Source organism: Protomyctophum parallelum (assembly GCF_964188405.1).
Source record: "Protomyctophum parallelum genome assembly, chromosome: 2".
NCBI classification, from domain to species: Eukaryota; Metazoa; Chordata; class Actinopteri; order Myctophiformes; family Myctophidae; genus Protomyctophum; species Protomyctophum parallelum.
Genome location: NC_139699.1, coordinates 10,981 through 155,159, shown reverse-complemented (window position 1 = coordinate 155,159; position 144,179 = coordinate 10,981). Strand labels below are relative to the sequence as shown.

At 41.5% G+C, this 144,179-nt stretch overlaps 2 protein-coding genes and 1 long non-coding RNA gene across 4 annotated transcripts; all 3 read right to left on the bottom strand.

Moving 5' to 3' along the window:
- Positions 1–29,798: 29,798 nt before the first annotated feature.
- On the bottom strand, positions 29,799–37,159 carry LOC310877881. Its single transcript, XR_014570839.1, has 3 exons — positions 37,016–37,159; positions 36,583–36,632; positions 29,799–29,910 (listed from the first exon to the last, which is right to left on the bottom strand). It is a non-coding gene; the product is annotated as an uncharacterized lncRNA (long non-coding RNA).
- Positions 37,160–37,659: 500 nt separating this feature from the next.
- LOC310877078 (protein NLRC3-like) lies at positions 37,660–84,013 on the bottom strand (the record flags this gene model as incomplete). The annotated part of the gene is made up of 8 exons (XM_083790762.1): positions 83,943–84,013; positions 78,850–79,133; positions 65,869–65,921; positions 48,742–48,960; positions 40,443–42,264; positions 39,669–39,842; positions 38,338–38,520; positions 37,660–37,693 (listed from the first exon to the last, which is right to left on the bottom strand). The coding sequence occupies exons 2-8, from the start codon at positions 79,113–79,115 to the stop codon at positions 37,660–37,662; spliced, it is 2,751 nt and encodes a 916-aa protein (XP_083646888.1). The 5' UTR covers positions 79,116–79,133; positions 83,943–84,013.
- Positions 84,014–106,948: 22,935 nt separating this feature from the next.
- Positions 106,949–121,558, bottom strand: LOC310877869 (protein NLRC3-like). 2 transcript variants are annotated; one of them, XM_083791847.1, is made up of 5 exons: positions 119,740–121,558; positions 118,931–119,104; positions 116,238–116,396; positions 115,559–115,608; positions 106,949–108,072 (listed from the first exon to the last, which is right to left on the bottom strand). In XM_083791847.1, exons 1-5 carry the CDS (start codon positions 121,485–121,487, stop codon positions 107,477–107,479), a joined length of 2,727 nt encoding a protein of 908 aa, XP_083647973.1. In that variant the 5' UTR covers positions 121,488–121,558; the 3' UTR covers positions 106,949–107,476. The 2 variants fall into 2 exon arrangements, with proteins under 2 accessions (XP_083647973.1, XP_083647974.1); XM_083791848.1 differs by having other exon boundaries at positions 119,749–121,558.
- Between the last annotated feature and the right edge of the window lie 22,621 nt (positions 121,559–144,179).

Sequence of the window (144,179 nt, the reverse complement as noted above, 5' to 3'; positions counted from 1 at the left end):
GTTATAGCCCATCGTTTTTTGAAATTTTGAAAAAAAAAATTAACCTCGTTTTTCATCATTTTTGAACATGGGCTATAGCCCCTACCGTACGGCATACTATAGCACGCCGTTTTTCATAATTTTTGAGGATTTCAAAAAATTTCAAAATTTCAAAAAACATGGGTTATAGCCCATCGTTTTTTGAAATTTTGAAAAAAAAATTAACCTCGTTTTTCATCATTTTTGAACATGGGCTATAGCCCCTACCGTACGGCATACTATAGCACGCCGTTTTTCATCATTTTTTAGGATTTGAAAAAAATTCAAAATTTCAAAAAACATGGGTTATAGCCCATCGTTTTTTGAAATTTTGAAAAGAAAATGTAACCTCGTTTTTCATCATTTTTGAACATGGGCTATAGCCCCTACCGTACGGCATACTATAGCACGCCGTTTTTCATCATTTTTGAGGATTTGAAAAAAATTCAAAATTTCAAAAAACATGGGTTATAGCCCATCGTTTTTTTAAATTTTGAAAAAAAAAATTAACCTCGTTTTTCATCATTTTTGAACATGGGCTATAGCCCCTACCGTACGGCATACTATAGCACGCCGTTTTTCATCATTTTTGAGGATTTGAAAATAAATCAAAATTTCAAAAACATGGGTTATAGCCCATCGTTTTTTGAAATTTTGAAAAAAAAATTACCCTTGTTTTTCATCATTTTTGAACATGGGCTACAGCCCCTACCGTACGGCATACTATAGCACTCCGTTTTTCATCATTTTTGAGGATTTGAAAAAATTTCAAAATTTCAAAAAACATGGGTTATAGCCCATCGTTTTTTGAAATTTTGAAAAAAAAATTAACCTCGTTTTTCATCATTTTTGAACATGGGCTATAGCCCCTACCGTACGGCATACTATAGCACGCTGTTTTTCATCATTTTTGAGGATTTGAAAAAATTCAAAATTTCAAAAAACATGGGTTATAGCCCATCGTTTTTTTAAATTTTGATATTTTTTTTAACCTCGTTTTTCATCATTTTTGAACATGGGCTATAGCCCCTACCGTACGGCATACTATAGCACGCCGTTTTTCATCATTTTTGAGGATTTGAAAAAAAAATCAAAATTTCAAAAAACATGGGTTATAGCCCATCTTTTTTTGAAATTTTGAAAAAAAAAATTAACCTCGTTTTTCATCATTTTTGAACATGGGCTATAGCCCCTACCGTACGGCATACTATAGCACGCCGTTTTTCATCATTTTTGAGGATTTGAAAAAAATTCAAAATTTCAAAAAACATGGGTTATAGCCCATCGTTTTTTGAAATTTTGAAAAAAAAAATTTACCTCGTTTTTCATCATTTTTGAACATGGGCTATAGCCCCTACCGTACGGCATACTATAGCACGCTGTTTTTCATCATTTTTGAGGATTTGAGAAAAAAATCAAAATTTCAAAAACATGGGTTATAGCCCATCGTTTTTTGAAATTTTGAAATTTTTTTAACCTCGTTTTTCATAATTTTTGAACATGGGCTATAGCCCCTACCGTACAGCATACTATAGCACGATGTTTTTCATCATTTTTGAGGATTTCAAAAAAATGCAAAATTTCAAAAAACATGGGTTATAGCCCATCGTTTTTTGAAATTTTGAAAAAAAAAATTAACCTCGTTTTTCATCATTTTTGAACATGGGCTATAGCCCCTACCGTACAGCATACTATAGCACGCCGTTTTTCATCATTTTTGAGGATTTGAAAAAAATTCAAAATTTCAAAAAACATGGGTTATAGCCCATCGATTTTTTGAAATTTTGATTTTTTTTTTAAACCTCATTTTTCATCATTTTTGAACATGGGCTATAGCCCCTACCGTACGGCATACTATAGCACGCTGTTTTTCATCATTTTTGAGGATTTGAGAAAAAAATCAAAATTTCAAAAACATGGGTTATAGCCCATCGTTTTTTGAAATTTTGAATTTTTTTTAACCTCGTTTTTCATAATTTTTGAACATGGGCTATAGCCCCTACCGTACAGCATACTATAGCACGATGTTTTTCATCATTTTTGAGGATTTCAAAAAAATGCAAAATTTCAAAAAACATGGGTTATAGCCCATCGTTTTTTGAAATTTTGAAAAAAAAAATTAACCTCGTTTTTCATCATTTTTGAACATGGGCTATAGCCCCTACCGTACAGCATACTATAGCACGCCGTTTTTCATCATTTTTGAGGATTTCAAAAAAATTCAAAATTTCAAAAAACATGGGTTATAGCCCATCGTTTTTTGAAATTTTGAAAAAAAAATTTAACCTCGTTTTTCATCATTTTTGAACATGGGCTATAGCCCCTACCGTACGGCATACTATAGCACGCCGTTTTTCATCATTTTTGAGGATTTGAAAAAAATTCAAAATTTCAAAAAACATGGGTTATAGCCCATCGATTTTTTGAAATTTAGATTTTTTTTTTAAACCTCATTTTTCATCATTTTTGAACATGGGCTATAGCCCCTACCGTACAGCATACTATAGCACGCCGTTTTTCATCATTTTTGAGGATTTCAAAAAAATTCAAAATTTCAAAAAACATGGGTTATAGCCCATCGTTTTTTGAAATTTTGAAAAAAAAAATTAACCTCGTTTTTCATCATTTTTGAACATGGGCTATAGCCCCTACCGTACGGCATACTATAGCACGCCGTTTTTCATCATTTTTGAGGATTTGAAAAATTTGAAAAATTTCAAAAAACATGGGTTATAGCCCATCGTTTTTTGAAATTTTGAAAAAAGAATTTAACCTTGTTTTTCATCATTTTTGAACATGGGCTATAGCCCCTACCGTACGGCATACTATAGCACGCCGTTTTTCATTATTTTTGAGGATTTGAAAAAAATTCAAAATTTTAAAAAACATGGGTTATAGCCCATCGTTTTTTGAAATTTTGAAAAAAAAATTAACCTCGTTTTTCATCATTTTTGAACATGGGCTATAGCCCCTACCGTACGGCATACTATAGCACGCCGTTTTTCATCATTTTTGAGGATTTGAAAAATTTGAAAAATTTCAAAAAACATGGGTTATAGCCCATCGTTTTTTGAAATTTTGAAAAAAGAATTTAACCTTGTTTTTCATCATTTTTGAACATGGGCTATAGCCCCTACCGTACGGCATACTATAGCACGCCGTTTTTCATTATTTTTGAGGATTTGAAAAAAATTCAAAAATTCAAAAAACATGGGTTATAGCCCATCGTTTTTTGAAATTTTGAAAAAAAAAATAACCTCGTTTTTCATCATTTTTGAACATGGGCTATAGCCCCTACCGTACGGCATACTATAGCACGCTGTTTTTCATCATTTTTGAGGATTTGAAAAAAAAATCTAAATTTCAAAAACATGGGTTATAGCCCATCGTTTTTTGAAATTTTGAATTTTTTTTAACCTCGTTTTTCATCATTTTTGAACATGGGCTATAGCCCCTACCGTACAGCATACTATAGCACGATGTTTTTCATCATTTTTGAGGATTTCAAAAAAATTCAAAATTTCAAAAAACATTGGTTATAGCCCATCGTTTTTTGAAATTTTGAAAAAAAACATTAACCTCGTTTTTCATCATTTTTGAACATGGGCTATAGCCCCTACCGTACAGCATACTATAGCACGCCGTTTTTCATCATTTTTGAGGATTTGAAAAAAATTCTAAATTTCAAAAAACATGGGTTATAGCCCATCGTTTTTTGAAATTTTGAAAAAAAAAATTAACCTCGTTTTTCATCATTTTTGAACATGGGCTATAGCCCCTACCGTACGGCATACTATAGCACGCCGGTTTTTCATCATTTTTGAGGATTTGAAAAAAATTAAAAATTAAAAAAAAAATGGGTTATAGCCCATCGATTTTTGAAATTTTGATTTTCTTTTTTAACCTCATTTTTCATCATTTTTGAACATGGGCTATAGCCCCTACCGTACGGCATACTATAGCACGCCGTTTTTCATCATTTTTGAGGATTTGAAAATAAATCAAAATTTCAAAAACATGGGTTATAGCCCATCGTTTTTTGAAATTTTGAAAAAAAAATTACCCTTGTTTTTCATCATTTTTGAACATGGGCTACAGCCCCTACCGTACGGCATACTATAGCACTCCGTTTTTCATCATTTTTGAGGATTTGAAAAAAATTCAAAATTTCAAAAAACATGGGTTATAGCCCATCGTTTTTTGAAATTTTGAAAAAAAAAATTAACCTTGTTTTTCATCATTTTTGAACATGGGCTATAGCCCCTACCGTACGGCATACTATAGCACGCTGTTTTTCATCATTTTTGAGGATTTGAAAAAAGAAAAAAAAAATCAAAAACATGGGTTATAGCCCATCGTTTTTTGAAATTTTGAAAAAAAATTAACCTCGTTTTTCATCATTTTTGAACATGGGCTATAGCCCCTACCGTACGGCATACTATAGCACGCTGTTTTTCATCATTTTTGAGGATTTGAAAAAATTCAAAATTTCAAAAAACATGGGTTATAGCCCATCGTTTTTTTAAATTTTGATATTTTTTGTAACCTCGTTTTTCATCATTTTTGAACATGGGCTATAGCCCCTACCGTACGGCATACTATAGCACGCCGTTTTTCATCATTTTTGAGGATTTGAAAAAAAAATCAAAATTTCAAAAAACATGGGTTATAGCCCATCTTTTTTTGAAATTTTGAAAAAAAAATTTAACCTCGTTTTTCATCATTTTTGAACATGGGCTATAGCCCCTACCGTACGGCATACTATAGCACGCCGTTTTTCATCATTTTTGAGGATTTGAAAAAAATTCAAAATTTCAAAAAACATGGGTTATAGCCCATCGTTTTTTGAAATTTTGAAAAAAAAAAATTACCTCGTTTTTCATCATTTTTGAACATGGGCTATAGCCCCTACCGTACGGCATACTATAGCACGCCGGTTTTTCATCATTTTTGAGGATTTGAAAAAAAATCAAAATTTCAAAAAACATGGGTTATAGCCCATCATTTTTTGAAATTTTGAAAAAAAAAATTAACCTCGTTTTTCATCATTTTTGAACATGGGCTATAGCCCCTACCGTACGGCATACTATAGCACGCCGTTTTTCATCATTTTTGAGGATTTGAAAAAAATTCAAAATTTCAAAAAACATGGGTTATATTCCATCGATTTTTTGAAATTTAGATTTTTTTTTTAAACCTCATTTTTCATCATTTTTGAACATGGGCTATAGCCCCTACCGTACAGCATACTATAGCACGCCGTTTTTCATCATTTTTGAGGATTTCAAAAAAATTCAAATTTTCAAAAAACATGGGTTATAGCCCATCGTTTTTTGAAATTTTGAAAAAAAAAATTAACCTCGTTTTTCATCATTTTTGAACATGGGCTATAGCCCCTACCGTATGGCATACTATAGCACGCCGTTTTTCATCATTTTTGAGGATTTGAAAAAAATTCAACATTTTAAAAAACATGGGTTATAGCCCATCGTTTTTTGAAATTTTGAAAACAAAATTAACCTCGTTTTTCATCATTTTTGAACATGGGCTATAGCCCCTACCGTACGGCATACTATAGCACGCCGTTTTTCATCATTTTTGAGGATTTGAAAAATTTTCAAAATTTCAAAAAACATGGGTTATAGCCCATCGTTTTTTGAAATTTTGAAAAAAGAATTTAACCTTGTTTTTCATCATTTTTGAACATGGGCTATAGCCCCTACCGTACGGCATACTATAGCACGCCGTTTTTCATTATTTTTGAGGATTTGAAAAAATTCAAAAATTCAAAAAACATGGGTTATAGCCCATCGTTTTTTGAAATTTAAAAAAAAAAAATAACCTAGTTTTTCATCATTTTTGAACATGGGCTATAGCCCCTACCGTACGGCATACTATAGCACGCCGGTTTTTCATCATTTTTGAGGATTTGAAAAAAATTCAAAATTTCAAAAACATGGGTTATAGCCCATCGATTTTTTGAAATTTTGATTTTTTTTTTAAACCTCATTTTTCATCATTTTTGAACATGGGCTATAGCCCCTACCGTACGGCATACTATAGCACGCTGTTTTTCATCATTTTTGAGGATTTGAGAAAAAAATCAAAATTTCAAAAACATGGGTTATAGCCCATCGTTTTTTGAAATTTTGAATTTTTTTTAACCTCGTTTTTCATCATTTTTGAACATGGGCTATAGCCCCTACCGTACAGCATACTATAGCACGATGTTTTTCATCATTTTTGAGGATTTCAAAAAAATGCAAAATTTCAAAAAACATGGGTTATAGCCCATCGTTTTTTGAAATTTTGAAAAAAAAAATTAACCTCGTTTTTCATCATTTTTGAACATGGGCTATAGCCCCTACCGTACAGCATACTATAGCACGCCGTTTTTCATCATTTTTGAGGATTTCAAAAAAATTCTAAATTTCAAAAAACATGGGTTATAGCCCATCGTTTTTTGAAATTTTGAAAAAAAACATTAACCTCGTTTTTCATCATTTTTGAACATGGGCTATAGCCCCTACCGTATGGCATACTATAGCACGCCGTTTTTCATCATTTTTGAGGATTTGAAAAAAAATCAAAATTTTAAAAAACATGGGTTATAGCCCATCGTTTTTTGAAATTTTGAAAAAAAAATTAACCTCGTTTTTCATCATTTTTGAACATGGGCTATAGCCCCTACCGTACGGCATACTATAGCACGCCGTTTTTCATCATTTTTGAGGATTTGAAAAAAATTCAAAAATTCAAAAAACATGGGTTATAGCCCATCGTTTTTTGAAAATTTGAAAAAAGAATTTAACCTTGTTTTTCATCATTTTTGAACATGGGCTATAGCCCCTACCGTACGGCATACTATAGCACGCCGTTTTTCATTATTTTTGAGGATTTGAAAAAAATTCAAAAATTCAAAAAACATGGGTTATAGCCCATCGTTTTTTGAAATTTTGAAAAAAAAAATTAACCTCGTTTTTCATCATTTTTGAACATGGGCTATAGCCCCTACCGTACGGCATACTATAGCACGCCGGTTTTTCATCATTTTTGAGGATTTGAAAAAAATTCAAAAATTCAAAAAACATGGGTTATAGCCCATCGTTTTTTGAAATTTTGAAAAAAAAAATAACCTCGTTTTTCATCATTTTTGAACATGGGCTATAGCCCCTACCGTACGGCATACTATAGCACGCTGTTTTTCATCATTTTTGAGGATTTGAAAAAAAAATCTAAATTTCAAAAACATGGGTTATAGCCCATCGTTTTTTGAAATTTTGAATTTTTTTTAACCTCGTTTTTCATCATTTTTGAACATGGGCTATAGCCCCTACCGTACAGCATACTATAGCACGATGTTTTTCATCATTTTTGAGGATTTCAAAAAAATTCAAAATTTCAAAAAACATTGGTTATAGCCCATCGTTTTTTGAAATTTTGAAAAAAAAAATTTACCTCGTTTTTCATCATTTTTGAACATGGGCTATAGCCCCTACCGTACAGCATACTATAGCACGCCGTTTTTCATCATTTTTGAGGATTTGAAAAAAATTCTAAATTTCAAAAAACATGGGTTATAGCCCATCGTTTTTTGAAATTTTGAAAAAAAAAATTAACCTCGTTTTTCATCATTTTTGAACATGGGCTATAGCCCCTACCGTACGGCATACTATAGCACGCCGGTTTTTCATCATTTTTGAGGATTTGAAAAAAATTAAAAATTAAAAAAAAAATGGGTTATAGCCCATCGATTTTTGAAATTTTGATTTTCTTTTTTAACCTCATTTTTCATCATTTTTGAACATGGGCTATAGCCCCTACCGTACGGCATACTATAGCACGCCGTTTTTCATCATTTTTGAGGATTTGAAAATAAATCAAAATTTCAAAAACATGGGTTATAGCCCATCGTTTTTTGAAATTTTGAAAAAAAAATTACCCTTGTTTTTCATCATTTTTGAACATGGGCTACAGCCCCTACCGTACGGCATACTATAGCACTCCGTTTTTCATCATTTTTGAGGATTTGAAAAAAATTCAAAATTTCAAAAAACATGGGTTATAGCCCATCGTTTTTTGAAATTTTGAAAAAAAAAATTAACCTTGTTTTTCATCATTTTTGAACATGGGCTATAGCCCCTACCGTACGGCATACTATAGCACGCTGTTTTTCATCATTTTTGAGGATTTGAAAAAAGAAAAAAAAAATCAAAAACATGGGTTATAGCCCATCGTTTTTTGAAATTTTGAAAAAAAATTAACCTCGTTTTTCATCATTTTTGAACATGGGCTATAGCCCCTACCGTACGGCATACTATAGCACGCTGTTTTTCATCATTTTTGAGGATTTGAAAAAATTCAAAATTTCAAAAAACATGGGTTATAGCCCATCGTTTTTTTAAATTTTGATATTTTTTTTAACCTCGTTTTTCATCATTTTTGAACATGGGCTATAGCCCCTACCGTACGGCATACTATAGCACGCCGTTTTTCATCATTTTTGAGGATTTGAAAAAAAAATCAAAATTTCAAAAAACATGGGTTATAGCCCATCTTTTTTTGAAATTTTGAAAAAAAAATTTAACCTCGTTTTTCATCATTTTTGAACATGGGCTATAGCCCCTACCGTACGGCATACTATAGCACGCCGTTTTTCATCATTTTTGAGGATTTGAAAAAAATTCAAAATTTCAAAAAACATGGGTTATAGCCCATCGTTTTTTGAAATTTTGAAAAAAAAAAATTACCTCGTTTTTCATCATTTTTGAACATGGGCTATAGCCCCTACCGTACGGCATACTATAGCACGCCGGTTTTTCATCATTTTTGAGGATTTGAAAAAAATTCAAAATTTCAAAAAACATGGGTTATAGCCCATCATTTTTTGAAATTTTGAAAAAAAAAATTAACCTCGTTTTTCATCATTTTTGAACATGGGCTATAGCCCCTACCGTACGGCATACTATAGCACGCCGTTTTTCATCATTTTTGAGGATTTGAAAAAAATTCAAAATTTCAAAAAACATGGGTTATAGCCCATCGATTTTTTGAAATTTAGATTTTTTTTTTAAACCTCATTTTTCATCATTTTTGAACATGGGCTATAGCCCCTACCGTACAGCATACTATAGCACGCCGTTTTTCATCATTTTTGAGGATTTCAAAAAAATTCAAATTTTCAAAAAACATGGGTTATAGCCCATCGTTTTTTGAAATTTTGAAAAAAAAAATTAACCTCGTTTTTCATCATTTTTGAACATGGGCTATAGCCCCTACCGTATGGCATACTATAGCACGCCGTTTTTCATCATTTTTGAGGATTTGAAAAAAATTCAACATTTTAAAAAACATGGGTTATAGCCCATCGTTTTTTGAAATTTTGAAAACAAAATTAACCTCGTTTTTCATCATTTTTGAACATGGGCTATAGCCCCTACCGTACGGCATACTATAGCACGCCGTTTTTCATCATTTTTGAGGATTTGAAAAATTTTCAAAATTTCAAAAAACATGGGTTATAGCCCATCGTTTTTTGAAATTTTGAAAAAAGAATTTAACCTTGTTTTTCATCATTTTTGAACATGGGCTATAGCCCCTACCGTACGGCATACTATAGCACGCCGTTTTTCATTATTTTTGAGGATTTGAAAAAAATTCAAAAATTCAAAAAACATGGGTTATAGCCCATCGTTTTTGAAATTTAAAAAAAAAAAATAACCTCGTTTTTCATCATTTTTGAACATGGGCTATAGCCCCTACCGTACGGCATACTATAGCACGCCGGTTTTTCATCATTTTTGAGGATTTGAAAAAAATTCAAAATTTCAAAAAACATGGGTTATAGCCCATCGATTTTTTGAAATTTTGATTTTTTTTTTAAACCTCATTTTTCATCATTTTTGAACATGGGCTATAGCCCCTACCGTACGGCATACTATAGCACGCTGTTTTTCATCATTTTTGAGGATTTGAGAAAAAAATCAAAATTTCAAAAACATGGGTTATAGCCCATCGTTTTTTGAAATTTTGAATTTTTTTTAACCTCGTTTTTCATCATTTTTGAACATGGGCTATAGCCCCTACCGTACAGCATACTATAGCACGATGTTTTTCATCATTTTTGAGGATTTCAAAAAAATGCAAAATTTCAAAAAACATGGGTTATAGCCCATCGTTTTTTGAAATTTTGAAAAAAAAAATTAACCTCGTTTTTCATCATTTTTGAACATGGGCTATAGCCCCTACCGTACAGCATACTATAGCACGCCGTTTTTCATCATTTTTGAGGATTTCAAAAAAATTCTAAATTTCAAAAAACATGGGTTATAGCCCATCGTTTTTTGAAATTTTGAAAAAAAACATTAACCTCGTTTTTCATCATTTTTGAACATGGGCTATAGCCCCTACCGTACAGCATACTATAGCACGCCGTTTTTCATCATTTTTGAGGATTTGAAAAAAATTCTAAATTTCAAAAAACATGGGTTATAGCCCATCGTTTTTTGAAATTTTGAAAAAAAAAATTAACCTCGTTTTTCATCATTTTTGAACATGGGCTATAGCCCCTACCGTACGGCATACTATAGCACGCCGGTTTTTCATCATTTTTGAGGATTTGAAAAAAATTAAAAATTAAAAAAAAAATGGGTTATAGCCCATCGATTTTTGAAATTTTGATTTTCTTTTTTAACCTCATTTTTCATCATTTTTGAACATGGGCTATAGCCCCTACCGTACGGCATACTATAGCACGCCGTTTTTCATCATTTTTGAGGATTTGAAAATAAATCAAAATTTCAAAAACATGGGTTATAGCCCATCATTTTTTGAAATTTTGAAAAAAAAATTACCCTTGTTTTTCATCATTTTTGAACATGGGCTACAGCCCCTACCGTACGGCATACTATAGCACTCCGTTTTTCATCATTTTTGAGGATTTGAAAAAAATTCAAAATTTCAAAAAACATGGGTTATAGCCCATCGTTTTTTGAAATTTTGAAAAAAAAAATTAACCTTGTTTTTCATCATTTTTGAACATGGGCTATAGCCCCTACCGTACGGCATACTATAGCACGCTGTTTTTCATCATTTTTGAGGATTTGAAAAAAGAAAAAAAAAATCAAAAACATGGGTTATAGCCCATCGTTTTTTGAAATTTTGAAAAAAAATTAACCTCGTTTTTCATCATTTTTGAACATGGGCTATAGCCCCTACCGTACGGCATACTATAGCACGCTGTTTTTCATCATTTTTGAGGATTTGAAAAAATTCAAAATTTCAAAAAACATGGGTTATAGCCCATCGTTTTTTTAAATTTTGATATTTTTTTTAACCTCGTTTTTCATCATTTTTGAACATGGGCTATAGCCCCTACCGTACGGCATACTATAGCACGCCGTTTTTCATCATTTTTGAGGATTTGAAAAAAAAATCAAAATTTCAAAAAACATGGGTTATAGCCCATCTTTTTTTGAAATTTTGAAAAAAAAATTTAACCTCGTTTTTCATCATTTTTGAACATGGGCTATAGCCCCTACCGTACGGCATACTATAGCACGCCGTTTTTCATCATTTTTGAGGATTTGAAAAAAATTCAAAATTTCAAAAAACATGGGTTATAGCCCATCGTTTTTTGAAATTTTGAAAAAAAAAAATTACCTCGTTTTTCATCATTTTTGAACATGGGCTATAGCCCCTACCGTACGGCATACTATAGCACGCCGGTTTTTCATCATTTTTGAGGATTTGAAAAAAATTCAAAATTTCAAAAAACATGGGTTATAGCCCATCATTTTTTGAAATTTTGAAAAAAAAAATTAACCTCGTTTTTCATCATTTTTGAACATGGGCTATAGCCCCTACCGTATGGCATACTATAGCACGCCGTTTTTCATCATTTTTGAGGATTTGAAAAAAATTCAAAATTTCAAAAAACATGGGTTATAGCCCATCGATTTTTTGAAATTTAGATTTTTTTTTTAAACCTCATTTTTCATCATTTTTGAACATGGGCTATAGCCCCTACCGTACAGCATACTATAGCACGCCGTTTTTCATCATTTTTGAGGATTTCAAAAAAATTCAAATTTTCAAAAAACATGGGTTATAGCCCATCGTTTTTTGAAATTTTGAAAAAAAAAATTAACCTCGTTTTTCATCATTTTTGAACATGGGCTATAGCCCCTACCGTATGGCATACTATAGCACGCCGTTTTTCATCATTTTTGAGGATTTGAAAAAAATTCAACATTTTAAAAAACATGGGTTATAGCCCATCGTTTTTTGAAATTTTGAAAACAAAATTAACCTCGTTTTTCATCATTTTTGAACATGGGCTATAGCCCCTACCGTACGGCATACTATAGCACGCCGTTTTTCATCATTTTTGAGGATTTGAAAAATTTTCAAAATTTCAAAAAACATGGGTTATAGCCCATCGTTTTTTGAAAATTTGAAAAAAGAATTTAACCTTGTTTTTCATCATTTTTGAACATGGGCTATAGCCCCTACCGTACGGCATACTATAGCACGCCGTTTTTCATTATTTTTGAGGATTTGAAAAAAATTCAAAAATTCAAAAAACATGGGTTATAGCCCATCGTTTTTTGAAATTTAAAAAAAAAAATAACCTCGTTTTTCATCATTTTTGAACATGGGCTATAGCCCCTACCGTACGGCATACTATAGCACGCCGGTTTTTCATCATTTTTGAGGATTTGAAAAAAATTCAAAATTTCAAAAAACATGGGTTATAGCCCATCGATTTTTTGAAATTTTGATTTTTTTTTTAAACCTCATTTTTCATCATTTTTGAACATGGGCTATAGCCCCTACCGTACGGCATACTATAGCACGCTGTTTTTCATCATTTTTGAGGATTTGAGAAAAAAATCAAAATTTCAAAAACATGGGTTATAGCCCATCGTTTTTTGAAATTTTGAATTTTTTTTAACCTCGTTTTTCATCATTTTTGAACATGGGCTATAGCCCCTACCGTACAGCATACTATAGCACGATGTTTTTCATCATTTTTGAGGATTTCAAAAAAATGCAAAATTTCAAAAAACATGGGTTATAGCCCATCGTTTTTTGAAATTTTGAAAAAAAAAATTAACCTCGTTTTTCATCATTTTTGAACATGGGCTATAGCCCCTACCGTACAGCATACTATAGCACGCCGTTTTTCATCATTTTTGAGGATTTCAAAAAAATTCTAAATTTCAAAAAACATGGGTTATAGCCCATCGTTTTTTGAAATTTTGAAAAAAAACATTAACCTCGTTTTTCATCATTTTTGAACATGGGCTATAGCCCCTACCGTATGGCATACTATAGCACGCCGTTTTTCATCATTTTTGAGGATTTGAAAAAAAATCAAAATTTTAAAAAACATGGGTTATAGCCCATCGTTTTTTGAAATTTTGAAAAAAAAATTAACCTCGTTTTTCATCATTTTTGAACATGGGCTATAGCCCCTACCGTACGGCATACTATAGCACGCCGTTTTTCATCATTTTTGAGGATTTGAAAAAAATTCAAAAATTCAAAAAACATGGGTTATAGCCCATCGTTTTTTGAAATTTTGAAAAAAGAATTTAACCTTGTTTTTCATCATTTTTGAACATGGGCTATAGCCCCTACCGTACGGCATACTATAGCACGCCGTTTTTCATTATTTTTGAGGATTTGAAAAAAATTCAAAAATTCAAAAAACATGGGTTATAGCCCATCGTTTTTTGAAATTTTGAAAAAAAAAATTAACCTCGTTTTTCATCATTTTTGAACATGGGCTATAGCCCCTACCGTACGGCATACTATAGCACGCCGGTTTTTCATCATTTTTGAGGATTTGAAAAAAATTCAAAATTTCAAAAAACATGGGTTATAGCCCATCGATTTTTTGAAATTTTGATTTTTTTTTTAAACCTCATTTTTCATCATTTTTGAACATGGGCTATAGCCCCTACCGTACGGCATACTATAGCACGCTGTTTTTCATCATTTTTGAGGATTTGAAAAAAAAATCAAAATTTCAAAAACATGGGTTATAGCCCATCGTTTTTTGAAATTTTGAATTTTTTTTAACCTCGTTTTTCATCATTTTTGAACATGGGCTATAGCCCCTACCGTACAGCATACTATAGCACGATGTTTTTCATCATTTTTGAGGATTTCAAAAAAATGCAAAATTTCAAAAAACATGGGTTATAGCCCATCGTTTTTTGAAATTTTGAAAAAAAAAATTAACCTCGTTTTTCATCATTTTTGAACATGGGCTATAGCCCCTACCGTACGGCATACTATAGCACGCCGTTTTTCATAATTTTTGAGGATTTCAAAAAATTTCAAAATTTCAAAAAACATGGGTTATAGCCCATCGTTTTTTGAAATTTTGAAAAAAAAATTAACCTCGTTTTTCATCATTTTTGAACATGGGCTATAGCCCCTACCGTACGGCATACTATAGCACGCCGTTTTTCATCATTTTTTAGGATTTGAAAAAAATTCAAAATTTCAAAAAACATGGGTTATAGCCCATCGTTTTTTGAAATTTTGAAAAGAAAATGTAACCTCGTTTTTCATCATTTTTGAACATGGGCTATAGCCCCTACCGTACGGCATACTATAGCACGCCGTTTTTCATCATTTTTGAGGATTTGAAAAAAATTCAAAATTTCAAAAAACATGGGTTATAGCCCATCGTTTTTTGAAATTTTGAAAAAAAAAATTAACCTCGTTTTTCATCATTTTTGAACATGGGCTATAGCCCCTACCGTACGGCATACTATAGCACGCCGGTTTTTCATCATTTTTGAGGATTTGAAAAAAATTCAAAATTTCAAAAAACATGGGTTATAGCCCATCGATTTTTTGAAATTTTGATTTTTTTTTTAAACCTCATTTTTCATCATTTTTGAACATGGGCTATAGCCCCTACCGTACGGCATACTATAGCACGCTGTTTTTCATCATTTTTGAGGATTTGAAAAAAAAAATCAAAATTTCAAAAACATGGGTTATAGCCCATCGTTTTTTGAAATTTTGAATTTTTTTTAACCTCGTTTTTCATCATTTTTGAACATGGGCTATAGCCCCTACCGTACAGCATACTATAGCACGATGTTTTTCATCATTTTTGAGGATTTCAAAAAAATGCAAAATTTCAAAAAACATGGGTTATAGCCCGATGTTTTTTGAAATTTTGAAAAAGAAAATTAACCTCGTTTTTCATCATTTTTGAACATGGGCTATAGCCCCTACCGTACGGCATACTATAGCACGCCGTTTTTCATAATTTTTGAGGATTTCAAAAAAATTCAAAATTTCAAAAAACATGGGTTATAGCCCATCGTTTTTTGAAATTTTGAAAAAAAAATAACCTCGTTTTTCATCATTTTTGAACATGGGCTATAGCCCCTACCGTACGGCATACTATAGCACGCCGTTTTTCATCATTTTTTAGGATTTGAAAAATATTCAAAATTTCAAAAAACATGGGTTATAGCCCATCGTTTTTTGAAATTTTGAAAAAAAAAATTAACCTCGTTTTTCATCATTTTTGAACATGGGCTATAGCCCCTACCGTACGGCATACTATAGCACGCCGTTTTTCATCATTTTTGAGGATTTGAAAAAAATTCAAAATTTCAAAAAACATGGGTTATAGCCCATCGTTTTTTGATTTTTTTTTTTGTAACCTCATTTTTCATCATTTTTGAACATGGGCTATAGCCCCTACCGTACGGCATACTATAGCACACCGTTTTTCATCATTTTTGAGGATTTGAAAAAATTTCAAAATTTCAAAAAACATGGGTTATAGCCCATCGTTTTTTGAAAATTTGAAAAAAAAATTAACCTCGTTTTTCATCATTTTTTAACATGGGCTATAGCCCCTACCGTACGGCATACTATAGCACGCCGTTTTTCATCATTTTTTAGGGTTTGAAAAAAAATCTAAATTTCAAAAAACATGGGTTATAGCCCATCGTTTTTAGAAATTTTGAAAAAAAAATGTAACCTCGTTTTTCATCATTTTTGAACATGGGCTATAGCCCCTACCGTACGGCATACTATAGCACGCCGTTTTTCATCATTTTTGAGGATTTGAAAAAAATTCAAAATTTCAAAAAACATGGGTTATAGCCCATCGTTTTTTGATTTTTTTTTTTTAACCTCATTTTTCATCATTTTTGAACATGGGCTATAGCCCCTACCGTACGGCATACTATAGCACGCCGTTTTTCATCATTTTTGAGGATTTGAAAAAATTTCAAAATTTCAAAAAACATGGGTTATAGCCCATCGTTTTTTGACATTTTGAAAAAAAAACATTAACCTCGTTTTTCATCATTTTTTAACATGGGCTATAGCCCCTACCGTACGGCATACTATAGCACGCCGTTTTTCATCATTTTTGAGGATTTTAAAAAAATAAAAAATTTCAAAAACATGGGTTATAGCCCATCGTTTTTTGAAAATTTGATTTTCTTTTAACCTCGTTTTTCATCATTTTTGAACATGGGCTATAGCCCATATCGTACGGCACACTATAGCACGCCGTTTTTCATCATTTTTGAGGATTTGAAAAAAATAAAAAAAATAAAAAAACATGGGTTATAGCCCATCGTTTTTTGAATTTTTGAATTTTCTTTTATCCTCGTTTTTCATCATTTTTATATCGTACGGCATACTATAGCACGCCGGTTTCCATCATTTTTGAGGATTTGAAAGAAATTCAAAAATTCAAAAAACACGGGTTATAGCCCATCGTTTTTTGAATTTTTGAAAAAATAATTACCCTCGTTTTTCATCATTTTTGAGTATGGGCTATAGCCCATATCGTACAGCATACTATAGCACGCCGTTTTTCATCATTTTTGAGGATTTGAAAAAAAAACTAAAAAACGATGGAATACATGTCTCTATCTCTTAATTTCCTGAAAAGTAAAGGTTTTGCCCACTATGAAACAGTGTTCACGTATGAAACAGCGTTCACTATGAAACAGCGTTCACTATGAAACAGTGTTCACTATGAAACAGCGTTCACTAAGAAACAGCGTTCACGTATTAAACAGTGTTCACTATGAAACAGCGTTCACGTATGAAACAGTGTTCACGTATGAAACAGCGTTCACGTATGAAACAGCGTTCACTATGAAACAGCGTTCACGTATGAAACAGTGTTCACTATGAAACAGCGTTCACGTATGAAACAGTGTTCACGTATGAAACAGTGTTCACTATGAAACAGCGTTCACGTATGAAACAGCGTTCACGTATGAAACAGCGTTCACGTGTCATCATGCGCGTGAGCAATGATAGTCAACGGACCAGCTTTGGCCCCAAAGCTGCAATAACAAATTTGGCCACCATGTCCATTTCGCCTCAGGGTTTCCTCTGGTTGCCGTCTCTATTAAAATATACTATACGGTACAATCAGTAAAGAACCTGGGGGTTATCATCTATGAAAAAGCAAAACACAATGAGCAGAAAATGAACCATGTAACAACAAATTGAGCAGGGCACCGCAGAGAGTTGAACCCCGTTCTGCTAAAGCAGAAGTACCACAACCAGTGCCTAAGTTTGTGTTTTATAATTTACAGGTCCAAATCAGTGTGTCTTGCCTACAATGCCTATAATTTTTACTATTACTATTATTAGGGGGCCCAGTGTGTGACCTCATCACTATAAGAATCGGAAAAGGTCCTTCCTTCAATGCTATCCTCCTCCTCCTGTTCGATGCTGTGAGACATGCACTGGGAGCGATACAGTGGTGGGAGATGTTCCATGCTGTGAGACAGGGGTGGGCAACGTTGACGATAGAGAGGGTCACTATATTTCCACACTCACTCCAGAGGGCCACTATAGTTCCACACTCACTCCAGAGGGCCACTATAGTTCCACACTCACTCCAGAGGGCCACAATAGTTCCGCACTCACTCCATAGGGCCACTATATTTCCACACTCACTCCAGAGGGCCATAATAGTTCCGCACTCACTCCAGAGGGCCACTATAGTTCCACACTCACTCCAGAGGGCCACTATATTTCCACACTCACTCCAGAGGGCCACAATATTATATTTCCACACTCACTCCAGAGGACCACTATATTATATTTCCACACTCACTCCAGAGGACCACTATATTATATTTCCACACTCACTCCAGAGGGCCATATTGCATGTATTACTGTCATAGCAAAAAAAGCCGATCTTGTAGATTGCATTGAAATCCTGAAAAAAATTGGCAATTTTTTTTTTATTGGAATCCTGAAAAATATCATCTATGAAAAGGCAACACAATGAGCAGAAAATGAACCATGTAACAACAAATTGAGCAGGGCACCGCAGAGAGTTGAACCCCGTTCTGGTAAACCAGAAGTACCACAACCAGTGCCTTAGTTTGTGTTTTATAATGTACAGGTCCAAATCACAGTGTGTCTTAGTTTGTGTTTTATAATTTACAGGTCCAAATCACAGTGTGTCTTAGTTTGTGTTTTATAATGTACAGGTCCAAATCACAGTGCGTCTTAGTTTGTGTTTTATAATTTAAAGGTCCAAATCACAGTGTGTCTTGCCTACAATTTCCAGATTGAAAATACTTGAGACAAAATATTCTATTGTCCATGAACCCATTTTGGGGCGGGAACCCTTTTGGTGATTTAAGCATTATGTTATGAAAAATGGCAGATCTACAAGCTCATAGCGTGGGACCGAGTGCCGTGCTACGAGCTTGTGGGTCTGCTATTTTTGAAAAATCGTGAAAATGTGGTGCAAATCTTTGAATATAATATTCCAGGATGAACGTTTTTAACTCAAATCTTCCCTGAAACAACATATTTTTAGGTTGGGGTCGGCGGGCAATTACATATATTTTTGGGGGTCCTTGACATGAAAATGTTTGAGAATGACTGACATAGAAACATAGGGTTTTTCAGACAAACTGTCAGGATTTAGAAGACATTTATAGAATCGTCCTCAGGTCTATTTTATGTTTAATACTCCCAGTGGTGAAGAGAGAAGCTTTTCTATAAATGCTTGTCTTCAGTTATGTTCCTCTATTTTCAACGGACCCCAACTAGCCTAATTAGACCCGACCGATGCAAAAAAAAAAAAAGGTCTTCTAAATAGTCAGTTTTCTGAAAAAACTCTGTTTCTATGTCAGTGGTTCTCAAACTATTTTATGTCAAAGACCCCCAGAATTATATGTATTTGGCCGCCGACCCCCATCTGAAAATATGTTGTTCCAGGGACACCCCACCAGAAGCAAAGATTTGAGTTAAAAACGTTCTGAAAGAATATATACCCGTATATTACCAAATTACCAAAATTACCACTTTAAATTAAAACAAATGGTTGTGCATAGGCTGAGTATATATGGCACTTATGAATCTATAGCCTGTTTATTTTGGGGATGTGGAGGAGGAGGACTTTGTTGTTGCGCTATTGTGAGGCCACGAGGAGATCTGCAAACTCAGCACGCTGTATACATTTACATATATATATATATATATATATATGTATGTATATATATAATTAGCACATAATGCAAGAGGCAGCAGGACGCTGCTTTACTGAAAACGAGTGCTTCCAAACTCCAGTCCAGCACTTAGAAAAATAATCACCTGTGCAAGGACACAAAGTAACTCATAACATGTCTACAGTGGATTTTTTTATGAAACAAACACTTTGAGGATAGAAAGAGAATCATTCAAGCTTTCCGTACAGCTGCAATGTTGGTGAGTTTGACCTTGTTTAATACAATCAGAGAGGACTTTTCTGTTTGATGAATGGGCTGTCTATGGGAAGTTGCACCTTGTTCAATGTTGTTTTCGTCGACTAAAACGAAAAATGTTCGTCGACTACCTTTTTCCACTGACGAAAACTAAATGGAAACTAAATGAAAACTATGATGACTAAAACTAAGACTAAATATACTGACAATTTCGTCAACGAATAAAAACTAGACTAAAATGTTAGGAAGGGACTAGTGGACAAGAGATCCAGTATAAGTCATTTTACACTTGGTTGCACGGTGAAAATAGGTGAAAACAACGCGTCGCAGCGCGACGCCTTGTGAGCTTGTAGATCGGCTATTTTCAGCAAGTGTAAAAATATGATGCCGTCATTATGACGGCATCAAGGCCCGCCAAAATACATTTTAGTCGACTAAATCACCTGTAGATTTAGTCGACTAAAATCTTATGACATTTAGTCGACTAAAACTAGACTAACAATAAAACATTCCGGGTGACTAAAACTAAATGAAAACTATTCAAGAGACTAAGACTAAAACTAAAATAGAAATGTGCTGCCAAAAACAACACTGGCCTTGTTAGCGCCTTGCCATTAACTTATATGGTAAGATGGCCGTGGTTTGCACCACTCAAAAAGACTAAACACATACCAAAGACTGTAAAAATGGGACCCAGTGCCTCCCTGCTTGACACTCAGCATTAAGGGTTGGAAGTGAGGACGCTGGCGTCGACTGTTCGCCGCTTCACCTCCCAATGTATGAATGAATGAACCATTGTAAGCGCTTTGAGTAGGCATGTAGTGCATAGAAAAGCGCCATCAAAATGCAATTCATTATTAAACACCAAACAAACATGAACACCCCTCTACAGTGCTTTGGCACCTATTCCCAATCAACAGGACAGCCAACAACACTGCAGATCAGACAGGCCGGTGGTGACCCACACATAATTGATCTTCCGCACAGTGTCAATAAATGAACACATTCAAAAACATTGTAGTTATCTCGTGTTGTTACTTAAACATGGTCTATATGTTGTACACAAGGAACGAAACATTATGCAAAACAACACGACTCAACAGTCACTTCCAATCCAGCAGCTGGTGATGTCAATTAGTCATTTTGACTCAGGGGGGTGTGTGTGTGTGTGTGTGTGTGTGTGTGTGTGTGTGTGTGTGTGTGTGTTCCCAATCCAAATCACGATGTTACACATTAAGCAATATCAACTGTGCAAAGATTTGTATGAAATGCATACAAATAGCAGATCTACAAGCTCTCCAAATATCACAGCGCGCCACACACACACACACACACACACACACACACACACACACACACACACACACACTAGTACAAAAGTAAAATTGGAAATACTCAGCCAATGCTTCTAACTACTAGCTGCTTTATCAAGAAACATCAAAGTTAAATTACACGCAGGCAATTCCATCAATACCTTTAATGATAATTAAGCAGTTAATTAGCTAAGCCAGTGCACCATTGGTCCTTCCAGGTGGTCCCCAGCTAAATGAATGATTGTCATTTTGATAGGTGGTACCAACATCAATCAATAAAGAATGGAATTGTGGACAAAATATTTTATAGAAGTGTATATTTGTTAGTCTCTAGTCTAAATGTTCTGATGAATTGAAAATGGTGGACCCTATTGTAAACAAGTGTAATGCTGACCACAGTAACAGTCTCTGTATTGAGTTGTGCTTTCATGTGAAATGTAGCCATGCTGCAAAACTGTTACTTCAATCAATCTTATCCAACACAACAAAACATTCTAAAAGCCTATATAGTTTTGGGTCTGAGTAATTATCATGATCTCATCAGATGGTGGTCCATGGCTCAGATGGGTCTGAGAGGCTAAATGTCATCAGATGGTGGTCCGTGGCTCAGATGGGTCTGAGAGGCTAAATGTCATCAGATGGTGGTCCGTGGCTCAGATGGGTCTGAGAGGCTAAATGTCATCAGATGGTGGTCCGTGGCTCAGATGGGTCTGAGAGGCTAAATGTCATCAGATGGTGGTCCGTGGCTCAGATGGGTCTGAGGGGCTAAATGTCATCAAATGGTGGTCTGTGGCTCAGATGGGTCTGAGAGGTTAAATGTCATCAGATGGTGGTCCGTGGCTCAGATGGGTCTGAGAGGCTAAATGTCATCAGATGGTGGTCCGTGGCTCAGATGGGTCTGAGAGGCTAAATGTCATCAGATGGTGGTCCGTGGCTCAGATGGGTCTGAGAGGCTAAATGTCATCAGATGGTGGTCCGTGGCTCAAATGGGTCTGAGAGGCTAAATGTCATCAGATGGTGGTCCGTGGCTCAGATGGGTCTGAGAGGCTAAATGTCATCAGATGGTGGTTCTGTGGCTCAGATGGGTCTGAGAGGCTAAATGTCATCAGATGGTGGTCCGTGGCTCAGATGGGTCTGAGAGGCTAAATGTCATCAGATGGTGGTCCGTGGCTCAGATGGGTCTAAGAGGCTAAATGTCATCAAACGGTGGTTCCGTGGCTCAAATAATAATACAAATAATAATAAAACTTTATTTGTATAGCACCTTTCATGACATGAAATGCAGCTCAAAGTGCTTTACAGAACAATGGAGAATAAAAGAAAAGCAAGGCAACGACATTAAAAAACAAGCAGTAATGCAATACAGTGAGGACATGAATAACAAAAAATAAAAGATCAATTAAAAGCAATGTTGTAGACATGGGTCTGATATAGGGCTAAATGTCATCAAACGGTGGTCCGTGGCTCAAAAGCAGAATAAACAGGCTAATGGACCTTGAAAACCACTGAGCTAAATAAGCCGACAGGAAGCCCAAGCCAACACCTGCAAACACTCACCTGATAGTTTGACAGACCGCAGACTGAGGACTGTTAGTTTCCACAGCTTCTTGTAGAAGCTTTTGTTGTTGTTTTCCTCCAGCCTGGTAAAAACACCGACGGCCTGATCGATGTCCATGTCAATGAAATGTTATGTTTACGAGTTATTCATGAAAACAAACGGCTTATTGTAGCAACAAACACTCTAGCAGCGTGGTGGGGGTGTGGTTATTGGTTTGACCACAAGGTGGCGTGAGCGACCAGAGGACGCATGCGCATCCCGTGCACCGCAGCTCAAGGAACCCCCCCCCACGCACCCACGCACGCACAAAAGCACGCACCCATGCGCGCGCACACACACAAACACACACACAGTAGGCCTACACACAAACACATACGCACAATGTATTCATGTATTTATTCATTCATTAATTTCATGACAGTGAAACTGAATTGGCTGCATTGATAAAGTGTATGATTCAACTTTTCATGGTTTATATTACATTGTTTTAAAATGTTTAAAATGTTTACTATAGCAGGCCTATAGTAAACAGGCATGACGACATATTAAAGAAGAGTAAAGCTCCAGTTGCCACGTATTGCTGTACTGCAATATATTTAGATTTTGTTATGGAATATGTTATATTGGGTAAAATATACCCGTGTTTGGTGATGGTGTGACAAAGAAATATGTTTAAACGCCCAATGCATTCTCTATGGCAATAGCACAAACTTTGGCATGCTACTAAAAGGTATTATCATTCATTTATCATTGTTAAGTTCACTCTGCATATCCACGGGCATAAGAGCATGATGATGCCATAACAAAACATGGGCTACACATGGAAGAGATGTTTAATAAAAACACAATTAACTGCTAGACGGTCCCAGTCCCGGTGGTAACAAGCCTACTCGCCCCGTTTCTGTTTTCCTCCCAGAACTTTCCCCATGCAGTGAGGGGTGGGAGAGGCTGGACAGCAGACGGCTGGACTTTGAATTTCTACTAAATAATTAATACTAAATTGTTTATAGGGTCAATATAAGTCAAATAATATAGCCTTTCTACAGGAGTATCTTTTTATATTTTTCCAAAAAGAATACAAACAGCCAATAGCATATTACAAAGTTATCCCCCTCACTGGGGAGAATTCCGGGAGGAAAAACGGGCACGCACCGGGGCGAGTAGTCCAGTATTCGTCCCAGTCTCCGTCTCATGTTGTTCTTTCTTAATTATTTCTCAAATCAACTAATGAAATGATTCCCGAGCAGGGCACCGCTGGGCTCATATAATGTATAGCATAGTAGTATATATAGTTTATATGTATAGTCTCATAATATAGATATTCCACTGTTACTTTCTTAGCTTAGCCTACGCATGTTTCATGATGAATGTTTTTATGTGATGTATTCCCATGCTTTTTGTTCTTGCTTAATGTAAATCGCTCTGGATTAAGAGCGTCTGCTAAATGCCTAAATTGTAAATTGTACCAAATCCTCTTAACAGACCTTGTATTGAACTGGACTTTACTGTGCTTTTCTTTTCTCTACAAAGTGTTAATAAAGTATTCCATCAATCCGATTAAATTACTGCTATTTCTCCGTTCCATTATGGTTACTAGGGCCGGGACTAATTGCGATTAATTAACTACAGAAAAATTAATCGCGATGAACTACAGATAAATTAATCGCACCTTTTTGTTTCCCCCATCATAAAGTTGTTTTTATTTGTTTTCTCATGCCCAGCCATGTAAAGCACATTAAGTATTCATATACACACTGAAGACACTTTATATATAAGGCACTTGCTGCCTATATATATCACCTGCCTATATATCACTGTTGGGATAAAACGCATTTTTCTATGGAGTTGTGTGCACTGGAAATAATAAAAAGTCCCCCCATTCTGTGTTGCCTATAGAACTGGAGGTCTGAAAAAAACAGTAACATTATGAAGTACATTGTTGTGATGTCACTGAGATGTACTTCATAATGTTACTGATTTTACTGACAGTAAAATGTTGAAAATGAGTGGAATCCCGTAGTCACTATTCACTGGGATACCAAAAACATTTGAAAAAAAAGGTTTCTCACTGTTCTCGGGTTAAATATTGCTATGCGATTAAAATGCGATTAATCGAGATTAATTAACTACAAAGCCTCTGATTAATTAGATTATTGTTTTTAATCGAGTCCCAGCTCTAATGGTTACACTTGGTCTATAAATACATATTCTCTCTCTCTGTGTTCATGTCAAGGTTTCTTCTATTATGTGTTCAAATATAATGTCTGTGTTTACCATGCAGAGAAACACCGTGTTTAGCCTGTAAATGAACCCAAATAGTGTCTGAAACACAGAATCAGCCTTCTATAAACAGTGGTTCACAAAATGGGGTCCGGGGACCCCCAGGGGTCCTTGAGGCAGTTCCAGGGGGTCCCCAGCTAAATTGAATTTTTTACCGGGCCAGTTTTGTACTGCAGCCACCTGTAAGGGCTCTTTGAGAGCGGCTTTGAAGGAGTCTAGGGATTCACATTTCTCTAACAACTGTTGGTAGCGCCCCACCAACAGTCGTAAAGGAATGTGAATTTCCGTGGCATGGGAGAACGAACTCAACCCCTTGTTGTTTGAGCCAAATCTGGGCTGCGATATTTAATAATAATAATAACTTTATTTATATAGCACTTTTCTGGACAAAGTCACAAAGTGCTTAAATAGATGCGGCATAGCAAATCAACAACGTACAGCCAGCTGGCCAACAGTAGAAAGCATATTTAAGGATCCAATATAAAAATAACAACAATGTAATAGATAAAAAATACCGACAGAGTTCAGTGAAAAAACATTCAACAGGGCTGGGGGGGGGGGGGGGGGGCTGGGGGATGCTTCTCTGAACAAGTAGGTTTTGAGAAGACATTAAAGGATGCAACGGTATCTGCTTGTCGGATGGTTTTGGGACAGAGAAGGCCCTTTCTCCCTTGTTTATGAAGGGTGTTCAGACAGAGAAGGCTCTTTCTCCCTTGTTTATGAAGGGTGTTCAGACAGAGAAGGCTCTTTCTCCCTTGTTTATGAAGGGTGTTCAGACAGAGAAGGCTCTTTCTCCCTTGTTTATGAAGGGTGTTCAGACAGAGAAGGCTCTTTCTCCCTTGTTTATGAAGGGTGTTCAGACAGAGAAGGCTCTTTCTCCCTTGTTTATGAAGGGTGTTCAGACAGATAAGGCTCTTTCTCCCTTGTTTATGAAGGGTGTTCAGACAGATAAGGCTCTCTTTCTCCCTTGTTTATGTGATGGAATTTCTCACGAACCTTTAAGTCTCACAGCTTGTTTCGTCATGTCATAGTTTTACATCCTAATGTCAAACCCTGACCAATGAGCTGTGGCCAAACTGTCATGTGAAAACACTATGAATAATTAATACACGACAACAGAACCACGACAGACTTTTCAACAATACGTTTATTAAATGAAAACAATTACAGTTTATCATTTAGGCACTTAGCAATGTATCCACAGAGCCTTTTACAGTAACATGTTTTATCATTTAGGCACTGAGCCATTTACAGTAACATGTTGTATCATTTAGGCACTGAGCCATTTACAGTAACATGTTTCATCATTTAGGCACCGAGCCATTTACAGTAACATGTTGTATCATTTAGGCACAGAGCCATTTACAGTAACATGTTGTATCATTTAGGCACTGAGCCATTTACAGTAACATGTTTTATCATTTAGGCACTGAGCCATTTACAGTAACATGTTTTCAGAACACCACAAAGTTGGTACAGTGACTTTAAAATAAAATACACCATGAATTAAAATACACCATGAAATAAAATACGCCATACAATAAAATCCACCATTGGGCCAGCCTGTAACCGGAACATCTGTTACACATGTCATCAAAAAGAGAACATGAAAGAAATCGAATACAAGAATCAAATATCAGTAAAACAAAACAAAAAACACCATCATCAGTCTTGAAGGAAAGTCATTCATGAAACGTAAATGTGTGGAGATGTGATCTACTCTAACCTAACCTAATGTAATCTGTAAAGCTCCCTGTGGTGATGACTGGTTCAAACACAGAGGGTCTAGTTAACTAGTGATAACCCATTCTGACCTGAGATCAGATTCTAAAAATGTCAGTCGTTCTTCGATTTTTCAAAAATAGCAGACCTACAAGCTCGTAGCGCGCCACTCGGTGGCGCGCTATGAGCTTGTAGATCTGCTATTTTTCAATAGCTAAAGCATAACATGATGCCAACACGAAAATGGGTTCCCGTTCAGAATGGGTTAACTAGTGTTAACTAGTGATAACTAGGAGCAGTAACCAGGCAGGCTGCATGCTACTAGATTGGTTGAGACGGTCGTGAGTTTGTTGATCTGCTATTTTGAAACACATTTGAAGGAGATGAAGAAAAACAAAGACCCAAAAAATCTTAAAATTCACAAATAAACCTGAGATGAGGTATATAAATCTACATATTCATACGTCAATGAGGTATGAATCTACATATTCATACATTAACCTGAGATGAGGTATAAATCTCCATATTCGTACATTAATGAGGTATGCATCTACATATCTGTACATTAATGAGGTATAAATCTCCATATTCATGAACCTGAGGTCAGACATGAAGTAGCAGCAGGTGTACGCTGTGCATTATATCAGTTAACTCTTTCACTGCCACCTGCTCTCTCCTTGCCACGCTCTTTGTTTGAACCCATTCTGAACGGGAACCCATTTTGGTGTCGGCATCATGTTATGCTTAAGCTATTGAAAAATAGCAGACCTACAAGCTCGTAGCGCGCCACCGAGTGGCGCGCTACGAGCTTGTAGGTCTGCTATTTTAGAAAAATCGAAGAACGACTGACATTTTTAGAATCTGATCTCAGGTCAGAATGGGTTAATCAGACCAGTGTGTGTCCAGTGGAAACCTCGTATGAATCTGATCTCAGGTCAGAACGGGTTAAAGGTGAAAATTACCCCGGGTCGTCACCAGGAGGTCAGCAAACGGCTAATGGATCCTCCCGTGATGAAAGCCTGAGGCATTGTGACGCTGTCCAATGAGACGTGGGTAAAGCCTGAGGCATTGTAACGCTGTCCAATGAGACGTGGGTAAAGCCTGAGGCATTGTAACGCTGTCCAATGAGACGTGGGTAAAGCCTGAGACATTGTAACGCTGTCCAATGAGACGTGGGTAAAGCCTGAGGCATTGTAACGCTGTCCAATGAGACGTGGGTAAAGCCTGAGGCATTGTAACGCTGTCCAATGAGACGTGGGTAAAGCCTGAGGCATTGTAACGCTGTCCAATGAGACGTGGGTAAAGCCTGAGACATTGTAACGCTGTCCAATGAGACGTGGGTAAAGCCTGAGGCATTGTAACGCTGTCCAATGAGACGTGGGTAAAGCCTGAGGCATTGTAACGCTGTCCAATGAGACGTGGGTAAAGCCTGAGGCATTGTAACGCTGTCCAATGAGACGTGGGTAAAGCCTGAGGCATTGTAACGCTGTCCAATGAGACGTGGGTAAAGCCTGAGACATTGTAACGCTGTCCAATGAGACGTGGGTAAAGCCTGAGGCATTGTAACGCTGTCCAATGAGACGTGGGTAAAGCCTGAGACATTGTAACGCTGTCCAATGAGACGTGGGTAAAGCCTGAGGCATTGTAACGCTGTCCAATGAGACGTGGGTAAAGCCTGAGGCATTGTAACGCTGTCCAATGAGACGTGGGTAAAGCCTGAGGCATTGTAACGCTGTCCAATGAGACGTGGGTAAAGCCTGAGGCATTGTAACGCTGTCCAATGAGACGTGGGTAAAGCCTGAGACATTGTAACGCTGTCCAATGAGACGTGGGTAAAGCTTCCATTCTAAACGTGCCGTCGGCCACCGGCCGACTTGGGAACGATGCAAGTTGGGAACCTAGCATGGACACTGTGGAACGCCTGAACGACCACTAGAAGTCAGCGGGGCGAAGAGTTCTCGAGTTACATGGATGTGCGTACACACGTGCACACACAGAGACGTAGACGTGCGTACACACGTGCACACACACAGACGTAGGCGTGCGTACACACGTGCACACACAGAGACGTAGACGTGCGTACACACGTGCACACACACAGACGTAGGCGTGCGTACACACGTGCACACACAGAGACGTAGACGTGCGTACACACGTGCACACACACAGACGTAGGCGTGCGTACACACGTGCACACACAGAGACGTAGACGTGCGTACACACGTGCACACACAGATGTAGACGTGCGTACACACGTGCACACACACACAGAGACGTGGTGCATTTATTAAAGGATATATATTTGTTTCCCCTGGACTGGAGCGCGCGCAACAATTCTACTGATGTACAATTTGGAGATTCCTGGAACAAAATATGTTCAGCTGGAGGTCAGGGGTCAAACCCTATCAATCTGGAGGTCGGAGGTCAAACCCTATCAATCTGGAGGTCGGAGGTCAAACCCTATCTTGGGGTCTTTAGCACACCAAGGTTTGCACATCACTGTGCTTCTTATATACATCATCAGTGTGATGTCACCATGATGTCATGAGGAGTCACTCATGACCAAATATGGAGTCCATGATGTCAGGCGTACTGGCGGCGGTGGTAACCATGACAACCTGGACTCACTCAGACATGTGGAGTAACCATGGTGACCTGATGTGACCCTCGCTCACATGGAGACTCTATCTCTGCTCACACAGAAACACTGAGGAGCCATTCCACCCCAACCAGAACCCAACGTAGAGGGGTTCAGAGGACGTGGTCTGGAAGGAGTGCAGGTGGGTCAGAGTGTCCTCTGAGGACACCTCATAGAAGGACAGAGTCCCAGCGGGACGGTCCACATACACTGCTACTCTGCAGACCCCGTCCTCCCTGACCTCACGGTCAGCATCCACTGCTGCTCTGATGGAGCGTCTAGAGGGACCGACAGGGAGGACAGTCTGCTCCCTATTGTGCATGACAGAGTAACTGTCACCACGACACCGCAGACTCCATGACATGCCATTGTATCCAAGCAAACAGTTATCACGACCTCCTTTCCTGCTGATTGCTCTGTCAGTCCCTGCTATAGCAACGCCTCCACTGCACTCTACCTCAGAGTAGCAGCGTTCGCTCACACTCTCTGCACTCAGAACCTGATAATGGAACTTAAACCTCTCTGTATGGTCAGGATACTGATGACTCTGTCCCTCCACCCGTGTGACCTTCCTGTTGTCCTCAGACAGAGTGAGGTCACAGTTTGCTGTGTTTGTGTCCAGTGAGAGACGCTGGAAATCTGATGAGAAAACACACAGTAACCATTAAGTACATCATTCACTGACACACACACACACACACACACACACACACACACACACACACACACACACACACACGTGAGCACACGCACACACACACACATGTGCGCGCGCACACAAACACACACACACACACACACGCTTGCACCCAGTGCAACACACACATGTGCGCTGGCGGCCGCGCACACACACACACACACACACGCATGCGTTTGCACCCAGTGTCTCTCACATCCATGTGCACGCACACACACGCGCACGCTCGTCTCTCTGACCCACACACACCCACATGCGCGCGCACGCACACACGTTTGCACCCAGTGTCTCTCGCACACACACATGTGTGCGCGCGTGCGTTTGCACCCAGTCTCTCACACACACACACCCGCATTTGCGCGCGCACACACACACCCGCATTTGCGCGCGCGCACACACACACACCCGCATTTGCGCGCGCGCGCACACACACACACACGCATTTGCGCGCGCGTGCGCGCGCACACACACACACACACACACGCATTTGCGCGCGCACACACACACACACACACGCATTTGCGTGCGCGCACGCACACACACACACACACACACACACACACGCATTTGCTCGCACACACACACACACACGCATTTGCGCGCGCACACACACACACGCATTTGCGTGCGCGCACACACACACACACACACACGCATTTGCGCGCGCACACACACACACACACACACACACACACACACACCCGCATTTGCGCGCGCGCACACACACACACACACACACACACACACACTATTAAATTAAATGTCAGAGGCGAAGTGATGTCGGCAAGGTAAATGTAGGCCTAAATTAAAATTAAATTGAATAACACTCGATTGTGGGTTAATACATACAGTGCCTTCGGAAAGTATTCACACCCCTTCACTTTTACCACATTTTGTTTTGTTACAGCCTCATTTCAAAATGGATTAAATTAGTTTTTTTCCTCATCAATCTACACACAATACCCCATAATGATGAAGTGAAAAAAGTTCTCTCAAATATTTTGTTAATTTATAAAAAATAAGAAGCTGGAAAAGCACATGTACATAAGTATTCACACTCTTGACTTAGTACTAAGTTGAGGCACCTTTGGAAGCAATTACAGCCTTAAGACTTTTTGGGAATGATGCTACAAGCTTGGCACACTTGAATTTGGGGTATTTTCCCCCTTTTTCTCTGCAGATCCTCTCAAGCTCTGTCAGGTTAGACGGGGAGCGTCGCTGCACAGCTATTTTCAGGTCCTTCCAGAGATGCTCAATGGGGTTCAAGTCTGGGCTCTGGCTGGGCCACTCAAGGACTTTCACAGAGTTGTCCTAAAACCAATCCTTCGTTATCTTAGCTGTGTGCTTGGGGTCGTTGTCCTGTTGGAAGGTGAATCGTTGACCAAGTCGGAGGTCCTGAGCGCTCTGGAGCAGGTTTTCATCCAGGATGTCTCTGTACACTGCTCCATTCATCTTTCCCTTTATCCTGACAAGTCTCCCAGTTCCTGGGAGACTTGTTCTCCCCACAGCATGATGCTGCCACCACCATGCTTCACCGTAAGGATGGTATTTGCCAGGTGATGAGCGGTGCCTTGTTTCCTCCAGACGTAACACTTGGCATTCAGGCCAAAAAGCTCTATTTTGGTTTCATCAGACAAGAGAATCTTGTTAATAATGGTCTGAGAGTCGTTTAGGTGCCTTTTGGCAAACTCCAAGTGCGCTGTGACGCCCGGCTGTCATGTGCCTTTTATTGAGGAGAGGCTTCGGTCTGGAGGAAACCAGGCACCGCTCATCACCTGGCAAATACCATCCCTACGGTGAAGCATGGTGGTGGCAGCATCATGCTGTGGGGATGTTTTTTAACGGCAGGAACTGGGAGACTTGTCAGGATAAAGGGAAAGATAAATGGAGCAGTGTACAGACATTCTGGATGAAAACCTGCTCCAGAGCACTCAGGACCTCCGACTTGGTCAACGATTCACCTTCCAACAGGACAACGACCCCAAGCACACAGCTAAGATAACGAAGGATTGGTTTTAGGACAACTCTGTGAAAGTCCTTGAGTGGCCCAGCCAGAGCCCAGACTTGAACCCCATTGAGCATCTCTGGAAGGACCTGAAAATAGCTGTTCAGCGACGCTCCCCGTCTAACCTGACAGAGCTTGAGAGGATCTGCAGAGAAAAAGTGGGAGAATACCCCAAATTCAAGTATGCCAAGTAGAGCCCAACCGATCCGTCGGTCGCACCGATGTATCGGTCATTTTCTGGTCATTTTGCGACATCGGTGTTTATTTAATCTGATGTCCCAATTTTTATACAGGAGGGGGAAAGTTATTTAATGTTTACTACAGTCCATCCTGCAAATATCACTCTCTCGGTCCTGCACCGCTGTACTAGAGAAGTATATCACCTTTTCGGTTCTGCACCGCTTAGTGGAAAAGTCTTTCACTCTGTCGGGTGCGCAGCACAACTACCCCCCCCCCCCCCCCCCCACACACACACACACACACACACACACACACACACACACACACACACACACACACACACACACAACACACCTCTACAGTACTACAGAGAGACGGAGAGAGAGGGGGGAGAGAGGGTGGGGGGGAGAGAGCGAGAGAGAGCGCACGCAAACTCCTTAGGGTCGAAAATTTTCAGTAGCACCGAAGAGCCGACTTTAGGACGGTACCCCCCCCCCCCCCCCCCCCTGAACCTCAAATGACGTCACATTGTAGGCTCTACAGCGCCGAACCGACTTTTATTCGGCTCTAAAATAGGAGTATGAATCGGCCCTTACTCCTCGATTGTTTTACCTTTGTCTCAAATTGCCCAGCAAAACTATAATCCTTGTGTGAGTGTCCTTGTTCCAAATTGATGTGAAGTCATGTGCATATTGGTTGCCAGCAGGCACGTGGCAGCAGCAGCTAAGACGGTGAGCCTGTACATTTCACCGCATAGGCAATCAAGACCATCAATTAATGACAGCTGTGAGGCTGTGAGCCTGTGTGTAACTGTTGTGTGTGGGGCTGGCTAATCCTTCCTTATAGTGAGGGACTACAGGGAGCAGGGACAACTATTATATTTTAAATCATATATATATATTCCATTCCATCCATATATATCCGTTCCATTGATAAAAACATTGGACGTTGGCCTGACGCCCAGTGTTCAAAGAACGATCGTTCACGAAAACCCACCAATAAGCCCTTCAGACTTGGATGGTCAGAGCGGCGCGATTACATACAAAGGCAATGCAAAGACGAGAATTGCGCAAACGGGCGCAGCGCGACCTGCCGCGGTACAAACTGGACGAACCGAGGAGAATATATATTCAGGTCTGAACTACAAGCTCAAGTCTGATCTACAAGCTCACAACACTCGCAACGCCTACAAGCTCACAACACTCACAACGCGTCGCGTCCGCGACACGTTGTGATCTTGTAGATCAGCTATTTTCAGCATGCGGAGATATGCAGGCTCTGAGAGCATTCAGAAATTTTACCTTCACGATAAAAGTATGCCGCTTTCACAAGTTGGCCCATGAAGACAAGGAAAAGGATTAAGAATTCGTTGGCATTTCACATTGCAAAAGAGTTTTTCCAAATTATAATAAGGTATTAATTTGGATAATGGTAATGGTATATTGTACAAATTGTCACTTTATTAATCCCAAAGGTTTGGACTGCATTTAATTTAAAACACAAAACCTTAAACTGACTATGTGTGTGGAATATAAATATTTGCTTTATTGACTGAGTGACTTTGTGTTGGGTTCAAACCATCTACAGTGTTTTGAAGTATAAGGTTGCTGTTTTTTACACAGTGACCTTTGTAGGGGGTTTTATGATTCAAACCTATAATGGTGGAAACCACTACATAAATAAAAGGCATGATAAGAACATGTATTAATACCACGCTATACAAAGAAAACAATGGTGCTACCTAATTTCTGGTGGCGCTACCAAATGAAAAGGTAGGTGGCACAGTGCTACCTGTGAAAAGGTTAGTCTGGAGCCCTGATCCTACATACAACTAAAAAAATTACACCTGTGTGAAGTGAGGGGTGCTAATATATTAAAGTCTAACTCATGTTGATTAGGTGATGTAATGGTGATTAAGATGTCTATTGCTCAGACACTGACATTCTTTGTAGGACGGACATCTACACTAATAGCTGGATAATAGGAGGGCATATATAGGGGTGCATTTAATTTAGAAAAAAAAGCCTTATGTGCCAAAACATTTTATTTAAATGTATTCAATATATTATATTGTTAATTTAATAAAAAAAACGTATTTTGAAGTTTAGACGTTTTTAAAATGTATTTTTTATTATTGATTACGAAACATCGGTCCAAAACATCGGCATCGTATCGGCATCGGTGGTGTAGGTCTCTCCAAAATCGGCATCGGACCCAAAAATATGGCATCGGTCGGGCTCTAATGCCAAGCTTGTAGGATCATTCCCAAAAAGTCTTAAGCCTAAGTTGCTGCCAACTTGGTACTAAGTCAAGAGTGTGAATACTTATGTACATGTGTTTTTCCAGTTTCTTATTTTTTATAAATTAACAAAATATTTGAGACAACTTTTTTCACTTCATCATTATGGGGTATTGTGTGTAGATTGATGAGGAAAAAACGGATTTAATCCATTTTGAAATGAGGCTGTAACAAAACAAAATGTGGTTAAAGTGAAGGGGTGTGAATACTTTCCGAAGGCACTGTATAGGCCTATAGTCCGGCAGCCGACAGGCGTCTTTTGTTTAACCCATTTAGACCCGAGGAGGATTCTACAAATGCCTTCTACATCCTGACAGTTTCCTGAAGAAACCTCATGTTTTTATGTCAGTGTTTCTCAACCTTTTCCATGTCAAGGACCCCCAATAATATATGTATTTCACCACCGACCCCCATCTGTTGTTCCAGGGACCAACATATTTGGTCTACAAGCTATGAGCTTGTAGATCTGCTATTTTTCAATAGCTAAAGTATAACATAATGCTTGAAACACCAGAATGGGTTAAAGTGGGATATTTGGTATATAGTCTTTTTCATTGGCCTGAACTATTGTCTATATTCATACATTCATGAATCCACTTGCTGAGCGGCTGTCACTATTGGGCTTTCTTTTTCATTAACATCCTACGGCAGGCAAAATGGTCCAACATGTCAAACTTTCCTCATGCTTTAAGTAGCATGTGACATGTAAAACTTTCCTCATGCTTCAACCCATTCTGACCTGAGATCAGATTCATACGAGGTTTCCGCCAGACACACACTGGTCTGATGAACCCATTCTGACCTGAGATCAGATTCTAAAAATGTCAGTCGCTCTTCGATTTTTCAAAAATAGCAGACCTACAAGCTCGTATCGCGCCACTCGGTGGCGCGATATGAGCTTGTAGATCTGATATTTTTAAATAGCTAAAGCATAACATGATGCTGACACCAAAATGGGTGCCCGGTCAGAATGGGTTAAGTAGCATGTGACATGTCAAACTTTCCTCATGCTTTAAGTAGCATGTGACATGTAAAACTAAGGGCTTTTCATGATTCTGAATACATTCCAGGCATTAGTTTTACACAAAAAACCCTCCTTGGGCTAAAAACGGCCATTGACGTCATGACAAATGTGATGAGGTCAGCACATTTTGGGCAAGTGGCTATGGCTGTTTGACATGTCACATGCTACTTCATGCCCCCCCCCCCCCCCCATCTGAAAATATGTTGTTCCAGTGACACCCCCCCCCCCCCCTCCCAGAAGCAAAGATTTGAGTTAAAATGTTCACTCTGTAATAATTTATATTCAAAGATTTGAGGCACATTTTCACGATTTTTCATAAAATAGCAGACCTACAAGCTCATAGCGTGGCGCTATGAGCTTGTAGATCTGCCATTTTTCAATAGCTAAAGTATAACATAATGCTTTGAAACACCAAAAGGGGTTCCCGCCCAGAATGGGTTAAAACATAATGGAAGTTTGACATCTTTGCCATCTTTGCCTGCCATAGGATGTTAACGGTCACAAGAAACCCCTATAAAAAAGCCCAATACTTTCAGCCGGTCAGCAAGTGGATTCATGAATGTATGAATATAGACAATATTTTAGGCCAATAAAAAAGACTATATTCCCACCCGTCAACCTCGACTGCCGGACTACTAGACAAGGAGGTTAAATGGGAGGCTATTGTGCAGTCAAAGTTACCAAAACAAGCTAGTTAATTCAGCATTCTTTTATTGAGCGGTCAGGCCGGTATGGTAGGCCTCAGGCCTAGCAATATAGGCCTCAGGCCTACCATATCTGGCCCACGTTCAAATATGTGAGTGAGAACACGTGAGTGAGTGTTTCTGTCATTCTGATCTCCAACATATTTCTATTGACTGGCTTTATCTCTCAGCCAAGGCTGTAGTTGTCTGCAACGTGTCACTAAGGAGTATGAAATCCTTGTTTGACCAACACGCACACGCCTGAAGATGCACTGTGTGCGCGCCAGACTGCGTGCTTGACAAACTACAATGTGAAAGCAAACCCAGCCAACAATGTTACAACTACAGCCCTGAAGTCTACCAAACTATACAGTAGGTGTTAAAAAAACTCTGTATAAGATGTCAATAGTGAGAGATACTCACGTCCTTGAATGAGATGAGGATTGAACCGATCTTCTCCACCATGTTTCACTCTGTAGGAAGTAGAAAAACAATGCATCAATGTCTGACTGTCTAACACAACGTCTCCACTAGCTGACACTACAGTGTTTCACTCTGTAGGAAGTAGAACAACAATGCATCAATGTCTGACTGTCTAACACAACGTCTCCACTAGCTGACACTACAGTGTTTCACTCTGTAGGAAGTAGAACAACAATGCATCAATGTCTGACTGTCTAACACAACGTCTCCACTAGCTGACACTACAGTGTTTCACTCTGTAGGAAGTAGAACAACAATGCATCAATCATCACATGTCTGAAAATAGTAAAATAGTGGTGATGCCCCACAAACATTACCCACACATAGTAAAGGGTTCTGCTGTAAACCGGGCCCCACAACAGGGTCTACTCACTTGAGATTCTCCAGCCCAGCAGAGAGCAGCATCTTCATTCCTGACTCATTCACCATGTTGAGACTCACGTCCAATTCTCTCAGATGGAGGGAGGGATTAGAAGTTAGAGCTGAGGCCAGAACTTCACAGCATCGCTCTGACAACCAGCAGTTCTCCAGTCTACATGAAGAATACAACCAGATGTGTGTGTGTGTGTGTGTGTGTGTGTGTGTGTGTGTGTGTGTGTGTGTGTGAGTGAGTGAGTGAGTGAGTGAGTGAGTGAGTGAGTGAGTGAGTGAGTGAGTGAGTGAGTGAGTGAGTGAGTGAGTGAGTGAGTGAGAGAGAGAGAGAGAGAGATTGCATGTGAATTATTGCATGTGAATCACAGGGGAGGGTGATGCCTTTCTAATTGTAGTCAGAGGGAGGGTGAGCTAATAGTTTATCATTGTTCCTCCTATGTGTCGATCACTGGGATTGGCCTATCCACACACACACACACACACACACACACACACACACACACACACACACACACACACACACACACACACACACACACACACACACACACACACACACACAGTCTACAAGTCCGTCCGTCTTTCTCTCTCTACTCTGCCGATGTGAACGTAAATAAAAGCCTGTCTACTGAAGGATAGTCTGTCTCAGTCCCTCATATCTCTGGACACTTTCTTCATACTGAGCAAGCACAGAAACGCTATTGGCCCATTTTGGACTGAGGTCGATTAAAAAAGGCTTCTAAATCCTAACATTATTCTGAAAAACCCATGTTTCTATGTCAGTGGTGCTCAACCTTTTTCATGTCAAGGACCCCCAGAATTATCTCTATTGGGCCACGGACCCCCATCTGAAAATATGTAGTTCCAGGGACCCCCCAGAAGCAAATATTTTAGTTAAAAATGCTCTGAAATATATATTCAATGATTTGCGCCACATTTTAACGATAAAAAAAAAATAGCAGACCTACAAGCTCGTAGCGCGCCACTCTGTGGCGCGCTATGAGCTTGTAGATCTGCTATTTTTCAATAGCTCAATTATAACATAATGTTTAATATAAATATTAAAAACTCGTGGATGACACTGACAACATAACACATTGAACCACTCAGAGGTGTTTTAGGTTTTAAATGTGGTATCTCAGCATAAAGACTACATACATTAGTCACTGTATCTTATCAATATTATGGTCAGTGTGAGTTACCATGATATTAACCTCATCCACACTCTTCAAATACTACCACCATCATAACTACATTATAATCACTTACTATAACAGAACTTTACTTAACCAAATACAAATAAAAATGTTAAATGAATCTGACCTGAGAGTCTCCAGACAACAGTTTGGGCTCTTCAGCGCAGCACAGATGAGATCCAGTCCAGAATCCTTCAAGCCGTTTCCACTCAGGTCCATTTCTCTCAGACAACAGTTTGGGCTCTTCAGTGCAGCACAGATGAGATCCAGTCCAGAATCCTTCAAGCCGTTTCCACTCAGGTCCAGTTCTCTCAAATGGACGGATTGGAGCTGAGAGCTGAAGCTACAACTTCACAGCCTCTCACTGACAAGGAGCAGTTCTCCAGTCTAAATGAAGAATACAACCAGATGGGGAGAGAGAGAGAGAGAGAGAGAGAGAGAGAGAGAGAGAGAGAGAGAGAGAGAGAGAGAGAGAGAGAGAGAGAGAGAGAGAGAGAGAGAGAGAGAGAGAGAGAAAGGAGGGGGGGGGGGATTAAAACCAATAAAATACATATTCCTGGATAGATAATAATACCCCCTCTGTTGCTTTCACTTGTAGAACGAACACACACACACACACACACACACACACACACACACACACACACACACACACACACACACACACCACACACACACACACACACACACACACACACACACACACACAGTCTACAAGTCCGTCCGTCTTTCTCTCTCTACTCTGCCGATGTGAACGTAAATAAAAGCCTGTCTACTGAAGGATAGTCTGTCTCAGTCCCTCATATCTCTGGACACTTTCTTCATACTGAGCAAGCACAGAAACGCTATTGGCCCATTTTGGACTGAGGTCGATTAAAAAAAGGCTTCTAAATCCTAACATTATTCTGAAAAACCCATGTTTCTATGTCAGTGGTGCTCAACCTTTTTCATGTCAAGGACCCCCAGAATTATCTCTATTGGGCCACGGACCCCCATCTGAAAATATGTAGTTCCAGGGACCCCCCAGAAGCAAATATTTTAGTTAAAAATGTTTGCTCTGAAATATATATTCAATGATTTGCGCCACATTTTAACGATTTTTCAAAAATAGCATATCTACAAGCTCATAGCGCGCCACTCGGTGGCGCGCTATGAGCTTGTAGATCTGCTATTTTTCAATAGCTAAATTATAACATAATGTTTAACCCATTTAGGCCTGACGTCGAAATAATAAAAAAGTATTCTGAAAAAATATATATTTAAAGATCTGTGTTGCATTTTCACGATTTTTCAAAATAGCAGACCTACAAGCTCGTAGCGCTTGTAGTGTGAGTTACCATGATATTAACCTCATCCACACTCTTCAAATACTACCACCATCATAACTACATTATAATCACTTACTATAACAGAACTTTACTTAACCAAATACAAATAAAAATGTTAAATGAATCTGACCTGAGAGTCTCCAGACAACAGTTTGGGCTCTTCAGTGCAGCACAGATGAGATCCAGTCCAGAATCCTTCAAGACGTTTCCACTCAGGTCCAGTTCTCTCAAATGGGACGGATTGGAGCTGAGAGCTGAAGCCACAACTTCAACGTCTTCCTCTCTGAGGTCACAGCCAACAAGTCTGTAATTACAGATTAAATGTAAAATCAGAGATGATCAAAACAGAACAGACCATGTTCACTGTCAAGGAGGTTCCCTGTGGTGCTGTCTGAAATGTGTGTGTGTGTGTGTGTGTGTGTGTGTGTGTGTGTGTGTGTGTGTGTGTGTGTGTGTGTGTGTGTGTGTGTTTGGATACTTTTCTAGGAAATAGAGGCAGTGAGTAACACATATTTAATTTAAATGTGCTCATAACTTTCCACTGTTCTCATTTGATTGTAATACAAACATTAAATAATTAAAACGATCCCAACTCGCTGCTGTTGTTCCACTCTATGGCAGTGAAGTGAAGAAATGTTCTGTCAACAGATGAACAGTCTGTACGACCGCATGCCATGGCAAAATCACCCTGATATCACTAAATATACTAAACACAAATCACACTTGAATTGGATTGCAATAGGCCTACTAATATATATATATATATATATATATATATATATATATATATATATATATAAATATGAAGTGAGGGTCTCTCTCTCTCTCTCTCTCTCTCTCTCTATGAATGAATGAATGAATGAAGTATATAGTGATCTAACATGTTAACATCCACACTACTAACCTGGCTGTTTTGCAGTTCCTCACAGCTGGGACCAGTCTCCATCGCCCCTCCTTTGATGTGTTGTATTTCTGCAGGTCCAACTCCAGAAACTCCTCTGACATCTGCAGCATGACAGCCAGAGCTGAACACTGGGTCTCAGACAGTTTCTCTGTTCTGTTCTCTGACTTCAGGAACTGTTGGACCTCCTGATGTAATGAGTGGTCGTTCATCTCCATCAGACAGTGGAAGATGTTGATACATCTGTCAGGAGAGGTATCACGATCAGTTAAAAACGTCTTCAGGTTCTGGATGGCTTCCTGGATCTCCTCTGGACTGTTCTCTGTGTGACCCAGCAGGCCTCCTAACAGACTCTGGTTGGACTGCAGTGAGAGGCCATGAAGGAAGCGGACTAAGAGGTCCAGGTGGCCATTTTTACTCTCCAGGGATATATTCACGGCAGCTTCCAGGAAGCGTGAGAGGGAGCTAGAACGGTAGTATGTATCTCCCAGGAATGTCTTCAGGACCTCCATGTTCTTCTGTGTGAAACAGTGGAACAGGTAGACTGCAGCCAGAAACTCCTGGAAGATCAGATGAACAAAGCTGTAGACCGTTTTCTGGAACAGCACACTCTCTGTTTTGAAGATCTGTGTGCACACTCCTGAGTACAGCGCGGCGTCTTTCACATCAAGACCACACTCTTCCAGGTCTTCTTGGTAGAACATGATGCTACTTGTCTTCAGGTGTTTGAACGCCAGCATGCCCAGATTCAGAAGAACATCCCTGTCAGACTTCATGAGCTGCTGTTGATTCTCTCTCTTTTTCCTTTTTTCCCCCTCATGAGTCTCGTCATACTTCTGCTTCTTGGTGTTTGTCTGAACCAACAGGAAGTGGCAGCACATCTCAGTCAGGGTCTTGGGCAGCTGTCCTATCGTGGTGTGTGTCCTCAACATGTCCAGCAGAACGGTAGCAATCATCCAACAGAAGAGTGGGATGTAACACATGATGTGGAGGCTCCTCCATGTCTTCAAGTGTGAGAGGACTCTGTCGGCCAGCTTCTCTTCACTGAATCTCTTCCTGAAGTACTTCTCCTTCTGGGGGTCTGTGAACCCTCGCACTTCTGTCACCATGTCAACACATTCAGGAGGGATCCGATTGGCTGCTGCAGGTCTGGTGGTTATCCAGTGGAGGGCCTTGGGGAGCAGATTCCTCTTGATGAGGTTCGTCAACAGAGCATCCACCGATGATGTCACTGTGACATCAGAGATGATTTCATTTTCGTCGAAGTGCAACGGAGACCTGCTTTCATCGAGGCCATCGAGGATGAAGCAAACTTTCCAGGCAGCGAGCTGCTCTGCTGTGACCTTCTTTAACGTTGGGTGGAAATCATGGATCAGGTTGAGAAGACTGTACTGCTTATCTCTGACCAAGTTCAGCTCCCGGAATGAAAAGGGAACCAGGAGATCTATATCTTGATTCTCCAAACCTCTTGCCCAGTCCAGAGCAAACTTGCGCGCAGAGAATGTTTTTCCGATGCCAGCGATGCCATTGGTCAGAACTGTTTTGCTGGGTTCCTTTCTGCCAGGGAGGATGATCTTAAAGACTTTACAGCAGTTGATTGCATCGTCATGGAAGGTCTTCATGTTGGAAGTTCTCTCAAGCTGTATCACCTCATGTTGGCTATTAACCCCTTCACTCTGTCCCGCTGAGATGTAGAGCTCTGAGTAGGTGCTGGTGACGGAGTCTCCAGACTCTTCCGTCATGTGGTTTTTCACTCCATCAAGACTGTCCGAACTGACCTCCAAACTGACCTTATAATCGTTCAAATCAACCTGCAGACGGACATCTGAAATGAGAAGAACATTTAAAACATTCAGGTTAATTTATAACTTCACATGTTTACACATGCACACATCACTCATTTTCATTTAACACCCTGCAGACAATATGCAAAAACATCCAAAAGTAACAACAGATAAATAACTAGAACTGCACTCTGTCGAGTGCATACTTGCTTGTTGCACACTAGTAGGCCATAAATGGCCAACTAGTGCGCAAGCAGAGCGCGCATGTAATGTTTTCGCCCGCTGTAAACTGCCAAATCTCAGTATCTCTGTGAAGGAATGTTTGAAATGATTAATGTTTAGATGTAATTATTTGCTACCTACTATACATGTAAACATTTAGTATTAAGTATGATTCTAGTTTCTATCTATATAAGAAATACTGTTTTATCGTTGTAGATATATTCTGGATCCCTTTTTTTTTCAGAGAAAAATAAATCACTTATATGTGTTGAAAAAAAAGGTATATAAACTGAATTAAAATATGTTATACAGTATACTTTTTCTGTAAACGGTGGAATCTCAATATCTCTGTGAAGGAACATTTGAAATGTGTAATTATTAGGTGTAACTATTTACTACCTATCTAATTTATGTATGTAAACGCCTATAAAAAAAAGTATATAAACTGAACTAAAAATTTAATTTTAATTTTAAATCTATTTCATGTTAGACTATAGTGATATTAATACTAAATCATGGTCAGAGTAATATGTGTCTCTAACTTCAATTTCTATAATAATACTTTCACATTTGTTAAAATATACATGATCTAAAATATTTCCGTAATCTGTAGTTGGATTTGTATTTAATTGTTTAAAGCCTAATTTTGACATGTAGGTCTTTATACTTCTTTCTATCTTAGTATTATGGTCTTCATTGAAATCTCCTATTATCAAAATTGCAGAAGTCGGAGATGATATATACTGTACCATGTATTCGAGAAATGTGTTTAATTTTGAAAGCTCTGTTTTAGGTGATCTGTACATAAGAATGATATATAGATTTTTTATCTTTTACATGTATACATATATGTTCTACTTTCTCTAATATCCTGCTTTCAGTTGGAATTTCTTCAATGGAAATATCTTCTTTTATAGCAAACATAACTCCCCCACCTATATCTTTTTCTCTATATCTTTTCCTCATCCGCAGAAAAACATCAAATCTGTGCCCGTATTGCTGGATCAATGATGACGAAATGACCATATTTCTTACGTCATCATTTAGAGCTAGTCATACACGTATTTCTTACGTCATCATTTAGAGCTAGTCATACATCAAATCTGTACCCATATTGCTGGACCAATGATGACGAAATGACCATATTTCTTACATACACACCACGTACTCTAGTCCCAGCAGATCAGGCACAATTTGGTAAATTATTTTTTTATTGATTATGTATATAGTATACGTATGACTAGCTCTAAATGATGACGTAAGAAATATATATAGTATATATATAGTATACTGTATAAAGTGTGTAGTTGTAAGTTGATTAGCGGTATTCTGTGGTCACTTTGGTCCAAAAACCGTGACAGCCGTTCCGCCATTTCAGGACCCCCCCAGAAAAACATCAAATCTGTGCCCGTATTGCTGGACCAATGATGACGAAATGACCATATTTCTTACGTCATCATTTAGAGCTAGTCATACACGTATTTCTTACGTCATCATTTAGAGCTAGTCATACACATACACACACATTTGAGGCTTACGCAGAAAAACATCAAATCTGTGTCCGTATTGCTGGATCAATGATGACGAAATGACCATATTTCTTACGTCATCATTTAGAGCTAGTCATACACGTATTTCTTACGTCATCATTTAGAGCTAGTCATACATCAAATCTGTGCCCGTATTGCTGGACCAATGATGACGAAATGACCATATTTCTTACATACACACCACGTACTCTGGTCCCAGCAGATCAGGCACAATTTGGTAAATTATTTTTTATTGATTATGTATATAGTATACGTATGACTAGCTCTAAATGATGACGTAAGAAATATATATAGTATATATATAGTATATAGGCATATACTATATATGTATACATATATACTCTATACTCTATACTGTATAAAGTGTGTAGTTGTAAGTTGATTAGCGGTATTCTGTGGTCACTTTGGTCCAAAAACCGTGACAGCCGTTCCGCCATTTCTGGACCCCCCCAGAAAAACATCAAATCTGTGCCCGTATTGCTGGACCAATGATGACAAAATGACCATATTTCTTACGTCATCATTTAGAGCTAGTCATACACGTATGTGTATGACTAGCTCTAAATGATGACGTAAGAAATACGTGTATGACTAGCTCTAAATGATGACGTAAGAAATATGGTCATTTCGTCATCATTGGTCCAGCAATACGGGCACAGATTTGATGTTTTTCTGGGGGGGTCCTGAAATGGCGGAACGGCTGTCACGACAAATGGACCAGGCCGATCACATTACTTGCGCGCTCTGCTTGCGCAAGTAATAAATAAGTGAAGGATCAGTGGATCTGTGTAGTCATGTGAAACGGAGCTTTTGAGAAACGATGACGTCACCGCTCATTAGCGCATATCATTACTTGCGCAAGCAGAGCCGTGCGTATGCACCGTCCCAGCCGTCCCGCCAATTTTGATGCGTATGGACCGTCCCAGCAAATGACGTAATGACTACTTGTGCCTGATACGGCAGTGGTGTCAGATTACATACATGTATACACAGGAGCATTACCTTTAATCCTCCCAACACTAAAACATATCGTCATTACGTCACCATCGAAAACCAATTACACTCTGGCATTGGGTCCTTTAATCCACATCTTTATTACGTCATCATTGAGAGCTAGTTATACATATATATAAAACCAATGGTTTTATAGTTATACATATGCTATGTATAACTATAAAACCAATGGTTTTCGATGGCGGTGACGTAATGACGAGGGGGGATTAAAGGTAATGCTCCTGTGTATACATGTATGTAATCTGGCACCACTGCCGTATCAGGCACAATTAGTCATTACGTCATTTGCTGGGACGGTGCATACGCATCAAAATTGGCGGGACGGCTGGGACGGTGCATACGGCGCAAAGTAACCACAGTATACCGCTAATCAACTTACTAATTACATATACATAGTATATGTATAACTAGCTCTCAATGATGACGTAAGAAATGTGTGGATTAAAGGACCCAATGCCAGAGTGTAATTGGTTTTCGATGGTGACGTAATGACGATATGTTTTAGTGTCGGGAGGATTAAAGGTAATGCTACTATGTATACATGTATGTAATCTGGCACCACTGCCAGATTTGACAGTTTGTAGCGGTCGAAAGTACTTGCTCTGCTTGCGCACTAGTTGGCCATTTATGTGGCCTACTAGTGTGCAACAAGCAAGTATGCACTCGACAGAGTGCAGTTCTAGTTTTTACTATAATTAGGTGAGAAATGCAGCTTGTGCCTACATGGAAACTACACAGATATCTATCCGATTGTTCATGTTTATATATCACTGTTAACAACTTTAAAACTTATCATATGTTGCACCAACTGCAGCGAGCAAAGGCTCTGCTCTGCTGCATCCAATAATACATATATCAGCCTAGTCCAGTGCGGACTGGTGATTGCATTTGTATTTGTGCCGAGTGTGAAGCTTAACAATAGGTACTACAGATACTGTGGATCTTAACCTACCAATAAGGACCCAGGCCAAATGCCATTGCACAGTAGCCTACAGCAACAACAAGTCTATGCGTGGTGTTTGCATAGCCATGGGAAACTATCATCTCCTGCCATATTTTGCTCTCCATGTCATGGTTATGGAGAGAGAGAGAGAGAGAGAGAGGGTGCAGAGAGAGAGAGAGAGAGAGAGAGAGAGAGAGAGAGAGAGAGAGAGAGAGAGAGAGAGGGGGTGCAGAGAGAGGGTGCAGAGAGAGAGAGAGAGAGACAGAGAGAGAGAGAGAGAGAGAGAGAGAGAGAGAGCGAGAGAGAGAGGGTGCAGAGAGAGAGAGAGAGAGAGGTGTGAATGCAATAGCATCAAATAGCGTGGTTGGTGAGAAGAAAGTATACAGTGGGTCGCCGTGCGCATGGTAAATGGTAAATGGTAAATGGTGCATTTATATAGCGCCTTTATCCAAGGCGCTTTACATAGATTGTGCATTACATTCACCCATTCATACACCGATTGCGGCGGAAGCCATGCAAGGTACCAACCAGCACATCGGGAGCAATTGGGGGTTCATGTATGGCACATCTCTCTCCTGTTTAGGTAATAAAGGACTCATATATGGCACATCTCTCTCCTGTTTAGGTAATAAAGGACTCATATATGGCACATCTCTCTCCTGTTTAGGTAATAAAGGACTCATATATGGCACATCTCTCTCCTGTTTAGGTAATAAAGGGCTCATATATGGCACATCTCTCTCCTGTTTAGGTAATAAAGGGCTCATATATGGCACATCTCTCTCCTGTTTAGGTAATAAAGGACTCATATATGGACATATCTCTCCTGTTTAGGTAATAAAGGACTCATATATGGCACATCTCTCTCCTGTTTAGGTAATAAAGGACTCATATATGGACATATCTCTCCTGTTTAGGTAATAAAGGACTCATATATGGCACATCTCTCTCCTGTTTAGGTAATAAAGGGCTCATATATGGCACATCTCTCTCCTGTTTAGGTAATAAAGGGCTCATATATGGCACATCTCTCTCCTGTTTAGGTAATAAAGGACTCATATATGGCACATCTCTCTCCTGTTTAGGTAATAAAGGACTCATATATGGCACATCTCTCTCCTGTTTAGGTAATAAAGGGCTCATATATGGCAGATCTCTCTCCTGTTTAGGTAATAAAGGGCTCATATATGGCACATCTCTCTCCTGTTTAGGTAATAAAGGACTCATATATGGCACATCTCTCTCCTGTTTAGGTAATAAAGGACTCATATATGGCACATCTCTCTCCTGTTTAGTTAATAAAGTACCCTTGACTGCATTCCATTGTCACTGTGCCTGCATGCAGACAATGTGTGCGTGTGAATTAGCCTACATTATTATTTTTTTATATATTTTTTATCCCACGATTTTGTAACCCATTTTTCACCCCTCTGTGTCAATCATCTAATGTGATCCTGGGCTCTACACACCCTCCGCCAACCTAGTCCCCATATATGGGGGACAAGGGGAGACCAACCTAGTCCCCATATATGGGGGACAAGGGGAGACCAACCTAGTCCCCATATATGGGGGACAAGGGGAGACCAACCTAGTCCCCATATATGGGGGACAAGGGGAGACCAACCTAGTCCCCATATATGGGGGACAAGGGGAGAGCAACGGACTTGAACTCATGCTTCCTTCATGCTTGAGTGTCCAAGTTGCTCCTTTACACCTGACAGGGGGGAGTTTCCCTGGTTGGACGTAGCGCGTGGAAGGAACACGTTATTCCAACAAGTTCCTTTCCCCTCCATCAGGCGCCCCGGCTGGCCAGGGGGAGGCAGTTTAGAGACCAGGATTACTGCATGTTCTTGTGAGGGTACCTACCCTATAGGGGACACGGGGAGAACATGTGAGGGTACCTACCCTAGGGGACATGGGGAGAACATGTGAGGGTACCTACCCTAGGGGACACGGGGAGAACATGTAAGGTACCTACCCTAGGGGACACGGGGAGAACATGTGAGGGTACCTACCCTAGGGGACACGGGGAGAACATGTGAGGGTACCTACCCTAGGGGACACGGGGAGAACATGTGAGGGTACCTACCCTAGGGGACACGGGGAGAACATGTGAGGGTACCTACCCTAGGGGACACGGGGAGAACATGCAAACTCCACACAGAAAGGCCCTTTCGCCAACCCCGCCTTCGGGTATGGGCACTGATGACGCGGAGGAGGAAACACGCCGCCAGCACCCACAGCGTCCCGAGCGGGAATCGAACCCAGGACCTTCTAGCTGTGAGGCGACAGCACTACCAACTGTGCCACCGTGCCCCTTTTTTAGCCTACATTATAACGTGACATTTATTACACCTCGAAAATATAGCCACTCTACAAGCTCACTGTGGACTTCTATAGGTCTGACTCTGCTAATATTTTATGTGCAGGACTTGCCAAGTCTCCAGAGCAATGCTAAAGTGTCTATCATTCTTTTATTATATGGAGAGAAAAGTCGAGAGTCGGGATTTGGAGATTTACCACATAGTGTGAAATGACAGACAATGAAAGAAACATGTTCCACTTCCACTCACAATTTAGGTGGCTTTTTAAATGTGGTACTTATTCCTTCCTTAAAATATGATTGGCACCTCATAAGTGTAAATATAAAATCAAATATAATATCAACTACAATTGAAACCTGCAACTGCAGTGATTTTATTCTGTGTTCAATGCGTTTCTGTGTTTCTGTGTGGACTCAGCCCAGGCCTTAGGTGTTCAATTTATTAGCATGACGTTTCAATTCTTACTTGTCTTCAGTCCAGGTGTGGTTTGACTGGGTGTCTTCAGTCCAGGTGTGGTTTGACTGGGTGTCTTCAGTCCAGGTGTGGTTTGACTGGGTGTCTTCAGTCCAGGTGTGGTTTGACTGGGTGTCTTCAGTCCAGGTGTCTTCGACTGTCTTCGTCTTCGTCTTCGTCTTTGACTGGGTGTCTTCAGTCCAGGGTTCTGCTCAGTCTCACCACGCCTCTCTCTGTGGACATGATTACATATTTAGATCCACATTGGAGCCACCAGCTGGTTCCTATGTAGATCCCAAAATCCATCATTGATTGACTGATTGATTGATTTATACATTTTCATCTATTAATTAACCAGATAATGATGTCAGCTAAACTATTGTTAACTATGTGTTATTCCCAGCCATCCCTAGTTGTTTTATATAGTTTTGTTTTATATATATATATATATGTAATATTGTATAGTGTTAGGGGTCCTCATTCACAACGTAAATATACGACCAGGTGTAAATGAAATGCGTAATGATTAGAGCTGGGACTCGATTAAAAAAAAAATCTAATTAATCAGAGGCTTTGCGATTAATTAATCTACATTAATCGCATTTTAATCGCATATCAATATTCAACCCGAGAACAGCGAGAAACCTTTTTTGTAATGTTTTTTGGTATCCCAGTGAATCAATGAATAGTGACTACAGGATACCACTCATTTTCAACATTTTACTGTCATTAATATACCTGTTGTGGAAATAATAATAAAAAGTCACCCCATTCTGTGTTGCCTAGAACTTTCAACTGGAGGTCTGAAATTTTTTTAGTTTTGTTTTTTGTCAGACCTCCAGTTCTAGGCAACACAAAATGGGGTGACTTTTTATTATTTCCAGTTTTCAGTACTATAGAAAAGCGCCCAGTGAGAAACGTTCCGCGGTGAAAAAAAAGGTGCGATTAATTTATCTGTAGTTAATCGCGATAAATTTTTCTGTAGTTAATTAATCTAAATTAATCGCAATTAGTCCCGGCCCTAGTAATGATATCGTATTCTTCCGTCTGATCAAGCTGCGACAAGCTCCCGCGTCATCAGCAAAGGTGGCCGTACTAATGACTGCATGTGTGCTTGATACAGTGATAGCCTACAGCAGGGGTACTGTAAATACCGGATAAACGGTGGTTCCGTGGCTCAAATAATAATAATAATAATAATAATAATAAAACTTTATTTGTATAGCACCTTTCATGACATGAAATGCAGCTCAAAGTGCTTTACAGAACAATGGAGAATAAAAGAAAAGCAAGGCAACGACATTAAAAAACAAGCAGTAATGCAGTACAGTGAGGACATGAAAAATAAAAAATACAAGATCAATTAAAGGCAATGTTGTAGAAGTGGGTCTTGAGCTGAGCTTTAAAAATGTCTACAGAGGCTGCCTGACGAAGGTACAGTGGGAGCTTGTTCCATGCCGACGGCCCGTAGAAGCAAAAAGCTGCTTCCCCGTATTTTTTAGTTGCCATTTATTTGGGCAAAGCGAGCAGGCCGGCGGTGGAAGACCTTAGGGGGGCGGTTTGGGACATATTTAGGCAGGCAGTCATGTAGGTAGTGACTGCATGTGTGCTTGATACAGTGATAGCCTACAGCAAGCCTACAAACTCTGATGCTGGCATTCAAAGCAACCAAAGGTATCTTGCAAGTATGATTGAACCCTACAAACCCTCCCGCGCACTCAGATCAGCCAACGCAGGGAAGCTGGAAGTACCCTCACTAAAAACGCCGGGACAACGCTCCACACGTCCCAAACTCTTCTCCCTTCTGGCTCCAAAACTGTGGAATGCACTTCCCATTGCAGTCAGAACTGCAGCATCACTCTCAATCTTCCGCCGTAGTCTGAAAACCCACCTTTTCAGACTCCATCATGGCCCATAGCACTTACCCCACCCCCTTAGATAGCATTTCTGTAGACTTAGATAGCATTTGATACAGACTTATAGCATGTTATGTAGACAGCACTATAATTGTATTGTATGTAGTCATAGCACGCCATAGTACATATGTATAGCATGGTAGTAAATATGTATAGTTTATATGTATAGTTTCATTATATAGATATTCCACTGTTACTTTCTTAGCTTACGCATGTTTCATGATAAATGTTTTTATGTGATGTATTCCCATGCTTTTGTTCTTGCTTAATGTAAGTCGCTCTGGATTAAGAGCGTCTGATAAATGCCTAAATTGTAAATTATCTGTAGCTGTATATTTATTCAGAAGGCTTTAGTCTTCATGGTGTAGAGGGCATACAGCCTGTATATTTATTCAGAAGGCTTTAGTCTTCATGGTGTAGAGGGCATACAGCCTGTATATTTATTCAGAAGGCTTTAGTCTTCATGGTGTAGAGGGCATACAGCCTGTATATTTATTCAGAAGGCTTTAGTCTTCATGGTGTAGAGGGCATACAGCCTGTATATTTATTCAGAAGGCTTTAGTCTTCATGGTGTAGAGGGCATACAGCCTGTATATTTATTCAGAAGGCTTTAGTCTCCATGGTGTAGAGGGCATACAGCCTGTATATTTATTCAGAAGGCTTTAGTCGTCATGGTGTAGAGGGCATACAGCCTGTATATTTATTCAGAAGGCTTTAGTCTTCATGGTGTAGAGGGCATACAGCCTGTATATTTATTCAGAAGGCTTTAGTCTTCATGGTGTAGAGGGCATACAGCCTGTATATTTATTCAGAAGGCTTTAGTCTTCATGGTGTAGAGGGCATACAGCCTGTATATTTATTCAGAAGGCTTTAGTCTTCATGGTGTAGAGGGCATACGGCCTGTATATTTATTCAGAAGGCTTTAGTCTTCATGGTGTAGAGGGCATACAGCCTGTATATTTATTCAGAAGGCTTTAGTCTTCATGGTGTAGAGGGCATACGGCCTGTATATTTATTCAGAAGGCTTTAGTCTTCATGGTGTAGAGGGCACACAGCCTGTATATTTATTCAGAAGGCTTTAGTCTTCATGGTGTAGAGGGCACACAGCCTGTATATTTATTCAGAAGGCTTTAGTCTTCATGGTGTAGAGGGCATACAGCCTGTATATTTATTCAGAAGGCTTTAGTCTTCATGGTGTAGAGGGCATACAGCCTGTATATTTATTCAGAAGGCTTTAGTCTTCATGGTGTAGAGGGCATACAGCCTGTATATTTATTCAGAAGGCTTTAGTCTTCATGGTGTAGAGGGCACACAGCCTGTATATTTATTCAGAAGGCTTTAGTCTTCATGGTGTAGAGGGCACACAGCCTGTATATTTATTCAGAAGGCTTTAGTCTTCATGGTGTAGAGGGCATACAGCCTGTATATTTATTCAGAAGGCTTTAGTCTTCATGGTGTAGAGGGCACACAGCCTGTATATTTATTCAGAAGGCTTTAGTCTTCATGGTGTAGAGGGCATACAGCCTGTATATTTATTCAGAAGGCTTTAGTCTTCATGGTGTAGAGGGCATACAGCCTGTATATTTATTCAGAAGGCTTTAGTCTTCATGGTGTAGAGGGCACACAGCCTGTATATTTATTAACTGATTAACTAATTAACTGATCTACAACAAGCTCATGCATCGCGTTCACTGGATCAGTTAATTAACTGATCTACAAGCTCATGCATCGCGTTCACTGGATCAGTTAATTAACTGATCTACAACAAGCTCATGCATCGCGTTCACTGGATCAGTTAATCAACTGATCTACAAGCTCATGCATCGTGTTCACTGGATCAGTTAAATAACTGATCTACAAGCTCATGCATCGCGTTCACTGGATCAGTTAATTAACTGATCTACAAGCTCATGCATCGCGTTCACTGGATCAGTTAATTAACTGATCTACAAGCTCATGCATCGCGTTCACTGGATCAGTGCATTTAGCTCATGCATCGTGGAGGCGGTGCATTTTGCAGGCTGTAATGATGACCTATTTCAGATATTCACAATCTCTTGGGAAAGAGGCGGAAAGGGTACACCGGGCGAACCGCACAAATTAACTCATTACACCCCCTTCGCTGAACGACAAGGGGGATTGACGCAGCTTGATCGGACGGATAAATACGATATCATTACGCATCTCCTTTACACCTGGGCGTACATTTTCGTTGTGAATGAGGACCATTGTGTGTATATTAAAAACAATATAACATGTTTACAATGTATTAGTTTGTGCTTAATCAAACAGTGCTTACTGGCCTTGTTATGCGAGCGCACTTGTGAGATGATTTGGGAGCGCATGCGGTGATGCGGCATATGTGATTATGATATTATTAAAAAAAAGGCATGAATGGAATGCACGCCTTTATTTCCAAGTGACAATGACAAGCATACAGCTTGCCTATTTGTAGTAAGTACTAGCAGGCTATAGGCGTAAGGGGCTTAATCATTCACCATTTAACACATTGATTGCTAGAGTTTTCTATTTGCTCAGGCTTGGTGGTGCTGAGCGATTAACATTGGGACTTCTGAACTTTTTCGGGGCCCACAGCGAGGGGCCTCTTATAGCGAGAATCACACCGCATAAATCAAAAGGAAGCCAAACTAGTCCACTTCAATTTAAAAAAAAAAATATGATTCTACCATCTTCCATTCTGGAGATATTGACCTTTTTCTAACACCTGCTTTTCGCAGCACGCTGCTCTTTTGAAAAAACAGCAGAGATATGGAAGGTTGAAGTTGACAGACATTGACAGACATATATAAAAATGAACACAAATAATATCATATACATACTACACACTGAATGAAAGCCCTGAATGTCTACTTTTAGGAGGAAAACAAATACACATGGTCCCATGTATAGTTTGTCAGTAATTGGCTATTGAATGCAGCTTGCGCCCACCAGAGAGGATTTCAGAAAATGCATGGACCAGAAGAACTATTATTCACAAAATGAGGCCTATAGCGACATGTACATACTATATACCGTATGAAACAGAAGACTCTCTGCTTTCATAAGAAAAATACTTCTACTGTAATAATAATGAAAATCACACCCCTGTGAAGTGATATATATATTTGTATATATTTGTATATTTGTTTTCCTCCTAAAAGTAGACATTCAGGGCTTTCATTCAGTGTGTAGTATGTATATGATAATAATTTATTTATGTTTATATCTGCCTGTCAATCTCTGTGACTTTAAACCTTTATAACTCGCTATGATAACTTCATGAGGAAATGCTCACTTCACAGGGGTGTGATTTTTATTATTATTACAGTATTAGTTTTTTTCTTATGAAAGCAGAGGGTCTTCTGTTTCATACGGTATATAATATGTACAGAATCAGAATCAGAATCAAACTTTATTGTCACATCACATTACAGGTAACATGGGTGAAATTCTTGTTTGTGCAGGCTCATGTCGCTATAGGCCTTATTTTGTGAATAATAGTTGGACCTGAACAACTGCATTCAATAGCCTACTGACAAACTGTACATGGGATCAATATTATGTATTTGTTTTCCTCCTAAAAGTAGACAATTAGGGCTTTCATTCAGTGTGTAGTATGTATATGACAATAATTTATTTATGTTTATTTTTATATCTGCCTTCAGAACGATAGTATAACGGTGAGATGCGTTACTGGATCGGTGAGTTTAGTGGTTGAGGTTGACATGTCTGGACATGTTTGAGGAAAGAAGCACAGGAGAGAGAGATGATCAAATAACTGGCCGCTTTGTTGGACAACGCTAGCTGTCTTCACTTTGTTTGGGCAAAGAAGCACGTATAGTAGAGCTCAGCGATGGAAAAGAGTTTTATCCACGGCAGATAAGTAATGACGTATTATCGAGGGACCGCCATGATCAACTAACTGCCTGGGACCGAGGCTACGTTGTCACCAGCCAATGCAGCCATCGCTATCCGTTGTGTGATTGTAGCCTTTTTATTCATTATAATTGCAGTGATAAGACCTATATCACAGCCGGGCGTCTCTCTCGATACCGTGGATATAGCCTACATCCACAATCACACAACGGATAGCGATGATGGCTGCATTGGCTGACGAAGACGTAGGCAGTAAGTTGATCATGGCGGTCCTTCGATAATACGTCATTACTTATCTGCCGTGGATATAAAGCTCTTTTCCATCGCTGATCGTGCTTCTTTGCCCAAACAAACAAAGTGAAGACGCGATGGCGATGCACACAACGGATAGCGATGGCTGGTGAAGACTGAAGACGTAGCCAGGCAGTTAGTTGATCATGGCGTGTGCCGTGTGCGTGTTGAAAACGTTATGAAATGGCGATCGTTGAAGATTATTCTTGGTTTATATACTGGCAGAGGGCAAATCGACACGACTGCGTTATATCTTTTTCCGAGAATGAGAGAGCGGTGCAAGGCGATTGCAAGGCGCAGTGTGGCCTGGGGCCAGTGGGGGGGGAACTGCAATGCGATCCGGGCAGAAGAGACTCCCCCCACAAAGATTCCTCGGGAGAAACCATGTAGAAACAGGAGGGGAGGGGGAATCGAGTGTATTCACAGACACTAGACTACTACTAGAGTATGGGTAACTCCATTTTAGATGCCCTGACATCTGCGTTGGTCTATGCCGTTGCCGTGCAGACCCATACGTGTAATGGAGGCATTGGAGGAGGGAGCGTCTTCGCCACAGACAGACCTCTTTTCAGGAGGGAGGGGCTTTTTACTCCCGGATCACATATTGGAGCTTCCTGGAGACGATCGCTGTTAGTTTCTTCGGTGTCCTGGAGCATAGGACGTTGATGTACAGTAAGCAATAAAAAAACGTATAAAACGTATAGATACGCTTCGCGCGTACGGCGTTCGATATTAATAAAGCGTATGGATACGTTTCCAGCATTTTTTGTGTTAAATAAGTGCTTTGACAGTTCAGATAAAAGCGAGATCATTTTCGAGGGTCGGGAGGACGGGACCGCGGCGTGCGTCGCCAACACATACCAGCACACATGCAAGCGGCAAGCCTTCATCCATATGTTTACGATTCGTTCATCAATGATCAAATCACTACATAAAAGTTGATTATGTCTGCCTTGACGACATGATAGCCTATCTCTCATGCAGGCATCACTGAGTCACCCACAGGTCTTTAATATCACAGCAGTGCGGGAGAAACCTTTTTCCCTGTAACCATGGTTTCCACAGGTCGTATTGCATGTGTTCATGTCGCAAAAACGAGGGCGAGGCTTGATTTCATAGGGCGTGCCAGATAGATTTCAGCCGTCACATTTATTAACGTCAGAACGAAATTAAGGAAGGATCAGCTGTTTGCGATCGCTTTATAAATGCCGTGGCGACGTGGGTGTACTACGAAACCTGCACTCGAATCTGTGGCAGATTTTACACTCGATTGATAAATGAGGGCCATAGTGTATATATTGTACAGTAGCATTATAGTGTATATATTGTACAGTAGTATTATAGTGTATATATTGTATAGGAGGATTGACATACTGTGTATCTGGAGGTCCAGGTTCATTGAAGTTAGGAGGAGCTCCTTTAGACCAGTCACTCTTCATAGACAGAAGGCTGGGAGTTGGAGACTCTGCTCTGTGGTACAGACGTCTGGAATAACATAAATGTTTGTGTGAATGAGGACCGTAGTGTATATATTGTACAGTGTTATAGTGTATAAATTCAGGGCTGCACACAACTTTTTTGGTCTAGTACTCAGAGGAGCACCTGGAGGAGTTTCTTGGTGCTCCTAAAATGCGGCGACCCGTCTCGCCGGATGGATAAAAGAGGGATGAATAACTTATAGCAAAACAATATGTATTGGATGAGTGGAGAGTCAATGGAGGGTATTGCAACTCTAGATTTAGCCCTAGAATGGCTCTTGTTGTAGATTCATCCCATTATTTAAAAAATCTAAATTTGCTAAAATCTAGGTCCATGTGTGGTCCAGCCCTATGGAATGCATATTATAATAAAAAATAACTTAACACTTCCTAAGGATAATATGAGCATCAAAGCAATATTTAGATTTTTTATTATTTTGTATTTAAATAACCGATCTACTAGCTCACAACGTGTTGCAACACGTTGTGAGCTAGTAGATCAGCTATTTCTTTAACATGCGACACATCGTACGGCGAAGCATACATCAGGCTTCCCTAGTTCCCTTTTGTTTTTAGCTGAGGCGACGTACGTAGTCAGACAGTCAGACACACATGGCTCCTCGGTGCAAAAATAAACAGTGTACACTACCCGACTTTACCATAATAAGGGACAGTATGTCGAGACACGGTGTTCATGTTGGGCAGCAGCAGTGCCAGTCCGCAATGCTTTAAACTCTTCCCACTCCACTATGTCGGAACTAAAACCTTAGTACCCGTAAAAAGTCGGTGGCCGGTGCCTAGGCTGTGAGAGACGCTAATATGGTTTCTGCCTCGGATTCGGGTTCTGAGACGGCATCGCACACGAGCAACCATGCTGCTCCAGCACCCGGAAAACAAACACAAGCACAGCGGCAAATGGGAAGAGTGCAAAGCATCCAAAGCATGCCCTTTTACACCGGGGACTACAGTAGTTTGCTATCTGAAACGGAGAAGACGGAACTATTTGTGTCAGGTTTTCCTGTCAACCGCCCTCCATCATTACAGCCATTTTGCAGGCTGTAATGATGACCTATTTCAGATATTCACAATCTCTTGGGAAAGAGGCGGAAAGGGTACACCGGGCGAACCGCACAAATTAACTCATTACACCCCCTTCGCTGAACGACAAGGGGGATTGACGCAGCTTGATCGGACGGATAAATACGATATCATTACGCATCTCCTTTACACCTGGGCGTACATTTTCGTTGTGAATGAGGACCATTGTGTGTATATTAAAAACAATATAACATGTTTACAATGTATTAGTTTGTGCTTAATCAAACAGTGCTTACTTATGGCCTTGTTATGCGAGCGCACTTGTGAGATGATTTGGGATCGCATGCGGTGATGCGGCATATGTGATTATGATATTATTTAAAAAAAGGCATAAATGGACTGCACGCCTTTATTTCCAAGTGACAATGACAAGCATACAGCTTGCCTATTTGTAGTAAGTACTAGCAGGCTATAGGCGTAAGGGGCTTAATCATTCACCATTTAAATAAGTGCTTTGACAGTTCAGATAAAAGCGAGATCATTTTCGAGGGTCGGGAGGACGGGACCGCGGCGTGCGTCGCCAACACATACCAGCACACATGCAAGCGGCAAGCCTTCATCCATATGTTTACGATTCGTTCATCAATGATCAAATCACTACATAAACGTTGATTATGACTGCCTTGACGACATGATAGCCTATCTCTCATGCAGGCATCACTGAGTCACCCACAGGTCTTTAATATCACAGCAGTGCGCAGTCTCACGCCTTCGCCGTGCACTGCGCACGAATGGGTAAAATTAATATAGGCCAGCCTACAAACTAATTCCATTCATGGCGATGCGATGTCGATGTGTCATGTAGGTGCGTGCGTGCGTGGACATGACAGCAAGGCAAGCGAGGTGAGAGGGAAACAGACAGGGTAGGCCTACAACTTTATTTAATTCATGCAGGTGTTCGTTCTTTATTTATTTAACAAGACACCAGTTAGTTGGGCTTGCAGGTTGCGTGTGCGTCTGTGTTTGTATGAGAGAGGGGGGTGAGGCGGGCAGCAAGGCACGGGAGAAACCTTTTTCCCTGTAACCATGGTTTCCACAGGTCGTATTGCATGTGTTCATGTCGCAAAAACGAGGGCGAGGCTTGATTTCATAGGGCGTGCCAGATAGATTTCAGCCGTCACATTTATTAACGTCAGAACGAAATTAAGGAAGGATCAGCTGTTTGCGATCACTTTATAAATGCCGTGGCGACGTGGATGTACTACGAAACCTGCACTCTAATCTGTGGCAGATTTTACACTCGATTGATAAATGAGGGCCATAGTGTATATATTGTACAGTAGTATTATAGTGTATATATTGTACAGTGTTATAGTGTATATATTGTACAGGAGGATTGACATACTGTGTATCTGGAGGTCCAGGTTCATTGAAGTTAGGAGGAGGTCCTTTAGACCAGTCACTCTTCATAGACAGAAGGCTGGGAGTTGGAGACTCTGCTCTGTGGTACAGACGTCTGGAATAACATAAATGTTTGTGTGAATGAGGACCGTAGTGTATATATTGTACAGTGTTATAGTGTATAAATTCAGGGCTGCACACAACTTTTTTGGTCTAGTACTCAGAGGAGCACCTGGAGGAGTTTCTTGGTGCTCCTAAAATGCGGCGACCCGTCTCGCCGGATGGATAAAAGAGGGATGAATAACTTATAGCAAAACAATATTTATTGGATGAGTGGGGAGTCAATGGAGGGTATTGCAACTCTAGATTTAGCCCTAGAATGGCTCTTGTTGTAGATTCATCCCATTATTTAAAAAATCTAAATTTGCTAAAATCTATAGGTCCATGTGTGGTCCAGCCCTATGGAATGCATATTCTAATAAAAACAACTTAACACTTCCTAAGGATAATATGAGCATCAAAGCAATATTTAGATTTTTTATTATTTTGTATTTAAATAACCGATCTACTAGCTCACAACGTGTTGCAACACGTTGTGAGCTTGCAGATCAGCTATTTTTTTAACATGCGACACATCGTACGGCGAAGCATACATCAGGCTTCCCTAGTTCCCTTTTGTTTTTAGCTGAGGCGACGTACGTAGTCAGACAGTCAGACACACATGGCTCCTCGGTGCAAAAATAAACAGTGTACACTACCCGACTTTACGATAATAAGGGACAGTATGTCGAGACACGGTGTTCATGTTGGGCAGCAGCAGTGCCAGTCCGCAATGCTTTAAACTCTTCCCACTCCACTATGTCGGAACTAAAACCTTAGTACCCGTAAAAAGTCGGTGGCCGGTGCCTAGGCTGTGAGAGACGCTAATATGGTTTCTGCCTCGGATTCGGGTTCTGAGACGGCATCGCACACGAGCAACCATGCTGCTCCAGCAGCCGGAAAACAAACACAAGCACAGCGGCAAATGGGAAGAGTGCAAAGCATCCAAAGCATGCCCTTTTACACCGGGGACTACAGTAGTTTGCTATCTGAAACGGAGAAGACGGAACTATTTGTGTCAGGTTTTCCTGTCAACCGCCCTCCATCATTACAGCCATTTTGCAGGCTGTAATGATGACCTATTTCAGATATTCACAATCTCTTGGGAAAGAGGTGGAAAGGGTACACCGGGCGAACCGCACAAATTAACTCATTACACCCCCTTCGCTGAACGACAAGGGGGATTGACGCAGCTTGATCGGACGGATAAATACGATATCATTACGCATCTCCTTTACACCTGGGCGTACATTTTCGTTGTGAATGAGGACCATTGTGTGTATATTAAAAACAATATAACATGTTTACAATGTATTAGTTTGTGCTTAATCAAACAGTGCTTACTGGCCTTGTTATGCGAGCACACTTGTGAGATGATTTGGGAGCGCATGCTGTGATGCGGCATATGTGATTATGATATTATTTAAAAAAAGGCATAAATGGACTGCACGCCTTTATTTCCAAGTGACAATGAGAAGCATACAGCTTGCCTATTTGTAGTAAGTACTAGCAGGCTATAGGCGTAAGGGGCTTAATCATTCACCATTTAAATAAGTGATTTGACAGTTCAGATAAAAGAGAGATCATTTTCGGGGGTTGTGAGGACGGGACCGCGGCGTGCGTCGCCAACACATACCAGCACACATGCAAGCGGCAAGCCTTCATCCATATGTTTATGATTCGTTCATCAATGATCAAATCACTACATAAACGTTGATTATGACTGCCTTCACGACATGATAGCCTATCTCTCATGCAGGCATCACTGAGTCACCCACAGGTCTTTAATATCACAGCAGTGCGCAGTCTCACGCCTTCGCCGTGCACTGCGCACGAATGGGTAAAATTAATATAGGCCAGCCTACAAACTAATTCCATTCATGGCGATGCGATGTCGATGTACGTGTCATGTAGGTGCGTGCGTGCGTGGACATGACAGCAAGGCAAGCGAGGTGAGAGGGAAACAGACAGGGTAGGCCTACAACTTTATTTAATTCATGCAGTTGTTCGTTCTTTATTTATTTAACAAGACACCAGTTAGTTGGGCTTGCAGGTTGCGTGTGCGTCTGTGTGTGTATGAGAGAGGGGGGTGAGGCGGGCAGCAAGGCACGGGAGAAACCTTTTTCCCTGTAACCATGGTTTCCACAGGTCGTATTGCATGTGTTCATGTCGCAAAAACGAGGGCGAGGCTTGATTTCATAGGGCGTGCCAGATAGATTTCAGCCGTCACATTTATTAACGTCAGAGCGAAATTAAGGAAGGATCAGCTGTTTGCGATCACTTTATAAATGCCGTGGCGACGTGGGTGTACTACGAAACCTGCACTCGAATCTGTGGCAGATTTTACACTCGATTGATAAATGAGGGCCATAGTGTATATATTGTACAGTAGTATTATAGTGTATATATTGTACAGTGTTACAGTGTATATATTGTACAGTGTTATAGTGTATATATTGATGAGGGGCAGCAGCAGTGCCAGTCCGCAATGCTTTAAACTCTTCCCACTCCACTATGTCGGAACTAAAACCTTAGTACCCGTAAAAAGTCGGTGGCCGGTGCCTAGGCTGTGAGAGACGCTAATATGGTTTCTGCCTCGGATTCGGGTTCTGAGACGGCATCGCACACGAGCAACCATGCTGCTCCAGGAGCCGGAAAACAAACACAAGCACAGCGGCAAATGGGAAGAGTGCAAAGCATCCAAAGCATGCCCTTTTACACCGGGGACTACAGTAGTTTGCTATCTGAAACGGAGAAGACGGAACTATTTGTGTCAGGTTTTCCTGTCAACCGCCCTCCGCCTCCTCCCAGGCTCCCAGCAGAAAGCAGCATGGAATCCTCCCCCTTTTGAGTAAGGACGCGCTGTGATTGGCCAGTAGCCACTTTGAGTGGCAGTCGGTGGGAAATGCTCTCGCCACAGAATGTACTAGTATTCTGGCCATAATAATCATTCTAGGCGGCCCCGGCTGTTGGTACGCAGAAGCGCTTCCCGGCGCTTGATTGACAGCGCATTTTGAATTTTGACGATGCATGCGCGCTGGCGCACCACTTATGTGCAGCCCTGTATATATTGTACAGTGTTATAGTGTATATATTGTACAGTGTTATAGTGTATATATTGTACAGTGTTATAGTGTATATATTGTACAGTGTTATAGTGTATATATTGTACAGTGTTATAGTGTATATATTGTACAGTGTTATAGTGTATATATTGTACAGTAGTGTTATAGTGTATATATTGTACAGGAGGATTGACATACTGTGTATCTGGAGGTCCAGGTTCATTGAAGTTAGGAGGAGGTCCTTTAGACCAGTCACTCTTCATAGACAGAAGGCTGGGAGTTGGAGACTCTGCTCTGTGGTACAGACGTCTGGAATAACATAAATGTTTGTGTGAATGAGGACCGTAGTGTATATATTGTACAGTGTTATAGGCCCTCATTTATCAACCATGCGTACGCCAAAAATCTCGACATTTCAGCCAAAGCTTGAAATTGAACTTGAGTAGGACAAAAAGTCACGTCTGGTCGGGAGCTGTCGTACGCTTTGTCCTCGGCTGTTTTTCTGTCGTACACAAGCGGAGCTGCATTGTCTGAACTGCTGACACGCTGTCACAGGCATCTAAACATATGTTTTCACTCCTAAAATGTTAATATAAAACGGTATGTGTATGTAAAAAAAAGAGAGATTTCCAACTTTACAAGTAATTAAAATCGCGCAATTAAAAACAATATAACATGTTCACAATGTATTAGTTTGTGCTTAATCAAACAGTGCTTACTGGCCTTGTTATGCGAGCGCACTTGTGAGATGTTTTGGGATCGCATGCGGTGATGCGGCATATGTGATTATGATATTATTTTAAAAAGGCATGAATGGAATGCACGCCTTTATTTCCAAGTGACAATGGCAAGCATACAGCTTGCCTATTTGCAAGTAGCAGGCTATAGGCGTAAGGGGCTTAATCATTCACCATTTAAATAAGTGCTTTGACAGTTCAGATAAAAGCGAGATCATTTTCGGGGGTCGGGAGGACGGGACCGCGGCGTGCGTCGCCAACACATACCAGCACACATGCAAGCGGCAAGCCTTCATCCATATGTTTATGATTCGTTCATCAATGATCAAATCACTACATCAACGTTGATTATGACTGCCTTGACGACATGATAGCCTATCTCTCATGCAGGCATCACTGAGTCACCCACAGGACTTTAATATCACAGCAGTGCGGGAGAAACCTTTTTCCCTGTAACCATGGTTTCCACAGGTCGTATTGCATGTGTTCATGTCGCAAAAACGAGGGCGAGGCTTGATTTCATAGGGCGTGCCAGATAGATTTCAGCCGTCACATTTATTAACGTCAGAACTAAATTAAGGAAGGATCAGCTGTTTGCGATCACTTTATAAATGCCGTGGCGACGTGGGTGTACTACGAAACCTGCACTCGAATCTGTGGCAGATTTTACACTCGATTGATAAATGAGGGCCATAGTGTATATATTGTACAGTAGTATTATAGTGTATATATTGTACAGTAGTATTATAGTGTATATATTGTACAGTAGCATTATAGTGTATATATTGTACAGTAGTATTATAGTGTATATATTGTACAGGAGGATTGACATACTGTGTATCTGGAGGTCCAGGTTCATTGAAGTTAGGAGGAGCTCCTTTAGACCAGTCACTCTTCATAGACAGAAGGCTGGGAGTTGGAGACTCTGCTCTGTGGTACAGACGTCTGGAATAACATAAATGTTTGTGTGAATGAGGACCGTAGTCTATATATTGTACAGTGTTATAGTGTATATATTGTACAGTGTTATAGTGTATATATTGTACAGTGTTATAGTGTATATATTGTACAGTGTTATAGTGTATATATTGTACAGTGTTATAGTGTATATATTGTACAGTGTTATAGTGTATATATTGTACAGTGTTATAGTGTATATATTGTACAGTGTTATAGTGTATATATTCAGGGCTGCACACAACTTTTTTGGTCTAGTACTCAGAGGAGCACCTGGAGGAGTTTCTTGGTGCTCCTAAAATGCGGCGACCCGTCTCGCCGGATGGATAAAAGAGGGATGAATAACTTATAGCAAAACAATATTTATTGGATGAGTGGGGAGTCAATGGAGGGTATTGCAACTCTAGATTTAGCCCTAGAATGGCTCTTGTTGTAGATTCATCCCATTATTTAAAAAATCTAAATTTGCTAAAATCTAGGTCCATGTGTGGTCCAGCCCTATGGAATGCATATTCTAATAAAAACAACTTAACACTTCCTAAGGATAATATGAGCATCAAAGCAATATTTAGATTTTTTATTATTTTGTATAAAATAACCGATCTACTAGCTCACAACGTGTTGCGACCATGCTGCTCCAGCAGCCGGAAAACAAACACAAGCACAGCGGCAAATGGGAAGAGTGCAAAGCATCCAAAGCATGCCCTTTTACACCGGGGACTACAGTAGTTTGCTATCTGAAACGGAGAAGACGGAACTATTTGTGTCAGGTTTTCCTGTCAACCGCCCTCCGCCTCCTCCCAGGCTCCCAGCAGAAAGCAGCATGGAATCCTCCCCCTTTTGAGTAAGGACGCGCTGTGATTGGCCAGTAGCCACTTTGAGTGGCAGTCGGTGGGAAATGCTCTCGCCACAGAATGTACTAGTATTCTGGCCATAATAATCATTCTAGGCGGCCCCGGCTGTTGGTACGCAGAAGCGCTTCCTGGCGCTTGATTGACAGCGCATTTTGAATTTTGACGACGCATGTGTGGTGGCGCACCACTTATGTGCAGCCCTGTATATATTGTACAGTGTTATAGTGTATATATTGTATAGTGTTATAGTGTATATTGTACAGTGTTATAGTGTATATATTGTACAGTGTTATAGTGTATATATTGTACAGTGTTATAGTGTATATATTGTACAGTGTTATAGTGTATATTGTATAGTGTTATAGTGTATATATTGTACAGTGTTATAGTGTATATATTGTACAGTGTTATAGTGTATATATTGTATAGTGTTATAGTGTATATATTGTATAGTGTTATAGTGTATATATTGTATAGTGTTATAGTGTATATATTGTACAGTGTTATAGTGTATATTGTACAGTGTTATAGTGTATATATTGTATAGTGTTATAGTGTATATATTGTATAGTGTTATAGTGTATATATTGTATAGTGTTATAGTGTATATATTGTACAGTGTTATAGTGTATATTGTACAGTGTTATAGTGTATATATTGTACAGTGTTATAGTGTATATATTGTACAGTGTTATAGTGTATATATTGTACAGTGTTATAGTGTATATATTGTATAGTGTTATAGTGTATATATTGTACAGTGTTATAGTGTATATTGTACAGTGTTATAGTGTATATATTGTATAGTGTTATAGTGTATATATTGTATAGTGTTATAGTGTATATATTGTATAGTGTTATAGTGTATATTGTATAGTGTTATAGTGTATATATTGTATAGTGTTATAGTGTATATATTGTACAGTGTTATAGTGTATATATTGTACAGTGTTATAGTGTATATATTGTATAGTGTTATAGTGTATATATTGTACAGTGTTATAGTGTATATATTGTACAGTGTTATAGTGTATATATTGTACAGTGTTATAGTGTATATATTGTATAGTGTTATAGTGTATATATTGTACAGTGTTATAGTGTATATATTGTATAGTGTTATAGTGTATATATTGTACAGTGTTATAGTGTATATATTGTACAGTGTTATAGTGTATATATTGTATAGTGTTATAGTGTATATATTGTATAGTGTTATAGTGTATATTGTATAGTGTTATAGTGTATATATTGTATAGTGTTATAGTGTATATATTGTACAGTGTTATAGTGTATATATTGTACAGTGTTATAGTGTATATATTGTACAGTGTTATAGTGTATATATTGTATAGGAGGATTGACATACTGTGTATCTGGAGGTCCAGGTTCATTGAAGTTAGGAGGAGCTCCTTTAGACCAGTCACTCTTCATAGACAGAAGGCTGGGAGTTGGAGACTCTGCTCTGTGGTACAGACGTCTGGAATAACATAAATGTTTGTGTGAATGAGGACCGTAGTGTATATATTGTACAGTGTTATAGAGCGTCGCAGTCCCTCCCCCTTTCAGAACGACGAGTGGCCCAGGAAATGAAATACAATGCATTTCTCCCATAGGAGTTTCTTTAAGTATTTATTTAAAGACGGTTACGCCGCGGACAAAGCCAACTCAGATCGTGACAAATCATGACAATGAACACAATGTTTTGGGGCCGATCAAATAATTTATAAGAAGAAAAACAAAACAAATGGTGTTGTCTCCTGCCTTTATTTTCTTCTTTCTAATGATTTGATCGGCCCACCGAGTTGGCTTTGTCTGCGGCGTAACCGTCTTTAAATAAATACTTAAAGAAAATCCTATGGGAGAAATGCATTGCATTTCATTTCCTGGGCCACTCGTCGTTCTGAAAGGGGGAGGGACTGTGACGCTCTATAGTGTATATATTGTACAGTGTTATAGTGTATATATTGTATAGTGTTATAGTGTATATATTGTACAGTGTTATAGTGTATATATTGTACAGTGTTATAGTGTATATATTGTACAGTGTTATAGTGTATATATTGTATAGTGTTATAGTGTATATTGTACAGTGTTATAGTGTATATATTGTATAGTGTTATAGTGTATATATTGTACAGTGTTATAGTGTATATATTGTACAGTGTTATAGTGTATATATTGTACAGTGTTATAGTGTATATATTGTATAGTGTTATAGTGTATATATTGTACAGTGTTATAGTGTATATATTGTACAGTGTTATAGTGTATATTGTACAGTGTTATAGTGTATATATTGTACAGTGTTATAGTGTATATATTGTATAGTGTTATAGTGTATATATTGTACAGTGTTATAGTGTATATATTGTACAGTGTTATAGTGTATATATTGTACAGTGTTATAGTGTATATATTGTACAGTGTTATAGTGTATATTGTACAGTGTTATAGTGTATATATTGTACAGTGTTATAGTGTATATATTGTACAGTGTTATAGTGTATATATTGTACAGTGTTATAGTGTATATATTGTATAGTGTTATAGTGTATATATTGTACAGTGTTATAGTGTATATTGTACAGTGTTATAGTGTATATATTGTACAGTGTTATAGTGTATATTGTACAGTGTTATAGTGTATATTGTACAGTGTTATAGTGTATATATTGTATAGTGTTATAGTGTATATATTGTACAGTGTTATAGTGTATATATTGTATAGTGTTATAGTGTATATATTGTACAGTGTTATAGTGTATATTGTACAGTGTTATAGTGTATATTGTACAGTGTTATAGTGTATATATTGTATAGTGTTATAGTGTATATATTGTACAGTGTTATAGTGTATATATTGTACAGTGTTATAGTGTATATATTGTACAGTGTTATAGTGTATATATTGTATAGTGTTATAGTGTATATTGTACAGTGTTATAGTGTATATATTGTATAGTGTTATAGTGTATATATTGTACAGTGTTATAGTGTATATATTGTACAGTGTTATAGTGTATATATTGTACAGTGTTATAGTGTATATATTGTACAGTGTTATAGTGTATATATTGTATAGTGTTATAGTGTATATATTGTATAGTGTTATAGTGTATATATTGTACAGTGTTATAGTGTATATATTGTACAGTGTTATAGTGTATATATTGTACAGTGTTATAGTGTATATATTGTACAGTGTTATAGTGTATATATTGTACAGTGTTATAGTGTATATTGTACAGTGTTATAGTGTATATATTGTACAGTGTTATAGTGTATATATTGTACAGTGTTATAGTGTATATATTGTACAGTGTTATAGTGTATATATTGTATAGTGTTATAGTGTATATATTGTACAGTGTTATAGTGTATATTGTACAGTGTTATAGTGTATATTGTACAGTGTTATAGTGTATATATTGTATAGTGTTATAGTGTATATATTGTATAGTGTTATAGTGTATATTGTATAGTGTTATAGTGTATATATTGTACAGTGTTATAGTGTATATTGTATAGTGTTATAGTGTATATATTGTACAGTGTTATAGTGTATATATTGTATAGTGTTATAGTGTGTATATTGTATAGTGTTATAGTGTATATATTGTACAGTGTTATAGTGTATATATTGTATAGTGTTATAGTGTATATATTGTATAGTGTTATAGTGTATATATTGTACAGTGTTATAGTGTATATATTGTATAGTGTTATAGTGTATATATTGTACAGTGTTATAGTGTATATTGTACAGTGTTATAGTGTATATTGTACAGTGTTATAGTGTATATATTGTATAGTGTTATAGTGTATATATTGTATAGTGTTATAGTGTATATTGTATAGTGTTATAGTGTATATATTGTACAGTGTTATAGTGTATATTGTATAGTGTTATAGTGTATATATTGTACAGTGTTATAGTGTATATATTGTATAGTGTTATAGTGTATATATTGTACAGTGTTATAGTGTATATATTGTATAGTGTTATAGTGTATATTGTATAGTGTTATAGTGTATATATTGTACAGTGTTATAGTGTATATATTGTATAGTGTTATAGTGTATATATTGTATAGTGTTATAGTGTATATATTGTACAGTGTTATAGGTCCTGATTCTTCAAAAACGAAATGCGCCAGAGTGTAACGGTGGCAGAAACAGATATCGTATTTATCCGTCCGATCAAGCTAAGTTGAGATGACGTGTTATTCAGAGAGTGGTGTGTACCACAGGTTCGCAGGCGTATCGCAGGTGTATGTCATACTGAATGCAGCGGGTGCAAAGTGATCGGAAAAGCAACCGACAACCTCATCTGCATAGATCCACGCCCCATATCGTACCATAAAAGGCTTCAAGCATGACTCAGCAGACAGCAGTTTGTCTGAGATCCGTCTGTCAAAAAAAGAAAAAAGGCTTTGCAGCCGCAGACTATATAGCGGCTTCACAAATTACAATAAAAATGATTGCTGGAAAGAAATTACAGCCGCGGTCACTGCTATGAATATAGCCCGCACTCTATTAATTTAATAATTCTACACATGTAGGAGCAGGACAGTTAGGGCTTTTATGTTATGTCGTTTTTGCACCATTGTATATTACCACTGTAGGCTACTATATATGTACAAACTATGTACAACGGTGCGTGCTCCGCTGAAGCAATATAATTATAATTTATTTAATTAAGTTCTGGACCAAGGCGGGTGCTCACTCACACCTTTGCAGAGGTAAAACATATCCGATATTTAATATATCGGATATATGTCAATGCAAAAGAGAGAGAGAGAGAGAGAGAGAGAGAGAGAGAGAGAGAGAGAGAGAGAGAGAGGAGAGAGAGAGGGAGGGGGGCATGGGCCCTCGACACTGGTTTGCGCGATAAAGAACAGTAGCCTATACATTCATAAGTGAATAATTATAGGCCTACCTCGTAGGCCTGGGATCCTCTTGTCTGAAGAAATTATAATCCAGTGAGTTTATCCAGTGAGTTAAACTATTCTGTGTGTGGCATCCATGCATGTGATCAATATCAATAATATACATTATTATAAAGTCTGCCCGTCATGTTTGTGAACAAGTGCGAGTGCAGGTGAGCTGGCTTAAAACTATGATATGACTGGCCGACTTTCAAACACGCTGATGCCATTCATTAGGCTAATGTGGTCTTCTATTTTTTTCCAATGTGAATCGGATCGGCAGCACGCTGCTGTCTGCCCCCCCCCCCCCCCCACACACACACACACACACACACACACACACACACACACACACACACACACACGCGCACACACACACACCGACAGTCAGAGAACTGACTCACTAACTATACAACACTAACCAGGCCTATGTTCTTATTATAATTGTGAGTTTGTTTTTTAACATGCAGCGAGTCCGCGAGAGCCGATCTACAAGCTCACAACGCGTTGCACTGCGAGTAGAAAGCTGTCAAGTGAGCAGCCCCAATCGCGCATGATAGAAATATCCTAATGCATGCATTAAAGGCATACAAGTGCACTCGGCTTTTATATATATATATATATATATATATAGGCTATCATTTTTTTATGACCAATATGTTGGGGACACATGCCTACATATTTTATCTGAGATTTGGGAACAATTTATTGATTCAGCATGAAGACTAAAGCCTTCTGAATAAATCTATACGCAAGTGTATGGTTCCGAAAATTTCTCCGCCACCTAAAGAGGTGGCGGAGGATTTAGCGGAATTTCCGACAAACCAAAGGCAGCGTCAAGTTCACGGCCATTTTCATGAATTCCAAATTAATGTGGGAAATCCACGTAAATGCCTTTCCGCTAGCGTCACGTCAATATATAAGCGGAAGCGCGTTGAAGAATCAGGCCCATAGTGTATATATTGTACAGTGTTATAGTGTATATATTGTATAGTGTTATAGTGTATATATTGTATAGTGTTATAGTGTATATATTGTATAGTACGTGTTATAGTGTATATATTGTACAGTGTTATAGTGTATATATTGTACAGTGTTATAGTGTATATTGTACAGTGTTATAGTGTATATATTGTACAGTGTTATAGTGTATATATTGTACAGTGTTATAGTGTATATATTGTATAGTGTTATAGTGTATATATTGTACAGTGTTATAGTGTATATATTGTACAGTGTTATAGTGTATATATTGTACAGTGTTATAGTGTATATATTGTACAGTGTTATAGTGTATATATTGTACAGTGTTATAGTGTATATATTGTACAGTGTTATAGTGTATATATTGTACAGTGTTATAGTGTATATATTGTACAGTGTTATAGTGTATATATTGTACAGTGTTATAGTGTATATATTGTATAGTGTTATAGTGTATATATTGTACAGTGTTATAGTGTATATATTGTACAGTGTTATAGTGTATATATTGTACAGTGTTATAGTGTATATATTGTACAGTGTTATAGTGTATATATTGTACAGTAGTATTATAGTGTATATATTGTACAGTGTTATAGTGTATATATTGTATAGGAGGATTGACATACTGTGTATCTGGAGGTCCAGGTTCATTGAAGTTAGGAGGAGGTCCTTTAGACCAGTCACTCTTCATAGACAGAAGGCTGGGAGTTGGAGACTCTGCTCTGTGGTGAACACTTCTGGAATCATAGAAATGTGAATTCAATGAATTCAATACATATCTGTAAGTTCTCAGTCGTCAAAACTGACTTCAGTTACACGCACACACGCACAGGGTTGGGAAGGTTACTTTTAAAAAGTAATCCCCTACAGTTACAAGTTACTTGCAAAATATTGTAGTCAGTAACGTAATCCGAGTACCAGAATTTAAAGTAACAGGGTTACTTTCAGTTACTTTTGGATTACTTTTAAGCTAAACTCTATTTAATTAGATGAAACACATTTTACCATTGATAACCAGACAAGAATGTTGAGCTTATGAAATTAAGAAAAGGACAACAGAAATATGGTTAAATCAACCTTTTTACAACAAGCAGAACCTCCTCAGAAAATATTTGGCTCTCAAGTTCCAACCTTATTATGATTCATGTTAAAATACAGTCCTATTGGGCTAGGCAAGGCACGTGTTCACACAAAAGGCTAATTCATTCAAAATCATAATAATATATACAAATATATAGAATATATATAGGCCCTATAGGCAAAGTCATGCTTTGGCTACAAAACTATATTGATAAGAAAAAAAGGGAAAAAAAAACTGGCACACTAAGTTGTCACAGACAGACAATTACAATTTACAACTAGAAAAAGTGGCCTTCCGGGCACAGGTCTCCACCAGGTTATCCACAGATCCGTGCAGTTAGAGGTAAAAACACTTTTCGGCCAGTTATAGCGCCACCTTGAGGCTGAGTTGAAATTGTTCATGTGGCATTTCGTCCTCGGCCTAGTGGGAATGTGGGTGCACAATTTCACGGAAATCACGCGATGTGTTCATGATTTGCAGCATTTTGTTTGAAACTGAGCACTCCTGTGAACTTTGGAAGCCAATCTTAACCAATCAGGATGGAGTCTGATAAATCTGAAAGACCCGTTTCGTTGAATGGCTCTAGAGAGACTGTGTACCAATTTGCGTGATGTTTGGACAAAATCTGTAGGTGTACTGTGCAAAAACTTGTTTTGCACAAAGCGGCCTCCTGGTGGCGCTATAACAGGCCGTTCTGGAAAGTTTGGGGCAGAGGTTCATGGTTGGCATCCAGGGAGTGTGTGTGCAAAATATGGCATCGAAAAACTTGTTTTGCACAAAGCGGCCTCCTGGTGGCGCTATAACAGGCCGTTCTGGAAAGTTTGGGGCAGAGGTTCATGGTTGGCATCCAGGGAGTGTGTGTGCAAAATATGGCATCGACCGGGTTAACGGTGGCCGAGATTAGCTGTTCACGGACGGACACACGGACACACGGACGGACGGACGGAGTGCAAAACATACTCTCCCCATGCCTTCGGCTGGTGGAGACAAAAACAGACTGCCAAATAGACCAGTCACCCACGTACAAGAAGAACACAACCTTCACACAACCCTATTGGGGTTTTGAATGATTCCAGAACACAGCGTGGTTGTGGCCGTCGCTCACTGCCTGCTTTCTATTAACGCATCGCGGTGACAGACAGGCTGACAGGCAGCCCAGAGCATGAGAGACAGACAGGCAGAGAGACAGACAGGCAGCCCAGAGCATGAGAGACAGACAGGCAGAGAGACAGACAGGCAGAGAGACAGACAGGCAGCCCAGAGCATGAGAGACAGACAGGCAGAGAGACAGACAGGCAGGCAGCCCAGAGCATGCAGGCAGAGAGACAGACAGGCAGAGAGACAGACAGGCAGAGAGACAGACAGGCAGAGAGACAGACAGGCAGAGAGACAGACAGGCAGAGAGACAGACAGGCAGAGAGACAGACAGGCAGCCCAGAGCATGAGAGACAGACAGGCAGAGAGACAGATAGGCAGGCAGCCCAGAGCATGCAGGCAGAGAGACAGACAGGCAGAGAGACAGACAGGCAGGCAGGGCGCATCAGCCTGGCTTTTTGCACCCTGTGGTCCCTATGATGTCACCGTGTGGTCCCTATGATGTCACCCTGTGGTCCCTATGATGTCACCGTGTGGTCCCTATGATGTCACCCTGTGGTCCCTATGATGTCACCCTGTGGTCCCTATGATGTCACCGTGTGGTCCCTATGATGTCACCCTGTGGTCCCTATGATGTCACCCTGTGGTCCCTATGATGTCACCCTGTGGTCCCTATGATGTCACCGTGTGGTCCCTATGATGTCACCGTGTGGTCCCTATGATGTCACCGTGTGGTCCCTATGATGTCACCCTGTGGTCCCTATGATGTCACCCTGTGGTCCCTATGATGTCACCGTGTGGTCCCTATGATGTCACCCTGTGGTCCCTATGATGTCACCGTGTGGTCCCTATGATGTCACCGTGTGGTCCCTATGATGTCACCCTGTGGTCCCTATGATGTCACCCTGTGGTCCCTATGATGTCACCCTGTGGTCCCTATGATGTCACCGTGTGGTCCCTATGATGTCACCGTGTGGTCCCTATGATGTCACCGTGTGGTCCCTATGATGTCACCCTGTGGTCCCTATGATGTCACCCTGTGGTCCCTATGATGTCACCCTGTGGTCCCTATGATGTCACCCTGTGGTCCCTATGATGTCACCCTGTGGTCCCTATGATGTCACCCTGTGGTCCCTATGATGTCACCGTGTGGTCCCTATGATGTCACCGTGTGGTCCCTATGATGTCACCGTGTGGTCCCTATGATGTCACCCTGTGGTCCCTATGATGTCACCCTGTGGTCCCTATGATGTCACCCTGTGGTCCCTATGATGTCACCCTGTGGTCCCTATGATGTCACCCTGTGGTCCCTATGATGTCACCCTGTGGTCCCTATGATGTCACCCTGTGGTCCCTATGATGTCACCCTGTGGTCCCTATGATGTCACCCTGTGGTCCCTATGATGTCACCCTGTGGTCCCTATGATGTCACCCTGTGGTCCCTATGATGTCACCCTGTGGTCCCTATGATGTCACCCTGTGGTCCCTATGATGTCACCCTGTGGTCCCTATGATGTCACCCTGTGGTCCCTATGATGTCACCGTGTGGTCCCTATGATGTCACCGTGTGGTCCCTATGATGTCACCGTGTGGTCCCTATGATGTCACCCTGTGGTCCCTATGATGTCACCGTGTGGTCCCTATGATGTCACCGTGTGGTCCCTATGATGTCACCCTGTGGTCCCTATGATGTCACCGTGTGGTCCCTATGATGTCACCCTGTGGTCCCTATGATGTCACCCTGTGGTCCCTATGATGTCACCCTGTGGTCCCTATGATGTCACCCTGTGGTCCCTATGATGTCACCCTGTGGTCCCTATGATGTCACCGTGTGGTCCCTATGATGTCACCCTGTGGTCCCTATGATGTCACCCTGTGGTCCCTATGATGTCACCCTGTGGTCCCTATGATGTCACCGTGTGGTCCCTATGATGTCACCCTGTGGTCCCTATGATGTCACCCTGTGGTCCCTATGATGTCACCCTGTGGTCCCTATGATGTCACCGTGTGGTCCCTATGATGTCACCCTGTGGTCCCTATGATGTCACCCTGTGGTCCCTATGATGTCACCCTGTGGTCCCTATGATGTCACCCTGTGGTCCCTATGATGTCACCCTGTGGTCCCTATGATGTCACCCTGTGGTCCCTATGATGTCACCCTGTGGTCCCTATGATGTCACCCTGTGGTCCCTATGATGTCACCCTGTGGTCCCTATGATGTCGCCCTGTGGTCCCTATGATGTCACCCTGTGGTCCCTATGATGTCACCCTGTGGTCCCTATGATGTCACCCTGTGGTCCCTATGATGTCACCCTGTGGTCCCTATGATGTCACCGTGTGGTCCCTATGATGTCACCGTGTGGTCCCTATGATGTCACCGTGTGGTCCCTATGATGTCACCCTGTGGTCCCTATGATGTCACCGTGTGGTCCCTATGATGTCACCCTGTGGTCCCTATGATGTCACCCTGTGGTCCCTATGATGTCACCGTGTGGTCCCTATGATGTCACCCTGTGGTCCCTATGATGTCACCCTGTGGTCCCTATGATGTCACCCTGTGGTCCCTATGATGTCACCGTGTGGTCCCTATGATGTCACCGTGTGGTCCCTATGATGTCACCGTGTGGTCCCTATGATGTCACCCTGTGGTCCCTATGATGTCACCCTGTGGTCCCTATGATGTCACCCTGTGGTCCCTATGATGTCACCCTGTGGTCCCTATGATGTCACCCTGTGGTCCCTATGATGTCACCCTGTGGTCCCTATGATGTCACCGTGTGGTCCCTATGATGTCACCGTGTGGTCCCTATGATGTCACCGTGTGGTCCCTATGATGTCACCGTGTGGTCCCTATGATGTCACCCTGTGGTCCCTATGATGTCACCCTGTGGTCCCTATGATGTCACCCTGTGGTCCCTATGATGTCACCCTGTGGTCCCTATGATGTCACCGTGTGGTCCCTATGATGTCACCGTGTGGTCCCTATGATGTCACCGTGTGGTCCCTATGATGTCACCCTGTGGTCCCTATGATGTCACCGTGTGGTCCCTATGATGTCACCCTGTGGTCCCTATGATGTCACCCTGTGGTCCCTATGATGTCACCCTGTGGTCCCTATGATGTCACCCTGTGGTCCCTATGATGTCACCCTGTGGTCCCTATGATGTCACCCTGTGGTCCCTATGATGTCACCCTGTGGTCCCTATGATGTCACCCTGTGGTCCCTATGATGTCACCGTGTGGTCCCTATGATGTCACCCTGTGGTCCCTATGATGTCACCCTGTGGTCCCTATGATGTCACCCTGTGGTCCCTATGATGTCACCGTGTGGTCCCTATGATGTCACCCTGTGGTCCCTATGATGTCACCCTGTGGTCCCTATGATGTCACCCTGTGGTCCCTATGATGTCACCCTGTGGTCCCTATGATGTCACCCTGTGGTCCCTATGATGTCACCCTGTGGTCCCTATGATGTCACCCTGTGGTCCCTATGATGTCACCCTGTGGTCCCTATGATGTCACCCTGTGGTCCCTATGATGTCACCCTGTGGTCCCTATGATGTCACCCTGTGGTCCCTATGATGTCACCCTGTGGTCCCTATGATGTCACCCTGTGGTCCCTATGATGTCACCCTGTGGTCCCTATGATGTCACCCTGTGGTCCCTATGATGTCACCCTGTGGTCCCTATGATGTCACCCTGTGGTCCCTATGATGTCACCGTGTGGTCCCTATGATGTCACCGTGTGGTCCCTATGATGTCACCGTGTGGTCCCTATGATGTCACCCTGTGGTCCCTATGATGTCACCCTGTGGTCCCTATGATGTCACCGTGTGGTCCCTATGATGTCACCCTGTGGTCCCTATGATGTCACCCTGTGGTCCCTATGATGTCACCGTGTGGTCCCTATGATGTCACCCTGTGGTCCCTATGATGTCACCCTGTGGTCCCTATGATGTCACCCTGTGGTCCCTATGATGTCACCGTGTGGTCCCTATGATGTCACCGTGTGGTCCCTATGATGTCACCCTGTGGTCCCTATGATGTCACCCTGTGGTCCCTATGATGTCACCCTGTGGTCCCTATGATGTCACCCTGTGGTCCCTATGATGTCACCCTGTGGTCCCTATGATGTGACCCTGTGGTCCCTATGATGTCACCCTGTGGTCCCTATGATGTCACCGTGTGGTCCCTATGATGTCACCGTGTGGTCCCTATGATGTCACCGTGTGGTCCCTATGATGTCACCGTGTGGTCCCTATGATGTCACCCTGTGGTCCCTATGATGTCACCCTGTGGTCCCTATGATGTCACCCTGTGGTCCCTATGATGTCACCCTGTGGTCCCTATGATGTCACCGTGTGGTCCCTATGATGTCACCGTGTGGTCCCTATGATGTCACCGTGTGGTCCCTATGATGTCACCCTGTGGTCCCTATGATGTCACCGTGTGGTCCCTATGATGTCACCCTGTGGTCCCTATGATGTCACCCTGTGGTCCCTATGATGTCACCCTGTGGTCCCTATGATGTCACCCTGTGGTCCCTATGATGTCACCCTGTGGTCCCTATGATGTCACCGTGTGGTCCCTATGATGTCACCCTGTGGTCCCTATGATGTCACCCTGTGGTCCCTATGATGTCACCCTGTGGTCCCTATGATGTCACCGTGTGGTCCCTATGATGTCACCCTGTGGTCCCTATGATGTCACCCTGTGGTCCCTATGATGTCACCCTGTGGTCCCTATGATGTCACCGTGTGGTCCCTATGATGTCACCCTGTGGTCCCTATGATGTCACCCTGTGGTCCCTATGATGTCACCCTGTGGTCCCTATGATGTCACCCTGTGGTCCCTATGATGTCACCCTGTGGTCCCTATGATGTCACCCTGTGGTCCCTATGATGTCACCCTGTGGTCCCTATGATGTCACCCTGTGGTCCCTATGATGTCACCCTGTGGTCCCTATGATGTCACCCTGTGGTCCCTATGATGTCACCCTGTGGTCCCTATGATGTCACCCTGTGGTCCCTATGATGTCACCCTGTGGTCCCTATGATGTCACCCTGTGGTCCCTATGATGTCACCCTGTGGTCCCTATGATGTCACCCTGTGGTCCCTATGATGTCACCGTGTGGTCCCTATGATGTCACCCTGTGGTCCCTATGATGTCACCCTGTGGTCCCTATGATGTCACCCTGTGGTCCCTATGATGTCACCGTGTGGTCCCTATGATGTCACCCTGTGGTCCCTATGATGTCACCCTGTGGTCCCTATGATGTCACCCTGTGGTCCCTATGATGTCACCCTGTGGTCCCTATGATGTCACCCTGTGGTCCCTATGATGTCACCCTGTGGTCCCTATGATGTCACCCTGTGGTCCCTATGATGTCACCCTGTGGTCCCTATGATGTCACCCTGTGGTCCCTATGATGTCACCCTGTGGTCCCTATGATGTCACCCTGTGGTCCCTATGATGTCACCCTGTGGTCCCTATGATGTCACCCTGTGGTCCCTATGATGTCACCCTGTGGTCCCTATGATGTCACCCTGTGGTCCCTATGATGTCACCGTGTGTCAACCATTGTGACACCCCCCCCCCCCCCCCCATGGTGAAGCCACACCTGTATATTAAAACAAAAGTCAAAGTCATACGATTTATCACACACGTTACCGCAGTGAAATTTGTTCTCCGCATTTGACCCATCTCTCTTGGAGCGGTGAGCTGCAGCCAAGGAGCGGTGAGCTGCAGCCAAGGAGCGGTGAGCTGCAGCCAAGGAGCGGTGAGCTGCAGCCAAGGAGCGGTGAGCTGCAGCCAAGGAGCGCTGAGCTGCAGCCAAGGAGCGGTGAGCTGCAGCCAAGGAGCGGTGAGCTGCAGCCAAGGAGCGGTGAGCTGCAGCCAAGGAGCGCTGAGCTGCAGCCAAGGAGCGCTGAGCTGCAGCCGTGCCGCACTCGGGAATCATTTGATTAGTAGATTTGACCCCCCAATCCAACCCTTGATGCTGAGTGCCAAGCAGGGAGGCACTGGGTCCCATTTTTACAGTCTTTGGTATGACCCGGCCGGGGATCGAACCCCGACCTCCCAGTTTCAGGGCGGACACTCTAACCACAAGGCCACTGTCTGGTTACCGTATATTAACTGTATATGCCCGCCAAACTTTAGGTTTACGGGCAAGTCCAGTGCCCATACTGTATGTTCAAATGATGAATTCCACACGTAACATGGGAATGCTGGTAAATGTGGTGTGAATCTGGCCCATAGTGTGTATATTGTATTGTATAGTGTAGGTTATATATTTATAGGTGCATTCACATACTTAGCTTCAGGAGGTCCAGGTTCATTACTGAAGTCAGGAGGTAGAGACGAGTGTAGACTCTTCATAGACATGTAGCTGGTTGTTGGAGACACTGGTCTGTGGACGAGATGTTTGTCAGCTCTCTCCTCTCTCACCTCACGGCGACTCATCTCTTCTCTGTGGATGAGATGTTTGTCAGCTCCCTTCTCCTCACGGCGTCTCATCTCTGCTCTGTGGATGAGATGTTTGTCAGCTCCCTCCTCCTCTCTCTCCTCACGGCGTCTCATCTCTGCTCTTCAGGAAACCTGTCAAGACATTACAGACACAATACACCAGGAAACAACTGCGTTATTTGATGTGATCCAACAGAACTGGTCCCCCTGCAGAGTCTTATCTGTCATCTACCTCAGTGATTCTCATTTTTCAACCTTTTCAGGCTGTGACTCCCCAAAAACATTAACATGTGATCTGGGGACCACCCAAAACATTCACATGTGAACTGGGGACCACCCAAAACATTCACATGTGAACTGTGGACCACCCAAAACATTCACATGTGAACTGAGGACCACCCAAAACATTCACATGTGAACTGAGGACCACCCAAAACATTCACATGTGAACTGTGGGGACCCCCACAAAGCACTTGGAATGTAAGAGACTCAGCCTTTTCCATAGCTCCAGTCATCACCCACATAGTTAACCTCTCCATCAAACAGGGACAGGTCCCCCAAGATTTTAAACTGGCCAAAGTAACCCCCTTGTACAAAAAAGGGAGTAAATTAGAACCCGGCAACTACCGCCCTATTTCTATTCTAAGCTCCATCTCGAAAGTGATGGAAAAAATAGTCTATGAACAGGTTGAAAAGTATCTTGCCTCTAATAAATTGCTGTACGAGTTCCAATCTGGTTTCAGAACATCCCACTCCACTGACACATGCCTCCTCTATTTGAGCGATCACATCAAACACGAGGTGGATGCTGGAAAATACTGCGGCATGGTCATGCTGGACCTCCAAAAGGCTTTTGACACCGTGAACCACTCCATACTGGTTAACAAGCTTAAAACTATTGGTTTTGATAGCACATCAGTGAGCTGGATGCAATCCTACCTGGAGGGGAGAGAACAGATGGTGGAGGTGAACGGAACACTGTCCCCTCCCCTCCCAGTGAGCTGTGGCGTCCCACAAGGAAGCATACTAGGGCCTTTACTGTTCCTAATTTATGTTAACGACATGACTTCAGCTTGTGACTGCAACTTGTTCCTGTTCGCAGATGACTCAGCACTGCTGGTCTCGGACAGGAACAAACTGCAGGTTGAAAAGACCCTCAGCTCTGAACTCGGTAGAATCTGCACCTGGCTCGCTGATAACAAACTATCCTTACACCTGGGAAAAACTGAATCCATCCTCTTCGGATCAAATAGTAAACTCAGCAAGGCAGATGGCTTCTTGGTTAGAGTGGGTGACAATATTATCACACGAAAAGATCAAATTACCTACCTAGGTTCCATCCTGGAGGCAAATCTTTCCGGTGATAAAATGGCCACCAACGTAATCAAAAAAGTCAATCAAAGAACAAGATTCCTTTACAGGATCTCCTCACTGGTCAGCAAAAACACCTTGAAGACCTTAACAGGAGCCCTCGTACAAGGTTTCTTTGACTATGCATGCACCTCTTGGTACCACAGCACCTCAAAGGCCCTTAAAACAAGGCTCCAGACCTCCCAAAACAAACTGGTCAGGCTCCTACTTGGCCTCACCCCCCGAACCCACCTCACCCCTGCCCAATTTGACAGGCTGGGATGGCTTAGGGTCGACGACAGAGTACAGCATCTTGCAATGGGTCTGGTCCACAAGATTCGATACACCACCAAGATACCCATGTACCTGTCTAAATACTTTTTTTATGTAAACGAAGTCCACAACCACAACACCAGAGGGAGTGCAACAAACCATGTACAACCCAGATTCGGCACAAACAAGGGACTAAATTATTTTCGCTCCTATGCCACCAAAATGTGGAACGCCCTACCAACAGTCATTAAGACATGTGAATCCCTTGACTCCTTCAAAACCGCTCTCAAAGGGCACCTACGGATGGATGCAATTCAAAACTGGCCTCTGTAAAATCTGAATCCCCCCCCACCCCCCCCCCCCCCCATTTTCCCTCACTGTATATTGTATCTTTTCCCTTTTTTGCTTCCCATATGATGAATTCCTGTTCTCTACTTTAGCTACATAGAAATGTCTATTTGTATGTCTCTAAATGTTTGTATGTCTTTAAATGTTTTGATGAATTGAACAATGTGGACCCTGTTGTAAACAAGTGTAATGCTTAATTGGGTCGTCCACTCACAGTTGACAGTCTTTGTATTGAGTTTGTGCTTAAAATGTACTGTAAATTCTACAAACTGTTAATAAATATTTCAATCAATCAATCAATAAGAGTTCCAAGTGCTGTGAAAATAGCAGATCTACAAGCTCACACATTTTTGCCCCTTTCTCATATTTTAAGCCCATGTTTAAAACCCATTTTGGGGCGGGAACCCCTTTTGGTGTTATGCTTTAGCTATTGAAAAATAGCAGATCTACAAGCTCACAGCTTGTGACGATTGGTTAACATTTTTATCCAAAATCTCGGCCACTCCCTGACTAATAATAATAAAACTTTATTTGTATAGCACCTTTCATGACATGAAATGCACACACACACACACACACACACACACTGTTGCCTTCTGTCACTGAGGCATGTATCAGTTGTGAGGTGAACACAAAGCTGTCATGTGACAACATTTAACATGTAAACTGGTTGTAACATAACACCACCTCTCTCTGTGTGTGTGTGTGTGTGTGTGTGTGTGTGTGTGTGTGTGTGACAGTGGAGTTTGTGCTTGAAATGTATGCTACTGTAATTCTGCAAACTGTTAATAAATATTTCAATCAATCAATCAAGGCTGTGGCCCTGAGTCCAGTGCATTACTTCTGCTCCAGGACATTACATTGTCAAGAGCCTCCATTGGACTGAATTAAGCCCCAAGAAGAGAACAGAGTTTTAGTCAGAACTAACTTAACTCTGTCTTTGGCCCTGGGCTAAGGAGTGGTCACTGTGTGTGTGTGTGTGTGTGTGTGTGTGTGTGTGTGTGTGTGTGTGTGTGTGTGTGTGTGTGTGTGTGTGTGTGTGTGTGTGTGTGTGCGCGCGCGTGTACACACATAATTAAGTGAGAGAGAGAGGGAGGGGAGAGAGAGGGAGGAGAGAGAGAGGGAGGAGGAGAGAGAGGAGAGAGAGGGGGAGGAGAGAGAGAGGAGAGAGAGGGGGAGGAGAGAGAGAGAGGGAGGGAGGAGGAGAGAGGGGGAGGAGAGAGAGAGGGAGGAGGAGAGAGAGGAGAGAGAGGGGGAGGAGAGAGAGAGAGAGAGGGAGGGAGGAGGAGAGAAAGGGGGAGGAGAGAGAGAGAGGGAGGGAGGAGGAGAGAGGGGGAGGAGAGAGAGAGGGAGGAGGAGAGAGAGGAGAGAGGGGGAGGAGAGAGAGAGAGAGAGGGAGGGAGGAGGAGAGAGAGGGGGAGGAGAGAGAGAGAGAGAGAGGGGGAGGAGAGAGAGAGAGAGAGGGAGGGAGGAGGAGAGAGAGGGGGATGGGGGAGAGAGAGGAGAGAGAGAGAGGGAGAGAGAGGGGGAGGAGAGAGAGAGGCTGCTAGAGGGGAGAGGAAGTCAGAATGAGAGCGAGGGGCGAGCTAGGGGTCATTTTTACATTAAGCAATAACAAAAACATGGCATACATCACATAATATAAAAAGTAGTTATCATGAACCATGTATAAACTAAGAACGTAACAGTGGAGTATCCATGTCAACTATACATACTATACTATATTATATGTTATACGTGTGTAGGCCTACTATAAAGTGCTATGACTACATAAAATGCAATTCTAATGCTGTCTACGTAACAAGCTATATGTCTGTTTAAAATACTATCTGAGTCTACATAGAGTGCTATCTAAGGGGCTAGGCTAGGGTAAGTGCTACGGGCCATGGTGGAGTCTGAAGAGGTGGGTTTAGGGTTAGGGTAAGTGCTACGGGCCATGGTGGAGTCTGAAGAGGTGGGTTTAGGGTTAGGGTAAGTGCTACGGGCCATGGTGGAGTCTGAAGAGGTGGGTTTAGGGTTAGGGTAAGTGCTATGGGCCATGGTGGAGTCTGAAGAGGTGGGTTTAGGGTTAGGGTAAGTGCTATGGGCCATGGTGGAGTCTGAAGAGGTGGGTTTAGGGTTAGGGTAAGTGCTACGGGCCATGGTGGAGTCTGAAGAGGTGGGTTTAGGGTTAGGGTAAGTGCTATGGGCCATGGTGGAGTCTGAAGAGGTGGGTTTAGGGTTAGGGTAAGTGCTATGGGCCATGGTGGAGTCTGAAGAGGTGGGTTTAGGGCTAGGGTAAGTGCTACGGGCCATGGTGGAGTCTGAAGAGGTGGGTTTTCAGACTACGGTGGAGGATTGGGAGTGAGGCTGCATCTGACTGTGAGTTACTTTTTTTTAATCAGACCAGTGTGTGTCCAGTGGAAACCTGTATGAATCTGATCTCAGGTCAGAATGGGTTATAATCAGACCAGTGTGTGTCCAGTGGAAACCTGTATGAATCTGATCTCAGGTCAGAATGGGTTATAATCAGACCAGTGTGTGTCCAGTGGACCATTTAAAGTCAGAATAACTTTTTACAATCAGGATACAGAGTGTATTTCTTCTGTTCACCAGTGAAGTGCAGGCAGGATAATTAGGAAGCCAAACTTCATTGTTCAACTTTTATGACCGTCTCAACACCCTAAAAAACGGTCTAATACATCCTGGGCCGTGGCTCAGCGGTCCAGGCTTACCGTGGCTGGTAATCCAGTCAGGCAGACAGTGTGCCGCGGGTTCGAATCCCCATCCCGACGCCCCTTTACTGCATGTCCCCCCCCCCCCTCTCTCTCTCTCTCTCCTTTTCCTGTCAGCCTACTGACTGTCCCTCCATAAAAAATATAAAATAAAGGCCAAAAGCCACAAACAAAACATACAAAATATATAAAAGAAACTGTATAATACCTGCAGACTAGACATTATAGTTCCAGTAAAGTGATTAAAAACACTTACCCGATATTAACCTTTATAGGCTTGAATCCAACGTGTCAAAATGGAGTCCATGCAGTGTTCAGCTCTCTGTGGTGGTGTTGTTGTGTCAAAATGGTCGACTGTGTTTTTAACACACAAAGTAAAAGTAGGAAGTGTCTAAGAGTGGAAACAGGTTTTTCCAGTTGTGGGGTGACTCAGTGTTTCACAACCTTTTTTGCTCCAGGGCACACTTTTCATAGCCTACAAATCTCTCTCTCTCTCTCTCTCTATATATATATATATATATATATTAGGCTTACAATACGGTGTATAGGCCTATCTATATATGTATATATATATATATATATATATATATATTAGGCTTACAATACGGTGTATAGGCCTATCTATATATGTATATATATATATATATATATATATATATATATATATATATTAGGCTTACAATACGGTGTATAGGCCTATCTATATATGTATATATATATATATATATATATATATATATATTAATGCTGGGCCGTTATCGGCGTTAACGTGCTGCGTTAACGCGAGAATATTATCGCGCGTCAAAAAAATTATCGCCATTAATCTATTCTCAAAGTTGGGTCTGGGAGCTGGGTCTGCATTGACTGCATAAAGCGAGCAAACTAGGAATTTCACTTTGATAGTTTTACCTGGCGGAATTACTCTGTGGGAGGGAGAAGTCCTAACCTAACAGGGACAAGGTGAAATAAATTACTCTGAGAGCGGGGCGGTAACAAATCCTAACCTAACCGGACACGGGTGAAATTAATGAACAGTGCGGCGTGCCACATCAAACGTCTTAACGTCAGCATGCAGGACTCTGTGAACCCGGGTTTACTTCAGGGGAAATTTCTTTACAAGAAGCTTCCCAATGGAAACCTCAGCGCAATCCGCAGTAAATAAAGGAAATGAAGCAAACAATGTGGCGGGTGAGGAGCTGAACACAGTTGGAGACGGAGAAAGCATATTTTACGCAGCGCAAAGATGTCCCGTTACCGTGGATAGACGTGGTCGAATGAGGAGACTGAAGCCCTGGTCGCGAGGTGTACATTAATCAATTGCTTAAGAAAGAAGAACACTGCAGTGCAGTGTAATAGTATTATAGCCTAGAGAATATTCTGTCTGTCTGTGCGTGCCGTAAACATGGAGTGCTGTCACTGTGTGGGGACTAGTGGGGACTGAAACTTTCATCTCAATAAACTGTACACATTTTGCGCTGCTGTCTGTTATCAGTGCGCTCAGCGCTGTGCCTCCATGCCAAAAAGAACAGTGTGTGGCACTGTGGCTGCGTGCGTATAGTGAGAGAGAGGGGGCACGACACATGCACGTTATAGATTTCACAATAGATTTCACTGTGTTGTAGGCTAGGTTTATGAATGGAACACATTGATAAAGGTCCCCCCTGCTGCGTTTCCAATTGCTACGGATGACAGTGTGAAGGCAAACCGCAGCAAATTAAATATGCAAGAATCCCCAAATCTCCCATCGCCCAAACGCATGAGTCTACCGAAGTATTAGGTGAGAATGTGACCTAATATGGCTCCGGGGAAAAGTGTTCATCAAACTACTGACTGTAAACAGTTCTTCATCACCTCTAGGTTTACAGTTTAATTAATGTCATATCCCAGAAAAGGGGGTTGTTCTTGCACCCACTGTTTCAAATTGCCTGTATGGTAACGTGTTTATGGTTATTCTTGTTTAACTGAATGAACAATGTATAACACACGTACATCGTATTGAACATTATTATTATATTTTCATTACCAATTATGATAGGGTATAGGGCTCCTGGTCTAATGGGCCACGTGGCCCGTTCAAGGATTTACTTCTGGTCATTATTTAGGTAGCGCACACATATTTTCAATGCTTTCGGCAGAGTTCAAATGAGCCATTTTAATCTAGATTAATCTAGATTAACTCCAGAATTGCAGTGAGATTAATCTAGATTAAAAAAATTAATCTATGCCCACCACTAATATATATATTAGGCTTACCATACGGTGTATAGGCCTATCTATATATGTATGTATATATATATATATATATATATATATACATACGAGGCGAGGCGAGTCCTGCAAATTAAATTGACCCAATATTATTTTGTACAACCTAGCAAAGCATAAGATAATGGTTTGGAGAATAGGCTGGTCTCTCTTTTTACAAGAGATAAGCCATTGCATACAGGTTCTTAAACTTTTTAATTTCAAGGACCCCCATAACTCAGAGAGTAAAACCAAATGGACCCATAAGAGTCCCTTTTGATTCCATTTGTACAGTATCAGAGTTAAAAGTTATAAAAGGGTCAATTTGGTTCCATTTGTACACTCTCAGAGTTACAGACCTGTAAGTAAGGGTCCATTTGGTTCCATTTGTACACTCTCAGAGTTACAGACCCATAAGGGTCCATTTGGTTCCATTTGTAACACTCTCAGAGTTACAGACCTGTAAGGGTCCATTTGGGTCCATGTGTTACACTCTCAGAGTTACAGACCTGTAAGGGTCCATTTGGGTCCATGTGTTACACTCTCAGAGTTACAGACCTGTAAGGGTCCATTTGGTTCCATGTGTTACACTCTCAGAGTTACAGACCTATAATGGGTCCATTTGGGTCCATGTGTTACACTCTCAGAGTTACAGACCTATAATGGGTCCATTTGGGTCCATGTGTTACACTCTCAGAGTTACAGACCTATAATGGGTCCATTTGGGTCCATGTGTTACACTCTCAGAGTTACAGACCTATAATGGGTCCATTTGGGTCCATGTGTTACACTCTCAGAGTTACAGACCTATAATGGGTCCATTTGGGTCCATGTGTTACACTCTCAGAGTTACAGACCTATAATGGGTCCATTTGGGTCCATGTGTTACACTCTCAGAGTTACAGACCTATAATGGGTCCATTTGGAACCCCCTGAAGGAACCATGAGGGTCCCTGGATCACACCTTTTAGAGCCACTGCTTTAAATAAATACATAACTAATATAGAGCATATTTGATCAAATGTAGGAGCATAACTTTTTTGTTATAGATTATTTTGACATCTGAATTTAATTCAAACAGAATCGCGCATGCACGACACATGCACGACGCGCACGCGCACATGCACGCGCGCATGTGTCCTCTTTTTGGTAATTCAGAATATGGTATGCCTAATACATATATATATATATATATATATATATATATACACATACAGTGTTGGGATTAATAAAGTGACAACTTTTACAATATCACCATTATCCAAATTAATTCCTTATTATATATATATATATATATATATATATATATTTAAATGTGTTGTTGTTATCGCACGTCTAATGGTTAGACGTGTGACAACGCAACAACAGGAAGCCTGCAGCCCAGTAGCTATAATATTGCTTTCGGGGGAGGGTTAGTGTGCCGCCTGATTTTGACAGAAAGTAACACTAAGTTATATTACTTTCTGACAAACCAGGCGGCACACCTGGACAGATCAAAGGCACAGTAAAGTGCGCCAGCATGCATCGTAGAGAAGTTTTAATGTATTTATCGCAATTCAATTAAATAATGTTAGATAGCATATTTTTTCATGGCAGGAATGAATGAATATTAATAAAACATATGTTCGGACACAATTAATTAAGTATGTGTCTCACATGCATCATGTATTTAGCCTACGTTTGTGATAAAGAATATCACAAATATATTCTACACTGGCATGGGGTTTTCAACCGGTGGTCCGCGGCCCCCTGGTGGTCCGCGGAGGTACTGCTGGTGGTCCGCAGCCAGGCATTCAGAAAAGTTTAATTTTTTGCCGTTTTACCTTTCTAATATATATATAAAACTTATTTGCACTCTTTTTACTTGTTTGTGAATAAAAATAATAATAATAATAATAACTTAAGTCGAATCTAACATTTAAAAAAGTCAAGTGCTCAACGCGTCAAATAAACTAAAAAAAACAACAACTCACGATGTATTATGTAAACACATCACGCACAGAATTAGTTTCTGCAGCAGCTGACTGACGGAGCCGTTAGATCAGCTGCTGCAGCGGAACAACCATCCTGCTCTTCCACCCAACGCATGCATGCTTACCGTGCTTACTGCCCAAGGCAAGGCAAGCACGGTAAGACGTTGCCATAAATTATTCACCCAATTCATAATAATACGTTTGGGAAACACGTTTTGGGAAACACAACGCGATGCAACCTGCAGGTGTGATGTGAGCTTGTAGATTGGCTATTTTTGGTGCGTGTGAACTGGGGACCACCCAAAACATTCACATGTGAACTGAGGACCACCCAAAACATTCACATGTGAACTGAGGACCACCCAAAACATTCACATGTGAACTGGGGACCACCCAAAACATTCACATGTGAACTGGGGACCACCCAAAACATTCACATGTGAACTGGGGACCACCCAAAACAATCACATGTGAACTGGGGACCACCCAAAACATTCACATGTGAACTGGGGACCACCCAAAACATTCACATGTGAACTGGGGACCACCCAAAACATTCACATGTGAACTGGGGACCACCCAAAACATTCACATGTGATGGTGGTGTTACGGTGTAATCGGTGATGGTGGTGTTACGGTGTAATCGGTGATGGTGGTGTTACGGTGTAATCGGTGATGGTGGTGTTACGGTGTAATCGGTGATGGTGGTGTTACGGTGTAATCGGTGATGGTGGTGTTACGGTGTAATCGGTGATGGTGGTGTTACGGTGTAATCGGTGATGGTGGTGTTACGGTGTAATCGGTGACCTGCTGGAATATGTGATAATGGTGTAGTAAGACACACAATGTCAGTGTCCGAATGTAAATGGTTGCGGTTTGTTCATTGTCAGAGTTCAACCTATAGCTGGTGTTCTGGCCAACGTATTTAAAGACCTCCATGTGTGTTAATGTTGTGTGAGGTCCACAAGATGGTCACGTGTTTCAGTAGGTCACCAATTTCACAGTAACACCATAACGCCGTGCTGGAGTGATGGAGTGTGAGTGAACAAGTGGCTGAGATTTGGTGTATTGTAATTTGGTCAATCTCCTTTGAATTGATTTGACATCAGTTAGGGCGGGTCTTGCCGCCACACAAACACACACACACACACACACACACACACACACACACACACACACACACACACACACACACACACAGTCGCCTTCTGTCACTGAGGCATGTATCAGTTGTGAGGTGAACACAAAGCTGTCATGTGACAACATTTAACATGTAAACTGGTTGTAACATAACACCCCCTCTCTGTGTGTGTGTGTGTGTGTGTGTGTGTGTGTGTGTGTGTGTGTGTGTGTGTGTGTGTGTGTGTGTGTGTGTGTGTGTGTGACAGTGGAGTTTGTGATTGAAATGTATGCTACTGTAATTCTGCAAACTGTTAATAAATATTTCAATCAATCAATCAAGGCTGTGGCCCTGAGTCCAGTGCATTACTTCTGCTCCAGGACATTAAATTGTCAAGAGCCTCCATTGGACTGAATTAAGCCCCAAGAAGTGAACGGAGTTTTAGTCAAAACTAACTTAACTCTGTCTTTAGCCCTGGGCTAAGGAGTGGTCACTGTGTGTGTGTGTGTGTGTGTGTGTGTGTGTGTGTGTGCGCGCGCGCGTGTACACACATAATTAAGTGAGAGAGAGAGGGAGGGGAGAGAGAGGGAGGAGAGAGAGAGGAGAGAGAGGGGGAGGAGAGAGAGAGAGGGAGGGAGGAGGAGAGAGGGGGAGGAGGAGAGAGAGGAGAGAGAGGGGGAGGAGAGAGAGAGAGGGAGGGAGGAGGAGAGAGAGGGGGAGGAGAGAGAGAGAGAGAGGGAGGGAGGAGGAGAGAGAGGGGGAGGAGAGAGAGAGGGAGGAGGAGAGAGAGGGGGAGGAGAGAGAGAGAGGGAGAGAGAGGGGGAGGAGGAGAGAGAGAGAGAGAGAGAGAGAGAGAGAGAGAGAGAGAGAGAGAGAGAGAGAGAGAGAGAGAGAGAGAGAGAGGCTGCTAGAGGGGAGAGGAAGTCAGAATGAGAGCGAGAGGCGAGCTAGGGGTCATTCTTTGAGACACGTCATTTTTACATTAAGCAATAACAAAAACATGTCATACATCACATAATATAAAAAGTAGTTATCATGAACCATGTATAAACTAAGAACGTAACAGTGGAGTATCCATGTCAACTATACATACTATACTATATTATATGTTATACGTGTGTAGGCCTACTATAAAGTGCTATGACTACATAAAAATGCAATTCTAATGCTGTCTACGTAACAAGCTATATGTCTGTTTAAAATACTATCTAAGGCTACATAGAGTGCTATCTAAGGGGCTAGGCTAGGGTAAGTGCTACGGGCCATGGTGGAGTCTGAAGAGGTGGGTTTAGGGCTAGGGTAAGTGCTACGGGCCATGGTGGAGTCTGAAGAGGTGGGTTTAGGGTTAGGGTAAGTGCTACGGGCCATGGTGGAGTCTGAAGAGGTGGGTTTAGGGTTAGGGTAAGTGCTATGGGCCATGGTGGAGTCTGAAGAGGTGGGTTTAGGGTTAGGGTAAGTGCTATGGGCCATGGTGGAGTCTGAAGAGGTGGGTTTAGGGTTAGGGTAAGTGCTATGGGCCATGGTGGAGTCTGAAGAGGTGGGTTTAGGGTTAGGGTAAGTGCTATGGGCCATGGTGGAGTCTGAAGAGGTGGGTTTAGGGTTAGGGTAAGTGCTATGGGCCATGGTGGAGTCTGAAGAGGTGGGTTTAGGGTTAGGGTAAGTGCTACGGGCCATGGTGGAGTCTGAAGAGGTGGGTTTAGGGTTAGGGTAAGTGCTATGGGCCATGGTGGAGTCTGAAGAGGTGGGTTTAGGGTTAGGGTAAGTGCTATGGGCCATGGTGGAGTCTGAAGAGGTGGGTTTAGGGTTAGGGTAAGTGCTATGGGCCATGGTGGAGTCTGAAGAGGTGGGTTTAGGGTTAGGGTAAGTGCTACGGGCCATGGTGGAGTCTGAAGAGGTGGGTTTTCAGACTACGGTGGAGGATTGGGAGTGAGGCTGCATCTGACTGTGAGTTACTTTTTTTTAATCAGACCAGTGTGTGTCCAGTGGAAACCTGTATGAATCTGATCTCAGGTCAGAATGGGTTATAATCAGACCATTGTGTGTCCAGTGGAAACCTGTATGAATCTGATCTCAGGTCAGAATGGGTTATAATCAGACCAGTGTGTGTCCAGTGGAAACCTGTATGAATCTGATCTCAGGTCAGAATGGGTTATAATCAGACCAGTGTGTGTCCAGTGGGAAACCTGTATGAATCTGATCTCAGGTCAGAATGGGTTATAATCAGACCAGTGTGTCCAGTGGACCCTTTAAAGTCAGAATAACTTTTTACAATCAGGATACAGAGTGTATTTCTTCTGTTCACCAGTGAAGTGCAGGCAGGATAATTAGGAAGCCAAACTTCATTGTTCAACTTTTATGACCGTCTCAACACCCTAAAAAACGGTCTAATACATCCTGGGCCGTGGCTCAGCGGTCCAGGCTTACCGTGGCTGGTAATCCAGTCAGGCAGACAGTGTGCCGCGGGTTCGAATCCCCATCCCGACGGCCTTTACTGCATGTCACCCCCCCCCCCCCCCATCTCTCTCTCCTTTTCCTGTCAGCCTACTGTCTGTCCCTCCATAAAAAATATAAAATAAAGGCCAAAAGCCACAAACAAAACATACAAAATATATAAAATAAACTGTATAATACCAGACTAGACATTAGTTCCAGTAAAGTGATTAAAAACACTTACCCGATATTAACCTTTATAGGCTTGAATCCAACGTGTCAAAATGGAGTCCATGCAGTGTTCAGCTCTCTGTGGTGTTGTTGTTGTGTCAAAATGGTCGACTGTGTTTTTAACACACAAAGTAGGAAGTGTCTAGAAAGGAAACAGGTTTTTCTAGGCCAGTGTTTCCCAACCTTTTTTGCTCCAGTCCAGGGCACACTTTTCATAGCCTAAAGAAATCTCGGGGCACACCATACGGTGTATAGGCCTATCTATATATATATATATATATATATATATATAGTAATATGGAAGTATTGTGTGACAGTCAAAGCACCACTACAGTAATATGGAAGTATGAGTCAAACATCGACGGTGAATGTGTTAAGGTGTGTGTGTGTGTGTGACCTCTGACCTGCGGAGGACATGGTGAGGTCAGCGCTGGCGGTCATGTGACCCTGTCCCTCCAGGGTAAACTCCTCCCACACCAGAGGAGGAAACGTCCTCATTCGCTGCTCGCCTCCCATCGGCACCTAACAACAACAACAACAACAACATAACTAAACTAAAAAAACTAAGACAAGGATTACGGCATGTCTTTGTGAGGGTAAAAAAAGAAAGAAAAACGTTTTCTTTTTTTTCTTAATTTGTAGTGTGTGGACCATGCGGTGACATTGATCAAATCTTGATAAAAAACACTTCTACTATATTATTTAGCCCCCCCACAATCTAAAGCTATCTCAATATATATCTTCTATAAATATCTTCTCAAAACTTTAAAGTGCAAATACCTCAAAATGTAAAGCACAACTTTAGTTTCTTTCAACCAAGGTTCATGTTTTAGGTTTTATTAGAGAAACTAAAAGGTTTCATTTGCAGCTTTCTTTCGTTTTAGGGATTTTAGCAGTTTTTGACAGGGGGGCGGGGGCATTCGAGCATGGGGCTAAATATGTATTTTTTTACAAAATGTTATGGCGATTTATTATTTTATTATTTACTATAGTCCTACTAGACCCCAAGAAATCTGGCCACAAAAGATCACAGGATCTACTGAATGTGACTGACATATTGAGCCTATACACACAGTGTGGCTTCCCCCAGTAGACTACCTTCACATTCAGTAGATCCTGTGATCTTCTGTGGCCAGATGCAATTTCCTGGGATCTAGTAGGACTATAAAGTAAATAATAAAAAAATAAATCACCATAAAATGTTGTACAAAAATACATATTTAGCCCACATGCTCGAATGCCCCCGCCCCCCTTTCAAAAAGAGCTAAAATCCCTAAAACGAAAGAAAGAAGCAATTTTTATTTTTTTAACATTCATCTTTTACTTTCTCTGATAGCCTAAAACATGAACCTTGGTTGATCTCTGATTTGAGTTTGAGTTGATTTGGCTCTGTCCGCGGCTTAAACATCTTTAAATAAATACTTTTTGAAAAGTCTATGAGGAAAATGAACGTTATTCTTTTCCGGGTCTCTCGTCGTCATGAAAACTGCAACGCTCTATAAGGGTTCATTTGGTTACCAACTATCCATCATGTAGCTGGGGACCACCTAGCTGGAACCCTCTCAAGGACCACTGGTGGTCCCCGGACCACTGGTTGAGAACCACTGATTTAGATCATTAGTACAAAACACACATCAACCACATTAAGCCCTATATACACTTTGAAAATTGCTGATCTACAAGCATGCGATGTCACACATTGTTTAGTTTGTATAGATCTGCCATTTTATACATTTGAAAACGTGTGTGAAACGGGACATTCTGCATAATAATTGCGACCGTAGATTACTATGAAAACCGGCAAAGCCCGTGGCGTGACCCATCAGTCACTCCACCATATACGGGCGTCAGTCCGTCACGCCTCGTGACACAAGCGAGAACATAGAGCGACATGGAGGCTGCCGTGACACTCCATATATGGGCATTGCATTGGGACTGGATTACCAAGAAGCCCTGAGAATTAAAGCTGCTAGAAGCATTAGTTCTCAAAGTTTTAAGGACATTTTTTTTTAATTGATTTCTTTGGTATTCAGACAGCCAGATATGAGTAAAACGCTCAAAACATAATGTTACGTCTCTGTGACAAATCTAGGGGCCGCCATCGGCATTCATAGATGTTCCTAGAAGCTTTGTCATTGGTCGAAAAGGCAGTGGTAGAAAACATATTTCTTACCCCAGTGCCCCCCCACAAAGTGACCTGAAAATGAAGGGAAACTTTTTTGCAAAACAATATGTTTAGAAGATGTAGAACACTTTCCTTTGGGGTCTTTAGGAGTGTAATATGTGGTTTTAGATATTTTAGATTGTAGCAGTGAACCCAGTGTCTCTGATGTCATGGACACTGGGCTCACTTACTTCCTGGACTACATGTTGTCTCAGTAAGACAGCCCTCCCTCCCAAAAGCATTATGGGAATTGTAGTCCAGGAAGGAAGTGAGCCCAGTGTCCATGACATCAAAGACACTGGGGCTGCGTCCGAATTCATTCCCTATGCCCCATATAGTGCACTACTTTGGCGTTCCGCCATTTTGTTGTAGTGTCCGAATGTGTAGAGAGCATTTTTGCACCCTAACATAGTGGACTGAAGTATCCCACAATGCACCGGGAATTGTAGGGAGCATCCGATGGTCACTACAAAAACACAGCGAAGCAAATCTGCCCCATAATGCATTGCTCAAGCTCGCTCTTGAGCGCACATGCACGCGTTTGCGCACGTGCGCTGCTTCTGCATGCATGCGCTCATTGCGCTCCAACTCAGAAGAGGCAGAAGTTGAACCAGCGAAAGAACTCAACACCAATGTACTTTTTAAACTTTCGTTTTCCCTTCCCTGGCGGATCTCGAAGCTACAGATCTCGAGACAAATGATCTGTGCATTTATTTGAAATTGTTTTATTGTATTTATAATAAATTACTCATTTGCAATAGTATTACTGATCCATTGTATCACCCAGGCCCAGCGCATGACGTTAGGAGAGGAATCAGTTGCTTGCTGTAGAATATATTTGTGAGATTCTTTATCACAAACGTAGGCTAAATACATGCATGTGAGACACATTAATTGTGTCCGAACATATGTTTTATTAATATTCATTAATTCCTGCCATGAAAAAATATGCTATCTAACATTATTTCATTGAATTGCGATAAATACATTAAAACTTCATTATGTAGGCATTGATTGATTGATTGATTGAAATATTTATTAACAGTTTGCAGAATTTACAGTACATTTCAAGCACAAACTCAATACAAAGACTGTTAACTGTGAGTGGACCGGATTTCATGCAAATAAAAAGCACATGAACCCGCGGACCTACAGCGCCCTCTACCGATATTGACGTCAGAGTCGGTGCTCCCCATACAGGGAGTATTGTCCCAAATCATCACTATAGAGTCCACTAGAGTCTGGATCCCCGTATGGGGGGTAGGGAGTAGGGAACAACCCTAGCAATTCGGATGCAGCCTCAGTAAGACAGCCCTCCCTCTATCCACAAGGAGGAGCAGTGCACAAAGCATTATGGGAATTGTAGTCCAGGAAGGAAGTGAGCCCAGTGTCCATGACGTCAAAGACACTGGGCCCACTGCTCAAATATTAAAACCACATATTACACACAAAGACCCCACGGAAAGTGTTCTAAATCTTCTAATCGTCATTAACAGATTATGTTTTTGCAAAAAGGGTGAATTGTCCCTTTAATATTCACCAAAACCAGAGCAGAACTCCCACCACGAGACTCTGTCAATCAATGAATACAGTTGCAACAACTATATTAATTAATGGCAATTATTTCATACAGCTCAAGTTAAAACATTGTGAACTATCCGTTTAAGCAAAAGCATCGATGCTTCGATGTCGAAATATGGTCCGACATTTTATATTATTATGAGCTACTTTCTGTCAAGAAATGCTGTGCAGGTAGCGCTCGTTTCAAGTCACTGAACGGCCCTGCAGATCACCTGTTTGAATTTGCACACAATGCAGGAGGCAGCAGCACAGCCAGTTAACAACAACGAGTGCTTCCAAACTCCCAACACTCCAAAATCTGAGCCCTCTGAAGTGAGTGGTACTGTACTGTATCTGTCTGTTAGGCTGTGCAACAGTGACACCTGGTGGTGAACACACACTAAATATTGTCATGCTGTGACACAACCTCTTACCAATACCATATGCATTAATGGCAAGGCGCTAACAAGGTGCAACTTCCCATAGGCAGCCCATTCATCCAAACAGAAAAGTCCTCTCTGATTGTATTAAACAAGGTCAAACTCACCAACATTGCAGCTGTACGGAAAGCTTGAATGATTCTCTTTCTATCCTCAAAGTGTTTGTTTCATAAAAAATCCACTGTAGACATGTTATGAGTTACTTTGTGTCCTTGCACAGGTGATTATTTTTCTAAGTGCTGGACTGGAGTTTGGGAGTGCTCGTTAGATATCACTCAACTGTCCTGTGTACCACCTGTTTTGAATTAGCACATAATCCAAGAGGCCGCAGGACGTCGCTTTACTGAAAACGAGTGCTTCCAAACTCTGATGGAAACTCTTGCCATCAGAGTTTGGAAGCACTCGTTTTCAGTAAAGCAGCGTCCTGCCGCCTCTTGCATTTCATGTGCAAATTCAAAACAGGTGGTACACAGGACAGTTGAGTGATATCTAACGAGCACTTCCAAACTCCAGCACTTAGAAAAATAATCACCTGCATGGACAAAAAGTAGCTCATACCATGTCTACAGTGGATTTTTATTAAACAAACACTTAGAGCATACATGGTCAACTGTTGGCCCGGGGGCCACATGCGGCCCCCACCTTCACTTATTGTGGCCCTCAGGTTAATGTCAGAATACTGATATAATGTTGGTTCCAGCCGTTTACAATTCCACAACATGCAAACATGACCCGCTGTAATTACTTCAGTCTGAATTAGTAGCTCAATGCTCAACACACGTATAATTAAAGGCATTGGAAATTACATAAGAATGTTAATTTTCAGGATTCCAATTCAAAAATAGCAAAAATATAATTCAAGATTTCAATTCGAATATAGCAAAAATAGTAGATCTACAAGCTGAAAACGCGACGTGTTTTGAGCTTGTAGATCTGCTATTTTTGCTAGGACAGCAATGTGGCCCCTCTGGAGTGAGTATGGAAATATTCAGTATTTAAGTCCGACGTCATTTTGTAGTGCTACGTTACGTCCGGGTCCAAGTGGAACCAGCTCCCGTCCGCATCCCATTGTAAATAGAATATCTAAATGCGTGAATCTTTTTAAATTGACGTTATTTAGAGGGTTAAAATGGGTCTTAATGGTTCCAACTCAAGTAGAATTATTAATGTTTTGTACAAGTGTCCATGACAACAAAAATATATGATGTGGAGACAATAAAGACTATTATTATCATTATTATTGAAGGTGGCAACAGTCCATTTGCTCTGTAAAATATTTCGGGGGCATATTTAGAATGTGTGCAGGCTTGAGTATGTTGAATCTAGTTTGCATTAATGAGGATTTAGTTGACACAATAAAATAAAATGGTGATAGTATTCCGTGTGGGGCAGACGGCCTGTCACAGCCAGATTTTGGAGAGCAGCGCAGCTTTGTTGTTGCGAGGAAAGGAAAGCGGTAAAATGAGACTTTCGTGGTTGTTTTCGTCTCAGATTTAGTCCGACGGAGCGTCACAGTATAACTCCATGGGGACACAAAAGCGACACAAAAGTAGGACCCGGAAGTATCTCAGGAGGGGGCGCTCACGTCACAGCTAAAATACTGAATAGTGGCCCTCTCCATCAGCCCAACCATGACTTAGAGGATAGAAAGAGAATCATTCAAGCTTTCCGTACAGCTGCAATGTTGGTGAGTTTGACCTTGTTTAATACAATCAGAGAGGACTTTTCTGTTTGGATGGATGGGCTGTCTATGGGAAGTTACACCTTGTTCAATGTTGTTTTCGTCGACTAAAACTAAAACGAAAAATGTTCGTCGTCTACCTTTTTCCACTGACGAAAACTAAATGGAAACTAAATGAAAACTATCTATGATGACTAAAACTAAGACTAAATATACAGACAATTTCGTCAACGAATAAAAACTAGACTAAAATGTTAGGAAGGGACTAGTGGACAAGAGATCCAGTATAAGTCATTTTACACTTGGTTGCATGGTGAAAATAGCCGATCTACAAGCTCACAACGCGTCGCAGCGCGACACGTTGTGAGCTTGTAGATCGGCTATTTTCAGCAAGTGTAAAAATATAATGCTGTCATTATGACGGCATCAAGGCCCGCCAAAATACATTTTAGTCGACTAAATCACCTGTAGATTTAGTCGACTAAAATCTTATGACATTTAGTTGACTAAAACTAGACTAACAATAAAACATTGACTAAAATGTGACAAACTAAATAAACTATTCAAGAGACTAAGACTAAAACTAAAATAGAAATGTGCTGCCAAAAACAACACTGGCCTTGTTAGCGCCTTGCCATTAACTTATATGGTAAGATGGCCGTGGTTTGCACCACTCAAAAAGACTAAACACCAAACAAACATGAACACCCCTCTACAGTGCTTTGGCACCTATTCCCAATCAACAGGACAGCCAACAACACTGCAGATCAGACAGGCCGGTGGTGACCCACACATAATTGATCTTCCGCACAGTGTCAATAAATGAACACATTAAAAAACATTGTAGTTCTCTCGTGTTGTTACTTAAACATGGTCTATATGTTGTACACAAGGAACGAAACATTATGCAAAACAACACGACTCAACAGTCACTTCCAATCCAGCAGCTGGTGATGTCAATTAGTCATTTTGACTCAGGGGTGTGTGTGTGTGTGTGTGTGTGTGTGTGTGTGTGTCTGTCCAATCCAAATCACAATGTTGCACATTAAGCAATATCAAGATTTGTATGAAATGCATACAAACAGCAGATCTACAAGCTGTCCAAATATCACAGCGCGCCACACTCATATCATATCATCATATCACACAAAACAATGCTTCTAACTTTGATTGATTGATTGATTGAAATATTTATTAACAGTTTGTAGAATTTACAGTACATTTTAAGCACAAACTCAATACAAAGACTGTCAACTGTGAGTGGACGACCCAATTAAGCATTACACTTGTTTACAACAGGGTCCACATTGTTCAATTCATCAAAACATTTAAAGACATACAAACATTTAGAGACATACAAATAGACATTTCTATGTAGCTAAATTCATCATATGGGAAGCAAAAAAGGGAAAAGATACAATATACAGTGAGGGAAAATGGGGTGGGGGGGTGGGGGGGATTCAGATTTTACAGAGGCCAGTTTCGAATTGCAGCCATCCGTAGGTGCCCTTTGAGAGCGGTTTTGAAGGAGTCAAGGGATTCACATGTCTTAATGACTGTTGGTAGGGCGTTCCACATTTTGGTGGCATAGGAGCGAAAAGAATTTAGTCCCTTGTTTGTGCCGAATCTGGGTTGTACATGGTTTGTTGCACTCCCTCTGGTGTTGTGGGTGTGGACTTCGTTTACATTAAGGAAGTATTTAGACAGGTACATGGGTATCTTGGTGGTGTATCGAATCTTGTGGACCAGACCCATTGCAAGATGCTGTACTCTGTCGTCGACCCTAAGCCATCCCAGCCAGTCAAAGTGGGCAGGGGTGAGGTGGGTTCGGGGGGTGAGGCCAAGTAGGAGCCTGACCAGTTTGCTAACTACTAGCTGCTTTATCAAGAAACATCAAATTCCTTTAATGATAATTAAGCAGTTAATTAGCTAAGCCAGTGCACCATTGGTCCTTCCAGGTGGTCCCCAGCTAAATGAATGATTGTCATTTTGATAGGTGGTACCAACATCAATACAGAATGGATGGAATTGTGGACAAAATATTTTATAGAAGTGTATATTTGTTAGTCTCTAGTCTAAATGTTCTGATGAATTGAAAATGGTGGACCCTATTGTAAACAAGTGTAATGCTGTCCACAGTAACAGTCTCTGTATTGAGTTGTGCTTTCATGTGAAATGTAGCCATGCTGCAAAACTGTTACTTCAATCAATCTTATCCAACACAACAAAACATTCTAAAAGCCGATATAGTTTTGGATCTGAGTAATTATCATGATCTGATCAAACGGTGGTTCCGTGGCTCAGATGGGTCTGAGAGGCTAAATGTCATCAGATGGTGGTCCGTGGCTCAGATGGGTCTGAGAGGCTAAATGTCATCAGATGGTGGTCCGTGGCTCAGATGGGTCTGAGAGGCTAAATGTCATCAAATGGTGGTCCGTGGCTCAAATAATAATAATAATAATAATAAAACTTTCTTTGTATAGCACCTTTCATGACATGAAATGCAGCTCAAAGTGCTTTACAGAACAATGGAGAATAAAATAAAAGCAAGGCAACGACTTTAAAAAACAAGCAGTAATGCAATACAGTGAGGACATGAATAACAAAAACTAAAAGATCAATTAAAAGCAATGTTGTAGAAATGGGTCTGATATAGGGCTAAATGTCATCAAACGGTGGTTCCGTGGCTCAAAAGCCGAATAAACAGGCTAATGGACCTTGAAAACCACTGAGCTAAATAAGCCGACAGGAAGCCCAAGCCAACACCTGCAAACACTCACCTGATAGTTTGACAGACCGCAGACTGAGGACTGTTAGTTTCCACAGCTTCTTGTAGAAGCTTTTGTTGTTGTTTTCCTCCAGCCTGGTAAAAACACCGACGGCCTGATCGATGTCCATGTCAATGAAATGTTATGTTTACGAGTTATTCATGAAAACAAACGGCTTATTGTAGCAACAAACACTCTAGCAGCGTGGTGGGGGTGTGGTTATTGGTTTGACCACAAGGTGGCGTGAGCGACCAGAGGACGCATGCGCATCCCGTGCACCGCAGCTCAAGGAACACCCCCCCCCGCACGCACGCTCGCACGGCACGCACCCACGCGCGCTCGCACACAAACACACACACACACACACACACACACACACACACACACACACACACACACACACACACACGCACACAGTACACACAAACACACACGCACAATTTATTTATGTATTTTATTCATTCATTAATTTCATGACAGTGAAACTGAATTGGCTGCATTGATAAAGTGTATGATTCAACTTTTCATGGTTTATATTGCATTGTTTAATTTGTTTTAAAATGTTTAAAATGTTTACTATAGCAGGCCTATAGTAAACAGGCATGACGAAATATTAAAGAAGAGTAAAGCTCCAGTTGCCACGTATTGCTGTACTGCAATATATTTAGATTTTGTTATGGAATATGTTATATTGGGTAAAATATACCCGTGTTTGGTGATGGTGTGACAAAGAAATATGTTTAAACGCCCAATGCATTCTCTATGGCAATAGCACAAACTTTGGCATGCTACTAAAAGGTATTATCATTCATTTATCATTGTTAAGTTCACTCTGCATATCCACGGGCATAAGAGCATGATGATGCCATAACAAAACATGGGCTACACATGGAAGAGATGTGTTTAATAAAAACACAATTAACTGCTAGACGGTCCCAGTCCCGGTGGTAACAAGACCACTCGCCCCGTTTCTGTTTTCCTCCCAGAACTTTCCCCAGTGAGGGGTGGGAGAGGCTGGACAGCAGACGGCTGGACTTTGAATTTCTACTAAATAAATAATACTAAATTGTTTATAGGGTCAATATAAGTAAAATAATATAGCCTTTCTACAGGAGTATCTTTTTATATTTTTCCAAAAAGAATACAAACAGCCAATAGCATATTACAAAGTTATCCCCCTCACTGGGGAAACTTCCGGGAGGAAAAACGAATCAACGAATCAAATGATTCCCGAGCAGGGCACCGCTGGGCTCATATAATGGGTCAAATGTGGAGAACAAATTCCACTGCGATAGGGTTACTGAGCCATAGTGTCAAGCCAATACAAGCCATAGTGCTTTATTTATAAATCCTCTTAACAGACCTTGTATTGAACTGGACTTTACTGTGCTTTTCTTTTCTCTACAAAGTGTTAATAAAGTATTCCATCAATCTGATTAAATTACTGCTATTTCTCCGTTCCATATATGGTTACTAGGGCCGGGACTAATTGCGATTAATTTAGATTAATTAACTACAGAAAAATTAATCGCGATGAACTACAGATAAATTAATCGCACCTTTTTGTTTCCCCCATCATAAAGTTGTTTTTATTTGTTTTCTCATGCCCAGCCATGTAAAGCACATTTGAGTATTCATATCCACACTGAAGACTCTTTATATATAAGGCACTTGCTGCCTATATATATATATATATATATATATATATATATATATATATCACCTGCCTATATATCACTGTTGGGATAAAACACATTTTTCTATGGAGTTGTGTGCACTGGAAATAATAAAAAGTCCCCCCATTCTGTGTTGCCTATAGAACTGGAGGTCTGAAAAAAACAGTAACATTATGAAGTACATTTTTGTGATGTCACTGAGATGTACTTCATAATGTTACTGATTTTACTGACAGTAAAATGTTGAAAATGAGTGGAATCCCGTAGTCACTATTCACTGGGATACCAAAAACATTTGAAAAAAAGGTTTCTCACTGTTCTCGGGTTAAATATTGATATGCGATTAAAATGCGATTAATCGAGATTAATTAACTACAAAGCCTCTGATTAATTAGATTATTGTTTTTAATCGAGTCCCAGCTCTAATGGTTACACTTGGTCTATAAATACATATTCTCTCTCTGTGTTCATGTCAAGGTTTCTTCTATTATGTGTTCAAATATAATGTCTGTGTTTACCATGCAGAGAAACACCGTGTTTAGCCTGTAAATGAACCCAAATAGTGTCTGAAACACAGAATCAGCGTTCTATAAACAGTGGTTCACAAAGTGGGGTCCGGGGACCCCCAGGGGTCCTTGAGGCAGTTCCAGGGGGTCCCCAGCTAAATTGACTTTTTTACCGGGCCAGTTTTGAACTGCAGCCACCTGTAAGGGCTCTTTGAGAGCGGCTTTGAAGGAGTCTAGGGATTCACATTTCTTTAACAACTGTTGGTAGCGCCCCACCAACAGTCGTAAAGGAATGTGGATTTCCGTGGCATGGGAGAACGAACTCAACCCCTTGTAGTTTGAGCCAAATCTGGGCTGCGATATTTAATAATATTAACTTTATTTATATAGCACTTTTCTGGACAAAGTCACAAAGTGCTTAAATAGATGCGGCATAGCAAATCAACAACTTACAGCCAGCTGGCCAACAGTAGAAAGCATATTTAAGGATGCAATATAAAAACAACAACAATGTAATAGATAAAAAATACCGACAGAGTTCAGTGAACAAACATTCAACGGGGCTGGGGGGGAGGGGGGGATGCTTCTCTGAACAAGTAGGTTTTGAGAAGAGATTTAAAGGATGTGACGGTGTCTGCTTGTCGGATGGTTTTGGGACAGAGAAGGCTCCTTCTCCCTTGTTTATGAAGGGTGTTCAGACAGAGAAGGCTCCTTCTCCCTTGTTTATGAAGGGTGTTCAGACAGAGAAGGCTCTTTCTCCCTTGTTTATGAAGGGTGTTCAGACAGAGAAGGCTCCTTCTCCCTTGTTTATGAAGGGTGTTCAGACAGAGAAGGCTCTTTCTCCCTTGTTTATGAAGGGTGTTCAGACAGAGAAGGCTCTTTCTCCCTTGTTTATGAAGGGTGTTCAGACAGAGAAGGCTCTTTCTCCCTTGTTTATGAAGGGTGTTCAGACAGAGAAGGCTCTTTCTCCCTTGTTTATGAAGGGTGTTCAGACAGAGAAGGCTCTTTCTCCCTTGTTTATGAAGGGTGTTCAGACAGAGAAGGCTCTTTCTCCCTTGTTTATGAAGGGTGTTCAGACAGAGAAGGCTCTTTCTCCCTTGTTTATGAAGGGTGTTCAGACAGAGAAGGCTCTTTCTCCCTTGTTTATGAAGGGTGTTCAGACAGAGAAGGCTCTTTCTCCCTTGTTTATGAAGGGTGTTCAGACAGAGAAGGCTCTTTCTCCCTTGTTTATGAAGGGTGTTCAGACAGAGAAGGCTCTTTCTCCCTTGTTTATGAAGGGTGTTCAGACAGAGAAGGCTCCTTCTCCCTTGTTTATGAAGGGTGTTCAGACAGAGAAGGCTCTTTCTCCCTTGTTTATGAAGGGTGTTCAGACAGAGAAGGCCCTTTCTCCCTTGTTTATGAAGGGTGTTCAGACAGAGAAGGCTCTTTCTCCCTTGTTTATGAAGGGTGTTCAGACAGAGAAGGCTCTTTCTCCCTTGTTTATGAAGGGTGTTCAGACAGAGAAGGCTCTTTCTCCCTTGTTTATGAAGGGTGTTCAGACAGAGAAGGCTCTTTCTCCCTTGTTTATGAAGGGTGTTCAGACAGAGAAGGCTCTTTCTCCCTTGTTTATGAAGGGTGTTCAGACAGAGAAGGCTCTTTCTCCCTTGTTTATGAAGGGTGTTCAGACAGAGAAGGCTCTTTCTCCCTTGTTTATGTGATGGAATTTCTCGTGAACCTTTAAGTCTCACAGCTTGTTTCGTCATTTCATAGTTTTACATCCTAATGTCAAACCCTGACCAATGAGCTGTGGGCAAACTGTCATGTGAAAACACTATGAATAATTAATACACGACAACAGAACCACGACAGACTTTTCAACAATACGTTTATTAAAAGAAAACAATTACAGTTTATCATTTAAGGCACTTAGCAATGTATCCACAGAGCCATTTACAGTAACATGTTTTATCATTTAGGCACTTAGCAATGTATCCACAGAGCCATTTACAGTAACATGTTTTATCATTTAGGCACTGAGCCATTTACAGTAACATGTTGTATCATTTAGGCACTTAGCAATGTATCCACAGAGCCATTTACAGTAACATGTTTTATCATTTAGGCACTGAGCTATTTACAGTAACATGTTTTATCATTTAGGCACTGAGCCATTTACAGTAACATGTTTCATCATTTAGGCACTGAGCCATTTACAGTAACATGTTTCATCATTTAGGCACTGAGCCATTTACAGTAACATGTTTCATCATTTAGGCACTGAGCCTTTTACAGTAACATGTTTTATCATTTAGGCACTGAGCCATTTACAGTAACATGTTTTCAGAACACCACAAAGTTGGTACGGTGACTTTAAAATAAAATACACCATGTAATAAAATACACCATACAATAAAATCCACCATTGGGCCAGCCTGTAACAGGAACATCTGTTACACATGTCATCAAAAAGAGAACATGAAAGAAATCGAATACAAGAATCAAATATCAGTAAAACAAAACAAAAAACACCATCATCAGTCTTGAAGGAAAGTCATTCATGAAACGTAAATGTGTGGAGATCTGATCTACTCTAACCTAACCTAATGTAATCTGTAAAGCTCCCTGTGGTGATGACTGGTTCAAACACAGAGGGTCTAGTTAACTAGTGTTAACCCATTCTGACCTGAGATCAGATTTCTTCGATTTTTCAAAAATAGCAGACCTACAAGCTCGTAGCGCGCCACTCGGTGGCGCGCTATGAGCTTGTAGATCTGCTATTTTTCAATAGCTAAAGCATAACATGATGCCAACACGAAAATGGGTTCCCGTTCAGAATGGGTTAACTAGTGTTAACTAGTGATAACTAGGAGCAGTAACCAGGCAGGCTGCATGCTACTAGATTGGTTGAGACGGTCGTGAGTTTGTTGATCTGCTATTTTGAAACACATTTGAAGGAGATGAAGAAAAACAAAGACCCAAAAAATCTTAAAATTCACAAATAAACCTGAGATGAGGTATATAAATCTACATATTCATACGTCAATGAGGTATGAATCTACATATTCATACATTAACCTGAGATGAGGTATAAATCTCCATATTCGTACATTAATGAGGTATGCATCTACATATCCGTACATTAATGAGGTATAAATCTCCATATTCATGAACCTGAGGTCAGACATGAAGTAGCAGCAGGTGTACGCTGTGCATTATATCAGTTAACTCTTTCACTGCCACCTGCTCTCTCCTTGCCACGCTCTTTGTTTGAACCCATTCTGAACGGGAACCCATTTTGGTGTCGGCATCATGTTATGCTTAAGCTATTGAAAAATAGCAGATCTACAAGCTCGTAGCGCGCCACCGAGTGGCGCGCTACGAGCTTGTAGGTCTGCTATTTTAGAAAAATCGAAGAACGACTGACATTTTTAGAATCTGATCTCAGGTCAGAATGGGTTAATCAGACCAGTGTGTGTCCAGTGGAAACCTCGTATGAATCTGATCTCAGGTCAGAATGGGTTAAAGGTGAAAATTACCCCGGGTCGTCACCAGGAGGTCAGCAAACGGCTAATGGATCCTCCCGTGATGAAAGCCTGAGGCATTGTAACGCTGTCCAATGAGACGTGGGTAAAGCCTGAGGCATTGTAACGCTGTCCAATGAGACGTGGGTAAAGCCTGAGGCATTGTAACGCTGTCCAATGAGACGTGGGTAAAGCCTGAGACATTGTAACGCTGTCCAATGAGACGTGGGTAAAGCCTGAGGCATTGTAACGCTGTCCAATGAGACGTGGGTAAAGCCTGAGGCATTGTAACGCTGTCCAATGAGACGTGGGTAAAGCCTGAGGCATTGTAACGCTGTCCAATGAGACGTGGGTAAAGCCTGAGGCATTGTAACGCTGTCCAATGAGACGTGGGTAAAGCTTCCATTCTAAACGTGCCGTCGGCCACCGGCCGACTTGGGAACGATGCAAGTTGGGAACCTAGCATGGACACTGTGGAACGCCTGTGTCACCACTAGAAGTCAGCGGGGCGAAGAGTTCTCGAGTTACATGGATGTGCGTACACACGTGCACACACAGAGAGACGTAGACGTGCGTACACACGTGCACACACAGAGACGTAGACGTGCGTACACACGTGCACACACACAGACGTAGGCGTGCGTACACACGTGCACACACACAGACGTAGGCGTGCGTGCACACGTGCACACACACAGAGACGTAGGCGTGCGTACACACGTGCACACACAGATACGTAGGCGTGCGTACACACGTGCACACACACAGACGTAGGCGTGCGTACACACGTGCACACACAGAGACGTAGACGTGCGTACACACGTGCACACACACAGACGTAGACGTGCGTACACACGTGCACACACAGAGACGTAGACGTGCGTACACACGTGCACACACACACAGACGTAGACGTGCGTACACACGTGCACACACAGAGACGTAGACGTGCGTACACACGTGCACACACACAGACGTAGGCGTGCGTACACACGTGCACACACAGAGACGTAGACGTGCGTACACACGTGCACACACACAGACGTAGACGTGCGTACACACGTGCACACACAGAGACGTAGACGTGCGTACACACGTGCACACACACAGACGTGGTGCATTTATTAAAGGATATATATTTGTTTCCTTGGAAACAATTCTACTGGAACACAATATGTTCAGCTGGAGGTCAGGGGTCAAACCCTATCAATGTGAGGTCAGGGGTCAAACCCTATCAACCTGGAGGTCGGAGGTCAAACCCTATCTTGGGGTCTTTAGCACATCAAGGTTTGATTGACAGATTGTCACTGTGCTTCTTACTGTATATACATCATCAGTGTGATGTCACCATGATGTCATGAGGAGTCACTCATGACCAAATATGGAGTCCATGATGTCAGGCGTACTGGCGGCGGTGGTAACCATGACAACCTGGACTCACTCAGACATGTGGAGTAACCATGGCGACCTGATGTGACCCTCGCTCACATGGAGACTCTATCTCTGCTCACACAGAAACACTGAGGAGCCAGACCACTCCCACAACCTGAACCCAACGCAGAGGGGTTCAGAGGACGTGGTCTGGAAGGAGTGCAGGTGGGTCAGAGTGTCCTCTGAGGACACGTCATAGAAGGACAGAGTCCCAGCGGGACGGTCCACATACACTGCAACTCTGTAGCCCCTGACCTCCCTGACCTCACGGTCAGCATCCACTGCTGCTCTGATGGAGCGTCTAGAGGGACCGACAGGGAGGGCAGTCTGCTCCCCATTGTGTATGACAGAGTAACTGTGACCATAACACTCCAGACTCCATGACATGCCATTGAATCCAAGCCTACAGTCATCACCACCTCCTTTCCTGCTGATTGCTCTGTCAGTCCCTGCTATATGAACCCCTCCACTGCACTCTACCTCAGAGTAGCAGCGTTCGCTCACACTCTCTGCACTCAGAACCTGCTTCCAGTGATCAAACCTCTCTGTATGGTCAGGATACTGATGACTCTGTCCCTCCACCCGTGTGACCTTCCTGTTGTCCTCAGACAGAGTGAGGTCACAGTGTGCTGTGTTTGTGTCCAGTGAGAGACGCTGGGAATCTGATGAGAAAACACACAGTAACCATTAAGTACATCATTCACTGACACACACACACACACACACACACACACACACACACACACACACACACACACACACACACACACACACACACACTAGAGCCCTGCAAGCCCGTCGGGTACCGACGGGGTCCGGCCCGGCCCACCAAAACGGGCCGGGCCGACTTTGTCACTGCCCAACGGGCCGTGGGCCGGGCGGGCTCACGCGCCGTTATATTAATTTTCCGATGTGAATTTCACCCAGACTGGACTTGCTTCAGCAGCTGCTGCTGTCTCCATAGTGACGACGTGACGAATGACAATAACCCCTCCACAGTGTACGCACACACACACACACACACACACACACACACACACACACACACACACACAACAATCTGGTCCAAACTATAAAGACTTTGAAACAACGTGTTTTACATTCTATCTCTCTCGCTCCGCGCCTAAACTCTCCTCCTCTCTCTCCTAATTATTATGCAGCGCAGCTGTACACACACACACACACACACACACACACACACACACACACACACACACACCAAGTACTAAGTAAGTAGGCCTAGGCTACGGCTCTCTGATAGAATTCATTTCAGGAGATCCGCAATAAAAACAAATTAAATACTGCGGGAGCATTATTACCAGTACCACACTAAACAAAGTTGGATTTGTACATTGCGGAAACTGCAGATACATAACGTAAGTGTTCTTACTTCTTCTTATTGTCCGTCTGGGTTTTATAATGCAGCGTGAGTCCGCGATAGCCGATCTGCAAGCTCACAACGCGTTGCGCTGACTGACAGTGCACGTGCAGCAGCTACTATATAAAACTATAATTAAGTAGGCTACTTTTTAGTGTGACGTCTGTGTGTTATTGACTTCTTGTTCCTTAATGTGGGTTTCTGCTGCTGCGTCCGTGCAACAAATGTGCACCAATAAAGCGGCCGCGGCGCGCATGCTATAGAAATAGCGTAATACCGGGCCCGGGCCTATTCTGGACTTGACCAACGGGCTTAGGGCCGGGCGGGCCCTTAACTCCACGGGCCCGGCCCGGGCCCATATTTTAGGCCCGTGCAGGGCTCTAACACACACACACACACACACACACTTGTGTGCGCGCGCATTTGCACCCAGTCTCACACACACACACACACACACACGTGCGCACACGCACACACACACACACACACACACACACACACACACACACACGTGCGCACACGTACACGTACACGTACACACACACACACACATGTGCGCGCACACACACACACACACACACGCTTGCACCCAGTCTCTCTCACATGCGCGCGCACACACACACGCATGCGTTTGCACCCAGTGTCTCTCACATCCATGTGCACGCACACACACGCGCACGCTCGTCTCTCTGACCCACACACACCCACATGCGCGCGCACGCACATACACACACACACGTTTGCACCCAGTGTCTCTCGCACACACACCCGCATTTGCGCGTGCGCACACGCACGCACACACACACACACACACACATTTGCGAGCACACACACACACACACACACACACACACACACACACACACACACACACACACACACACACATTATTAAATTAAATGTCAGAGGCGAAGTGATGTCGGCAAGGTAAATGTAGGCCTAAATTAAAATTAAATTGAATAACACTCGATTGTGGGTTAATACATACAGTGCCTTCGGAAAGTATTCACACCCCTTCACTTTTACCACATTTTGTTTTGTTACAGCCTCATTTCAAAATGGATTAAATTCGTTTTTTTCCTCATCAATCTACACACAATACCCCATAATGATGAAGTGAAAAAAGTTCTCAAATATTTTGTTAATTTATTAAAAATAAGAAGCTGGAAAAGCACATGTACATAAGTATTCACACTCTTGACTTAGTACTAAGTTGAGGCACCTTTGGAAGCAATTACAGCCTTAAGACTTTTTGGGAATGATGCTACAAGCTTGGCACACTTGAATTTGGGGTATTTTCCCCCTTTTTCTCTGCAGATCCTCTCAAGCTCTGTCAGGTTAGACGGGGAGCGTCGCTGCACAGCTATTTTCAGGTCCTTCCAGAGATGCTCAATGGGGTTCAAGTCTGGGCTCTGGCTGGGCCACTCAAGGACTTTCACAGAGTTGTCCTAAAACCAATCCTTCGTTATCTTAGCTGTGTGCTTGGGGTCGTTGTCCTGTTGGAAGGTGAATCGTTGACCAAGTCGGAGGTCCTGAGCGCTCTGGAGCAGGTTTTCATCCAGGATGTCTCTGTACACTGCTCCATTCATCTTTCCCTCTATCCTGACAAGTCTCCCAGTTCCTGGGAGACTTGTTCTCCCCACAGCATGATGCTGCCACCACCATGCTTCACCGTAAGGATGGTATTTGCCAGGTGATGAGCGGTGCCTGGTTTCCTCCAGACGTAACACTTGGCATTCAGGCCAAAAAGCTCTATTTTGGTTTCATCAGACAAGAGAATCTTGTTAATAATGGTCTGAGAGTCGTTTAGGTGCCTTTTGGCAAACTCCAAGTGCGCTGTGACGCCCGGCTGTCATGTGCCTTTTATTGAGGAGAGGCTTCGGTCTGGAGGAAACCAGGCACCGCTCATCACCTGGCAAATACCATCCCTACGGTGAAGCATGGTGGTGGCAGCATCATGCTGTGGGGATGTTTTTCAACGGCAGGAACTGGGAGACTTGTCAGGATAGAGGGAAAGATGAATGGAGCCGTGTACAGAGACATCCTGGATGAAAACCTGCTCCAGAGCACTCAGGACCTCCGACTTGGTCAACGATTCACCTTCCAACAGGACAACGACCCCAAGCACACAGCTAAGATAACGAAGGATTGGTTTTAGGACAACTCTGTGAAAGTCCTTGAGTGGCCCAGCCAGAGCCCAGACTTTAACCCCATTGAGCATCTCTGGAAGGACCTGAAAATAGCTGTTCAGCGACGCTCCCCGTCTAACATGACAGAGCTTGAGAGGATCTGCAGAGAAAAAGTGGGAGAATACCCCAAATTCAAGTATGCCAAGTAGAGCCCGACCGATCCGTCGGTCGCACCGATGTATCGGTCATTTTGGGGTCATTTTGCGACATCGGTGTTTATTTAATCCGATGTCCCGATTTTTATACAGGAGGGGGAAAGTTATTTAATGTTTACTACAGTCCATCCTGCAAATATCACTCTCTCGGTCCTGCACCGCTGTACTAGAGAAGTATATCACCTTTTCGGTTCTGCACCGCTTAGTGGAAAAGTCTTTCACTCTGTCGGGTGCGCAGCGCAACTACCCCCCCCCCCCCCACACACACACACACACACACACACACGCGCACACACACACACACACACACACACACACACACACACACGACACACCTCTACAGTACTACAGAGAGACGGAGAGAGAGGGGGGAGAGAGGGTGGGGGGGAGAGAGCGAGAGAGAGCGCACGCAAACTCCTTAGGGTCGATTCATACTCCTATTTTAGCGCTTTAGAAATTTTCAGTAGCACCGATGAGCCGACTTTAGGACGGTCCCCGCCCCCCCGTACCTCAAATGACGTCAAATTGTAGGCTCTAGTAGCGCCGAACCGACTTTTATTCTGCTCTAAAATAGGAGTATGAATCGGCCCTTACTCCTCGATTGTTTTACCTTTGTCTCAAATTGCCCAGCAAAACTATAATCCTTGTGTGAGTGTCCTTGTTCCAAATTGATGTGAAGTCATGTGCATATTGGTTGCCAGCAGGCACGTGGCAGCAGCAGCTAAGACGGTGAGCCTGTACATTTCACCGCATAGGCAATCAAGACCATTAATGAATGACAGCTGTGAGGCTGTGAGCCTGTGTGTAACTGTTGTGTGTGGGGCTGGCTAATCCTTCCTTATAGTGAGGGACTACAGGGAGCAGGGACAACTATTATATTTTAAATCATATATATATATTCCATTCCATCCATATATATCCGTTCCATTGATAAAAACATTGGACGTTGGCCTGACGCCCAGTGTTCAAAGAACGATCGTTCACGAAAACCCACCAATAAGCCCTTCAGACTTGGATGGTCAGAGCGGCGCGATTACATACAAAGTCAATGCAAAGACGAGAATTGCGCAAACGGGCGCAGCGCGACCTGCCGCGGTACAAACTGGACGAATCGAGGCGAATATATATTCAGGTCTGAACTACAAGCTCAAGTCTGATCTACAAGCTCACAACGCGTCACAACGCCTACAAGCTCACAACACTCACAACGCGTCGCGTCCGCGACACGTTGTGATCTTGTAGATCAGCTATTTTCAGCATGCGGAGATATGCAGGCTCTGAGAGCATTCAGAAATTTTACCTTCACGATAAAAGTATGCCGCTTTCACAAGTTGGCCCATGAAGACAAGGAAAAGGATTAAGAATTCGTTGGCATTTCACATTGCAAAAGAGTTTTTCCAAATTATAATAAGGTATTAATTTGGATAATGGTAATGGTATATTGTACAAATTGTCACTTTATTAATCCCAAAGGTTTGGACTGCATTTAATTTAAAACACAAAACCTTAAACTGACTATGTGTGTGGAATATAAATATTTGCTTTATTGACTGAGTGACTTTGTGTTGGGTTCAAACCATCTACAGTGTTTTGAAGTATAAGGTTGCTGTTTTTTACACAGTGACCTTTGTAGGGGGTTTTATGATTCAAACCTATAATGGTGGAAACCACTACATAAATAAAAGGCATGATAAGAACATGTATTAATACCACGCTATACAAAGAAAACAATGGTGCTACCTAATTTCTGGTGGCGCTACCAAATGAAAAGGTAGGTGGCACAGTGCTACCTGTGAAAAGGTTAGTCTGGAGCCCTGATCCTACATACAACTAAAAAAATTACACCTGTGTGAAGTGAGGGGTGCTAATATATTAAAGTCTAACTCATGTTGATTAGGTGATGTAATGGTGATTAAGATGTCTATTGCTCAGACACTGACATTCTTTGTAGGACGGACATCTACACTAATAGCTGGATAATAGGAGGGCATATATAGGGGTGCATTTAATTTAGAAAAAAAGCCTTATGTGCCAAAACATTTTATTTAAATGTATTCAATATATTATATTGTTAATTTAATAAAAAAAACGTATTTTGAAGTTTAGACGTTTTTAAAATGTATTTTTTATTATTGATTACGAAACATCGGTCCAAAACATCGGCATCGTATCGGCATCGGTGGTGTAGGTCTCTCCAAAATCGGCATCGGACCCAAAAATATGGCATCGGTCGGGCTCTAATGCCAAGCTTGTAGGATCATTCCCAAAAAGTCTTAAGCCTAAGTTGCTGCCAACTTGGTACTAAGTCAAGAGTGTGAATACTTATGTACATGTGTTTTTCCAGTTTCTTATTTTTTATAAATTAACAAAATATTTGAGACAACTTTTTTCACTTCATCATTATGGGGTATTGTGTGTAGATTGATGAGGAAAAAACGGATTTAATCCATTTTGAAATGAGGCTGTAACAAAACAAAATGTGGTTAAAGTGAAGGGGTGTGAATACTTTCCGAAGGCACTGTATAGGCCTATAGTCCGGCAGCCGACAGGCGTCTTTTGTTTAACCCATTTAGACCCGAGGAGGATTCTACAAATGCCTTCTACATCCTGACAGTTTCCTGAAGAAACCTCATGTTTTTATGTCAGTGTTTCTCAACCTTTTCCATGTCAAGGACCCCCAATAATATATGTATTTCACCACCGACCCCCATCTGTTGTTCCAGGGACCAACATATTTGGTCTACAAGCTATGAGCTTGTAGATCTGCTATTTTTCAATAGCTAAAGTATAACATAATGCTTGAAACACCAGAATGGGTTAAAGTGGGATATTTGGTATATAGTCTTTTTCATTGGCCTGAACTATTGTCTATATTCATACATTCATGAATCCACTTGCTGAGCGGCTGTCACTATTGGGCTTTCTTTTTCATTAACATCCTACGGCAGGCAAAATGGTCCAACATGTCAAACTTTCCTCATGCTTTAAGTAGCATGTGACATGTAAAACTTTCCTCATGCTTCAACCCATTCTGACCTGAGATCAGATTCATACGAGGTTTCCGCCGGACACACACTGGTCTGATGAACCCATTCTGACCTGAGATCAGATTCTAAAAATGTCAGTCGCTCTTCGATTTTTCAAAAATAGCAGACCTACAAGCTCGTATCGCGCCACTCGGTGGCGCGATATGAGCTTGTAGATCTGATATTTTTAAATAGCTAAAGCATAACATGATGCTGACACCAAAATGGGTGCCCGGTCAGAATGGGTTAAGTAGCATGTGACATGTCAAACTTTCCTCATGCTTTAAGTAGCATGTGACATGTAAAACTAAGGGCTTTTCATGATTCTGAATACATTCCAGGCATTAGTTTTACACAAAAAACCCTCCTTGGGCTAAAAACGGCCATTGACGTCATGACAAATGTGATGAGGTCAGCACATTTTGGGCAAGTGGCTATATGGCTGTTTGACATGTCACATGCTACTTCATGCCCCCCCCCCCCCCCCCATCTGAAAATATGTTGTTCCAGTGACACCCCCCCCCCTCCCAGAAGCAAAGATTTGAGTTAAAATGTTCACTCTGTAATAATTTATATTCAAAGATTTGAGGCACATTTTCACGATTTTTCATAAAATAGCAGACCTACAAGCTCATAGCGTGGCGCTATGAGCTTGTAGATCTGCCATTTTTCAATAGCTAAAGTATAACATAATGCTTTGAAACACCAAAAGGGGTTCCCGCCCAGAATGGGTTAAAACATAATGGAAGTTTGACATCTTTGACATCTTTGCCTGCCATAGGATGTTAACGGTCACAAGAAACCCCTATAAAAAAGCCCAATACTTTCAGCCGGTCAGCAAGTGGATTCATGAATGTATGAATATAGACAATATTTTAGGCCAATAAAAAAGACTATATTCCCACCCGTCAACCTCGACTGCCGGACTACTAGACAAGGAGGTTAAATGGGAGGCTATTGTGCAGTCAAAGTTACCAAAACAAGCTAGTTAATTCAGCATTCTTTTATTGAGCGGTCAGGCCGGTATGGTAGGCCTCAGGCCTAGCAATATAGGCCTCAGGCCTACCATATCTGGCCCACGTTCAAATATGTGAGTGAGAACACGTGAGTGAGTGTTTCTGTCATTCTGATCTCCAACATATTTCTATTGACTGGCTTTATCTCTCAGCCAAGGCTGTAGTTGTCTGCAACGTGTCACTAAGGAGTATGAAATCCTTGTTTGACCAACACGCACACGCCTGAAGATGCACTGTGTGCGCGCCAGACTGCGTGCTTGACAAACTACAATGTGAAAGCAAACCCAGCCAACAATGTTACAACTACAGCCCTGAAGTCTACCAAACTATACAGTAGGTGTTAAAAAAACTCTGTATAAGATGTCAATAGTGAGAGATACTCACGTCCTTGAATGAGATGAGGATTGAACCGATCTTCTCCACCATGTTTCACTCTGTAGGAAGTAGAAAAACAATGCATCAATGTCTGACTGTCTAACACAACGTCTCCACTAGCTGACACTACAGTGTTTCCCTCTGTAGGAAGTAGAACAACAATGCATCAATGTCTGACTGTCTAACACAACGTCTCCACTAGCTGACACTACAGTGTTTCACTCTGTAGGAAGTAGAACATCAATGCATCAATGTCTGACTGTCTAACACAACGTCTCCACTAGCTGACACTACAGTGTTTCACTCTGTAGGAAGTAGAACAACAATGCATCAATGTCTGACTGTCTAACACAACGTCTCCACTAGCTGACACTACAGTGTTTCACTCTGTAGGAAGTAGAACAACAATGCATCAATGTCTGACTGTCTAACACAACGTCTCCACTAGCTGACACTACAGTGTTTCACTCTGTAGGAAGTAGAACATCAATGCATCAATGTCTGACTGTCTAACACAACGTCTCCACTAGCTGACACTACAGTGTTTCCCTCTGTAGGAAGTAGAACAACAATGCATCAATCATCACATGTCTGAAAATAGTAAAATAGTGGTGATGCCCCACAAACATTACCCACACATAGTAAAGGGTTCTGCTGTAAACCGGGCCCCACAACAGGGTCTACTCACTTGAGATTCTCCAGCCCAGCAGAGAGCAGCATCTTCATTCCTGACTCATTCACCATGTTGAGACTCACGTCCAATTCTCTCAGATGGAGGGAGGGATTAGAAGTTAGAGCTGAGGCCAGAACTTCACAGCATCGCTCTGACAACCAGCAGTTCTCCAGTCTACATGAAGAATACAACCAGATGTGTGTGTGTGTGTGTGTGTGTGTGTGTGTGTGTGTGTGTGTGTGTGTGTGTGTGTGTGTGTGTGTGAGTGAGTGAGTGAGTGAGTGAGTGAGTGAGTGAGTGAGTGAGTGAGTGAGTGAGTGAGTGAGTGAGAGAGAGAGAGAGAGAGAGAGAGAGAGATTGCATGTGAATTATTGCATGTGAATCACAGGGGAGGGTGATGCCTTTCTAATTGTAGTCAGAGGGAGGGTGAGCTAATAGTTTATCATTGTTCCTCCTATGTGTCGATCACTGGGATTGGCCTATCTCCACACACACACACACACACACACACACACACACACACACACACACACACACACACACACACACACACACACACACACACACACACACACACACACACACACACACACACACACACACACACACACACAGTCTACAAGTCCGTCCGTCTTTCTCTCTCTACTCTGCCGATGTGAACGTAAATAAAAGCCTGTCTACTGAAGGATAGTCTGTCTCAGTCCCTCATATCTCTGGACACTTTCTTCATACTGAGCAAGCACAGAAACGCTATTGGCCCATTTTGGACTGAGGTCGATTAAAAAAGGCTTCTAAATCCTAACATTATTCTGAAAAACCCATGTTTCTATGTCAGTGGTGCTCAACCTTTTTCATGTCAAGGACCCCCAGAATTATCTCTATTGGGCCACGGACCCCCATCTGAAAATATGTAGTTCCAGGGACCCCCCAGAAGCAAATATTTTAGTTAAAAATGCTCTGAAATATATATTCAATGATTTGCGCCACATTTTAACGATAAAAAAAATAGCAGACCTACAAGCTCGTAGCGCGCCACTCGGTGGCGCGCTATGAGCTTGTAGATCTGCTATTTTTCAATAGCTCAATTATAACATAATGTTTAATATAAATATTAAAAACTCGTGGATGACACTGACAACAAAACACATTGAACCACTCAGAGGTGTTTAGGTTTTAAATGTGGTATCTCAGCATAAAGACTACATACATTAGTCACTGTATCTTATCAATATTATGGTCAGTGTGAGTTACCATGATATTAACCTCATCCACACTCTTCAAATACTACCACCATCATAACTACATTATAATCACTTACTATAACAGAACTTTACTTAACCAAATACAAATAAAAATGTTAAATGAATCTGACCTGAGAGTCTCCAGACAACAGTTTGGGCTCTTCAGCGCAGCACAGATGAGATCCAGTCCAGAATCCTTCAAGACGTTTCCACTCAGGTCCAGTTCTCTCAGACAACAGTTTGGGCTCTTCAGTGCAGCACAGATGAGATCCAGTCCAGAATCCTTCAAGCCGTTTCCACTCAGGTCCAGTTCTCTCAAATGGGACGGATTGGAGCTGAGAGCTGAAGCTACAACTTCACAGCCTCTCACTGACAAGGAGCAGTTCTCCAGTCTAAATGAAGAATACAACCAGATGGAGAGAGAGAGAGAGAGAGAGAGAGAGAGAGAGAGAGAGAGAGAGAGAGAGAGAGAGAGAGAGAGAGAGAGAGAGAGAGAGAGAGAGAGAGAGAGAGAGAGAGAGAGAGAGAGAGAGAGAAAGGGGGGGGGGGAGATTAAAACCAATAAAATACATATTCCTGGATAGATAATAATACCCCTCTGTTGCTTTCACTTGTAGAACGAACACACACACACACACACACACACACACACACACACACACACACACACACACACACACACACACACACACACACACACACACACACACACACACAGTCTACAAGTCCGTCCGTCTTTCTCTCTCTACTCTGCCGATGTGAACGTAAATAAAAGCCTGTCTACTGAAGGATAGTCTGTCTCAGTCCCTCATATCTCTGGACACTTTCTTCATACTGAGCAAGCACAGAAACGCTATTGGCCCATTTTGGACTGAGGTCGATTAAAAAAAGGCTTCTAAATCCTAACATTATTCTGAAAAACCCATGTTTCTATGTCAGTGGTGCTCAACCTTTTTCATGTCAAGGACCCCCAGAATTATCTCTATTGGGCCACGGACCCCCATCTGAAAATATGTAGTTCCAGGGACCCCCCAGAAGCAAATATTTTAGTTAAAAATGTTTGCTCTGAAATATATATTCAATGATTTGCGCCACATTTTAACGATTTTTCAAAAATAGCATATCTACAAGCTCATAGCGCGCCACTCGGTGGCGCGCTATGAGCTTGTAGATCTGCTATTTTTCAATAGCTAAATTATAACATAATGTTTAACCCATTTAGGCCTGACGTCGAAATAATAAAAAAGTATTCTGAAAAAATATATATTTAAAGATCTGTGTTGCATTTTCACGATTTTTCAAAAATAGCAGACCTACAAGCTCGTAGCGCTTGTAGTGTGAGTTACCATGATATTAACCTCATCCACACTCTTCAAATACTACCACCATCATAACTACATTATAATCACTTACTATAACAGAACTTTACTTAACCAAATACAAATAAAAATGTTAAATGAATCTGACCTGAGAGTCTCCAGACAACAGTTTGGGCTCTTCAGTGCAGCACAGATGAGATCCAGTCCAGAATCCTTCAAGACGTTTCCACTCAGGTCCAGTTCTCTCAAATGGGACGGATTGGAGCTGAGAGCTGAAGCCACAACTTCAACGTGTTCCTCTCTGAGGTCACAGCCAACAAGTCTGTAATTACAGATTAAATGTAAAATCAGAGATGATCAAAACAGAACAGACCATGTTCACTGTCAAGGAGGTTCCCTGTGGTGCTGTCTGAAATGTGTGTGTGTGTGTGTGTGTGTGTGTGTGTGTGTGTGTGTGTGTGTGTGTGTGTGTGTGTGTGTGTGTGTGTGTGTGTGTTTGGATACTTTTCTAGGAAATAGAGGCAGTGAGTAACACATATTTAATTTAAATGTGCTCATAACTTTCCACTGTTCTCATTTGATTGTAATACAAACATTAAATAATTAAAACGATCCCAACTCGCTGCTGTTGTTCCACTCTATGGCAGTGAAGTGAAGAAATGTTCTGTCAACAGATGAACAGTCTGTACGACCGCATGCCATGGCAAAATCACCCTGATATCACTAAATATACTAAACACAAATCACACTTGAATTGGATTGCAATACTAATATATATATATATATATATATATATATATATATATATATATATATATATATATATATATATATATATATATATATATATATATATATATAAATATGAAGTGAGGGTCTCTCTCTCTCTCTCTCTCTCTCTCTCTATGAATGAATGAATGAATGAAGTATATAGTGATCTAACATGTTAACATCCACACTACTAACCTGGCTGTTTTGCAGTTCCTCACAGCTGGGACCAGTCTCCGTCGCCCCTCCTTTGATGTGTTGTATTTCTGCAGGTCCAACTCCAGAAACTCCTCTGACATCTGCAGCATGACAGCCAGAGCTGAACACTGGGTCTCAGACAGTTTCTCTGTTCTGTTCTCTGACTTCAGGAACTGTTGGACCTCCTGATGTAATGAGTGGTCGTTCATCTCCATCAGACAGTGGAAGATGTTGATACATCTGTCAGGAGAGGCATCACCATGAGATAACATCCACTTCAGGTTCCGGATGGCTTTCTGGATCTCTTCTGCACTGTTCTCTGTCTGACCCAGCAGGTCTCCTAACAGACTCTGGTTGGACTGCAGTGAGAGGCCATGAAGGAAGCGGACTAAGAGGTCCAGGTGGCCATTTTTACTCTTCAGGGATTCTTTGATAGCAGCCTTCAGGAAGTCTGAGAGGGATCTGTTACTGTTGTATCGATATCCCAGGAATGTCTTCAGGACCTCCGTGTTCTTCTGTGTGAAACAGTGGAACAGGTAGACTGCAGCCAGAAACTCCTGGAAGATCAGATGAACAAAGCTGTAGACCGTTTTCTGGAACAGCACACTCTCTGTTTTGAAGATCTGTGTGCACACTCCTGAGTACAGCGCGGCGTCTTTCACATCAAGGCCACACTCTTCCAGGTCTTCTTGGTAGAACATGATGCTACTTGTCTTCAGGTGTTTGAACGCCAGCATGCCCAGATTCAGAAGAACATCCCTGTCAGACTTCATGAGCTGCTGTTGATTCTCTCTCTTTTTCCTTTTTTCCCCCTCATGAGTCTCGTCATACTTCTGCTTCTTGGTGTTTGTCTGAACCAACAGGAAGTGGCAGCACATCTCAGTCAGGGTCTTGGGCAGCTGTCCTATGGTGGTGTGTGTCCTCAACATGTCCAGCAGAACGGTAGCAATCATCCAACAGAAGAGTGGGATGTAACACATGATGTGGAGGCTCCTCCATGTCTTCAAGTGTGAGAGGACTCTGTCGGCCAGCTTCTCTTCACTGAATCTCTTCCTGAAGTACTTCTCCTTCTGGGGGTCTGTGAACCCTCGCACTTCTGTCACCATGTCAACACATTCAGGAGGGATCCGATTGGCTGCTGCGGGTCTGGTGGTTATCCAGTGGAGGGCCTTGGGGAGCAGATTCCTCTTGATGAGGTTCGTCAACAGAGCATCCACCGATGATGTCACTGTGACATCAGAGATGATTTCATTTTCGTCGAAGTGCAACGGAGACCTGCTTTCATCGAGGCCATCGAGGATGAAGCAAACTTTCCAGGCAGCGAGCTGCTCTGCTGTGACCTTCTTTAACGTTGGGTGGAAATCATGGATCAGGTTGAGAAGACTGTACTGCTTATCTCTGACCAAGTTCAGCTCCCGGAATGAAAAGGGAACCAGGAGATCTATATCTTGATTCTCCAAACCTCTTGCCCAGTCCAGAGCAAACTTGCGCGCAGAGAATGTTTTTCCGATGCCAGCGATGCCATTGGTCAGAACTGTTTCGCTGGGTTCCTCTCTGCCAGGGAGGATGATCTTAAAGATTTTACAGCAGTTGATTGCATCGTCATGGAAGGTCTTCATGTTGGAAGTTCTCTCGAGCTGTATCACCTCATGTTGGCTATTAACCCCTTCACTCTGTCCCGCTGAGATGTAGAGCTCTGAGTAGGTGCTGGTGACGGAGTCTCCAGACTCTTCCGTCATGTGGTTTTTCACTCCATCAAGACTGTCCGAACTGACCTCCAAACTGACCTTATAATCGTTCAAATCAACCTGCAGACGGACATCTGAAATGAGAAGAACATTTAAAACATTCAGGTTAATTTATAACTTCACATGTTTACACATGCACACATCACTCATTTTCATTTAACACCCTGCAGACAATATGCAAAAACATCCAAAAGTAACAACAGATAAATAACTAGAACTGCACTCTGTCGAGTGCATACTTGCTTGTTGCAAGGTGGTGACGTAATGACGAGGGGGGATTAAAGGTAATGCTCCTGTGTATACATGTATGTAATCTGTAATAATGACGATATGTTTTAGTGTCGGGAGGATTAAAGGTAATGCTCCTGTGTATACATGTATGTAATCTGTAATAATGACGATATGTTTTAGTGTCGGGGGGATTAAAGGTAATGCTCCTGTGTATACATGTATGTAATCTGTAATAATGACGATATGTTTTAGTGTTGGGGGGATTAAAGGTAATGCTCCTGTGTATACATGTATGTAATCTGGCACCACTGCCGTATCAGGCACAATTAGTCATTACGTCATTTGCTGGGACGGTGCATACGCATCAAAATTGGCGGGACGGCTGGGACGGTGCGTACGGCGCAAAGTAACCACAGTATACCGCTAATCAACTTACTAATTACATATACATAGTATATGTATAACTAGCTCTCAATGATGACGTAATAAAGATGTGGATTAAAGGACCCAATGCCAGAGTGTATTACATGTATGTAATCTGGCACCACTGCCGTATCAGGCACAAGTAGTCATTACTGAGATTTGACAGTTTGTAGCGGTCGAAAGTACTTGCGCGCTCTGCTTGCGCACTAGTAGGCCATTTATGGCCTACTAGTGTGCAACAAGCAAGTATGCACTCGACAGAGTGCAGTTCTAGTTACTTGCGCAAGCAGAGCGCGCAAGTAATAATTTCGCCCGGTCTTCGTTCACCGTGACAGCCTACCCGCCATTTGACGTGTATGTAAAAAAACCAGCAAATCCGTGCCTGGTTTGCTGGGACCAGATTACATAAATGACCATATGTCTTACGTCATCATTTAGAGCTAGTCATACGTAGACTATATACATAATCAGTCAAATAAAATAGCAAATTGTGCCTGATCTGCTGGGACCAGAGTACGTGGTGTGTATATGTATGACTAGCTCTCAATGATGACGTAAGAAATATGGTCATTTGTGTAATCTGGTCCCAGCAAACCAGGCACAAATCTGCTGTTTTATTTGCATACGCATCAAATGGCGGGTTGGCTGTCACGGTTTTTGGCGCAAAAAAGATCCCTTTTTAGTAAAAAACTAAAAAGGGATCCAGAATATATCTACATCGATAAAACTGTATTTCTTATATAGATAGAAACTTGAACCATACTTAATAATACTAGGTGTTTATATGCATAAAGTAGGTAGGTAGCAAATAGTTACACCTAATAATTATACATTTCAAACGTTCCTTCACAGAGATACTGAGATTTGACAGTTTACAGCGGTCGAAAGTACTTGCGCGCTCTGCGCAAGCAAGTATGCACTCGATAGAGTGCAGTTCTAGTTTTTACTATAATTAGGTGAGAAATGCAGCTTGTGCCTACATGGAAACTACACAGATATCTATCCGATTGTTCATGTTTATATATCACTGTTAACAACTTTAAAACTTATCATATGTTGCATCAACTGCAGCGAGCAAAGGCTCTGCTCTGCTGCATCCAATAATACATATATCAGCCTAGTCCAGTGCGGACTGGTGATTTCATTTGTATTTGTGCCGAGTGCGAAGCTTAACAATAGGTACTACAGATACTGTGGATCTTAACCTACCAATAATAGGAAGCGGGGCAAGCGAGCTGGAGTGCGGGCTAGACTGAGTGCTAATCGTAGCAGACCGGCTATCCCCACAATCTTGCTAGCAAATGTGCGCTCTCTTGAGTGCCAAATGGATTACATCAGGCTTTTGAGAGCTTCTAAGCAGAGCATGAGAGACTGCTGTGCCACCGTTTACACGGAGACCTGGCTCGACCAGAATATAACGGACAACGCAATTCACCTGGACGGGCTGTCACTATTTAGGGCTGACAGAGTGCTAGCCTCGGCAGGTAAACTGAGGCGGTCCGGCGGTCTGGCTGTCTACATAAACAAATCCTGGTGCCAAGACGCCAGGGTGGTATCGACACACTGCTCACCACAAGTAGAGCTCATGATTGTAAACTGTCGACCGTTCTATCTGCCACGGGAGCTGACGGCCGTCATCATTGTAGCGGTCTATGTACCACCGGAGGCTAATGTGAAGGAAGCGATGGGACTACTTTACAACAACATCAATGCGCAGCAGACGGCGCATCCCGACGCTTTTTTTGTGATAGCTGGGGACTTCAACCAGGCAAGTCTCAAAACTGTGTTACCAAAATTCTATCAGCATGTTGACTGTGAGACGAGGGGCAACAACACATTAGATCATGTGTACACCAACATAAAAAATGGCTATAGAGCAGCCCCCCTCCCCAATATTGGCTCTTCTGACCATGCAGCTGTAATGCTCACACCTATTTATAGACCCCGGGTGAAACAGAGCAGAGCAGAACTGAAGGAGGTTAGAATGTGGCCACAGGAGGCAATCCCAGCACTGCAAGATTGTTTTGAAGACACACGGTGGGACATATTTAAGGAGGCAGCAACATATTAGGCGGGTAAAAATATGGTTTGACCCTAAAAAAATTGCAACAAAAGATTTCTCAACTTTCTTTTGTAGTATTAGGTGTGCTTAAGAACATACTAAAAGTTTACCAAAGTTTGACCACCGGAAAGGTGTTATTTTCAAGATGGCCGCCGCCAGTTCTTAAAATACCATTACTCCTCCATTATTCATCCTAGAAAAATAATTTTGGTGTCTAACCCTATGTTTTGGTTATCTAGGAATCCAATTAGCATATATAAATTATATAAAAGTACAATGATATATTAAAGCAATTGTTTATAAGGTTATAACAGTGTAATAGGACATTTCCCTTTTCTATAATGCCGTACTGCTGTATAGGTGAATTCATCACCTATACACAATTCACATTCTGTTGAAGCTTTCAGGAGATTTATTTTGATACCATAACAATAAGGAATATATTCATTATTACTGGGTGGTACTGTCATGTGACATTTGTAAAAGCATGGCTGCCAAGTGATAGACTGCATGGGAATATTACACAAATCATGGAATAAATTTACAGAGAAATGTCTGCCCTTTTTTTTGTAAAGGTGTCTGGCAATAATAATAAAAATAAGTCCCCTATAAGGGTAGTGGTTCCCAAACTGTGGGCCGGGACAAACATTGTCTTTGCAGCAAACACACTCAGTCAGAACCAAATGGCCACTTGTCTGGTCTATGGGGAAGATGGACTCCTCAGTGGGGATACAGTGGAGAGAAATGGCCCCTCATGGGCCTAGAGCAGGGGTGTCGAACTCAACTTGGGGCGAGGGCCGCATTGGTCAAAAGGTCACTTGATGGGGGCCACAACCAGTTGCGGATGCACGCTCGATGTCTCAGTCAGTCACTGCTATAATATCTATCTATCTATCTATCTATCTATCTATCTATCTATCTATCTATCTATCTATCTATCTATCTATCTATCTATCTATCTATCTATCTATGCTATGCTATGCTATGCTATGCTCAGACCCAGCAAGCCACACACAGTGCTCAGACCCAGACAGCCAGCAAGCCACACACATAGTGCTCAGACCCAGCCAGCCACACACATAGCTCCGTAAGGGAATCTTCAAAAAACTGAAGAGGCTACTGGAGATTGGAGAACCTGATTTGGACATGATCTGATGCAGGACAATATTATGTCACTATGACAGAAAGAGAAGATGGGTCTGGCCACATTCATTCACCCCATAATCTCAGTGGAAATAGGGGAATATGTTGACAATAGTCGACAGCTCTGCCAAATAATAATCGATTAATTGAACCCACCCCCCATATTAATCAATATCACAACATGGAGGTCTTAGAACTACCACCACAGGGACAGACAAGCCCCAAGCTCTCAAGCTCTCAAGTGCCCCATAGCTTTAATGGGACATGTACTGTATGCGCCACCTCGGACACGCATAGAGGAGAAGACCATGAGGGTCTTCTTAACTTTGCTCTTCTGTGCTCCAAGTCCCCAGGGAGAAATCCAGTGACCCCCACTCCCCATACTCCCCTGTACCCACCTGAGGGGAACCCTAGGCCCACTAAACTCTAGACCGGACCCCCTTTACCTTCTCACCCAACCCCACCTATCATACTCCCCTCTGCACCCGGTAGAGACTTAGGTTCTGACTACTCTGCACTAAGAGTAAATAGAGCGTCGCAGTCCCGCCCCCTCGAGAGAGACGGAGAAGAAATCACCGTTCATTTTCCTCATAGACTTTTCAAAAAGTTTTTATTTAAAGACGTTTACGCCGCGGACAAAGCCAACTCTTGTCGTGACAAATCATGACAATAAACACAATGTTTTGGGCCAAACAAATAATTATAAAGTAGCAGATTACAACACTTGTTGTTTTTCTTCTTTGTAATTATTTGTTTGGTCCAAAATATTGTGTTTGTTGTCATGATTTGTCACAACAAGAGTTGGCTTTGTACGACGCTTATAATGTCTTTCAATAAATACGTTTCGAAATGTCTATGGGAAAAATGCATTGGGAATTATTTCCTGGGCCTGGCGTCGTCATGAAAGGGGGCGGGACTGCGACGCTCTATAATGGAAGAAATTAGTTTTGGGTGGGGTGTATAATGATGAATTATTTACAGTAGTTTGAGCCAAAGTTTATCCACCAAGCTATCCAAAATGTTTCAATATTGCAAACATGTAGACTATTATCTATCAACTGACAATATTCTCTGCCACAACCTTCTGAATTACTGAAAATTGTGACTATTAGTTTTGTTGTGTTTTGAGGATATCTTGAAACTTTATTCCAAAAAATATATAAATATTCAGACATTTATTAAATATTTAGTTTAGTTAACTTGAAACTGGTGACTATTTCAGAGGGTTTTAACAGAGTCACAAACACAATATTGGATTTCACAATTATCTAATTGTATCTCTGCAATTTGAACAAGTTCAATGGACTCCTATACCCCAAAAACATAGGGTTAGACACAAAAAGTACTTGTCTAGGATGAATAATGAAGGAGTTAGGCTATTTTAATGGTTTTTAGGCCACCATCTTGAAAATAACACCTTTCGGGTGGTCAAACTTTGGTAAACTTTTAGTATGTTATTAGGGACACCTAATACTACAAAAAACTGTTGAGAAACCTTTTGTTGCAATTTTTTTGGGGTAAGGTGCTTTTTTTTCATAGATTTTGTTAGAGCCATTTTCTATTTATGATGATTTATATTTATTCTGATTATTATTGCCTGCTTTATGATATGTATTTATTTTGTGGTCATTTAAATTATTATAAACGCTATGAATTTGATGGACTGAATGGAGGTTTCCCCTCCCCTTTTGAGAAAGGATATCTAGGTGCTAGGCACCTGGTGACAGATAGGTGACTCCCTGCTGGGAGATAGAATGGACTCCCTGCTGGGAGAGAATGTGGCATAGACGGGGAAGCTCACAGTTTGTTGACCGTGCTCACAGTCTCTTTTTGTTTTATTTGAATACAAGTTTATGTTATGAGAGGAGAAATAAATATGATTTGTTCTGACAAAACAATCCGATCTCCGTGAGTATTTGAATCTACAAGAGGAGAGGCGACGCGAGTTATACAGCAACAATAGACTGCAACACCACCCCGACAAAACAGTGGCCTTATTTGGATCTGTTAAGAAAGGCCACGATATTAGTCAACAAACTCCGCATGGTGCGGTAGTAAAGGACGGCAACATTTCACAACTACAAGCGGCTTGGAAACGGCAACATTGACGACAACCTCACCTTGGACTTGAAGTTGTTTCCCCAACGGGCCGTGAGTAGTAGCCTAGCCCAAGGCTATAAAAGCCAAACAAAGGAGCTGCTGCTCAAAATTATGAATGAAATGTCGCGCCGATGCGCTGTTGCTTTATTGTGAGTGAATTAAACGAAAAGCAAATGTTGCGCGCTGATGCGCTGTTGTGAAATGGATGCGCTGAAATTAATTGGAACGAAAAATAAATGCTGCGCTGATGTTGGGAAATAATAAAATGATAAATGGATGCTTTGAAATGAAACTAAATGAAAAGCAAAATGAAATGAAATGAAGGAATGCTTTGCATATAACTGACAAATCAAAGGGAGGTTCTCAAATAAAGTCTTTGATCAAACTCAAACTGTGTGGAGAACGTTATATCTAACAATGGAAGAGGAGGTGGTTTCTGTTGACCCCGCCGCGGCGGAGGATGATGTTAAATCACTGAGTGGAACGCGCAGAGGGAAACTTGGTGTTTGCACTCGTAAAATGAGAGAGGTTCAAACTTTGCTCGTACCGGGTGGAAATGTGAAAGAGGTTCAATATGATGTTGCCTCATTTAAAATGTCACTGGATGAATTCATTCACTATCATGGGTTGGTTCAAAATCTCCTGTCTGACGAGACAAAGAAGGAGGATAATGATGCATGGTATGAACCAAAACTAAACTTGTTTCACGAGTTCTTGCATGAAGTTGACATGTGGGTAAATGAACAAAAACAAATGACTGTGGAACCCCATGACAGCGCCTCAAATGTGTCAAATGAGTCAAAACGATCAAAAGCAAAATCAACTAAATCTACCACTTCGTCAGTCAAGTCAGCCCGACTCAGGGCTGAGACAGAGAAGGCTGCACTCCTTATAAGGGCATCAACATTAAAGGCAAAGCAGGCTCTAGAAATGGAACAGGTTAACATGGACCAGGAGCAAGCTATTGAGCAGACTAAAATACGAGCCAGACTGGAAAAAATGGAACTGGATATCAGCCTGGCTGAATCTGACGCTAAATTAAAGGTCCTGGCGGATTTTGAATCCAGTTCACAACCACCATCAGAACTGCTTAAATCACAACCACAAATGCCACAGTCAAAATCACATGATGCCATGAATGAGTATTTGGAAAGTAAAACCAAAAATGCAAATGCAACAATTTATTCACTTGGAGCCAGACAAAAAACAAAATTTCAAGGAATGTCAAACCGTGGCCCAGGCCCACTAGAACCCGTAGCAACTCACAGGACCCAACAGCAGCAACCAATGGGATTTGGGACAGGAACTAGAGTGTCAAACAATGACAACTTCTTGACTGTAATTCAGAGGCAAAATGAGATTGCTGATTTACTGATTGTTCAGCAAAAAATGACATCACTTCCCTCTATAGAAATCCCAGTTTACGATGGCGACCCTCTAAATTACCAGGCATTTATGAGGTCATTTGAACATTGTATTGAGGAAAAAACAAAAAGCCGCCAAGATAGGCTATATTACTTGGAACAATATACCTCTGGGCCTTGCAAAGAATTGGTTAGGAGCTGTCTTCACATGAATGCTAACGAAGGCTACATTCAGGCCAAAACCCTGTTAAAGAAGCATTTTGGTGATGACATGAAGATTGCAAGCGCCTATATGGAAAAAGCTCTGAATTGGAACTCTATTAAATCAGAGGATGGAGATGCATTGCACTGTTATGCGCTTTATCTGAGAGGCTGCTGTAATGCAATGAGAGATTTGGAGGATATAGAGGAGCTGGATTTGGGCTCTAACCTGAAACTGATTGTGTCCAAGCTGCCTTATAAATTAAGGGAAAAATGGAGAGCAACAGCTTGTGACATTTTGGAACAGACTCATAGGAGAGCCAGATTGACGAACTTGGTTAAATTTATGGAGAAGCAGGCTAGTATACTGCAAGACCCGCTTTACGGTGACATTAATGACTCACCTGCCAATGTGAAGACTTCAAGACCCAGAACTGCTGTGGAGTCTAAATCTAGCAGATCTACAGGCAGGGGGAGTAGTTTTGCTACTACAATGGAAATTGTGCCTGACAGCAATGCTGAAAATACACTGCTCAACATGCCTTTAGGTGTGCATGATGCCTCATGTCTCTACTGTACAGGCAAGCATCCTTTATCTGAATGTCAGAAAATGAATGTACAAGCACATGAATCTAAAATCCAGTTTCTCAGAGAGAGAGGACTATGCTTTAGATGTTTGAGAGGAGGACATTTGGGCCGTAATTGTGCACAAAGAATGACCTGTCAGAATTGCCAGGCCAAACACCCTACTATTCTGCACATTAATGGATTCAAACCAGAGATGGTCAAATCTAACGAGGCAGAATGGCATAATGAAAGGCATGCGGAAACATCGTCTGTCACCAGCGCTCTGGTGTCACTTAGAGAGGGTGAAGGAACCGGGGCTGGTAAAGACTGCATACTTATAGTGCCAGTGCAGGTGAAACTTCGCAGTGGAAATAGGAGTGTACTCACCTACGCCTTCCTGGACCCAGGTAGTACTGATACATTCTGTACAGAGAAGCTCATGAGGCAGCTCAATGCTAAAGGACAGAGAACTGAAGTTCTTCTGCAGACCATGGGAACAGAGAAAACTGTCAAGAGCTTTGAGCTCACTGGTCTAGAAGTAAGAAACATGGAAGGTGGTACATACTTGCCATTGCCCAAGTTATACACCCAAGACAGGATACCTGTAACAAAAAGAAATATACTCACCCAGACGTATCTTGACAAATGGCCTTATCTGCAGGAGATCAAGGTCAGAGGAATTGATGCTGACGTGGAGCTCCTTATTGGAGTGAATACCCCAAAAGCCACGGAGCCACGGAAGATCATCAATAGTCAAGAGAACGGTCCCTATGCAGTGAAAACATTGCTAGGTTGGGTGGTGAATGGACCACTGCATGCTTCCACTGCTGTGGATAAGAAACGTCGCATGGTCTCGGTGAATCGGATCTCAATCGTTCACATTGAGAAAGAACAACATGCACATGACTTCACAGGGAAGGTACCATCAGATCTACAAAAGGAAAACAGCAAACTGCGGTACAGACCACACCATGGTGTTTACCATACACACAAGAAACGCAAGAAAAATATGAAACCTCTTTTGGATACGAGTCAGAAGCTACAAAACTCTGGGACTCATGCAACTCGTGCCCTCAACCTTTCATCGGAGGACTTGGAAAATGCTGAAAACGCCAAGGAGGAAATGTCCTCACTGGAGAAAGGAATACAGTGCAATAAAGGAAGCTCCCTTTACAAGCTGGACCCTAACATTGACAATGGAATTATGAGAGTGGGAGGAAGGATTAGGAGGATGGCTATGCCAACTGAGATTAAACGAACAAAGATCCTACCTAAACAAATTCAATCATACCCCCCGAACTGTTCAGAAATGAGGACCAACATACAAGGAGGAGATGGAGGCAGGTACAACACCTCGCCAACCTATTTCGGAAATGTGGGACCAAGGATATGGAATAAAATCAAGAGAGATTTCATCCCTGGAGACCTCGTTGTCATTGTTGATGACAACCCACCGAGGAACTCGTGGCTCCTGGGACGAGTCATCAAGACCCTTCCAGGACCTCAAGGACTTGTTCGTAGCGTCCTGGTAGAAACCAAGACCAACGTCATTCAACGACCCGTCACCAAGCTCTGCCTGCTCTTGGAAACAGCTGACAGAGCCTACTAAGCCCCTTCTTCTGGTCACATGCCCCCCCCCCCCGGAGCAATGCACACATACACACACATTCATGCGCACACTCGTTCACTTGGATCATACAGACTTTGGTCGCTTGAATAACGGACTTGAATACGAACAAGAAGAAAAAAATATATGAACTTGATTATGCATATTATATGCTGAGGACAAGTGTCCTATATGCTTTCATGCTAATGGCTCTTTGATGTCTTATTATTTGGTAATTGCTTTGTAAGCAATTCGGGGCTGGTATGTTAGAGCCATTTTCTATTTATGATGATTTATATTTATTCTGATTATTATTGCCTGCTTTATGATATGTATTTATTTTGTGGTCATTTAAATTATTATAAACGCTATGAATTTGATGGACTGAATGGAGGTTTCCCCTCCCCTTTTGAGAAAGGATATCTAGGTGCTAGGCACCTGGTGACAGATAGGTGACTCCCTGCTGGGAGATAGAATGGACTCCCTGCTGGGAGAGAATGTGGCATAGACGGGGAAGCTCACAGTTTGTTGACCGTGCTCACAGTCTCTTTTTGTTTTATTTGAATACAAGTTTATGTTATGAGAGGAGAAATAAATATGATTTGTTCTGACAAAACAATCCGATCTCCGTGAGTATTTGAATCTACAAGAGGAGAGGCGACGCGAGTTATACAGCAACAATAGACTGCAACACCACCCCGACAAAACAGTGGCCTTATTTGGATCTGTTAAGAAAGGCCACGATAGATTTACTCGCCTATATGACAACGTTGTCAACCTGGATGAGTATACAGAGACTGTCATTGGATACATCAATAAATGTATTGAGGACGTGACGGAGATTAAGACCATTAGGAAGATAGCCAATCAGAAACCTTGGCTGACCAGAGATGTCTACACACTGTTGAGGGCTCGAGATGTGGCATTTCAATCTGGGGACACCGCAGCGTTTAAGCTGGCAAAAAACAACCTGGCTCGGGGCATCAGGGATGCGAAGCGGCTGTATGGGCAGACTACTTCACGAACAACAACGACCCCAGACGCTTGTGGCAGGGCTTTAGGACACTGTCTGATTACAAGCCCCTCTCCCAGCAGGTTGGCCACAACGACCCCTCACTACCAGACAGACTCAATGACTTTTATGCACGGTTTGAGGTCGACACCACCACCGAGGCACAGATCCCCCCACCATCTCCCAGCAAGCAGAGGCTGCAGCTGCGTCGGCAGCCGGGGTAAAGAGGGCCTTCGCCAGCGTCAACCCACGCAAGGCGGTAGGACCGGATGGGATTCCTGGGTGTGTGGTGAAGGGGTGTGCTGAGCAACTTAAGGATGTTTTTTCAGATATCTTTAATATATCGCTCAGCCAGGCAGTTGTGCCCACCTGCCTCAAGAGCGCCACCATCGTGCCAGTGCCAAAAAAGCCAAATCCAACTGGTCTAAATGACTTCCGACCTGTGGCCCTTACACCGGTGGTGATGAAGTGTTTTGAGCGGCTTGTACTACAACACATCAAGAGCAGCCTGCCTGCAGACCTGGATCCACTACAGTTTGCATACAGAGCCAATCGCTCCACAGATGACGCCGTCTCAACTGCACTCCACCTCACCTTGTCACATCTAGAGAAAGAGAACACCTACGCCAGGCTCCTGTTCATTGATTTTAGCTCAGCATTTAACACCATTATTCCACAACAGTTGGTGGAAAAGCTGTGGCTGCTGAATGTGGACCATGGCACCTGCACCTGGATCCTCAACTTCCTGTCTCAGAGGCAACAGCGAGTCAAAGTCAACGGCCAAACATCTGGGACCGTCACAGTGAGCACAGGATGGCCTCAGGGCTGGCCAAACTGATCTGGGACCATCACAGTGAGCACAGGATGGCCTCAGGGCTGGCCAAACTGATCTGGTACCATCACAGTGAGCACAGGATGGCCTGTGAGCCCCTGCTGTTCAGCCTGCTGACCCACGACTGCTCTGCCAAATTTGGCAGTAATCACATCCTCAAATTTGCTGATGACACTACTGTGGTGGGGCTCATTAGTAAAAATGATGAGTCTGACTATAGGAAGGAGGTGGATCTGCTTACAGAGCGGTGCAGTTCACATAACCTCTTTCTGAATGTGGACAAAACAAAGGAGATGGTGGTTGATTTTAGGAGAAGAGCCAGCAGCTGCCATCATACACCACTGACCATCGGTGGTGCCCCTGTGGAAAGGGTTAATAGCATCAAATTCCTGGGGGTGCATTTGGCAGACGATCTGACCTCCACGATCAACACCACAGCCATCATTAAGAAGGCTCAGCAGAGACTTTACCCCCTCCGGAGGCTCAAGAAGGCGGGCCTTCCCACTCCCCTCCTCACCACCTTCTACAGGGGCAGAGGGCCATAGAGTCGATCCTGACTTACAGCTTCACCTCCTGGTTCGCAGCTGAATCGGGTGGTGAAGACAGCTGGAAGGATCATTGGAGCCTCTGTTCCCCCCTTGTTGGAGCTCTATAAAGAGCGCTGTGCCAGAAGAGCCACCAGCATCATTGGGGACCCCCATCATCCCTCCCACGCCCTGTTTATGCTCCTAGCCTCAGGGAAAAGGTACAGGAGTATTTGGGCAAGGACAACCAGGATGAAAAACAGTTTTTTCCCAAGTGCAGTGAGGCTCATAAACGAACTGCGCCCCAAAACTGAATGAAGCGTTGGACTGAACTGGACAGAAAATGCACTTTTGGATGCACAACAGCACTTAAAAAAACAGTGCTGGTAACGTTTTGTTTTTAAGGATTGCACCATGCCACTTTATTTATTTATAGTTGTGCGTGGTGTTGGTAACTTTTAACTTGCCCATATGAATTGCACGTCATCATACATACTGGGGCTCTTTTTAAATGTTTGTCCATGTTTGGTTTTAGTTTTTAGCTTGTGTTTTTAAATAGGCTCTATGTTTTATGTTGCACTGCCAATAACTGAGGGGAAACGATATTTCATGTTCTTTTGTATGCAAGTACATAGGAAAATGACAAATAAAATGATTCTGATTCTGATTCTGATTCTGAATAAGGACCCAGGCCAAATGCCATTGCACAGTAGCCTACACCAACAACAAGTCTATGCGTGGTGTTTGCATAGCCATGGGAAACTAAGATCTCCTGCCGTATTTTGCTCTCCATGTCATGGTTATGGAGGGGGAGAGAGAGAGAGAGGGTGCAGAGAGAGAGAGAGAGAGAGAGAGAGAGAGAGAGAGAGAGAGAGGTGTGAATGCAATCGCATCAAATAGCGTGGTTGGTGAGAAGAAAGTATACAGTGGGTCGCCGTGCGCATGTATGGCACATCTCTCTCCTGTTTAGGTAATAAAGGGCTCATATATGGACATCTCTCTCCTGTTTAGGTAATAAAGGGCTCATATATGGCACATCTCTCTCCTGTTTAGGTAATAAAGGACTCATATATGGCACATCTCTCTCCTGTTTAGGTAATAAAGGGCTCATATATGGACATCTCTCTCCTGTTTAGGTAATAAAGGACTCATATATGGCACATCTCTCTCCTGTTTAGGTAATAAAGGACTCATATATGGCACATCTCTCTCCTGTTTAGGTAATAAAGGGCTCATATATGGACATCTCTCTCCTGTTTAGGTAATAAAGGACTCATATATGGCACATCTCTCTCCTGTTTAGGTAATAAAGGACTCATATATGGCACATCTCTCTCCTGTTTAGGTAATAAAGGGCTCATATATGGACATCTCTCTCCTGTTTAGGTAATAAAGGACTCATATATGGCACATCTCTCTCCTGTTTAGGTAATAAAGGACTCATATATGGCAGATCTCTCTCCTGTTTAGGTAATAAAGGACTCATATATGGCACATCTCTCTCCTGTTTAGGTAATAAAGGGCTCATATATGGCAGATCTCTCTCCTGTTTAGGTAATAAAGGACTCATATATGGCACATCTCTCTCCTGTTTAGGTAATAAAGGACTCATATATGGAAGATCTCTCCTGTTTAGGTAATAAAGGGCTCATATATGGCAGATCTCTCTCCTGTTTAGGTAATAAAGGACTCATATATGGCACATCTCTCTCCTGTTTAGGTAATAAAGGGCTCATGTATGGCACATCTCTCTCCTGTTTAGGTAATAAAGGGCTCATATATGGCACATCTCTCTCCTGTTTAGGTAATAAAGGGCTCATATATGGCAGATCTCTCCTGTTTAGGTAATAAAGGGCTCATATATGGACATCTCTCTCCTGTTTAGGTAATAAAGGACTCATATATGGCACATCTCTCTCCTGTTTAGGTAATAAAGGACTCATATATGGCAGATCTCTCCTGTTTAGGTAATAAAGGGCTCATATATGGACATCTCTCTCCTGTTTAGGTAATAAAGGGCTCATATATGGCACATCTCTCTCCTGTTTAGGTAATAAAGGGCTCATATATGGCACATCTCTCTCCTGTTTAGGTAATAAAGGACTCATATATGGCAGATCTCTCTCCTGTTTAGGTAATAAAGGACTCATATATGGCACATCTCTCTCCTGTTTAGGTAATAAAGGGCTCATATATGGCACATCTCTCTCCTGTTTAGGTAATAAAGGACTCATATATGGCAGATCTCTCCTGTTTAGGTAATAAAGGGCTCATATATGGCAGATCTCTCTCCTGTTTAGGTAATAAAGGACTCATATATGGCAGATCTCTCTCCTGTTTAGGTAATAAAGGGCTCATATATGGCAGATCTCTCTCCTGTTTAGGTAATAAAGGACTCATATATGGCACATCTCTCTCCTGTTTAGGTAATAAAGGACTCATATATGGCAGATCTCTCCTGTTTAGGTAATAAAGGGCTCATATATGGCACATCTCTCTCCTGTTTAGGTAATAAAGGACTCATATATGGCACATCTCTCTCCTGTTTAGGTAATAAAGGGCTCATATATGGCAGATCTCTCTCCTGTTTAGGTAATAAAGGACTCATATATGGCACATCTCTCTCCTGTTTAGGTAATAAAGGACTCATATATGGCACATCTCTCTCCTGTTTAGGTAATAAAGGACTCATATATGGCACATCTCTCTCCTGTTTAGGTAATAAAGGACTCATATATGGCACATCTCTCTCCTGTTTAGGTAATAAAGGACTCATATATGGACATCTCTCTCCTGTTTAGGTAATAAAGGACTCATATATGGACATCTCTCTCCTGTTTAGGTAATAAAGGACTCATATATGGCACATCTCTCTCCTGTTTAGGTAATAAAGGACTCATATATGGCACATCTCTCTCCTGTTTAGGTAATAAAGGACTCATATATGGCAGATCTCTCTCCTGTTTAGGTAATAAAGGGCTCATATATGGCAGATCTCTCTCCTGTTTAGGTAATAAAGGACTCATATATGGCACATCTCTCTCCTGTTTAGGTAATAAAGGACTCATATATGGCACATCTCTCTCCTGTTTAGGTAATAAAGGACTCATATATGGCAGATCTCTCTCCTGTTTAGGTAATAAAGGGCTCATATATGGCAGATCTCTCTCCTGTTTAGGTAATAAAGGACTCATATATGGCACATCTCTCTCCTGTTTAGGTAATAAAGGACTCATATATGGCAGATCTCTCTCCTGTTTAGGTAATAAAGGGCTCATATATGGCACATCTCTCTCCTGTTTAGGTAATAAAGGACTCATATATGGCACATCTCTCTCCTGTTTAGGTAATAAAGGGCTCATATATGGACATCTCTCTCCTGTTTAGGTAATAAAGGACTCATATATGGCACATCTCTCTCCTGTTTAGGTAATAAAGGGCTCATATATGGCACATCTCTCTCCTGTTTAGGTAATAAAGGACTCATATATGGCACATCTCTCTCCTGTTTAGGTAATAAAGGACTCATATATGGCACATCTCTCTCCTGTTTAGGTAATAAAGGGCTCATATATGGCACATCTCTCTCCTGTTTAGGTAATAAAGGACTCATATATGGCACATCTCTCTCCTGTTTAGGCAATAAAGGGCTCATATATGGCACATCTCTCTCCTGTTTAGGTAATAAAGGGCTCATATATGGCACATCTCTCTCCTGTTTAGGTAATAAAGGACTCATATATGGCAGATCTCTCTCCTGTTTAGGTAATAAAGGACTCATATATGGCACATCTCTCTCCTGTTTAGGTAATAAAGGGCTCATATATGGCACATCTCTCTCCTGTTTAGGTAATAAAGGACTCATATATGGCAGATCTCTCCTGTTTAGGTAATAAAGGGCTCATATATGGCAGATCTCTCTCCTGTTTAGGTAATAAAGGACTCATATATGGCAGATCTCTCTCCTGTTTAGGTAATAAAGGGCTCATATATGGCAGATCTCTCTCCTGTTTAGGTAATAAAGGACTCATATATGGCACATCTCTCTCCTGTTTAGGTAATAAAGGACTCATATATGGCAGATCTCTCCTGTTTAGGTAATAAAGGGCTCATATATGGCACATCTCTCTCCTGTTTAGGTAATAAAGGACTCATATATGGCACATCTCTCTCCTGTTTAGGTAATAAAGGGCTCATATATGGCAGATCTCTCTCCTGTTTAGGTAATAAAGGACTCATATATGGCACATCTCTCTCCTGTTTAGGTAATAAAGGACTCATATATGGCACATCTCTCTCCTGTTTAGGTAATAAAGGACTCATATATGGCACATCTCTCTCCTGTTTAGGTAATAAAGGACTCATATATGGCACATCTCTCTCCTGTTTAGGTAATAAAGGACTCATATATGGACATCTCTCTCCTGTTTAGGTAATAAAGGACTCATATATGGACATCTCTCTCCTGTTTAGGTAATAAAGGACTCATATATGGCACATCTCTCTCCTGTTTAGGTAATAAAGGACTCATATATGGCACATCTCTCTCCTGTTTAGGTAATAAAGGACTCATATATGGCAGATCTCTCTCCTGTTTAGGTAATAAAGGGCTCATATATGGCAGATCTCTCTCCTGTTTAGGTAATAAAGGACTCATATATGGCACATCTCTCTCCTGTTTAGGTAATAAAGGACTCATATATGGCACATCTCTCTCCTGTTTAGGTAATAAAGGACTCATATATGGCAGATCTCTCTCCTGTTTAGGTAATAAAGGACTCATATATGGCACATCTCTCTCCTGTTTAGGTAATAAAGGGCTCATATATGACACATCTCTCTCCTGTTTAGGTAATAAAGGACTCATATATGGACATCTCTCTCCTGTTTAGGTAATAAAGGGCTCATATATGGCACATCTCTCTCCTGTTTAGGTAATAAAGGGCTCATATATGGCACATCTCTCTCCTGTTTAGGTAATAAAGGACTCATATATGGCACATCTCTCTCCTGTTTAGGTAATAAAGGACTCATATATGGCACATCTCTCTCCTGTTTAGGTAATAAAGGGCTCATATATGGCACATCTCTCTCCTGTTTAGGTAATAAAGGACTCATATATGGACATCTCTCTCCTGTTTAGGTAATAAAGGACTCATATATGGCAGATCTCTCTCCTGTTTAGGTAATAAAGGACTCATATATGGCACATCTCTCTCCTGTTTAGGTAATAAAGGGCTCATATATGGCACATCTCTCTCCTGTTTAGGTAATAAAGGACTCATATATGGCAGATCTCTCTCCTGTTTAGGTAATAAAGGGCTCATATATGGCAGATCTCTCTCCTGTTTAGGTAATAAAGGACTCATATATGGCACATCTCTCTCCTGTTTAGGTAATAAAGGACTCATATATGGCACATCTCTCTCCTGTTTAGGTAATAAAGGGCTCATATATGGACATCTCTCTCCTGTTTAGGTAATAAAGGACTCATATATGGCACATCTCTCTCCTGTTTAGGTAATAAAGGGCTCATATATGGCACATCTCTCTCCTGTTTAGGTAATAAAGGACTCATATATGGCACATCTCTCTCCTGTTTAGGTAATAAAGGACTCATATATGGCACATCTCTCTCCTGTTTAGGTAATAAAGGGCTCATATATGGCACATCTCTCTCCTGTTTAGGTAATAAAGGACTCATATATGGCACATCTCTCTCCTGTTTAGGCAATAAAGGGCTCATATATGGCACATCTCTCTCCTGTTTAGGTAATAAAGGGCTCATATATGGCACATCTCTCTCCTGTTTAGGTAATAAAGGACTCATATATGGACATCTCTCTCCTGTTTAGGTAATAAAGGACTCATATATGGCACATCTCTCTCCTGTTTAGGTAATAAAGGACTCATATATGGCACATCTCTCTCCTGTTTAGGTAATAAAGGACTCATATATGGCAGATCTCTCTCCTGTTTAGGTAATAAAGGACTCATATATGGCAGATCTCTCTCCTGTTTAGGTAATAAAGGACTCATATATGGACATCTCTCTCCTGTTTAGGTAATAAAGGGCTCATATATGGCACATCTCTCTCCTGTTTAGGTAATAAAGGACTCATATATGGCACATCTCTCTCCTGTTTAGGTAATAAAGGACTCATATATGGCACATCTCTCTCCTGTTTAGGTAATAAAGGGCTCATATATGGCACATCTCTCTCCTGTTTAGGTAATAAAGGACTCATATATGGCACATCTCTCTCCTGTTTAGGTAATAAAGGGCTCATATATGGCAGATCTCTCTCCTGTTTAGGTAATAAAGGGCTCATATATGGCAGATCTCTCTCCTGTTTAGGTAATAAAGGACTCATATATGGCACATCTCTCTCCTGTTTAGGTAATAAAGGACTCATATATGGCACATCTCTCTCCTGTTTAGGTAATAAAGGGCTCATATATGGCACATCTCTCTCCTGTTTAGGTAATAAAGGACTCATATATGGCACATCTCTCTCCTGTTTAGGTAATAAAGGGCTCATATATGGCAGATCTCTCTCCTGTTTAGGTAATAAAGGGCTCATATATGGCAGATCTCTCTCCTGTTTAGGTAATAAAGGACTCATATATGGACATCTCTCTCCTGTTTAGGTAATAAAGGACTCATATATGGCACATCTCTCTCCTGTTTAGGTAATAAAGGACTCATATATGGCAGATCTCTCTCCTGTTTAGGTAATAAAGGACTCATATATGGCACATCTCTCTCCTGTTTAGGTAATAAAGGACTCATATATGGCAGATCTCTCCTGTTTAGGTAATAAAGGACTCATATATGACACATCTCTCTCCTGTTTAGGTAATAAAGGACTCATATATGGACATCTCTCTCCTGTTTAGGTAATAAAGGGCTCATATATGGCAGATCTCTCCTGTTTAGGTAATAAAGGACTCATATATGGCACATCTCTCTCCTGTTTAGGTAATAAAGGACTCATATATGGCAGATCTCTCCTGTTTAGGTAATAAAGGACTCATATATGACACATCTCTCTCCTGTTTAGGTAATAAAGGACTCATATATGGCAGATCTCTCCTGTTTAGGTAATAAAGGACTCATATATGACACATCTCTCTCCTGTTTAGGTAATAAAGGACTCATATATGGCACATCTCTCTCCTGTTTAGGTAATAAAGGACTCATATATGGCACATCTCTCTCCTGTTTAGGTAATAAAGGACTCATATATGGCACATCTCTCTCCTGTTTAGGTAATAAAGGACTCATATATGGCAGATCTCTCTCCTGTTTAGGTAATAAAGGACTCATATATGGCACATCTCTCTCCTGTTTAGGTAATAAAGGACTCATATATGGCAGATCTCTCTCCTGTTTAGGTAATAAAGGGCTCATATATGGCACATCTCTCTCCTGTTTAGGTAATAAAGGACTCATATATGGCACATCTCTCTCCTGTTTAGGTAATAAAGGACTCATATATGGCACATCTCTCTCCTGTTTAGGTAATAAAGGACTCATATATGGCACATCTCTCTCCTGTTTAGGTAATAAAGGACTCATATATGGCACATCTCTCTCCTGTTTAGGTAATAAAGGACTCATATATGGCAGATCTCTCTCCTGTTTAGGTAATAAAGGACTCATATATGGCACATCTCTCTCCTGTTTAGGTAATAAAGGACTCATATATGGCACATCTCTCTCCTGTTTAGGTAATAAAGGACTCATATATGGCAGATCTCTCTCCTGTTTAGGTAATAAAGGACTCATATATGGCAGATCTCTCTCCTGTTTAGGTAATAAAGGACTCATATATGGCACATCTCTCTCCTGTTTAGGTAATAAAGGACTCATATATGGCACATCTCTCTCCTGTTTAGGTAATAAAGGACTCATATATGGCACATCTCTCTCCTGTTTAGGTAATAAAGGACTCATATATGGCACATCTCTCTCCTGTTTAGGTAATAAAGGACTCATATATGGCAGATCTCTCTCCTGTTTAGGTAATAAAGGACTCATATATGACACATCTCTCTCCTGTTTAGGTAATAAAGGACTCATATATGGACATCTCTCTCCTGTTTAGGTAATAAAGGACTCATATATGGCACATCTCTCTCCTGTTTAGGTAATAAAGGGCTCATATATGGCACATCTCTCTCCTGTTTAGGTAATAAAGGACTCATATATGGCACATCTCTCTCCTGTTTAGGTAATAAAGGGCTCATATATGGCACATCTCTCTCCTGTTTAGGTAATAAAGGACTCATATATGGCACATCTCTCTCCTGTTTAGGTAATAAAGGACTCATATATGGCACATCTCTCTCCTGTTTAGGTAATAAAGGACTCATATATGGCAGATCTCTCTCCTGTTTAGGTAATAAAGGACTCATATATGGCACATCTCTCTCCTGTTTAGGTAATAAAGGACTCATATATGGCAGATCTCTCTCCTGTTTAGGTAATAAAGGGCTCATATATGGCACATCTCTCTCCTGTTTAGGTAATAAAGGACTCATATATGGCACATCTCTCTCCTGTTTAGGTAATAAAGGACTCATATATGGCACATCTCTCTCCTGTTTAGGTAATAAAGGACTCATATATGGACATCTCTCTCCTGTTTAGGTAATAAAGGACTCATATATGGACATCTCTCTCCTGTTTAGGTAATAAAGGACTCATATATGGCACATCTCTCTCCTGTTTAGGTAATAAAGGGCTCATATATGGCAGATCTCTCTCCTGTTTAGGTAAGAAAGGGCTCATATATGGCACATCTCTCTCCTGTTTAGGTAATAAAGGACTCATATATGGCACATCTCTCTCCTGTTTAGGTAATAAAGGGCTCATATATGGCACATCTCTCTCCTGTTTAGGTAATAAAGGACTCATATATGGCACATCTCTCTCCTGTTTAGGTAATAAAGGACTCATATATGGCACATCTCTCTCCTGTTTAGGTAATAAAGGACTCATATATGGCACATCTCTCTCCTGTTTAGGTAATAAAGGACTCATATATGGCACATCTCTCTCCTGTTTAGGTAATAAAGGACTCATATATGGCAGATCTCTCTCCTGTTTAGGTAATAAAGGGCTCATATATGGCACATCTCTCTCCTGTTTAGGTAATAAAGGACTCATATATGGCAGATCTCTCTCCTGTTTAGGTAATAAAGGGCTCATATATGGACATCTCTCTCCTGTTTAGGTAATAAAGGACTCATATATGGCACATCTCTCTCCTGTTTAGGTAATAAAGGACTCATATATGGCACATCTCTCTCCTGTTTAGGTAATAAAGGACTCATATATGGCACATCTCTCTCCTGTTTAGGTAATAAAGGACTCATATATGGACATCTCTCTCCTGTTTAGGTAATAAAGGACTCATATATGGCACATCTCTCTCCTGTTTAGGTAATAAAGGACTCATATATGGCAGATCTCTCTCCTGTTTAGGTAATAAAGGACTCATATATGGCACATCTCTCTCCTGTTTAGGTAATAAAGGGCTCATATATGGCACATCTCTCTCCTGTTTAGGTAATAAAGGACTCATATATGGCAGATCTCTCTCCTGTTTAGGTAATAAAGGACTCATATATGGCACATCTCTCTCCTGTTTAGGTAATAAAGGACTCATATATGGACATCTCTCTCCTGTTTAGGTAATAAAGGGCTCATATATGGCACATCTCTCTCCTGTTTAGGTAATAAAGGACTCATATATGGCACATCTCTCTCCTGTTTAGGTAATAAAGGGCTCATATATGGCAGATCTCTCCTGTTTAGGTAATAAAGGGCTCATATATGGCAGATCTCTCTCCTGTTTAGGTAATAAAGGACTCATATATGGCACATCTCTCTCCTGTTTAGGTAATAAAGGGCTCATATATGGCACATCTCTCTCCTGTTTAGGTAATAAAGGACTCATATATGGCAGATCTCTCTCCTGTTTAGGTAATAAAGGACTCATATATGGCACATCTCTCTCCTGTTTAGGTAATAAAGGGCTCATATATGGACATCTCTCTCCTGTTTAGGTAATAAAGGACTCATATATGGCAGATCTCTCTCCTGTTTAGGTAATAAAGGGCTCATATATGGCACATCTCTCTCCTGTTTAGGTAATAAAGGACTCATATATGGACATCTCTCTCCTGTTTAGGTAATAAAGGACTCATATATGGCAGATCTCTCTCCTGTTTAGGTAATAAAGGGCTCATATATGGCACATCTCTCTCCTGTTTAGGTAATAAAGGACTCATATATGGCACATCTCTCTCCTGTTTAGGTAATAAAGGACTCATATATGGCACATCTCTCTCCTGTTTAGGTAATAAAGGACTCATATATGGCACATCTCTCTCCTGTTTAGGTAATAAAGGGCTCATATATGGCAGATCTCTCTCCTGTTTAGGTAATAAAGGACTCATATATGGCACATCTCTCTCCTGTTTAGGTAATAAAGGACTCATATATGGCACATCTCTCTCCTGTTTAGGTAATAAAGGACTCATATATGGACATCTCTCTCCTGTTTAGGTAATAAAGGACTCATATATGGACATCTCTCTCCTGTTT

Coding starts and splice junctions, on each gene's coding strand:
- LOC310877869 (XM_083791847.1), bottom strand. CDS start 121,487: ATGACGGAAGAGTCTGGAGACTCCGTCACCAGCACCTACTCAGAGCTC. Junction 119,105..119,739: donor AAAACAGCCAGGTTAGTAGT/GTGGATGTTAAC, acceptor CTGTAATTACAG/ACTTGTTGGCTGTGACCTCA. Junction 108,073..115,558: donor TCCTCATCTCATTCAAGGAC/GTGAGTATCTCT, acceptor TTTTCTCATCAG/ATTCCCAGCGTCTCTCACTG.